The sequence below is a fragment of the Lampetra fluviatilis genome, chromosome 51 (assembly GCF_964198595.1).
Source record: "Lampetra fluviatilis chromosome 51, kcLamFluv1.1, whole genome shotgun sequence".
NCBI lineage: Eukaryota > Metazoa > Chordata > Hyperoartia > Petromyzontiformes > Petromyzontidae > Lampetra > Lampetra fluviatilis.
In genome coordinates this window covers 6837907-6941608 of record NC_136325.1, presented here as the reverse complement: position 1 = coordinate 6941608, position 103702 = coordinate 6837907, and the positions used below count along the sequence as shown (strand labels likewise).

Genomic DNA, 103702 nt, shown 5'->3' with positions numbered 1-103702 from the left:
TGGAGTTTGCGTGTCTCTCTAAGTGGTGAGATGTTAACAACCTCGCCTGGTATACAGATGGTCGTGGGTTCGATCCCGACCCTGACGCCTGCTGTATATTGGAGTTTGCGTGTCTCTCTTTGTGGTGAGATGTTAACAACCTCGCCTGGTATACAGATGGTCGTGGGTTCGATCCCGACCCTGACGCCTGCTGTGTATCTGGAGTTTGCGTGTCTCTCTAAGTGGTGAGATGTTAACAACCTCGCCTGGTATACAGATGGTCGTGGGTTCGATCCCGACCCTGACGCCTGCTGTATATTGGAGTTTGCGTGTCTCTCTTTGTGGTGAGATGTTAACAACCTCGCCTGGTATACAGATGGTCGTGGGTTCGATCCCGACCCTGACGCCTGCTGTATATTGGAGTTTGCGTGTCTATCTCTGTGGTGAGATGTTAACAACCTCGCCTGGTATACAGATGGTCGTGGGTTCGATCCCGACCCTGATGCCTGCTGTATATTTGGAGTTTGCGGGTCTCTCTCCGTGGTGAGATGTTAACAACCTCTCCTGGTATACAGGTGGTCGTGGGTTCGATCCCGACCCTGACGCTTGCTGTGTAACTGGAGTTTGCGTGTCTCTCGCTCTGCCCGTGGCCGTGTGGATTTTTCTCCCGACCCCTCCGATTTTCCCTCCACATTTAGAATCAACGTCACGCGTTTAGATTACATTACTTGGTTGCTATACATTTCCACGTGATAAGCCAATTCCTTGAGCTATCGTTTGTGGCCAGATTGCTTCAGCTACAGAGCTCAGAGGGGCCTTATTTGGTCAAATAAATTCGTGAAGATTAAATGTGGAGTTCGCCTGCTCCACTGTGGGGCAAGAGCTTTACAATTCCACTGGGAGACAGCGAGTGGTGAAATTAACCCAAGCATATTTGCAAATGTCACGTATGTATGTTTAACTTGTTTTTCAACGAATGCAGCCAACCGTGATAATCAGAGGTGCTGGGGGAAGGACAACAACCTATGGGTCTCTGTGTGAGTCTATGGGTCTCTGTGTGAGTCTATGGGTCTCTGTGTCAGTCTATGGGTCTCTGTGTGAGTCTATGGGTCTCTGTGTGGGTCTATGGGTCTCTGTGTGAGTCTATGGGTCTCTGTGTGAGTCTATGGGTCTCTGTGTGAGTCTACGGGTCTCTGTGTGAGTCTATGGGTCTCTGTGTGAGTCTATGGGTCTCTTCGTGAGTCTATGGGTCTCTGTGTGAGTCTATGGGTCTCTTCGTGAGTCTATGGCTCTCTGTGTGAGTCTATGGGTTTCTGTGTGAGTTTATGGGTCTCTGTGTGAGTCTATGGGTCTCTGTGTGAGTCTATGGGTCTCTTCGTGAGTCTATGGCTCTCTGTGTGAGTCTATGGGTCTCTTCGTGAGTCTATGGCTCTCTGTGTGAGTCTATGGGTTTCTGTGTGAGTCTATGGGTCTCTGTGTGAGTCTATGGGTCTCTGTGTGAGTCTATGGGTCTCTGTGTAAGTCTATGTGTCTCTGTGTGAGTCTATGAGTCTCTGTGTGAGTCTATGGGTCTCTGTGTGAGTCTACGGGTCTCTGTGTGAGTCTATGGGTCTCTGTGTGAGTCTATGGGTCTCTGTGTGAGTCTACGGGTCTCTGTGTGAGTCTATGGGTCTCTGTGTGAGTCTATGGGTCTCTGTGTGAGTCTATGGGTCTCTGTGTAAGTCTATGTGTCTCTGTGTGAGTCTATGGGTCTCTGTGTGAGTCTACGGGTGTCTGTGTGAGTCTATGGGTCTCTGTGTGAGTCTATGAGTCTCTGTGTGAGTCTATGGGTCTCTGTGAGAGTCTACGGGTCTCTGTGTGAGTCTATGTGTCTCTGTGTGAGTCTATGGGTCTCTGTGTGAGTCTACGGGTCTGTGTGAGTCTATGGGTCTCTGTGTGAGTCTACGGGTCTCTGTGTGAGTCTACGGGTCTCTGTGTGAGTCTATGGGTCTCTTCGTGAGTCTATGGGTCTCTGTGTGAGTCTATGGGTCTCTTCGTGAGTCTATGGCTCTCTGTGTGAGTCTATGGGTTTCTGTGTGAGTTTATGGGTCTCTGTGTGAGTTTATGGGTTTCTGTGTGAGTCTATGGGTCTCTGTGTGAGTCTATGGGTCTCTTCGTGAGTCTATGGGTCTCTGTGTGAGTCTATGGGTCTCTTCGTGAGTCTATGGCTCTCTGTGTGAGTCTATGGGTTTCTGTGTGAGTTTATGGGTCTCTGTGTGAGTTTATGGGTCTCTGTGTGAGTCTATGGCTCTCTGTGTGAGTCAATCGGTCTCTGTGTGGGTCTATGGGTCTCTGTGTGAGTCTATGGTTCTCTGTGAGTCTATGGGTCTCTTTGTGAGTCTATGGCTCTCTGTGTGAGTGTATGGGTCTCTTCGTGAGTCTATGGCTCTCTGTGTGAGTCTATGGGTCTCTGTGTGAGTCTATGGGTCGTTTGTGAGTCTATGGGTCTCTGTATGATTCTATGGGTCTCTGTGTGAGTCTATGGCTCTCTGTGTGAGTCTATGGGTCTCTGTGTGAGACTATGGGTCTCTTCGTGAGTCTATGGCTCTCTGTGTGAGTCAATGGGTCTCTGTGTGAGTCTATGAATGTGTAATGACGACTTGACACGCTTCTCTTAAGATGGCACTTTATTGAAGACGCGTTCACTTGACATCAGGCGGAGACCCCCACTGCAACAGCCCCGAGTCTCCCGTGCATCTCCCCCTTTTATACCGACACCAGGCCACGCCCCCCATCTCGATCATTCTCGCTGACTCTGGAAACTCCTTCCACCGGAAGACTCCACCGTCCTCTTCCGTCACCTGACCACGCCCCCCTTCTCGATCATTCCCGTAGCCACCAGTCCCTTCGCACTCACAACTGATACCCCGTCATTAGCTCACGTAGCCACCAGTCCCTTCACACTCACAACCGATACCCCCGTCATTAGCTCACGTAGCCACCAGTCCCTTCGCACTCACAACCGATACCCCGTCATTAGCTCACGTGGCCACGAGTCCCCTCACACCACATGCAGGCTCTACTGTCATTACACATGTACCGTACGTAGCATACCGTACTAATCGGAGGCGTGGGGGAAGGACAACAAACTAAACATTAAACATCAGTTCCAAAAATATGAGGTTTTAAAAAATCTAGATTTAAATGTGCATATTCTCCAGTGGCATACTCAATTGAAATCGCGTTCTTAAATAAGCGTTCAGTACTCTTTGGTTTTTTCGGTAAAGTCAAGTAGATAGAAAATTAATAGATCACGACGTTTCGATCGCAACACAAGCAACCGTCGTCAGGTGAGACACAAACAGCAGGAGAACTGCAGTTCGCCTTTTTAATTTTCTACCCACGTGACTTTACCGAAAGAACCAAAGAGTACGGATTCCTGCAGTCACGAAAGCTTCAAATCAAGATTAAGTGTGCAGTGTTCTTTTAACACCGTTGTTGAAAACGAATCTCACAGTGGTTTCCGTAGCTTCGGCCACCAGGTGTTGGGGCAATCCACGCACTGTCTGCCTCACGCGTCACCGCCTTCCCCCCACAATGTTGTCAAGATGCGCAACTACGTCATAACACTACGTACCTCATAACACTACGTACGTCATAATGCCACGTCATAATACTACCGAATCGAAACAATACACACTGATACAATAATTCACACGCCTGTCCACCCATATGGATTACTCCGTATTATCGCAAAGGGAAATGTCCATACGGCGTACAGCCGTTTCAATACGCGAACAAAAAAATGTGGTCTGTGAGTTTGTGTTTCTACCTTGTGATGGGACTATGGGGCCGTCCATAAATGACGTCACGCACCTAGGGGGGGGGGGTCAGACATTTGTGACGATGTGTGACGAAGGGGGGGGGGGGGGTTGAGAAATATGACGTCACATCAAAATGCGCAACTTAAAAAAAAATATAGACAACACGTTCTACTTAATTAAATAGACTTTTTAATAAATGTTTTCTCCTACAACATCAGAGTGCAGCGCCACATTAATTACGCACGACAATAACAATAGTTTAAAGCGATTTGTAGGATTTTTTTTTGGGGGGGGGGGCAGCTTTGTGACGTCATATTTGAGGGGGGGTCTGACTTTTTGTGACGACGTGTGACGAAGGGTGGGGGGTCAAAATCGTACAAAACCGCGTGACGTCATTTATGGACGGACCCTAAGATAGGGACGCATTGGCGTCATGCACGTTCAGACAAAGGTTCCTCCGACACCGTGTAGCCTTAACAGACTGTTGGGGCAAGTTGTTGTTAGCGAGCAGCACCTATGAAGGCCGACACTGCGGCATACGAAGGGGGTGGGTGACCAGCATCACGCCCGGCCGCCTTTGTCTCCCCAGTGGCGATGTTTATTTTGTTTGTTCTTTACCGCACCAGGTACTCATTTGAGGCCGAGTCGACCTAGGGGAAGGGTCCCACGACCGGTTCAGACAATCGTCACCGGTGTTGGTGGCCGTGGGGCGTGAATCGAAATCGGGTGGCCGGGTTCGTAGCGATAGCGCCGCGAACCGCTGCAACAAACCAAAGACAAAGGTCCCCCGTGTAGCCTGAGCAGACTGTTGGGGCAAGTGCCCTTAGCGAGTGGCCAGCGCCACGCGCGGCCGCCCTTGTCTCTCCAAAGTGGCGACGTTCACCCCGCTACGGCTACCAGAGAGACGCACGTGGCGCGTCATCGGGCGTGCGTGTGTCGCGCCCGGTCAGAGCAAAGTTCGCAGAGCCATAATCGTAGGTGGGGACACGGCACAGTGCCGCAACGACTCCCCTAATCTCATCCACGCTGTGTGTCAGGGTGTGAGTCAAATCGCACCCGTGTGTGCGCGTGTGTGTGTCTATATACAGCGGTTAGCGCTACGCTGCGCTATGAAACCGGCGACACGGGTTCGATTCCCGCTCACGGCCAACACCGGTGACGATTATCTGAACCGGTTCTTGGCCTGCCCTAGGTCGACTCAGCTTCAAATGTGTACCTGGTGCGGTGTGTAAACATCGCCACTTGGGAGGCAAAGGCGGTCGGGCGTGGTGCTGGCCCACCCACCCCCTCGTGTGCCGTTCCGGCCTTCATAGGTGGTGGCGAACAGCACTTGCCCCTACAATCTGTTAAGGCTATACGGGGGGGTCTTTGTCTTTGTACAAGTTGCTCTGCGTGTGATGCGGCTCTGGAACTATTTTGGTCAAAGACAAAAATAAACACATTCCTGCGGAGGGAGCTGGTAGGAACGTTGGGTTGCTCGGTCAATGGCCAGGGTCAACGGCGGCGTGGTGTATTCCGCAAATATGCCCGATTGTGAGGGCGGGCACAAGCCGGCGTGAGTAGGTTAAACGTTGAGTTTTATAAGGGCACCACGGGGTGACCAGCCCCTCCCCACCCAGCCCCAGCCTCCCCATCCAGCCCCACCCTCCCCTCTCCACCCAGCCCCTCCCCACCCTCCCCAACCAGCCCCTCCCTGCACGACGGACGGACGGACACAATAATCCCCTGTGGGCTGGTGTAACCAGGAGGTTCCTACCAGTATCAGGGAGCTCTTCTGCATACTCTTCAGTTCTTTCGGCGAAGTCACGTAGATAGGAAATTAAATAGATCACGACGTTTCGATCGCAACACAAGCAACCGTCATCAGGTGTGACAAACACAGCAGGAGAACTGCTGAGGCTTGAGTTAGCTCTTCGTCTTCTACGTCGTCGTCTTCTGCTTCTTCCTTAAAAGGTTGCCGAGCCCTGTGCTAGACGGGTCCTCGCCCATAAACATCCGCTGATGGAACCTCAGGCTGTTGAAATGACAATTGGTGTTTTACCCTTCTATCTGGCAACAAAACTGACACCTTTTTACAAGGAGTCATGTTTGTATAGACCGCAATACCTGCAGTCATAATACAAACAAAAGACATAACTCTGATAATGTGCACTGTCCTTGAAGTTGATTGGTCCACACCCGAGACAGCTTTCCTTAGAGCCTCGTCTCACATGGGTTGGACCAGATGACGCCAAAAGGCGCACAACTCAAAGACAATGCATCATCAGAGTATGAGAGCTCGGGTCAAGAATCTACACTATGGGAACCTCATTTGCCAGTAAAAATATGCTAATTGGTTTCATACCCTTCTATCTGGTATTGCGGTCTATACAAACATGACTCCTTGTAAAAAGGTGTCAGTTTTGTTGCCAGATAGAAGGGTAAAAAAACTATTATCATATTTTTACTGGCAAATGAGGTTCCCATAGTGTTGACATGAAGTCTGCGGTCCGCGTGCGCTGAGTTCCAAGCGCGGACGCTTGCACCGTGACTGTGTTCTCGCTCATGCAGATCCGTTGGTTCCAGCGGCGTTTCAAAGTTGGCCCCAGTTCGATATTTTATGGAACATTGACCACCACCACCACCACCACCACCCACCACCCCCCATCCCCGAGACAGGATGAAGATCGCTGATAAGATTTTATAGAAGAAAAATAAATATGTGTATTTTTAATCCTTGTTCTCTTAATCGTGTATTTGTTATTTTGCTTTTAATTGTGGGGTTTAAAAAAAATATATAAATGGTGTGTTTGTTTTAGCGATAAGGCAAGAATTATCTAAATCGATGCTTTCGGTAATGGACTTGCCCAAAGCCCTCCCAGCCTGGCTCAACAACTGAATAACTCACCACAAGTGTACTGGTAAGTGGAGCTTATGGGCAATGTTAGTCTATGGGCAATGTAAGTCTATGGGCAATGTTAGTCTATGGGCAATGTTAGTCTATGGGCAATGTTAGTCTATGGGCAATGTTAGTCTATGGGCAATGTTAGTCTATGGGCAATGTTAGTCTATGGGCAATGTTAGTCTATGGGCAATGTTAGTCTATGGGCAATGTTAGTCTATGGGCAGTGTTAGTCTATGGGCAGTGTTAGTCTATGGACAATGTTAGTCTGTGGGAAACATTAGTATATGGGCAATGTTTGTCTATGAGCAAATGAAGTCTACGGGCAGTGTAAGTCTATGGGCAATTACACCATTGGAACCTCATTTGCCAGTAAAAATATGATAATTGGTTTTTTTCCCTTCTATCTGGCAACACAACTGATATACACCGTGGAGATGATCCACACCACGGACTTGATGCACACCGCACCGAGGCGCTATTGCGGTTGTTGCGAGATGTATATTGCAGGTGAGGGAGCGGTAGTGTCGCGGTTAGCGCTACGAATGCGCTACGAACCCGGCGACCCGAATTCGATTCCCGCTCACGGCCAACACCGGTGACGATTATATTTATCTGAACCGGTCCTGGGCCTTCCCTAGGTCGACTCAGCCTCAAATGAGTACTGGGGAGACAGAGGCGGCCGGGCGTGGTTGCTGGCCACCCACCCCCTCGTGTGCCGTGCCGGCCTTCACAGGTGCTCGCTCACAGCACTTGCCCCGACAGTCTGTTCAGGCTACACGGGGGATCTTTGTCTTTGGCGTCGTGTAGTTTACAATTTTGTATTTCCTCCTCAACGCGTCAAAGTTTTTTTTTTCCGGGCCCCTCGCTGATTACAGATGCCGGACTACGACCCTTCACCCCCCCAGCGTGCGTGCCTGTGGGTTACCCTCATGGGTCAAATGTGAAAGGCTCTGAAACTGGTGCTGGGCGAGTAGGGGAGTAGGGGGGCAATAGAAGGCAGCAGCAGAAGCAGCAGAAGCAGCAGCAGCAAGATCGCAGTTAAATTTCGATTTGAAGCTTTCGTGACTGCAGGGATTCATCTTCTTGGTTCTTTCGGTAAAGTCACGCAGAAGGGAAGTAATAAAATAATAAAAATAAAACATAATAAAAGAATTCTCACGACGTTTCGGCCTGAGGACGGCTGCTTGCGTTGTGGCCGAAACGTCGTGAGAATTATTTTATTATGTTTTATTTTTATTATTATTTTATTACTTCCCTTCTACGTGACTTTACCGAAAGAACCAAGAAGAAGAAATATCGCAGTTTTACGCCTCTCACAGAAGCGGAGGGGAGGTCCTTCGTACCCCGCCCGACTCCTCCGATGGCAAAGCCGCTCCGGCCAGGTTAGGGTCCTGTCGGATAATTTGTGGTCATTTGGTGAGATTACTCACGAATCCAGACTTTGCCCCCCCCCCACCACCAACACCCACCCACACCCCACCCATTCACGACATCAGGTCCAAGTGGTACCTGGGCTGAGTGAGACACGCGCACGCCACGTGGAGGCAGAGCCAGCGAACTCTCCGTCTCTCTCTCTCTCCGTCTCTCTCTCCTCTCTCTGTCAGTTGCCGAGGGAACGTTTCATCCGCGCCGAGGATAATCACATCCGCGACGGGTTTCCGCTGCTGCTGCTGCTGTTGTTATTGTTGCAGGAGAAGGTGACCCATCTCTCCCAGCTCGCGTGCCCGTCACGGCTTCTCGTTAACGTCGTGAAAGAGGTGATCCCCCCCTCCACCACCATCCCACACACCCCACCGGCATCCCCCTCGTCGGTACGTCCTCTTGCGAGAGCTGTCGCGTCGAAGGGTTGTCGTGGATGACGCCGCGTGCACATTGGCAGAGTGTCGTGCTGGGAACGTTGGTCTCGGATGGAAACTCACTTCTTGAGAAACTGATTGTTGTGTTGAGTGTTGTTGTGTTTACCCCCCTACGGTCAGCACGGTTGGCTGCGTACGGTACAAAAGAAGTTCAACATACATTCCCCGATTAGCACGGTAGGATATGTGCGGTGCGAAAAAAGTTCAACATACATACCATCAATTAGCATATTTGTCTACGTACGGTGCGAAAGAAGTCCAACACACTTACCTTCAATTAGCACGGATAGCAACGTACGGTGAAGTTAGGTAGGGTGCGAAAGAAGTTCAACATACATAGCATCGATTAGCATGGTTGGCTAGGTAGGGTGCGAAGGAAGTTCAAACGACATTCCAGAATCATAATCTGTATTTGTTTAGAGTGCGAATCTTTATTTCGGCTGGAGGAATTCCATGAGCTGCGACGGCTCCACTTTCACAGGTGCCCACCGCTCAGGCACGATGCCCCAGCGTGGGTTGTGGAGCGTTGAGTCGTCGACCCAGCCAGCTGAGGTCGAGGTCCTCTCCCGGTCAGTATAGGTGACGATTATCTCAACCAGGCATTGAGTGAGTACTACAATATAGTGATTGTTTGGGTTAGATCACGTCAAGGCCGTAGCCATGGAGTCAACATTGGGGGGGGGGGGGGGGCAAATCTTCCAAGAGGTCTAGTGCTCCCCCCCCCCCAAAATAAAATCGAAATTCGAAAACGAATTTCCTGCCTAAAATATTTAAAAAATCACTAACACGTAGGATGGACCTTTTTTATGTTTTTTTTACAATAATGTCTAATAGTGTATTGTAATAAATTGCTCTGTTTTTTTCTTTTTTACCTTTTCTTGTTTCATTGTACGTAATGGCAGAGCTTAGGGATTAATACAGTACAACCATAACCACGATCATATTAACAGAAATCTATTTATAGCAATATATTGGGGGGGACATTTTGAGCATATTTGAATATTGTATATATATTATAATCACGGCATTGGATCACGTAAATATAAACGTGTCGCTTAATCCGCCACCATCCGACACAGTCAATCAGCAAGGTTTGTCACGCAAACAGAACGTGCCAATTCGTCACTAGTACAGCACTAACCGGTGAGTTGGAGAGTAACTCTACGACATTTACAATCTTAGTACGACGTTTCGCCAGTAATTACAACCAGCTTCAACTAGCTTTATCGGCTCTAGATTTGAAGCTTTCGTGACTGCAAGGATTCATACTCTGAGGTTTTTTCGGTAAAGTCACGTAGGTAAAAAAAAATAAAAAAAAAAAAAATAAAAAATGAAAATAACTCAATTAAATCACGACGTTTCGGAAGACGGAGACTTGTGTTGCCTCAGAAACGTTGTGATTTAATTGAGTTATTTTCATGTATTATTATTTTATTTTAATATAATTCTTTACCTACGCGACTTTACCGAAAAACCTACGAGTATACAGTAGCTTTATCAGGCCTGATGAAGCTAGTTGTAATTACTGGCGAAACGTCGTACTCAGATTGTAAATGTTGTGACTTCGCTTTCCAACACACCGGTGTTGCTGCACTAGTGACGAATTGGCCACGTTCTGTTTACGTGACAACCCTTGAGGATTGGTTGTGTTGTGTCGGGTGGTGGTGGGTTTAACGACACACTTACATATTTACGCGATCTAACCCCCCCAAAAAACCCTCTACTTTGAATGATATTGGTCACGAAAGCCAACTACGCGTTGAACTGAGCGAGTACTGCACCCTGTGTGAAGCGTACATGTGGCATGGAAAGGGTCAACTACGGAACGTCTTTGGTGACAGAACATAAATCAACATACAAACTGAATTGTTTAAGACTGACTAAGTGGGATATCAACTGAAATGTACGCCGAGCGTGGTGCTGGCCACCCACCCCCTCGTGTGCCACCACAACGCCGCTCTTCAGAGGCGCTGCCACACGCCACCAACGAGCACTTGCCCCGACACTCGGCACTGCCTGGGGAACCTTTGTCTCTGTGCGCATCAGGCTTCACAAAATGATATTCTTAGTTTTTTTCGGTAAAGTCACGTAGGTAAACATTTTAAATTAATGAAAGTAAAATAAAAATAAAATAAAAATCACGACGTTTCGGAGGCAACACAAGCTTCCGTCTTCAGGTGGAACCGTCACAGCACGATAGCTGTATCAAGTGAGAGAAATTCCAAGAAAACAGTCCTTGTATATATACTGGTTGAGGGTGGGAGGAGCCAAGGTAGGCCCCTGGATATTATTTTTGTGAGGTTCGGTGCGGCTGAAGCCCGCTGCTAGGAATGAGCCTCTGTTGTGTAAACTACGTGCGGATGATCCCTACCTTGACTCCTCCCACCCTCAACCAGTATATATACAAGGACTGTTTTCTTGGAATTTCTCTCACTTGATACAGCTATCGTGCTGTGACGGTTCCACCTGAAGACGGAAGCTTGTTTTGCCTCCGAAACGTCGTGATTTTTATTTTATTTTTATTTTACTTTAATTAATTTTAATTTTTTACCTACGTGACTTTACCGAAAAACCTAAGAATATGAATCCTTGCAGTCACGAAAGCTTCAAATCTAGAATTCACAAAATGATGTCGTCTTTCGACGTGATCGCTCCACTGCTGGATGAATGTTCCTTTCACTGAATCCCTCCACCAGTCCCCATGCCCCCCCCCCCCTACCAACCCCCCCCCCCCCTTGTCAGTGGCACTTCAGCTTTGCTCTGAAGTTTATTTATTAGGGGGGCCTTGAGTCACCTAATGCACCCCCCAAATCGAGGTGGAAAATCAGCCCCCCCACCCCCGTCCTTCCATCGGGCAGTAGATCGATCCACTCTGTAATACGATTTTTGTTAATGGGTAGTAAGTGTTATTTTCTAATTGTGTATGCCTCAAAAGTATAGAAAATGGCTATTATATACCCCTCAACTTTGCTTTTGTGAACAGGACTTTACGTGAAGGAATGACACAAATGCACACCACGTTCTCTCATTGACATTAAGTACATTTCATAATATCAATGTCCTGGTCACAAAAGAAAAGTTTGTGGGGAATAACAGCCACTTTCTGTACTTTTGATAGATAAGCAATTGGGAAATAATACTTACTACCCAGGAACAAAAACATTAAATTGTTACACAGTGTTATTAATGGAGGGCATGATTAACCTTGCTTTTGTGTCCTGGTAACAAAAGCAAAGTTTGTGAGGAATAATAATGGACACTTTCAGTACGTTTGAGAAATACACAATTAGACAATAACACTTACTACCCAGGAACAAAACATATATACATTTTTAGATTTAAAGCTTTCGTGCCTGCAGGGATTCATCTTCTTGGTTCTTTCGGTAAAGTCACGTAGAATGAAAATAATTTTATTTTATTTTATTATTTTCCTTCTTCGTGACTTTACCGAAAGAACCAAGAAGATATATACATTTGTGTTACACAGATCATCGCTGATGATGTCCGTGCACCCCGCGTCTCTGTCTTTAGCTCAAGTGATACGCCGCTACGGATGGACTCGGCGCCGTCATGGAAATGTAGAGTTTGCGCGTCAGATTCGCGTTTTTGTTGTTGTATGGATTCCTGTGCCTTGTCAACTTTGTTCATCACGGTGTCCGCGTGTCTGTGTGTACACGTGTCAATGTGTCCGCGTGTCAATGTGTCTGTGTGTCTGTGTGTCTGTGTGTCAATGTGTCAATGTGTCTGCGTGTCAATGTGTCTGCGTGTCAATGTGTCTGTGTGTCTGTGTCAATGTGTCAATGTGTCTGCGTGCCAATGTGTCTGCGTGTCAATGTGTCTGTGTGTCAATGTGTCTGTGTGTCAATGTGTCTGTGTGTCAATGTGTCTGCGTGTCAATGTGTCTGTGTGTCACTGTGTCTGCGTGTCAATGTGTCTGTGTGTCAATGTGTCCGTGTGTCAATGTGTCTGCGTGTCAATGTGTCTGTGTGTCAATGTCTCCGCGTGTCAATGTGTCTGTGTGTCAATGTGTCTGTGTGTCAATGTGTCTGTGTGTCAATGTGTCTGTGTGTCACTGTGTCCGCGTGTCTGTGTGTCTGTGTGTCAATGTGTCTGCGTGTCAATGTGTCTGTGTGTCAATGTGTCTGTGTGTCAATGTGTCTGCGTGTCTGTGTGTCTGTGTGTCAATGTGTCTGTGTGCCAATGTGTCCGCATGTCAATGTGTCTGCGTGCCAATGTGTCCGCGTGTCAATGTGTCCGTGTGTCAATGTGTCTGCGTGTCAATGTGTCTGTGTGTCAATGTGTCTGTGTGTCAATGTGTCTGCGTGTCAATGTGTCTGCGTGTCAATGTGTCCGCGTGTCAATGTGTCCGCGTGTCAATGTGTCCGCGTGTCAATGTGTCTGTGTGTCAATGTGTCTGTGTGTCAATGTGTCTGTGTGTCAATGTGTCTGTGTGTCAATGTGTCTGTGTGTCACTGTGTCTGCGTGTCAATGTGTCTGTGTGTCAATGTGTCTGCGTGTCAATGTGTCTGCGTGTCAATGTGTCCGCGTGTCAATGTGTCCGCGTGTCAATGTGTCTGTGTGTCAATGTGTCTGTGTGTCAATGTGTCTGTGTGTCAATGTGTCCGTGTGTCAATGTGTCCGCGTGTCAATGTGTCTGTGTGTCAATGTGTCCGCGTGTCAATGTGTCTGTGTGTTAATGTGTCTGTATGTCAGTGTGTCTGTGTGTCAATGTGTCCGCGTGTCTGTGTGTCTGTGTGTCAATGTGTCCGTGTGTCAGTGTGTCTGTGTGTCAATGTGTCCGCGTGTCTGTGTGTCTGTGTGTCAATGTGTCCGTGTGTCAGTGTGTCTGTGTGTCAATGTGTCTGCGTGTCTGTGTGTCTGTGTGTCAATGTGTCTGTGTGCCAATGTGTCCGCGTGTCAATGTGTCTGTGTGTCAATGTGTCTGTGTGCCAATGTGTCCGCATGTCAATGTGTCTGCGTGCCAATGTGTCCGCGTGTCAATGTGTCTGTGTGTCAATGTGTCCGTGTCAATGTGTCTGTGTGTCAATGTGTCTGTGTGTCAATGTGTCTGTGTGTCAATGTGTCTGTGTGTCAATGTGTCTGCGTGTCAATGTGTCTGTGTGTCAATGTGTCTGTGTGTCAATGTGTCTGCGTGTCAATGTGTCTGTGTGTCAATGTGTCTGTGTGTCAATGTGTCTGTGTGTCAATGTGTCCGTGTGTCAATGTGTCCGTGTGTCAATGTGTCTGTGTGTCAATGTGTCTGTGTGTCAATGTGTCTGTGTGTCAATGTGTCTGTGTGTCAATGTGTCTGTGTGTCAATGTGTCCGCGTGTCAATGTGTCTGTGTGTCAATGTGTCTGTGTGTCAATGTGTCTGTGTGTCAATGTGTCTGTGTGTCAATGTGTCTGTGTGTCAATGTGTCCGCGTGTCAATGTGTCTGTGTGTCAATGTGTCTGTGTGTCAATGTGTCTGTGTGTCAATGTGTCCGCGTGTCAATGTGTCCGCGTGTCAATGTGTCTGTGTGTCAATGTGTCTGTGTGTCAATGTGTCTGTGTGTCAATGTGTCTGTGTGTCAATGTGTCCACGTGTCAATGTGTCTGTGTGTCAATGTGTCTGTGTGTCAATGTGTCTGTGTGTCAATGTGTCCGCGTGTCAATATGTCTGTGTGTCAATGTGTCCGCGTGTCAATGTGTCTGTGTGTCAATGTGTCCGCGTGTCAATGTGTCTGTGTGTCAATGTGTCTGTGTGTCAATGTGTCTGTGTGTCAATGTGTCCGCGTGTCAATGTGTCTGTGTGTCAATGTGTCTGTGTGTCAATGTGTCTGTGTGTCAATGTGTCCGCGTGTCAATGTGTCTGTGTGTCAATGTGTCTGTGTGTCAATGTGTCCGCGTGTCAATGTGTCCGCGTGTCAATGTGTCTGTGTGTCAATGTGTCTGTGTGTCAATGTGTCCGCGTGTCAATGTGTCTGTGTGTCAATGTGTCTGTGTGTCAATGTGTCTGTGTGTCAATGTGTCCGCGTGTCAATATGTCTGTGTGTCAATGTGTCCGCGTGTCAATGTGTCTGTGTGTCAATGTGTCTGTGTGTCAATGTGTCCGCGTGTCAATGTGTCCGCGTGTCAATGTGTCTGTGTGTCAATGTGTCTGTGTGTCAATGTGTCTGTGTGTCAATGTGTCCGCGTGTCAATGTGTCTGTGTGTCAATGTGTCTGTGTGTCAATGTGTCTGTGTGTCAATGTGTCCGCGTGTCAATATGTCTGTGTGTCAATGTGTCCGCGTGTCAATGTGTCTGTGTGTCAATGTGTCCGCGTGTCAATGTGTCTGTGTGTCAATGTGTCTGTGTGTCAATGTGTCTGTGTGTCAATGTGTCCGCGTGTCAATGTGTCCGCGTGTCAATGTGTCTGTGTGTCAATGTGTCTGTGTGTCAATGTGTCTGCGTGTCAATGTGTCTGTGTGTCAATGTGTCTGTGTGTCAATGTGTCTGTGTGTCAATGTGTATGTGTGTCAATGTGTCTGTGTGTCAATGTGTCTGCGTGTCAATGTGTCTGCGTGTCAATGTGTCTGTGTGTCTGTGTCAATGTGTCAATGTGTCTGCGTGCCAATGTGTCTGCGTGTCAATGTGTCTGTGTGTCAATGTGTCTGTGTGTCAATGTGTCTGTGTGTCAATGTGTCTGCGTGTCAATGTGTCTGTGTGTCACTGTGTCTGCGTGTCAATGTGTCTGTGTGTCAATGTGTCCGTGTGTCAATGTGTCTGCGTGTCAATGTGTCTGTGTGTCAATGTCTCCGCGTGTCAATGTGTCTGTGTGTCAATGTGTCTGTGTGTCAATGTGTCTGTGTGTCAATGTGTCTGTGTGTCACTGTGTCCGCGTGTCTGTGTGTCTGTGTGTCAATGTGTCTGCGTGTCAATGTGTCTGTGTGTCAATGTGTCTGTGTGTCAATGTGTCTGCGTGTCTGTGTGTCTGTGTGTCAATGTGTCTGTGTGCCAATGTGTCCGCATGTCAATGTGTCTGCGTGCCAATGTGTCCGCGTGTCAATGTGTCCGTGTGTCAATGTGTCTGCGTGTCAATGTGTCTGTGTGTCAATGTGTCTGTGTGTCAATGTGTCTGCGTGTCAATGTGTCTGCGTGTCAATGTGTCCGCGTGTCAATGTGTCCGCGTGTCAATGTGTCCGCGTGTCAATGTGTCTGTGTGTCAATGTGTCTGTGTGTCAATGTGTCTGTGTGTCAATGTGTCTGTGTGTCAATGTGTCTGTGTGTCACTGTGTCTGCGTGTCAATGTGTCTGTGTGTCAATGTGTCTGCGTGTCAATGTGTCTGCGTGTCAATGTGTCCGCGTGTCAATGTGTCCGCGTGTCAATGTGTCTGTGTGTCAATGTGTCTGTGTGTCAATGTGTCTGTGTGTCAATGTGTCCGTGTGTCAATGTGTCCGCGTGTCAATGTGTCTGTGTGTCAATGTGTCCGCGTGTCAATGTGTCTGTGTGTTAATGTGTCTGTATGTCAGTGTGTCTGTGTGTCAATGTGTCCGCGTGTCTGTGTGTCTGTGTGTCAATGTGTCCGTGTGTCAGTGTGTCTGTGTGTCAATGTGTCCGCGTGTCTGTGTGTCTGTGTGTCAATGTGTCCGTGTGTCAGTGTGTCTGTGTGTCAATGTGTCTGCGTGTCTGTGTGTCTGTGTGTCAATGTGTCTGTGTGCCAATGTGTCCGCGTGTCAATGTGTCTGTGTGTCAATGTGTCTGTGTGCCAATGTGTCCGCATGTCAATGTGTCTGCGTGCCAATGTGTCCGCGTGTCAATGTGTCTGTGTGTCAATGTGTCCGTGTCAATGTGTCTGTGTGTCAATGTGTCTGTGTGTCAATGTGTCTGTGTGTCAATGTGTCTGTGTGTCAATGTGTCTGCGTGTCAATGTGTCTGTGTGTCAATGTGTCTGTGTGTCAATGTGTCTGCGTGTCAATGTGTCTGTGTGTCAATGTGTCTGTGTGTCAATGTGTCTGTGTGTCAATGTGTCTGTGTGTCAATGTGTCCGTGTGTCAATGTGTCTGTGTGTCAATGTGTCTGTGTGTCAATGTGTCTGTGTGTCAATGTGTCTGTGTGTCAATGTGTCCGCGTGTCAATGTGTCTGTGTGTCAATGTGTCTGTGTGTCAATGTGTCTGTGTGTCAATGTGTCTGTGTGTCAATGTGTCTGTGTGTCAATGTGTCCGCGTGTCAATGTGTCTGTGTGTCAATGTGTCTGTGTGTCAATGTGTCTGTGTGTCAATGTGTCCGCGTGTCAATGTGTCCGCGTGTCAATGTGTCTGTGTGTCAATGTGTCTGTGTGTCAATGTGTCTGTGTGTCAATGTGTCTGTGTGTCAATGTGTCCACGTGTCAATGTGTCTGTGTGTCAATGTGTCTGTGTGTCAATGTGTCTGTGTGTCAATGTGTCCGCGTGTCAATATGGCTGTGTGTCAATGTGTCCGCGTGTCAATGTGTCTGTGTGTCAATGTGTCCGCGTGTCAATGTGTCTGTGTGTCAATGTGTCTGTGTGTCAATGTGTCTGTGTGTCAATGTGTCCGCGTGTCAATGTGTCTGTGTGTCAATGTGTCTGTGTGTCAATGTGTCTGTGTGTCAATGTGTCCGCGTGTCAATGTGTCTGTGTGTCAATGTGTCTGTGTGTCAATGTGTCCGCGTGTCAATGTGTCCGCGTGTCAATGTGTCTGTGTGTCAATGTGTCTGTGTGTCAATGTGTCCGCGTGTCAATGTGTCTGTGTGTCAATGTGTCTGTGTGTCAATGTGTCTGTGTGTCAATGTGTCCGCGTGTCAATATGTCTGTGTGTCAATGTGTCCGCGTGTCAATGTGTCTGTGTGTCAATGTGTCTGTGTGTCAATGTGTCCGCGTGTCAATGTGTCCGCGTGTCAATGTGTCTGTGTGTCAATGTGTCTGTGTGTCAATGTGTCTGTGTGTCAATGTGTCCGCGTGTCAATGTGTCTGTGTGTCAATGTGTCTGTGTGTCAATGTGTCTGTGTGTCAATGTGTCCGCGTGTCAATATGTCTGTGTGTCAATGTGTCCGCGTGTCAATGTGTCTGTGTGTCAATGTGTCCGCGTGTCAATGTGTCTGTGTGTCAATGTGTCTGTGTGTCAATGTGTCTGTGTGTCAATGTGTCCGCGTGTCAATGTGTCCGCGTGTCAATGTGTCTGTGTGTCAATGTGTCTGTGTGTCAATGTGTCTGCGTGTCAATGTGTCTGTGTGTCAATGTGTCTGTGTGTCAATGTGTCTGTGTGTCAATGTGTATGTGTGTCAATGTGTCTGTGTGTCAATGTGTCTGTGTGTCAATGTGTCTGTGTGTCAATATGTATGTGTGTCAATGTGTCTGTGTGTCAATGTGTCCGCGTGTCAATGTGTCTGTGTGTCAATGTGTCTGTGTGTCAATGTGTCTGTGTGTCAATGTGTCTGTGTGTCAATGTGTCTGTGTGTCAATGTGTCCGCGTGTCAATGTGTCCGCGTGTCAATATGTCTGTGTGTCAATATGTCTGCGTGTCAATGTGTCCGCGTGTCAATGTGTCCGCGTGTCAATGTGTCTGTGTGTCAATGTGTCCGCGTGTCAATGTGTCTGTGTGTCAATGTGTCTGTGTGTCAATGTGTCTGTGTGTCAATGTGTCTGTGTGTCAATGTTTCTGCGTGTCAATGTGTCTGTGTGTCAATGTGTCTGTGTGTCAATGTGTCTGTGTGTCAATGTTTCTGCGTGTCAATGTGTCTGTGTGTCAATGTGTCTGTGTGTCAATGTGTCTGTGTGTCAATGTGTCCGCGTGTCAATGTGTCTGTGTGTCTGTTCCCAGCGTTTCATTGCCCGTGTTTCCGGTGATACATTTAAAGAGACCGCGACACACCTGGGCGGTGAGACCGCGCTCCTGTACAGGACGACGCGACCTGACTGCCATTCCCACGAATAATCCCACCGACTCACTCGACGTACGTTTGCATGTGGAACTTCTTTCGCACCGTACGTGGCCACCTGTGCTAATGAGAGATACGGGATGATGATGATGATGAATGTTGGACTTATTTCACACTGTACGTAGCCAACCATGCTAATCGGAGGTACGGGATGATGATGATGATGATGTACGTTGAACTTCTTTCGCACCGTACGTGGCAAGCCGTGCTAAACGGAGGTGCATGATGATGTATGTATGCATTGCCTGTTGTTGTAGCGTTCTTACCTGCCCCTACGGGACATCTGTGAAAAAGAGCTTCACACCTCATCGGATTCCTCCAGTATAATTACAGATTCTGATGTTGAACTTTTTTCGCACCGTGATTAATCTGGAGAAACACGGGTCAACTTGGGTAATTCAGAAACAGAATCTTTATTTATCCTGGATGTGGAATCCAATGAGCTAGAAAAGCTATTTTTTCACAAATTGTCCAGTAGGGGGCCACGGGGTCAGAAGGTTACAACAACAAACACAATACAGGAACACGATAGCAGTGCACAGTATAGGCAAGGTAAACAAATCACCACAAAATACATGTACAAATAAAACTAACTTATATTTTGTCATCTTGTCATGTAAAGCCCACTGAGCTATTCGCTACTTTTTCAGAGGCGGCCTGGCCACAAATGATAGCTCAATAAAATGGGCTTAACCATCACGTGGGTATTTAGAGCAGCCCATAATGACTCTTAAAAACGTCACAGTTTTCCTCCTTAACATCCCCGTTCCCCAGTCTCCATCCCCCGCGCTCTCTCAGTTCCCGCGATCATTAACGCGCAGATCCACCTCCAAAGGTCCCGCTCGGGTTTTTATTTAACTTTACAATTTTCTCCGCCATAAACCACCGGCGGAGGGACCGCACGGCGTTTTGCCCACATCGGTGAAACATTACCACCAGCCCCACCAGCAACCACCACGACCACCATCGGCACAACGAAAACGAATTGGCGGTGACCCGACGCTTTTCTCACGAGGCACGGGGGTCCGAGCCAAAGCCGTTTTCTTTGCGAGGACGCGTGAACGAAAACAAACAGACAAAAAATAACAATCGTCATCATCATCATCGCAGGCCGATTGGCGTCGTCTTTCGGCCAACGCCGTTAACAACAACCAACCCAACGCTGTCGAGCGATTTGTAAATCTCTGCCTCTGCCCGCTGTTGGATCTGGGAGTTCTCTTCATACCCCTCTACCCCCGAACCTGATGAGAACAAAATGCTTTGTCGACGTTCAGGTGCCGGTGGAGGCAGTCGATCAGGAGGCGACATGGTCATCCTTCGGCAGGTGAGTGCGCGTTTAGAATCAGCAGCAACATCATTATTTGGCTGCTGCTGCTGCTGCTGCTGCGATAAATGTCGACGTGGTGATGATGATGAGCACACTTCGTTGGGCTATCACTTGTGTGTGGGCCAGGGTCCACTTCTGATAGAGAGCGATGTTATTGCTCAGTGGGTCTCTACTTCGTTGGGCTATCATTTGTGTGTGGGTCAGGTACGGCTTCTGAAAGAGAGCGATGTTATTGATTAGTGGGTCTCTACTTGAGTTGGACTATCATTTGTGTGTGGGTCAGGTACCGCTTCTGATAGAGAGCGATGTTATTGATTAGTGGGTCTCTACTTCGTTGGGCTATCATTTGTGTGTGGGTCAGGTACGGCTTCTGAAAGAGAGCGATGTTATTGATTAGTGGGTCTCTACTTCGTTGGGCTATCATTTGTGTGTGGGTCAGGTACGGCTTCTGAAAGAGAGCGATGTTATTGATTAGTGGGTCTCTACTTCGTTGGGCTATCATTTGTGTGTGGGTCAGGTACCACTTCTGAATGAGAGCGATGTTATTGATTAGTGGGTCTCTACTTAGTTGGGCTATCATTTGTGTGTGGGTCAGGTACCACTTCTGATAGAGAGCGATGTTATTGCTCAGTGGGTCTCTACTTAGTTGGGCTATCACTTGTGTGTGGGTCAGGTACTGCTTCTGAAAGAGAGCGATGTTATTGTTCAGTGGGTCTCCACTTAGTTGTTGGAAAAGAAGAACTATGTTATTACTCAACGGTTGCCATACCAAAAAAAGTCTTTATGGTTGAGTTTAATTAAATGTGTGCGGTTTCTCTGCTCATATCTCTGCACTGTTCGAGCAAAGTCCACCGTCTCGTTGTTTGGCCGACTATAGTCGTAGTAGGAATGATAATCAAGATAATTACGAACAAAGTTGGTAAAAAAAGTACGTAAATGTACTACGGATCTTTTTGTGCGGAGTTGCATTCAGCCTCTTTAAGGACCCACGGCTTCGTGGCAGTTATTGATTGGTTGTTAATTTTGGTTGCCCAAACCCTCTGCTGTCGGTCGCGCCTGGCGGTTATTGGGGCCCTGCCTGGCGATTGTTGTTGGGTCGGACCTGGCAATTGTTTGGTCGGAAGTGGCGGTTGTTGCGGTCGGGCCTGGCGGTTGTTGGGGTCGCGCCTGGCGGTTGTCGGGGTCGCACCTGGCGGTTGTTGCGGTCGGGCCTGGCGGTTGTTGGAGTCGTGCCTGGCGGTTGTTGGGGTCGAACCTGGCGGTTGTTGGGGTCGACCTGACGGTTGTTGTTGGGTCGGACCTGGCAATTGTTTGGTCGAACCTGGCGGTTGTTGCGGTCGGACCTGGTGGTTGTTGGGGTCGATCCTGGCGGTTGTTGGTGTCGAGCCTGGCGGCTGTTGAGGTCGAACCTGGCGGTTGTTGGGGTCGCGCCTGGCGGTTGTTGGTGTCGAGCCTGGCGGCTGTTGGTGTCGAGCCTGGCGGCTGTTGAGGTCGAACCTGGCGGTTGTTGGGGTCGCGCCTGGCGGTTGTTGGTGTCGAACCTGGCGGTTGTTGGGGTCGCGCCTGGCGGTTGTTGGGGTCGCGCCTGGCGGTTGTTGGGGTCGCGCCTGGCGGTTGTTGGTGTCGAACCTGGCGGTTGTTGGGGTCGAACCTGGCGGTTGTTGGTGTCGAGCCTGGCGGCTGTTGAGGTCGAACCTGGCGGTTGTTGGTGTCGAGCCTGGCGGCTGTTGAGGTCGAACCTGGCGGTTGTTGGGGTCGCGCCTGGCGGTTGTTGGGGTCGAACCTGGCGGTTGTTGGGGTCGAGCCTGGCGGTTGTTGGGGTCGAACCTGGCGGTTGTTGGGGTCGACCTGGTGGTTGTTGGGGTCGACCTGGTGGTTGTTGGGGTCGACCTGATGGTTGTTGGAGTCGACCTGGTGGTTGTTGGGGTCGAACCTGGCGGTTGTTGGGGTTGACCTGGTGGTTGTTGGGGTCGACCTGGTGGTTGTTGGGGTCGACCTGGTGGTTATTGGGGTCGACCTGGTGGTTGTTGGGGTCGACCTGGTGGTTGTTGGGGTCGACCTGATGGTTGTTGGAGTCGACCTGGTGGTTGTTGGGGTCGAACCTGGCGGTTGTTGGGGTTGACCTGGTGGTTGTTGGGGTCGACCTGGTGGTTGTTGGGGTCGACCTGGTGGTTATTGGGGTCCACCTGGTGGTTGTTGGGGTCGAACCTGGCGGTTGTTGGGGTCGAGCCTGGCGGTTGTTGGGGTCGCGCCTGGCGGTTGTTGGGGTCGAACCTGGCGGTTGTTGGGGTCGAACCTGGCGGTTGTTGGGGTCGAACCTGGCGGTTGTTGGGGTCGAACCTGGCGGTTGTTGGGGTCGAGCCTGGCGGTTGTTGGGGTCGGGCCTGGCAGTTGTTGGGGTCGAGCCTGGCGGTTGTTGGGGTCGAGCCTGGCGGTTGTTGGGGTCGAGCCTGGCGGTTGTTGGGGTCGCGCCTGGCGGTTGTTGGGGTCGAGCCTGGCGGTTGTTGGGGTCGAGCCTGGCGGTTGTTGGGGTCGAGCCTGGCGGTTGATGGGGTCGAACCTGGCGGTTGTTGGGGTCGCGCCTGGCGGTTGTTGGGGTCGCACCTGGTGGTTGTTGGGGTCAAACCTGGTGGTTGTTGGGGTCGAACCTGGTGGTTGTTGGGGTCGAACCTGGCGGTTGTTGGGGTGGAACCTGGTGGTTGTTGGGGTCGAACCTGGTGGTTGTTGGGGTCGAACCTGGTGGTTGTTGGGGTCGAACCTGGCGGTTGTTGGGGTCGAGCCTGGCGGTTGTTGGGGTTGGGCCTGGCGGTTGTTGAGGTCAAACCTGGCGGTTGTTGGGGTCAAACCTGGCGGTTGTTGGGGTCGAACCTGGCGGTTGTTGGGGTCAAACCTGGCGGTTGTTGGGGTCGAACCTGGCGGTTGTTGGGGTCGAACCTGGCGGTTGTTGGGGTCGAACCTGGCGGTTGTTGGAGTCGTGCCTGGCGGTTGTTGGGGTCGAACCTGGCGGTTGTTGGGGTCGACCTGACGGTTGTTGTTGGGGTCGGACCTGGCAATTGTTTGGTCGAACCTGGCGGTTGTTGGGGTCGAACCTGGCGGTTGTTGGGGTCGAACCTGGCGGTTGTTGCGGTCGGACCTGGTGGTTGTTGGGGTCGAGCCTGGCGGTTGTTGGGGTCGAGCCTGGTGGTTGTTGAGGTCGAACCTGGCGGTTGTTGGGGTCGCGCCTGGCGGTTGTTGGGGTCGAACCTGGTGGTTGTTGGGGTTGGGCCTGGCGATTGTTGGGGTCGAACCTGGCGGTTGTTGGGGTCGAGCCTGGTGGTTGTTGGGGTCGAACCTGGCGGTTGTTGGGGTCGACCTGGTGGTTGTTGGGGTCGACCTGGCGGTTGTTGGGGTCGAACCTGGCGGTTGTTGCGGTCGGACCTGGTGGTTGTTGGGGTCGAGTCTGGCGGTTGTTGGGGTCGAGCCTGGTGGTTGTTGAGGTCGAACCTGGCGGTTGTTGGGGTCGCGCCTGGCGGTTGTTGGGGTCGAACCTGGTGGTTGTTGGGGTTGGGCCTGGCGATTGTTGGGGTCGAACCTGGCGGTTGTTGGGGTCGAGCCTGGTGGTTGTTGGGGTCGAACCTGGCGGTTGTTGGGGTCGACGTGATGGTTGTTGGTGTCGACCTGGTGGTTGTTGGGGTCGAACCTGGCGGTTGTTGGGGTCGACCTGATGGTTGTTGGTGTCGACCTGGTGGTTGTTGGGGTCGACCTGGTGGTTGTTGGGGTCGACCTGATGGTTGTTGGTGTCGACCTGGTGGTTGTTGGGGTCGAACCTGGCGGGTGTTGGGGTTGACCTGGTGGTTGTTGGGGTCGACCTGGTGGTTGTTGGGGTCGACCTGGTGGTTGTTGGGGTCGAGCCTGGCGGTTGTTGGGGTCGCGCCTGGCGGTTGTTGGGGTCGAACCTGGCGGTTGTTGGGGTCGTACCTGGCGGTTGTTGGGGCCGGGCCTGGCGGTTGTTGGGGTCAAACCTGGCGGTTGTTGGGGTCGAACCTGGCGGTTGTTGGGGTCGAACCTGGCGGTTGTTGGGGTCGAACCTGGCGGTTGTTGGGGTCGAGCCTGGCGGTTGTTGGGGTCGGGCCTGGCGGTTGTTGGGGTCGAGCCTGGCGGTTGTTGGGGTCGAGCCTGGCGGTTGTTGGGGTCGAGCCTGGCGGTTGTTGGGGTCGCGCCTGGCGGTTGTTGGGGTCGAGCCTGGCGGTTGTTGGGGTCGAGCCTGGCGGTTGTTGGGGTCGAGCCTGGCGGTTGTTGGGGTCGAACCTGGCGGTTGTTGGGGTCGCGCCTGGCGGTTGTTGGGGTCGAACCTGGTGGTTGTTGTGGTCGAACCTGGTGGTTGTTGGGGTCGAACCTGGTGGTTGTTGGGGTCGAACCTGGCGGTTGTTGGGGTCGAACCTGGTGGTTGTTGGGGTCAAACCTGGCGGTTGTTGGGGTCGAACCTGGCGGTTGTTGGGGTCGAACCTGGCGGTTGTTGGGGTCGAACCTGGCGGTTGTTGGGGTCGAACCTGGCGGTTGTTGGGGTCGTACCTGGTGGTTGTTGGGGTCGAACCTGGTGGTTGTTGGGGTTGGGCCTGGCGGTTGTTTGCCAAGTGCTGCGCTTGTAAAGTGTGCAGTGATCCCAGTGATCAGTTCAGATGTCACACGCCACTGACAAAGGCATAGATCCACCCCCGTATAGCTTGTTACAGGTTGTTGGGGGCAAGTGCTATTAGCAAGTAGCAGCACCTATGAAGGTCGGCAAGGTACACGAGAGGGTGGGTGACCCAACATTACGCCCGGCCATCTCTGTCTCCCCCAGTGGCGATATTTATACACCGCACCAGGTCCTCATTTGAGGCCGAGTCGACCTAGGGGTGGCCCATGACCGGTTAAAATAATTGTCACCCGTGTTGCTCGGTCGTGAGCGGGAATCAATCTTGGGTTCGTCGGGTTCGCAGCGCAGCGCACTAACCGCTACACCAACGTTCCTCCAATCCTCCTCCACACGTGTCCCACCCATCACTACCTCTTTTTCCCGCCTGAAATTTTCTTACCCAATCCTACTCCTCCACCCTCCACACCACGTGTCCCACCCATCACTACCTCCTCCTCCTATTCCCAACCAGGACGTGTTCAGATATCCCTCGTCACTGACATTCGCCACTGCCTGGAATCAAATATCAGGTAGTTGCCGGTTCGAAGTGCAGTGCGATAACCACCGCTCCTCCCGAAACTGTCACCACCATGAAATAAATCACCTCGCAATTCTTATCTCCTGATGGAAATAAAATAATGACTCATATTCTTAGGTTTTTTTCGGTAAAGTCACGTAGGTAATTTTTTTTTCTAAATAAAAGTAAAATCAAAATGAAATAAAAATCACGACGTTTCGGAGGCAACACAAGCTTCCGTCTTCAGGTGGAACCGTCACAGCACGACAGCTGTATCAATGTTTTATCCTACAACATCAGAGTGCAGCGCCGCATTAAATACGCACTACAATGACAATAGTTTAAAGCGATTTGAAGCATGTTTTATTTTGGGGGGGGGGGGGGGGGTGGCAGAGCTTTGTGACGTTATATTTCAGGGGGTGTCTGACGTTTGGTGACGCCGTGTAACGAGGGGGGGGGGTCAAAAATCGTCCAAAATCGCGTGACGTCATTTATGGACGGCCCTTATCTCTTTTTTGTGTAACCAGGAGACAAACTCGATAGAGAGAGAGAGAGAGAAAGTCAGGGGTTAAAATAGTCACCAGGCTCACAGAAATGTGCAAAAAAAAACAATATGAAGTGAATTTGAAATCGGCGAAAAAATAGCAACAGCTGCTGCTGCGTCATCGATGTCGTCACAGCGTGAACCCGATGGCTGTTACCGTGAGTCACGTGCCTGCCACAGTCTGCCAAAGACCTCGAAAACATATTCGGTTGGCAAATGAATCCTTGAATGTCGTCGTCGTCGCCATCACCGTCGTCACGACTCCGAAGATGAAACTATTCGGTGACAAATGAATGCCTGATTGTCGTAACCATCATCATCATCAACAGCGTCATGTCTCCGACAATGAAAATATTTAGTGGCAAATTAATCCACGATTTTCGTCATCATGATCATCAACAACGTCATGTCTCCGACAATCAGAATATTCAGTGGCAAAACGAATCCACGATTTTCGCCATCATCAACCGCACGTCTCCGACAATGAAGGGGTCACAAGACGGACGGAAGGAGGAAGTCGGGGGAGAGGGGGGGGGGTGAGCACACGGGGGTGCTGGTGACGACCGAATTGAGGATGGATCGATTTAACCACCCGTACAGCCGTTACGCAAATTGGCAGTTCCACCGCAGGACGGCAAACACGACTTTTGTGGGCAGCCGGCTATCGTGACCGCTGCCAACTCCACGTTAACCACGAGATGGAGGCCAGAACCTGGTTGACGAACCTTTGTACCCAGCTGGCTTTTGACCAACTGGGCCCATTGTCAGAATCAGAATATTGATTTGCACTGGAGAAATCCGAAGAGCTATGCACAGATGTCCCAGTAGATTCACAGATGTCTCAATAGTGTCACAGATGTTCCAGTAGTGTCACATATGTCCTGGTAGCTTCACAGATGTCCAGTAGTTTCACAGATGTCCCGGTAGTTTCACAGATGTCCCGGTTTCACAGATGTCCTAGTAGTTTCACAGATGTCCCAGTAGTTTTACAGATGTCCAGTAATTTCACAGATGTCCCGTTAGTTTCAGAGATTTCCTAGTAGTTTCACAGATGTTCATTAGTTTCACAGATGTCCTAGTAGTTTCACAGATGTCCCAGTAGTTTCACAGATGTCCCAGTAGTTTCACAGATGTCCTAGTAGTTTTACAGATCTCTCAGTAGTTTCACAGATGTCCCGGTAGTTTTACAGATCTCTCAGTAGTTTCACAGATGTCCCGGTAGTTTTACAGATGTCCTAGTAGTTTTACAGATCTCTCAGTAGTTTCACAGATGTCCCAGTAGTTTTACAGATGTCTCAGTAGTTTCACAGATGTCCCAGTAGTTTTACAGATCTCTCAGTAGTTTCACAGATGTCCCAGTAGTTTCACAGATGTCCTAGTAGTTTTACAGATCTCTCAGTAGTTTCACAGATGTCCCAGTAGTTTTACAGATGTCCCAGTAATTTTACAGATGTCCCGGTAGTTTTACAGATGTCCCAGTAGTTTCACAGATGTCCTAGTAGTTTCACAGATGTCTCAGTAGTTTCACAGATGTCGCAATAGTTTTACAGATCGCTCAGTAGTTTCACAGATGTCCAGTAGTTTCACAGATGTCCCGGTAGTTTTACAGATGTCCCAGTAGTTTTACAGATGTCCCAGTAGTTTTACAGATCGCTCAGTAGTTTCACAGATGTCGTCCTGTCACACGCCGTGCCCTTTCACCCCACGCTCAAGAGCCTCGCTTTCTCCGATTGGCTCTGCCGCCTGGCTTAACGCTCAGAAGTTACTCATTTGAAGATTCGTAATGATTCCTAAATGATTGGTGGTTGTATTTACGACTGCATGGGCTTAAGACGAGCGCTTTCAAAGAAATAAAGGTTGGTTTTCTAATTATTATTTTTAAGTACGGCCACGATGCTTTGGGTTAGGTGTGCCAAGGTGGCTGTGAGATGTTAACTACCTCGCCTGGTGTGCAGGAGGCCGTGGGTTCGATCACGACCCTGATGCCTGCTGCTGTATATTTGGAGTTTGCGTGTCTCTCTCTCCGTGGGCGCGTAGATTTTTCTCCGGGCGTGGAATTGCAACGCATAGGTCAATTGCCTTTGTGACTTAAAAGTGGGAAATAAGACTCCAGATCAGGAATGTAAAGAAAAAGTAATCTTTGACCCTTCCGCCTCTGACTCCGTGACATGTAAATACTTAGTGGGGGTAGGGCAGTGGTCGTGGGGCACGTAAATCTACCGCACTATGAACCCGGAGTTGGCCTGAGCTCGAACTCCGGCCCTGGCTTACGACAAACGTGAGCAATTGTCTGAGCCGGTGGTCCCAGCGAGCGAAGCTTAAGATTGAGTCAACCCTGACCCTTAACGAACACCTCATGAATGAAACCTAAAAAAAAAAACTTTACTGATTTAACACACAAATAAAACAACCTTAACTGATAAAACCCTTGACAGGTACAATTTAATAGAATCCTGAACATACACATTCCTAAACAGATAAAACTGAACATAAGCCCTTGAATAAAACTGATTTAAAAAAAACCCTTAACAGGAAACAACTGAATGTAGACCCTTAACAAATACGATTCTTCAAAGGCATTATACTTGAAGGCGACTACAACAACATGAAAGGCACGTGTTAGACACGGACGGGTTATAGCACAATTGGCTACGTTACGGTGCGAAGTTCAACATATATGCATAGATACCCATAGACTCACACAGATACCCATAGACTCATCACACAGAGACCCATATATTCTTTAAGAGACCCATAGACTCACACTGAGACCCATTGACTCGCACAGAGACCCGAGACTCACACAGAGATCCATAGATTCACACAGAGATCCATCGATTCACACAGAGACCCATAGACTCACACATAGACCCATAGCCTCACACAGAGACATAGACTCACACAGAGACATAGTGTAGTGTATAGCAGCAAACCTGTCAACTCCTTATCAGTGCCCTACCTTACTACAGACGAATTCAGACCTTATTGGTCACCCCGTGCACTTCTAAATCTCAACGTTCATCCTACAAAGTCCCATCACAAGGGAGAAACACAAATAGACAACATTTGTTTGTGCCCGTATTGAAACGGCTGTATGCCGTATGGACCTGAAAATTCAATTTTCCCTGTATACAAGAATACGGGCTAAACCGCATGGGTTGACGGTGTATGTGCTCTGTAAGGCCCAGTCTCAATGTTCATCACCATCATCATCACCACCACCACGACCCATGGGGCAGCTAAGCCCGTCGTAGGGGGGGGGTTCATGTCACGTGTTGTTCCCTCGCTCATGTGCCAAGTCGTGGCCACAATCCTTGTGGCTCCAAATCTCTCACGATGATGTCTTGTTCTTGGTCAAGCCTGCCACGCTCTTGCTAGCTTTTCCTCTCCTTCCGGGTTCCTTCCATTTCATCGGAACAACAACGACGACAACGACGACACACTTTAACTTTTAACAGTTTGATACTCCGGATTTGAAGCTTTCGTGACTGCAAGGAATCATCTTCTTAGGTTTTTTGGGTAAAGTCACGTAGAAAGTAAAATAAAATAAAAACAAAATCACGACGTTTTGTGTTGCCTCCGAAACGTCGTGATTTTGTTTTTAGTTTGATACTCTTTGGTTCTTTCGGTAAAGTCACGTAGGTAGAAAATAAAATTAAATCACGACGTTTCGATCGCAACACCCACCTTTTCTACCTACGTGACTTTACCGAAAGAACCAAAGAGTATCAAACTAAAAACAAAATCACGACGTTTCGGAGGCAACACAAAACGTCGTGATTTTGTTTTTATTTTATTTTACTTTCTACGTGACTTTACCGAAAAAACCTAAGAAGATGATTCCTTGCAGTCACGAAAGCTTCAAATCCGGAGTATCAAACTGTTAAAAGTTAAAGTGTGTCGTCGTTGTCGTTGTTTTAACAGTTTGACTCAATATGCAGCAAAGAACATGTTTTAAATTAAACTGTTTGTTGTCGTTTGTTGTGTTTGTTGTTGTCTGCTGTGTATTTGTTATTGTCGTTGTTTGTTATGCGTTTGTTGTTGTGTTTGTTGCTGTGTGTGTTGTGTTTGTTGATGGGTTTGTTGTTGAATTTCGTTTGTTGTTTGTTGTTGTTTGTTGGGCGTTTGTTGATCTGTTTGTTGTTGTGTTTGTTGTTGTTGCGTGTTGTTGTTTGTTGTCGTTGTTTGCTTGTTTGTTGCTGTGTGGCCAGGGCGACCATGTCTTCCTGGACGTGGAGAATCCCGGGGAGTTTGCGGTCCCCACCGGAGCCGTTGTCAAACTCTCCGACTCCGGCAAAGTTCTGCTGCTGGATGACGAAGGCACCGTGAGTGGCGTGTCCGTCTGCTCGAATCACTGCCGTCCGCGTGTCCGTCTGCTTGTAGGGCTGTGTGTCTGCTTGTCTGTCTGTGTGTTTATCTGCCGAATTTTCCAATCTGTTTGCCGGTCTGCTTGTCTGTTTGCCTCCCTGTCTGTCTGCTGTTGGGTCTGTCTGCATTATTGATTGTTGTCGTCTCCTTCTGTCCGTCCATCTATGTGTCTGTTTGTGGTTGTCTCTGTTTGTCTGTCTGTATCGATGTCTATTTCTGTGTGTTGTAGAAGCCGGGCAGTTTGCTGGTAGTGGTGATGGTGTGCTTGCTGATGAGCTACGCGTTGTAGAAGCCGGCCAGTTTGCTGGTAGTGGTGATGGTGTGCTTGCTGATGAGCTACGCGTTGTAGAAGCCGGCCAGTTTGCCGATCGGCTGTTTGCACGCCACTCGTCGCACCCGCGCCATTTCGGCACCGAAGATCTCCCTTGTAGGCTGTCAACACCGACACCGCTGCGGCCACCGTCACCACCTTCACCACCGTCACCACCGTCACCACCGTCACCACCGTCACCACTGTCACCACCGTCACCACCGTCAACACCGTCACCGCCGTCACCGCCGTCACCACCGTCACCACCTTCACCACCGTCACCACCGTCACCACCGTCACCGCTGTCGCCACCGACACCGCTGCGGCCACCGTCACCACCGTCACCACCGTCACCACCGTCACCGCCGTCACCGCCGTCACCGCCGTCACCGCTGTCGCCACCGACACCGCTGCGGCCACCATCACCAACGCTGTCACCGCTGTCGTTGACGTCGTCGTGTCGATGCTGTCACCGCTGTGGCCGCGTCCCCAATGTGCTGCAGGAGCACTGGGTGACTCCGGCCAACGAGGGCCTCATCCGGCTGATGCACCCCACGTCGGTGACGGGCGTGGAGGACATGATCCGCCTGGGGGACCTGCACGAGGCGGGAATCCTTCGCAACCTGCTCACGCGATACCGGGAGGACCTCATATACGTGGGTGCACGCGCACACGTGTGCACACAGCGTACACTGAGCGTACACGCGCACGTACGCACGCGCACTCTGTGTGTGTCCGTGTGTACACCCATACGCACGCACGCGTGTATTCACACGTGCACCAAGCGTGTGTACGCACATACACACGCACTCAGTGTACGTGCGCGTGTGGGTGTACATACAAACTAAGACAAAGTTCCCCCGTATAGCCTTAGCAGACCGTTGGGACAAGTGCTGTTAGTAAGCACCTATGGCACACGAGGGGGTGGGTGGCCAGCCCCACGCCCGGCCGCCTTTGTTTCCCAAGTGTACACACATTCACACACGTACACTGTTTCTAATTGTGGAGAGAGAGAGAGACACGCAAACTCCAAATATACAGCAGCAGGCGTCAGGGTCGGGAACGAACCCACGACCTCCTGCATACCAGGCGAGGGTGGTAACATCTCTTAACCACCGTGATGATGATGAGAGAGAGACGCAAACTCCAAGTATACAGTCGGCGTCAGAGTCGGGATCGAACCCACGACCTCCTGCATACCAGGCGAGGGAGTTAACATCTCCTAGTCACTATGATGATAAGAGAGAGAGACACACAAATTCTATTTTATAAAGCAGGCGTCAGGGTCGGGAACGAACCCACGACCTCCTGCATACCAGGCGAGGGAGTTAACATCTCCTAGCCACCTCGTTGATAAGAGAGAGAGACACGCAAACTCCAAATATACAGCAGCAGGCGTCAGGGTCGCGATCGAACCCACGACCTCCTGCACACCAGGCGAGGTAGTTAACATCACGCCACCGTGCCCATAGCTTCCAGTGCCATTCCCGTGGCAACACCCGCTGTCGCTGTGGGGCGCGCGTGCAGACGTACACGGGCTCCATCCTGGTCGCCGTGAACCCCTACAAGACGCTGAACGTCTACTCGCCCGAGGCGATCCAGCAGTACCGTGGGCGCAAGGTGGGCGAGCTGCCGCCACACATCTTCGCGCTCGCCGACAACGCCCACTTCAACATGCGCCGCAACGAGCGCAACCAGTGCTGCATCATCAGGTGAGAGGGTGGGCAGTCACGTGGCAAGAAGGGGGGTGGGGTGGGCGGGGGCAATCCGATGAGCTGTGAAGCTCTTTTGGGGGCTGTAAGTATGAGATTTGTGACGTGGGGGGCACAGTTGGAGCATTTGTCGATGATACCTAGATCCAGATGGTGATGAAACCTCGATGCAGATGGTGATTAAACCTCGATCCAGATGGTGATTAGACCTTGATCCAGATGGTCCTGAGACCTTGATCCAGATGGTGGTGAGACCTCGATCCAGATGGTGATGAGATCTCGATCCAGATTGTCATGAGGCCTAGATCCAGATGGTGATGAGGCCTCGATCCAGATGGCGATGAAACCTCGATCCAGATGGTCCTGAGACCTCGATCCAGATGGTGACGAGACCTCGATCCAGATGGTGATGAGATCTCGATTCAGATGGTGATGAGGCCTAGATCCAGATGGTGATGAGACCTCGATCCAGATGGTGATCAGGCCTAGATCCAGATGGTGATGAGATCTCGATCCAGATGGTGATGAGACCTCGATCCAGATGGTGATGAGGCCTAGATCCAGATGGTGATGAGACCTCGATCCAGATGGTGATCAGGCCTAGATCCAGATGGGGATGAGACCTCGATCCAGATGGTGATGAGACTTATATCCAGATGGTCCTGAGACCGGGATGGCAGAGGTCGCAAACGGGTTTTGATTCCTTACCCGTACCCGGCCGCACCAGGGTCACAAACGGGTACCCGTACCCGTACCCGGTCGGGTACGGGTACGGGTAGCCAGGTATCGGGTAGGGTACGGGTATCGGGTACCCGATTGTAACCTCTGGGATGAAGCCATGTTGCAGGCGCAGGTGGGTTGATTCTAGGAACTTGAATTGTGAGAAGAGACAAGACGTTGGGATATGAGTGACAAACGGTGACTCACCAGTGACTCACGGCATTCTCACTCATTGGTTGGGGTGAGTCACGTGCGGCTACCCGTACCCGTACCCGGCCGCACCAGGGTCGCAAACGGCTATCCGGGTATCGGGTAGGGTACGGGTATCGGGTACCCGCTTGCGACCTCTGCTGGATGGCCACCAGATCTTGGAGAGTGGCCACGCGACCGTAAGACCTCATGAAGATCAGATGTCGCAAGGAAGAAATGAAGCAAGCAACGGCGAGGGTGGGACGCGATCTCAATGGCATTTTGACCTCTCGGCTCCTGACCGTGACCTCCCGACCCTGCCCTGCCCACAGCGGGGAGTCCGGCGCTGGCAAGACGGAGAGCACCAAGCTCATCCTGCAGTTCCTGGCGGCCGTGAGCGGTCAGCACTCCTGGGTGGAGCAGCAGATCCTGGAGGCGAACCCCATCCTCGAAGGTGCGCGGCTCCGGAGCCAAGCGCGCCTGCGGGCTCTCGCGCTTAAGTGATTCAGTGAAGCGGGCGAATTCTCAGAGGACGGCGAGTAAAGAGTGCGATGGAGGGCCCCCCCCAGGGTCACATACATGAGCTCGGATCCAAATGAATGTGAGCTAGGTCAGGGGGCCGGCAACCTGCTGCCTCCGGTGACGCACGCGGCTCTTTGCGGACTGCTTCGTGAACGCGTAAATATATAAATGTGTCATTAAAGCCCGCCACCACCCGGCACAGCCAACTAGTAAGGGTTGTCACGTAAACAGAACGTGCCAATTCGTCACTAGTACAGCACACCGGTGTGTTGGAGAGCCAAGCCACAACTTTTATGGATGATATCGGTCAGGAAAGCCTACGTGTAAAATTGCTTCATGAACGTAATGTATGGATGTAGGTAAGTAAGAACATTTGATATTACGCACTCTTATGAGTCCAGTCCATCACGGATGCGCACTGATCACACATTGAAGTAGGCTCTCTGAAACAACAACAACGACAACAACTCAGGGATGGACTTCTCGAACGTGAGCTGGTAACGTGTTCCAGGTCTTTGGGCCGGAGACCCCGAAAACTGTGCTGGCCGTATCGCACGCGAGGTTCGCGCGCTGCCGGCCTGATTAATACCGGCGGGTGGCGTAATAACCGCGACAATCATTCCACGCGTCGTCACCACCGCCTCATTTTAAAATCCTTTATATTAAGTTCACTTCCGTGCTTGCTTGCGCGCTTACGACCGTGCACATTTTTTTTCTGTCGTTTTTTAACCCACTTCCCGTGATCCAATCGAGCTGACATTTTCCACACAGACTCGTTGTGCGTGACAATTAATTTTCGTGAAAAATTTTTCCCAAGATTTTACACTTTTAGGATTTTTTTTTTTATATTTAATTACCAATTGCTTAATGGTGGCAGACATTCATCTGACCCATAGGTGGCAGCCATCTCAAGCCAGAGGACGAGAGGACTCTAGCCGCCACGCATATAAAGGATTTATAGTGAAAAACTTAGTTTTTACGGGTTAATTTTTACACACATCCCATCCGCTCATGTCGTGTCATCTCACCAACCGTCTTGTACCGTGGTTAGTTCACCGTACAGCGCCTTGGCTAAGGCGCTATATGAACGTACGATAAGATAATAATGATGACGATAATAAGAAAATGATAACCATGTGCCGCCTGCTGCGCCGCAGCCTTCGGCAACGCCAAGACGATCCGGAACGACAACTCGAGCCGCTTCGGGAAGTACGTGGAGATTCACTTCAACGAGAAAAGCGTCATCGAGGGGGCACGCATCGAGCAGTACCTCCTGGAGAAGACGCGCGTGTGTGGGCAGGTACCCATCGCCGTCAGTGTCATCATCAATATCGTCGTCAACGTCGTCATCGTCGTCATCGTCGCCATCATCATCATTGTCATCATCATTATCAAAGTCATCATATTATGATGATCATCATCAGACAATTTTTTCATACCGGAGGAATCCGATGAGCTGTGAAGCTATTTTTGTTCCACAGATGTCCAGTGAATGGATGGAGAAAGGCGGACATAGGGCCCCCTCATTTCTAACCTAGCACCAGGGCCCAGGTCCAACCGTGCTACTCCACCCCCCCAAAAAAAACCCCTCTACTTTGTATCCGACAGTGGAGGCTCGTAATATTTCCACGAGGTGGGGCTGTTGTGAGTGACCTCTGAAAAGATGGTCGTGCTATTGGCCTTCCCGCGACAGTGATACAACTGTCTTATCTAACAACGGCAGGCATCTTCTTGGTTCTTTCGGTAAAGTCACGTAGAAGGGAAATAATAAAATAATAAAAATAAAACATAATAAAATACAATTCTCACGACGTATAGGCCACAACGCAAGCAGCCGTCCTCAGGTGAAGAACAGGGCTGTCGGAAAGACAGCGTCTGAATGAACCTACGAATGAGCCAACGGCAGGCATTTATAAACAATACGAAACACAACAACAAAGCACTCAAACGCTGTCCCCGTAACGCTCAAGTACACACTACGCAACCCCATAGACACCGCCAAAAGCCTCGAGGACAATTAAAAAATCAGTTGACACGACTCTAGACATCAGCCACGGCAACCAAGGCACCGCATCCTGCACAATAACAGCCACACGCCGTCGTAAACCCGCCTACACAACAAGCTTTCGTTGATCTGTGTTCACTGGCGACATGAATACAATGCGCACAGGCCGACTTTTTTTGCTCCACTTTTCACGAGCACTCGTTTTGTTTTGTGGTTACTGTTTGTCTCGCGACATTATTCGGATACTGTCCGATGCTCTCCGAACAATGTCGTTGAGGCAAACAGTGACCACATTATTCGGATACTGTCACAAAAAAAAAACCCGGCTGATAATTATTGGCTGATAGGATCGCAGAGCTTGGGCAATTGTTGTCACCGGCTGATTCTGGACCCTCTGGGTCATCCTCTCTCTCTCTGAGTCGTCCTCTGTCCGAATAACGTCGTTGTCACTCAGCGGTTGGGGGGGGAGGAGGGGGTTGGTGGGGGTGCGGCACTTTCTCCGACTCCCACCCTTTTATATTTCCCCACGCAACAACGCAGGCCGAGCAGGAGCGCAACTACCACATCTTCTACTGCCTACTGCTCGGCTCGAGCGACGAACAAAAGAAGAGACTGGGCCTCGGGAAGCCGGCGGACTACGCCTTCCTCACCACGGTGACCTCCAGCGCCTCGGACTTTTTGCCGACGCGTTGCCACGGATAAGCAGGGGGGGGGGGAAGGGGGGGCAGCCTTAAGTAACGTGCTTGACGATGACGACCTTGATCCAGATAGTGAAGGTACCTCGATCCAGATGGTTAAGAGACCTCGATCCAGATGGCGATGAGATCTCGATCCAGATGGTGATGAGACCTCGATCCAGATGGTGATGAGACCACGATCCAGATGGTGATGAGACCTCGATCCAGATGGCGATGAGATCTCGATCCAGATGGTGATGAGACCTCGATCCAGATGGTGTTGAGACCTCGATCCAGATGGTGATGAGACCACGATCCAGATGGTGATGAGACCTCGATCCAGATGGCGATGAGATCTAGATCCAGATGGTGATGAGACCTCGATCCAGATGGTTAAGAGACCTCGATCCAGATAGTGATGAGATCTCGATCCAGATGGTGATGAGACCTCGATCCAGATGGCAATGAGATCTAGATCCAGATGGTGATGAGACCTCGATCCAGATGGTGATGAGACCTCGATCCAGATGGTGATGAGACCTCGATCCAGATGGTGATGAGACCTAGATCCAGATGGTGATGAGACCTCGATCCGGCACGTACGTTGGACTTCTACCGCGCCGTGCGTGGCCGACCGTGCAGCTGTGAGGGTTGGTGGATCGCTGCAGCACAGGAACTCCCTTCCCGTGGGTAGGCGTCGAGGAGGAGGATGAGCCGCAACCCTGGCGCTGCCAGGAGGCGGCAGTGCAGCAATGATGTGGACTGTTCCACCTGCGGAGGATAGAGCGTTTCCCCCTCGCACACGCGCGAGCTGTCTCCGGACGCTCTGGTTTTTGTCCCGCGTGTGAACGCTCGTCATGCATCCACGTTAAATTTATTTAGGGCTGTACGTAGCCAACCGTGCTAATCGGTGGTGTTAGGGAAGGACAACAAAATAAACACAAAAAAGCCGGCCTGATAAATTGGCTGATGGCACCTTAATATATATTGAGGACCGCTGAGTTTGGGAAATTGTCACCGGCTCATCGCGTGGGTGACTTTCTGATCATCCGTGGTTCCTTCTCCTGGAGCCTCTCGGCCGTCTTCTCTCTCTCTCTGAATCGTCCGCTCTCTCTCTGAGTTGTCCTCTCTCTCTCTGAGTCGCCCTCTCTCTCTCTGAGTCGTCCTCTCTCTCTGAGTCGTTCTCTTTCTCTGAGTCGTCTCTTCTCTCTCTGAGTTGTCCTCTTTCTCTCTCAAATCGTCCTCTCTCTCTGAGTCGTCCTCTCTCTCTCTCTGAGTCGTTCCCTCTCTCTCTCTGTGTCATCTTCTCTCTCAAATCGTCCTGTCTCTCGCTCTCTCTCTCTCTTCGCGTGCCACTAAAACAAAAAGAAACATTGCCAGTCGACAAATATTTATATTTATTTTCTTCCCCCGTGCCGTGACCGTCGCTGCGGTGTCCCCACGCTCGCCGCTGCAGGGCAACTGCACGCGCTGCGATGGGCGCGACGACCTCAAGGATTTCGCGAGCATCCGCTCCGCGATGAAGGTGCTCGCCTTCTCCGAAACTGAGTACCTGGACATCTCCAAGATGCTGGCGAGCATCCTGCACCTGGGGAACCTCAAGCTAGAAGGTGCGGGCGAGCAGTCGCCTTGGCGGCAGGTCTACAGGAGGTCGTGGGTTCAACCCCGACCCTGACGATGCCTGCTGCTGTATATTTGGAGTTTGCGTATCTCTCTCCCTCCCATCATCATCACGGTGGCTAGGAGATGTTAACTACCTCGCCTGGTATACAGGAGGTCGTGGGTTCAACCCCGACCCTGACGATGCCTGCTGCTGTACATTTGGAGTTTGCGTATCTCTCTCTCTCTCATCATCATCACGGTGGCTCGGAGATGTTAACTACCTCGCCTGGTATACAGGAGGTCGTGGTTTCGATCCCGACCCTGACGACGCCTGCTGCTGTATATTTGGAGTATGCGTATCTCTCTCTCTCTCATCATCATCACGGTGGCTCGGAGATGTTAACTACCTCGCCTGGTATACAGGAGGTCGTGGTTTCGATCCGGACCCTGACGATACTTGCTGCTGTATATTTGGAGTTTGTCTGTCTCTCTCGCTCTCCCCGTGGTCGAGTGGATTTTTCTCAGGTTTTCCCCTCCACATTTAGAATTAACGTCACACGCGTTGAGAGTATTTGGCTGGTATACAACTTCCACGTGATGATGATGATGAGCCCAATTCGTTGAGCTATCATTTGTGATAGCCAGGTCGCTTCTGAAAAAGAGCCGTATGGCTGTGTGAGGCCTCACCTCGTAAAATAAAAATAGTTTCCAATGAGTTTCACTTCAAATCTTGACTTAAAGCATTTCGTGACTGCAGGAATTCATATATTAAAAAAATTCACGTGGGATGGACTTTTTATTTATTTTTTACAATAATGTCTAATGGTGTATTGTATTACATTGCTCTGTTTTTACTTTTTTTACCATTTCTTGTTTCATTGTATGTAATTGCGACGTTAAGATCACAACACAAGTGATCGTCATCAGGTTGTTGTTGTGATTGATACGTCGTAGTTTTTTGTTATTTTCTTTGAACCTATCTACGTGACTTTACCGAAAGACCCAACGAATAAAGTTTCACTTCATCCTAATAAAAGTAGCAAGATCATTAACAGAGTTCAACGGCTCTGACCGCCGTTTACGGAATAGCTCAGTGGGCCCTATCTCGTAAAATTAAACAAATCTTATGGCATAGATAAGTGTTTTTTTTTACCTACTGCAGCCTTGCACCCCTTCAGTTCTCAGTCATTACAAATTTATAATGTTAATAGGCACATAGGTTTGATGAAACAAATAAGTTGTATCTTCTTAGTTCTTTCGGTAAAGTCACGTAGAAGGGAAATAATAAAATAATAAAAATAAAACAAATACAATGAAAGAATAAAATAATAAAATAATATTTGATTTCATTATTTCCCTTCTACGTGACTTTACCGAAAGAACCAAGAAGATGAATCCCTGCAGTCACGAAAGCTTTCAATCGAAATTTTATAATGTTGTATTATTATTATTTTATTATTTCCCTTCTACGTGACTTTACCGAAAGAACCAAGAAGATGAATCCCTGCAGTAACGAAAGCTTTAAATCGAAAAATCAGTTGTACACACGTGCCCCCGTGCTTAATTTGTGTTGTCAATGATTTGCCTTCTAAAATAGCCTGGCCATGTCCCGCACCCCCGCAAAGGGCATCTCGCACCCGCCGTGGGCACGTGATGCACCCCAGGTTCAGAAGAAGACGAACCGCTGGTTTAGATGCTGCTTGCGGCGGCTGTAACGGAGCTCCCGTAAGCCGGTCGAGCTCGTGCAGCGGTTAGCGCCATGCGCTCTCCTGAACCCGGAGACCCGAGTGGCGATTCCCGTTAACGGCCACCAAAACACCAGTTCCTGGGCCTTCCCCCTAGGTCGACTCAGCCTCAAACGAGTAGCCGGTCGCGGCAAATGTGTAAGCATCGCCACTGGGGAAGGCCACGCAAACTCCGCTGTCCGCGCGGCCGCGGCGGACTTCGTAGGTGCCTGCTCACTCACTGGGCCCTTGCGCTGACCAGTCTGCTGAAGGCGATGTGATGGACCTTTGCCTCTGTGACCCCGACAGGCACGGTGAGCAGCAATATTGAGTGCTGCGAAATTCTCACCAACGACCACCTGACCTGGGCCTCCAAGCTGCTCGAGGTGACTTCAAGCAACTTCCCCGAATCCACCGTCAAATATGCTCAAAATGCCCCCCCCCCCCCCAATATATTGCTATATAAAAAAATGGCTATGCTATGTAAATAAAAACAACAATTTGCTGAACCTTGGCCACAATATGTGGACTTGTATTCATATAACAATGCATAGATTTCTGTTCATATGATTGTGGTTATGGTTGTACTTTATTAATCCCTAATCTCTGCCATTACATACAATGAAACAAGAAATGGTAAAAAAAGTAAAAACAGCAGTGTAATACAATACACCATTAGACATTATTGTAAAAAATCAATAAAAAGTCCATCCCACGTGTTAGTGAATTTTTAATATTTTAGGCAGGAAATGCGTTTTCAAATTTAGATATTTTTTTGGGTTGGGACACCCTGGCCACCCACCGCCTCGTGTGCCGTGCCGGCCTTCATAGGCGCTACTCGCTAATAGCACTTGCCCCGACAGTCCGTTAAGGCTACACGGGGGGCGGGAGGGGGGGGATCTTTCTCTTTGTTTGATTGTGACGTCGGTCGGCACGCCGCGCGTCTCTCTCCGACCGTTCACCGAGCGCGACGTCATTGGCGCCGGTTACCCCCGGGCACGGCACGGTTTTGCCTAGTGGAAAAAATTAACCCGTAAAAACAAAGTTTTTCACTATAAATCCTTTATATGCGTGGCATCGGTTTTATTTTATTATTCATTTCTGTTTTTCTTGAGTAAGAGTTTCATTTTTATCACATTGGTATTTCAAATTAAATATGAAAAAAAATTTCCCCTAAAAAGTGGAAAATTTTGGAATTTTTTTTCACGAAGATAAATTGTCACGCACGAGTCTGTGTTGCAAAATGTCAGCTCGATTGCATCACGGGAAGTGGGTTAAAAAACGACCAAAAAATTTGCACGGTCGTAAGCGCGCAAGCAAGCACGCAAGTGAACTTAATATAAAGGATTTAAAAAGATGTTGTGAGTGGTGGTGGGGTGGGGTGGGGGGTGAGTGAGAGGTGAGGGGTTTTACTCTGCCGCGGTCCGCTGCAGGTGGATGAGGCCGAGGTTCAAGAGTGCCTCACCAAGAAGGTGATGCTGATGCGCGGGGAGAAGGTGACGACGCTGCTCAGCATGGCGCAGACTCAGGAGGTCCGGAACGCCTTCGTGAAGGTAAGGGGCCGTCCATTAATGACGTCACGCACCTAGGGGGGGGGAGGAGGGTCAGACATTTGTGACGATGTGTGACGAGCAGGGGGGGGGGGGTGAGAAATGTGACGTCACTTCAAAATGCGCAACTTTACATAAATACAGACAACACGTTCTACTTAATTAAATAGACTTTTTAATAAATGTTTTCTCCTACAACATCAGAGTGCAGCGTCACATTAAATACGCACTACAATGACAATAGTTTAAAGCGATTTGAAGCATGTTTTTTTTGGGGGGGGGGGAGGGGGCAGAGCTTTGTGACGTCATATTTGAAGGGGGGGTCTGACTTTTTGTGACGCCGTGTGACAAAGGGGGTGGGGGATAAAAAATCGTTCAAAACCGCGTGATGTCATTTATGGACGGCCCCTAATTTATGAAGGTAAAAAACCCCGAAACGATTAAAACGATTTCCTTTTTATTTTACCCAGCTGAGGACCCCGCTGAGCTACGTGGATCTTTTTTTTTATCTTTCAGAAGCAACTTGGCCACCTCAAACGATGGCTCAACGCAGTGACTTATCGTCATCATCATGTAGACATTTTATAGGCGAGGGAAAACACTCTGAACGCGTGACGTTGAGTCTAAATGTGGAGGGGAATACCGGAGAACCCGGAGAAAAATCCACGCGACCACGTAAAGAGACACATTCAAAATACAAATACGCAGCAGGCATTGAGATCGAACCCACGATCTCCTGCATACCAGGCGAGGTAGTTAACATCTCTTAGCCACCGTTGTTGCTATAATTAACCCACCTCCACCCACTCATCAGTATCAATGGGTGCACCACCACGGCTAGTCGCTCGGCAGGTCTCGTGCGGTGAGATACAATGTGGGTCCTCCCACATCGAGAATTAAACGTCTAGCCAGCATGGATAACTAGGCCAAAGTTCACTCCAAATAACCCATGAACCGCACGGCATTCTGGGAGTGCTGAATTTTTTTACAGCATTGATTCAAGGCAAGCAAAATCTCCACCGATTAGACATTCAGTGCCTCATCAGCAGAGCAAGGCTTTGCTTGAATCAATACCGGCGGAACTGCCAAATCGTACCAGGCAAGACTGGTTTCAAAACTCTGTGTCTCATCAGCAGTGCCGGGCTTTGCTTGAATCATTTCTGGCGAGAACTGCCAAATCGTACCAGGCAAGGACCCTCACCTCTCTCTCCACTACGGGGTCCTGGTTCAGCGCGACGTGGCATAGCAACGCCAACTCGTGAAATGGATCATCTCATCCCGTCGGGATGAACGAACATTTCATTTTCTTTCTTACGTGGAAAGAAGGGGAGAGAGAGAGAAAAGGAGACGTGGATACGGGAAGGCGACTGATCACTCCGCTTCGTTCATCTCGTTATTTAATTCATTCCTCTCCACCGCGACCGCTCGGGCGGTCATTTCAAAACGCCTTTCTCTCTCCCAGGAAGCCCTCCTTCGTTCACAGGATCGAGCCGAGCAAAGCTGCCGGATCCGTGCCCGCTGCTGCCGCGCCCTTTCACTCCTGGCCACTTGTCCCAACCCTTTCGCAGGCGATCTACGGCAAGATGTTCGTGTGGATCGTGGACAAGATGAACTCCATCGTGTACAAGCCGCCCTCTCGCGGCGGCGGCGAGCAGGAGGAGGAGCGGCGCTCCATCGGCCTCCTCGACATCTTTGGCTTCGAGAACTTCCAGACGAACAGGTTTGTGTGTGTCCCCCCCACCCTCCCCTCCGCATGTCCATCTCGTCCCTCCGCGGGTCATCGTCTCGTTCATTTGTACACTCATTCAGTCAGGCAGTCAGTCGGTCATCCACCCACCCACTCACTTACACACTCACTCACCCACTCACTCACTCACCCACTCACCCACTCACCCACTCACTCACCCACTCACCCACTCACTCACCCACTCGCTCGTCAAAAATGAGACTCCTATCCCGGGTCTCCTGAGTACTCAACCGGTTACACAGAATTAACTAGGAATTCATGAACTCATTCTTTCATCATCTCATTCATTTAGCCACTCACTCACCCACCCACCCACCCAAAGACTCAACCCACCCAACCACTCACCAACCCACTCACTCACTCACCCACCCAACCAAACACTCACCAACCCACCCAACCACTCACTCAAGAACGCAACCACTCACCCACCCAACCACTCACCAACTTACTCACCCACCCACCCAACCACTCACCCACCCACCCAACTACTCACTCAAAAACCCAACCACTCACCCACCCAACCACTCACCAACTCACTCACTCACCCACCCACCCAACCACTCACCCACCCACTCACTCACCCACCCACCCACCCCTATCCTTGTCTCTTGAGTTCTCCTCCAGCTACACAGAATCAACTTGTAACTCTTGAACTCATTCATTCATCATCTCATTCATTTATTCCCCCACCGACCCACTCACCCACCCACCCCTATCTTGGTCTCTTGAGTTCTCACCCGTGTCTCCTCGTCCTCCCCCCCCCCCCCCCGGTGCCACCTCGTCACAGCTTCGAGCAGTTCTGCATCAACCTGGCCAACGAGGCGCTGCAGCAGTTCTTCGTGGGCCACATCTTCAAGCTGGAGCAGGAGGAGTACGAGCGAGAGTCCATCTCGTGGAAGAACATCACCTTCACGGACAACCAGGAGGCCCTCGACATGATCTCCAGCCGCCCGCTCAACCTCATCGCGCTCATCGACGAGGAGAGCAAATTCCCGCAGGTTCGAACCGCGACCGACGCCACTGCTGCTCGTTTTAAACCTCGTCGATAGATGGCTTGAGCATCGCTCCCCACCCCCCCCCCCCCTCACAAGGTAAGGCCTCACTCAGCTATGTGTACAGCCTCTCCTTCAGAAGCGACCCCGGCTACCACAAATGATTGCTCGACTAAGTGGGCCGCTTATCATCGTCGTCGTCGTCATCATGGTGGTCATCGTCGTCATCATCATCGTCGTCGTCGTCGTCGTCATCGTCATCGTCATCATCATCGTCATCGTCGTCATCGTCGTCATCATCGTCGTCGTCGTTGTCATCATCGTCGTCATCGTCGTAATCGTCGTCGTCATCATCGTCATGGTCGTCATCGTCGTCATCATCGTCATCGTCGTCGTCATCATCGTCGTCGTCGTTGTCATCATCGTCGTCATCGTCGTAATCGTCGTCGTCATCATCGTCGTCGTCATGGTCGTTATCGTCGTCATCATCGTCGTCGTCATCATCGTCATCATCGTAGTCATCATCGTCATCGTCGTCGTCGTCATCATCGTCGACGGCGCGGAAATTCACAACGGCAGCCAAATGCTGGAAACGCGTAACGTCGATTCTAAACGGGGAGGAAAACAATCCACGCGTCCACCGGGGGGTGCGGGGGAAACGTGAACGCTCCAATTATATAGAGGAGGCACAACCTCCTGTATACCAGGCGAGGTAGGCAACATCTCCTCGCCACTGTGGCGCCCAGGATGTCTGCCGAGGGCCGATGGATTGCAGCGCCCGGAGGAATATTCGCAACGGCCCCATTGCTGGCTTGGATGACTGCGACTACGGGGACTCCTCTACTTACGAACATTCGATTTACGAACTTTCATAGATACGGACAAACCTGGACCGTATGTCCACGTTCTGTAGTGACATCTACAGAAGGTAAATGACTTGTGGCATCTACGTCTGCAGAACGCGAAAAACCAGTCGCATCTACATCTACAGAACATGAAGAACCAGTGGCATCTACATCCACAGGAGATGATACAACTTTTGAAGCCATTCCCCGTGTTTAGTGTACATGCCGTACAACACGTTTGTAATCAACGGGAGTAAAGTTGGACTTACGAACGAATCGACTTACGTACAGTACCTCTGGAACCTAACTCGTTCGTGAGTAGAGGAGTCCCCTTTCTCCTACGACACGCAATGATGTCCCCCACCCCCTCTTACCTCCGCAGGGCACGGACGCCACGATGCTCGCGAAGCTGACGGCGCAGCACAAGCAGAACGCCCACTTCATCCCACCCCGGAGCAACCACAACACGCGCTTCGGGATCTCGCACTTCGCCGGGGACGTGTTCTATGAGAGCTCGGGTGAGCACGCGTGAGTCGGGGTGAGCGTGCGTGAGTCGGGGTGAGCGTGCGTGAGTCGGGGTGAGCGTGCGTGAGTCGGGGTGAGCGTGCGTGAGTCGGGGTGAGCGTGCGTGAGTCGGGGTGAGCGCGCGTGAGTCGGGGTGAGCGCGCGTGAGTCGGGGTGAGCGCGCGTGAGTCGGGGTGAGCGCGCGTGAGTCGGGGTGAGCGCGCGTGAGTCGGGGTGAGCGCGCGTGAGTCGGGGTGAGCGCGCGTGAGTCGGGGTGAGCGCGCGTGCGTCGGGGTGAACGCACATGCGTTGGCTGGGTCAACGGTTGGCTACGTACACTGCGAAAGAAGTTCAACATCCATACAGCTTTTTTAGATTTAAAGCTTTCGTGGCTACAGGGATTCATCTTCTTGGTTCATTCGGTAAAGTCACGTAAAAGGGAAATAATAAAAGAATAAAAATAAAACATAATACAATAATTCTCACGACGTTTCGGCCACAGACGCTGTCTTTCCGACAGACCTGTTCTTTACCTGAGGACGGCTGCTTGCGTTGTGGCCAAAACGTCGTGAGAATTATTTTATTATGTTTTATTTGTATTATTTGTATTATTTCCCTTCTACGTGACTTTACCGAAAGAACCAAGAAGATGAATCCATACAGCTCCCATTACTGCGGCCACCCGAACCAGACAATGAAACCTGAACTAGACAATGAAACCTGAACCAGACAATGGAAACCGGCGCTCACCCGGGGTGGGGTGGTCGATGTCGCTTGTCCCCTCCCCCACCCCCCCTCGCTCAGGGTTCCTGGAGAAGAACCGCGACTCCCTGATCCCCGACATCCTCGCGCTGGTGCAGTCATCGAAGAACTCTTTCCTCACGCGAATCTTCGCCGGCGACCTGAACACCGTGCGTGCACCGCACCGCACACTGCACTGCACCGCACCACACCGCTCCGCACCGCACCGCACACCGCACCACACCGCTTCGCACCGCACACCGCACTGCACACCGCACAGCACCACACCACACCGCTCTGCACCACACCGCTCTGCACCGCTCCCCGACAGTGGCGCTCGCGTGGTCAGCGCCGCTTGCGAGCACAGAGATAAAGCCGCTGCTGCTACTGCTGCTGCTGGTGGTGGTGGTGGTTAACGCTGCTGCTCCTGCTGCTGCTGCTCCTACTGCTGCTGCTCCTCATGCTACTGCTGGTTAATGTTGCTGCTGCTGCTTCCACCGATGCTGCCCCCACCGCTGCTGTCGCTGCAGGACAAGGGCTCGATTCCGTTCCACAAGCGCGCCGGCGACTCGGTGAGGGTGCACGGCACTCTGACGCACCGCCGCCCCACCACGCTCAGCGGGCAGTTCCGCAAGTCGCTGGAGGAGCTCATGAAGGCGCTGGGCCTGTGCCAGCCGTGGTTCATCCGCTGCATCAAACCCAACGACGTCAAGAAGCCCCTGGTGCGCCGCCGACGCTTGCCTACGCCACCGTTCCGGTTGCGTCGACGGTTGCCGGCACCGCTGTTCCGGTGAAGTCGACGGTTGCCGGCACTGCCGTTTTGGCGAGATCGACGGTTTCCGGCACTGCCGTTCCGGTTCCGTCGACGCTTCCGGCACCTCCATTCCGGTGAAGTCGACGGTTGCCGGCACCGCCGTTCCGGCAACGTCGACGCTGCCGACACCACCGTTCCGGCGAGATCGACGGTTGCCGGCACCGCCGTTCCGGTTCCGTTGACGCTGCCGGCACCGCCCTTTCCGGCAACGTTGACAGTTGCCGGCACCGCCGTTCTGGCAACGTTGACAGTTGCCGGCACTGCTGTTCCAGCTCCGTCGACACTGCTGGCACTGCCATTCCGGCAACGTCGACGGTTGCCGGCACCGCTGTACCGGCGCCGCAGTCTAAATTTTCTCCCGACCGGGCATCACTGAACCCGCTCGTGCTTTATTATTATTATTATCTTTTAAATCTAGGTTGAACACTCATTTCTTTTCGGGTGGCTTTTTGTGTTTACTTTGTTGTCCTTATCCCGTACCTCCGATTAAGAAGCTGATAGTTCAGTGGGCCTTTCCTGGTAAGATACAAATAAATAGCGTAGTTTTATTCGCATATATTTTTGCGTGATTGATTTCCCTTTCCTATACTTTGCACTCCTGTCGTGTTTATCTATCGCTTGTCGTGGTAACGTTCTGACCCCGTGGCCCCCTTACTTGACATCTGTGAACAAAAGACCTATGAAGCTCATCGGATTCCTCCTCCAGTCCAAATAAAGATTCTGATTCCGACAAAAAATCGGGGGTGCGGGCCAGGGGCAGGAGGTTCGTTCTCCCATCCGCGTGCACCCATCGGCTGCCCCCCCTCTCTATCTGTGCATCATTCCCCCATCTCCCTCTCTCCGCGTTGTCCCTCGTGCCCCCCCACTGCCCCCCTCACCGCCCCCCCCCCCTCCCGACCCGACCCCCACAGCTCTTCGACCGGGAGCTGTTCGTGCGCCAGCTGCGCTACTCAGGGATGATGGAGACGATCCGCATCCGGAGGTCGGGATACCCCATCCGTTACACCTTTGCCGAGTTTGTGGAGCGCTATCGCTTCACTCTGCCCGGCTTCCAGCCCAAGGAGGCCCAGGTGCGAACCGACGGCCACCGTCCCCCATCCACCCCCCCCCCCGCCTTCTCCACCTTCTCCCCACCAGGCCACCAAGGGGCAATAGTAACAGCACAGTACAGGGATTCCTCTACTTACGAACGAGTTAAGTTCCAGAGGTCTTTAGTAGTAGTAGGTTTTTACCCTTTAAACTGGTACAAAACTGACACATTTATACAAGGCATCATGTTTGCAATAACCACAGCACAAGCAGTCAAAATGCAAACAAAAATAAACCACTCTGATAATGATAATGATATGCACTGTCCTTGAAGTTGATTGGTCCACACCCGAGACAGCTTTTCTTAGAGCCTAGTCTCCATTGGTGTTGGTCCAGATGACGCCAAAAGGGGTACAACTCAAAAACAGCGCACTATCAAAGTATTGAGAGCTCAGGGTAAGCATTTACACTATGAGACCTCCTTTACCAGTAGCAAAATATAGGTTTTTACCCTTTAAACTGGTACAAAACTGACACCTTTATACAAGGCATCCAGAGGTCTGTTCATAAGTCGATTTGTTCGTAAGTCGATTTTTCGTCCAACTTTACTCCTGTCGATTCCAAACACGTTGTACGGCCTGTAGAATAAACATGAGGAATTGCTTTCAAAAGTTGTATAATCTCCTGTAGATGTAGATGCCACTGGTTCATCACGTTCTGTAAGATGTAGATGCCACTGGTTCTGCGTCATGTTCTGCAGATGTAAATGCCACGTGTTATTTGTGTTCTGTAGATGTAGATGCCACCATCGCCATCTATTGCGGGGTGATTGAACGTACGACTCTCGGTCTGAACGGGCAACTGGACATACGGACCAATTTGAAAAAAATAAGAATGGGTTTTACCCTTTCTGGCAATAAAACAGGAGGTGTTAAGAAGTTCAAACACCAAATAGAAACCTTTTGCAAGGAAGCAAGTTCGCACTAACCACACGTACTGGTGATGGACATGCAAACGAACATGCTCTGATAGTACAAAGACAATGCACTATCAGGGCATTTATAGCTTGGGGTGAGCAGCTACAAAATGGGATACCTTTTTGGCAGTAATAAACATGCAAACAACGGACCAGGTTTGTTCATACGTCTGAAAGTTCGTAAGTCAAGACATGATTCCTTGTAAAAAGATTTCTGTTTGGTGTTTTAACATCTCAACACCTGTTTTACTGCCAGAAAGGGGTAAAACCTATTCTCACATTTTTATACTGGCAATGGAGGTGCCATGATATATATTTGGTGTTTGAACATATTAACACCTGCGCATTTTGGCGTCATCTGGTCCAACCCATGTGAGACTAGGCTCTAAGGAAAGCTGTCTCGGGTGTGGACCAAACAACTTCAAGGACAGTGCATACATTATCAGAGTTATGTGTTTTGTTTGCATTATGACTGCAGGTATTGTGGTCTATGCAAACATGACTCCTTGTAAAAAAAAAAGGTGTCAGTTTTGTTGCCAGATAGAAGGGTAAAAAACCAATTATCATCTTAACACCTGTTTTATTCATACTCTCAGTTCTTTTGGTAAAGTCACGTAGGTAAAAATGAAATTAAAATTAATAAAAATAAAATAAAAATATTATTTTAATTTTATTTTTATAAATTTTAATTTCATTTTTTACCTACGTGACTTTACCAAAAGAACTAAGAGTATGAATCCTTGCAGTCACGAAAGCTTAAAATCTAGAACCTGTTTTATTGCCAGAAAGGGGTAAAACCCATTCTTATTTTTCATACTTTTATAGTGGCAAAAAAAAAATGTCCCATGATATTTCTCATTGGATTCCTCCTCCTGCAGTAGAAATGCGTTTTCTGATTCTCACTTTGCACTCACGCGCCCGCTGCCTCCGCTGGCTGCTGCTGCTCGTGGCAGGCGAACCCAATGGGAACGTGCAAGAAGATTCTGGGGGCCACGCTGGGGAAGGACGAGGACTTCCAGATCGGAAAGAACAAAGTCTTCCTCAAGGTTCGGTCCCTTGCCCGCGCGATTCATTTCAAGCTTTAGCGCCTACGATCAGCAACGGTTGGCTATGTACGGTGCGAAAGAAGTCCAACATACATACGTCATCATTCGGCACCTACGATTAGCAACGGTTGGCTACGTACGGTGCAAAAGAAGTTCAACATGTACGTACAGGTTAACATTTCGGTCGCGAATTCATCACACGCGTGCGGCACGGTTTCTGTAGAATTGAAGGCGCTGGGGGAGGGCGGTAGGGGGGATTTGGAGGGTGGGTGGTGGGGGAGTGAGTGGGTGGGCGGTGGGTGGGTGGTGGTGGGTGGGTGGGTCGGTGAGCGGTGGGTGGGTGGGTACATTGGGTGGGTGGGTTGGTTCGGTTGGTCGGTGGGCAACGGGTGGGTCTGTCAGTGGGGCGGTGGGTGGGTGGGTGGTGGGTTGGTGGATGGCCGGGCGGTGGGTTGGTGGGTGGGCGGTGGGTTGTTGGGTGGGTCAGTGAGCGGTGGGTGGGTGGGTAGAGTGGGTGGGTTGGTGGGTGGGTGGGCGGTGGGTCGGTGGGTGGGTCAGTGAGCGGTGGGTGGGTGGGTACAGTGGGTGGGTGGGTTGGTGGGTGGGCGGTGGGTCGGTGGGTCGGTGGGTGGGTCAGTGAGCGGTGGGTGTGTGGGTACAGTGGGTGGATGGGTGGGTTAGTGGGTGGGTCGGTGGGTCGGTGGGTGGGCGCGGCGGAATTCGCCGATGAGCATCCTCCGGAACCGGCGCCCGCGTGTGTCACCTCCCGTTGTCTCGCCTGCCGCCAGGACAATCACGACATGGTGCTGGAGCTGTCTCGGGACAAGAGCATCAACGACAAGGTCACCAAGATCCAGGGCGTGATGCGCGTCTACGTCGCGCGGTGAGGCCCCACCGTGGCGTGATGAGACGCTCGCGACCCAAAATCGCACCGCGCCTCCACTCCATTGGGATTGCGCAAAGACAAAGACCACCCCCCTACCCTATATAGCCTGTAACAGACTATTGGGGCAAGTGCTGTTTGTAAACGCCTATGACTGCTGGAACGAAATACGAGGAGGTGGGTGGCCAGCATCACGCCCCCCTGCCACCATTTCCCACACACATGCAAAGATCCCCAGTATAGCCTGCAACAGCCTTTTGGGGCAAGTGCTGTTAGCAAGTAGCACCTATGAAGGCCGGCACGGCACACGAGGAGGTGGGTGGCCAACACCACGCCCGGCCACCTTTGTCTCCCCAGTGGCGATGTTCACACACCGCACTAGGTGCTCATTTGAGGCTGAATCGACCTAGGGGAGACCCGGGACCGATGCAGATAATCCGTCACGGGTGTTGTCCGTGAGCGGGAATCGTACTCGGGTGGTATGCTAACCACTACACTGGCGCTCCCCACACATTCACACACAGCAGCAGCAACTACAGAAATCATCGCCCCCCCTCCCCTCCCCTTACTGGCATACTCATGCCCCAGGTCACTCACCACCAGGTTACACAAAATTTTAACCACCATGCGTCCAGGTTGTGTCGGGACCGTCCCGGTTTTAGAAAGGCCGTCCCCGGTGTCACAAAGAATTTGTCAAAAGTCTTACGGACTTTGTCCCCGTTAGAAAAAACTCATGATGCGGGCAGAGGGTGCGGCTACCTGAGGAGTGGGTGTGGCTACATGAGTAATGGGCGGGGCTACCCGAGTAATGGGCGGGGCTATCCGAGTAGTGGGCGGAGCTACCCGAATAGCGGACAGGGGCTACCTGAGTAGTTGATGGAGCTACGCGAGCTGTGGGAGGGGCTACCTGAGTAGTGGGAGGAGCTACCCGAGTAATGGGCAGGGCTATCCGAGTAATGGGCGGAGCTACCCGAGTAATGGGCGGGGCTATCCGAGTAATGGGCAGAGCTACCCGAGTAATGGGCAGGGCTATCCGAGTAGTGGGCGGAGCTACCCGAATAGCGGACAGGGGCTACCTGAGTAGTGGGTGGGGCTACGCGATGTTTATTACTATTCGTCACCCACCTGGACGGTGAGATTGGGACGGGCGGTGGGCGTCTGCCAGAAGAAAATAATAAAGAGCTTCACAGCTCAACGGATTTCCCCTGGACGAATAATGACGACGGTCCTCGACTCGCCATGCGATCCGCGTCGCCCGCAGGAAACGCTTCCTGAAGATGAGGGCGGCGTCCGTCATGATCCAGAAGCACTGGCGCGGTTACTCGGAGCGCCGATTCTACCTCACGGTAGGGCTGGGGGGGGGGACTGGGGCTGGGGAGGGGCTGGGGCTGGGGCTGAGGGGGGGGTACCACCGCTCACCAGCGCCGGAGGCCGCCACGGACGTAGCATGCTTGGATTAACCGCGGGCGGCGGCGATACCGCGGTATTGCACCGTACGGCATATGGTGCACGGCTTACCTGCCTCGACTAAGCTATTAAAATAACTTTTTATTTTACCAGGTAAGGCCCACTGGGGTACGTAGCGCAACGAAGTGGCTCATCATGTGGAAATGTATGGCAGCCACATTCTCTAAATGTGTTACGTTGATTCTAAATGTGGAGGGAAAAACCGAAGGACCAGGAGAAAAATACACGCGACCACGTGAAAAACATGCACACTCTATCTGTGGCAAGGTCGCTATTTAACCCACGTCCTCCTGCATACCAGGCGAGGTAATTAACATTTCGCCACTGTGACATCCCTAAATCGATCAGCCACAATCCCCAAGGCATGCAATGAACACAACCGTGACCGCATCGCTCCGCACCTCCTGCTTCGCTCGGTTGGCTACGCACGGTGCGAAAGAGGTTGGACATCTGCACGTTGCTAATGTCGCCAGTTCTAACGTTAAAGGGAAGAGCCTGGTGGCCTGTCAACAGCCTGCTCCACCCATTCCTCCTGACACCCGACCGGTGGAATTGAACCCGTGAGTTCCTCCGTCGCTCTAACCGAACCCCGTCGCCCCGCGTCTCCCTCCCCCCACTCAGATCAAGCTGGGCCTGGCCCGGCTGCAAGCGGTGGTGCAGAGCCGCAAGCTGGTGCTGCAGTTCTCCCGCACGCGACGCGCCGCCGTCGTCATCCAGGCTCACGCGCGCGGCCTCATCGCTCGCCGGCGCTACCGGCTCCATAAAACCCAGGTGAGGGGCCGGGGGGACCCAGCCACCCAGCCGCCACCCCCCCCCCCTCCCCTAGGAGACGGCTGGGCCGGAAAGACCGGCCAGCGGGCCTATGTCAGGCTTCTCCCGTCGCAGGCCTCGGCAGCGACAAGTTGCGGGCGTTTTCGGCGGAGGAGATGCGTCGGGGTGGTCGCGTGCGGTTGTTGCGGTGGTGGTCCGTTTGGGGGGCCCTAAGGGTCAATTGTTTTAGGGGGTACATGCACCACCCCCCTCCATTGTTCCATTGTACGAAATCCTATAGTGAGGTGACGAACGAGATGTGGGCGAGACAACGAGAGGTACCGGATGCGAGAGGGAGAAACGAGTTGAGTCGACGGAGCAAGAGGAGAGAAGGGAGATGCAAGACGGAGATGAGAGTGATTTTACCCTTTTTTCCATTCCGATGACGTACGTAGGCGTACGTCATCAGAACAGAATCTGAAGGAAAACTAAAATAAATTAACTTGATCAGTACCGAGGCTTAGTTTTGCCGCCAGCTATCGTAGATTGCCGGTGGTTGTGTTACCACGGTTCTCTGCGGTGAGTACCAAGGTCTTTAAAGACAACGATGCTGCGCCACCCTAAATAAAATGAACGCCGAGCCGATTGCGCGTTCCGGGATTCGACGGTGAACGGGACACCACCTGCAATGGTTTGATTGGATGCTCGCGTTATTCAGCCAGTCATGTTTGATAAAGTCTGAATGCAAACAAAAAACATAACTCTGATAATGTATGGTCCACACCCGAGACAGCTTTCCTTACAGCCTAGTCTCACATGACGCGAAAAGGCGTAAAAAAGGTGTCAGTTTTGTTGCCAGATAAAAGGGTAAAAAACCAATTATCATATTTTTTACTGCCAAATGAGGTACCAGTCATGTTTGTTGGGATTTGCACGTAAACTGATTTTAACGGCCCTCCTCGAGTGCATCTTCCTCCCTCTCTCCCTCTGTCTCATCTCACCTCGCCTCTCATTTCCGTCTGCGCTCCTCGCCGCTCGTCCGTGTCGGTTGTCTCGTCTAAAAATCTCTTCCGTCACCTCGCGAGGATTTGATGAGACGTCGATTCAACTTGTAACGCCGCCGCAGCCGCCTCTCCCCGCCTCTCCCTGCCCAGTTTTCGCTCGCTCTCATAGAGAGAGAGGGCGAGCGACTCGGAGAGAGAGAGGTCGACTCAGAGAGAGAGAGAAAGAGGGCGACTCAGAGAGAGAGAAGACGACTCAGAGATAGAGAGGACGACTCAGAGAGAAAGAGAGGACGACTCAGAGAGAAAGGACGACTCAGAGAGAGAGGATGACTCAAAGAGAGAGAGGGTGACTCAGAGAAAGGGGGACGACTCAGAGAGAGAGAGGGCGATTCAGAGAGAGAGAGGGCGACTCAGAGAGAGAGAGAGGACGACTCAGAGAGGGGGGACGACTCAGAGAGAGAGAGCGACTCAGAGATAGAGAGGATAACTCAGAGAGAGAGAGGACGACTCAGAGAGGGGGGACGACTCAGAGAGAGAGCGACTCAGAGATACAGAGGACGACTCAGAGAGAGAGAGAAAGGACGACTCAGAGAGAGAGGACGACTCAGAGAGAGAGAGAGGACGACTCAGAGAGAGAGAGAGGACGACTCAGAGAGAGAAGGAGGACGACTCAGAGAGAGAGAGAGGACGACTCAGAGGCGCCAGGAGAAGGAACCACAGACGAGGAGTGGGAAGGCAGCAGCAGCCAACACAGTGAGCCGTCACCAACAATTGGCCAAGCTCTGCGGTCCTCTATGTATATCAAGGTGTTAATCGGCCAATCAATGGGCGTTCACACGTGGGAGAGAAACCGGAGCACATGGAGAAAACCCACTCGTGCGAAGGGGAGGGAAGGGGGGATAAAATGCTCGATCCCCGTACAGACATAAACAAATGCCATACCATGTGTGTGTGTGTGCGTGTGATCCACAAAACCTCGCTGCCTCCAGAGTGCTGGATTACAGGCCACGTTCACAGCCAACACCACCACCCCGGCAGTGAAAAAGCGCCCTTCATCCCCCCCACCCCCCCCCCCCCCCCCAAATAATTGGGCTCTTCCAAAATATTTTGATCTGAATTGGTCCCCCCAGTGGCTATGGCACCGTCGCCAGAGGTCGCAAACGGGTTTTGATTCCTTACCCGTACCCGGCCGCACCAGGGTCGCAAACGGGTACCGGTACCCGGCCATACCCTTACCCTACCCATACCCGGCCGGGTACGGGTAGGGTACGGGTATCGGGTACCTGATTGCGACCTCTGGGATGAAGGCATGTTGCAGGCGCGGGTGGGTTGATTCTAGGAACTTGAATTGTGAGAAGAGACAAGACGTTGGGAAATGGGTGACAAACAGTTACTCACCAGTGACTCACGGCCTACCCGTACCCGTACCCGGCCGCACCAGGGTCGCAAACTGGTACCCGTACCCGGCCGGGTACAGGTAGCCGGGTATCGGGTAGGGTACGGGTATCGGGTATCCGGTTGCGACCTCTGACCGTCGCTGGCTCTGAACTGTGAATGTGGCCAACGTTGCGGTGCAGGGTCTGCCCATGGTCCAGGAGGAATTCAAGGAGGACATGGACCTGGACAGGAACGAAGACAAAATGCTGGACGAGATCTTCGGCTTCTTGGGACTCACCGCCATGGAGGTGCCGTTGCAAGCTCACTCGCTCGCACGCTCACACACAGAGATGGAGATGACCCCCTATAAACCGTGTAGTTTGCAAGGGGCAAGCGCTGTTAGGATAACAACAAACCTATGAAGGCCGGCAGGGCGCATGTAGGGGGGGTGGGTGGCCAGCACCACGCCCGGCCGCCTTTGTCTCCCCAGTGACGGTGTTTACTACACACCGCGCAAGGTACTCATTTGAGGCTGGGTCGACCCAGGGGAGACCCTGGGACCGGTTAAGATAATCGTCACCAGTGCGTTGGCCGTGAGCGGGATTCGAACTTGGGTCGCGGGGTTCGTAGCGCAGCTCGGTAACCACACTCGCTCGCTCGCTCACTCATTCATTTAAGACTGAGTTTCCACTCGTTTAAGCATCGGCCACCACCACCACCACTCTCTCTCCCCACCACCACCACCACCACTCTCCCCTCTCTCTCCCTGCCACCACCACCACTCTCTCTCCCCACCGCTACCACCACCACCATCACTACTCTCTCCCCACCGCCACCACCACCACCACCACTCTCTCTCCCCACCGCCACCGCCACCACCACCACCACCACTCTCCCCTCTCTCTCCTCCACTCTCTTCCCACCGCCACCACCACCACCACCCTCTCTCCCTGCCAGCAGCACTCTCCCCTTTCTCTCCCCCACCACCACCACCACCACCCCGCCAGGAAATGGACCACGTCGGCATGGACATGACGACGGACCTGGATGAGGACCTGGGGCAACGTGGCGATGACGACGACGACGACGACGAGGAGGAGAAGCGACGCCGCGGCGAGCTCCGGGACTACACCTTCGCCAAGTTCGCCGCCGTCAACTTCCAGGGGAGCTCCACACACACGCACGAGAGGCGACTGCTGCGGGCGCCGCTGCTCCACCACCAGGACGAGACGGACAGGCGGGTGGGTTCTACACTCCGGGGACTCCTCTGCTTACGAAACAAATCGACTTACGAACTTTCAGAGGTTACGAGCAAAGCCGGTGCGTGTTTCCAGTTGCCCGTTCGGAAACCGAGAGTCGTAAGTTCAACCGCCGCGCAATAGATGGCGGCGGTGGCATCTACATCTGCAGAACGTGAAGAACCGGTGGCATCTACATCTGCAGAACGTGAAGAACCAGTGGCATCTACATCTGCAGAACGTGAAGAACCGGTGGCATCTACATCTGCAGAACGTGAAGAACCAGTGGCATCTACATCTGCAGAACGTGAAGAACCGGTGGCATCTACATCTGCAGAACGTGAAGAACCAGTGGCATCTACATCTGCAGGACGTGAAGAGCCGGTGGCATCTACGTCCACAGGAGATTATACAACTTTTAAAGCCATTCCCCGTATTTAGTGTGCACGCCGTATAGCGTGTTTGGAATCGACAGGCGTAAATTTGGACTTACGAACAAATCGACTTATGAACAGACCTCTGAAACCGAACTCGTTCGTAAGTAGAGGCGTTACCATATTTATCAAAATTTTCTGCTATAAATGTCCAAATGATGGGCCACTTTGTTGAGCTACGATTTGTGGCCAGGTAGCTTTTGAAATGAACATTAATACCTCAGTGGGGCTTTGCCTGGGAGGATGGGGATGGTTTCAGTGTTGTATTTGTGTGTGTTTGGGTGATTGGTTCACCTGTCCTGTACTTCTCACTGCTATCGTGTTTTTTTTTTATACGTGACCTTTCTTGCCAGTATCAATATGTAGTGGGTTCCACGGAAGCAGACACTTGTACATGGAGGCAACACGTTTATTACACACCCCAACAGGGTAACTACAAAAACTACGTACCACTCGGGATAACTAACTACGTGGTAACTACCACGGAGCAAGACCTCAACAAGGTCCCTATATAAACGGGTCAGGCCAGTAACGTACTGCCTGACCCACGATGTCGAACGTGACGACCGAAGCCCGAAGCATCGCGGGTTGATTCCAGAAGACAGCCCAGAACGCTCCCGGGACTGCCCATTTTATCCTCCTGGGCGTGGCCTCGCTCCGCCCTCGGCCACGCTCCCTTTGGGATCTGTTCCAGAAGGTTCTGGGACCTTACATCACCTATTCCTTTGGTCCCCTTCTGGGCCCACGCCCCTATCCTATGCAGGCCACGTGCCCTCTTGGGTTCAGGGGTGGGGAATCTTTTTTCTGCCAAGGACCATTTGGATATTTATAACATCATTCGCGGGCCATACAAAATTACATTTATGTTGCTATGAAAAAAGCGCGTAGATTTGTTGAATTTTCAGTCGCGCAGTTGCCTTGGCGTGTGTGTGTGCGTGCGTGTGTGTACGTGTGTGTATGTACCGTGTGTGTGTGTACATGTGTGTATGTACCGTGTGTGTGTATGTACCGTGTGTGTGTGTGCGTGTGTGTATGTACCGTGTGTGTGTATGTACCGTGTGTGTGTGTGCGTGTCCCCCAGGCGAGCGTGGCCGTGTGGAGGATGGTGCTGCGCTTCATGGGAGATCTCCCCGAGCCGCAAGCCACGGGGGGTCAGGGGGTGCGTGACCCCACCCGTGACCCCAACCGCGTGTCCATCATCCGCGTCATCTACGAGAGCCTGCAGGTAGCGCACACACACAGCACACACACACACACAGCACACACACACAGCACAGCACAGCACACCACACACACAACACAGCAAACACACAGCACACACACAGCACACACACAGCACACACACAGCACACACACCACACACACAGCACACCACACACAGCACAGCACACCACACACACACACCACACACAGAGCACACCTAACACACACACACCTAACACACACACACCTAACACACACACACCTAACACACACACACCTAACACACACACACACATCGCATACACACACCTAACACACACACATCACACCACACACACCTAACACACACACACACCACACACACCTAACACACACATCGCACACACACACCTAACACACACACACCTAACACACACCTAACACACACCCCACACACACACACCACACACACTGCACCGGTGTGGTGGTTCCTCAAGGCGACGATGCCCCACGTGGCTCTGCACAGAACCCGCGCGGAGCGAAGGGCACCGAGTGGCTGGAAGAGGCGCCTCTCAACAACCTCCAGAAGGTCCACTTCATCATCGGCTATGCCATCCTGCGGCCCGCGATCCGGTACGTGTATGTGTACGTGTGTGGGTGTGTACGTGTGTGTGTGTGGGGAGCGGTGGTGTAGCGGTTAGCGCGCTGCGCTATGAACCTGGCGACCCGGGTTCGATTCCCGCTCACGGTTAACACCGGTGACGATTATCTGAACCGGTCCAAGGCCTCCCCTAGGTCGACTCGGCCTTAAATGAGTACCTGGTGCGGTGTGTAAACATCGCCACTGGGGAGACAAAGGCGGTCGGGCGTGGTGCTGGCCACCACTCCCTCGTGTACCGTGCCGGCCTTCATAGGTGCTCGCTAACAGCACTTGCCCCAACAGTCTGTTAAGGCTATACGGGGATCTTTGTCTTTATCTTTGTGTGTACGTGTGTGGTGCAGTGGGGAGTGGCGGTGTAGCGGTAAGCGCGCTGCGCTAAGAACCCGGCCACGGCCAACAACAGTGATGATTTTCTGAACCGGTCCTGGGCCTCCCTCGAGGTCGACTCAGCCTCAAATAAGTACCTGGTGCGGTGTTTAAAAAAAAAACACATTGCCACAAAGGCGGCCGGGCGTGGTGCTGGCCACCCACCCCCTCGTGTGCCGTGCCGGCCTTCATAGGTGCTCGCTCACAGCACTTGCCTCAACAATTAGTTAAGGCTATACGGGGGATCTTTGTCTTTGTGTCCCCTCACAGCACTTGCCCCGACAGTCTGTTCAGGCTATACCGGGGGGGATCTTTGTCTTTGTGCTCGCTAACAGCGCTTGCCCGCAAGGCTGTACAGGGTGAATCTTTGTCTTTGGCGTGCGCCAGGGATGAGATCTACTGCCAGATCTGCAAGCAGATCGGCGACAATCTGATCCGCAGCAGCTACGCCCGCGGATGGATTCTCCTCTCCCTCTGCCTCGGCTGCTTCCCTCCCTCCGACAACTTCAGCAAGGTGCCACTCACCAACCACCTGAGACGTTTACTCCCTCGCCTGGTGCGCAGGAGGTCGTGGAGTTTGCGTGTCTCTCTCTCTCTCTCCCCGTGGTCGCGTGGATTTTTCTCCGGGTCCTCCGTTTTTGTTCCCTCCCACGTTTATCGGCGTCGTGCGTGTTTTCCGAATTGTTTAGCTGCTGCTATGAATTTCCACGTGGTGATGATTATGCTGATGATAAGCCCACTTCGTTGTGCCATCATTCGTGATGGCATCTCAGTGGGGCCTTGCCCTGGTAAGATAAAAAAACCAATCCGACCCGATATAAAAAAAAAAAAATTGTTTGCTAGTTTTTTTAGTTTTAAGTTGAAGAATGATTCTCACATCATTTTTGGTTCTTTCGGTAAAGTCACGAAGGTGAAAATAAAATGAAAATAACCAAATCACGACGTTTCGGAGGCAACACAGCAAAAACATTTTTGCTGTGGTTGTCCCACCTGATGACGGAGGCTTGTGTTGCCTCCGAAACGCCGTGATTTAATTATTTTAATTTATTTTCACCTACGTGACTTTACCGAAAGAACCAAAGAGTATGGAGCCTTGCAGTCACGCAAACTTCAAATCTAGAATTATTCTCACAACCACATTTTTTCTAGCGATTAGAAATGAACTAGAGACTGTGTGGAGCAACATCAGGACAAGGTGCAGACTGTAGGAGTACCAATCCAGAAAGTAAAATAGTCGATTCCTTGCAAAAGGCTTAATCTATTTGGTGTTCGAACATCTGAACACCTTCTATTCTTAGGTTTTTTCGGTAAAGTCACGTAGGTCAACCAGTATATATACAAGGACTGTTTTCTTGGAATTTATCTAACTTGATACAGCAATCGTGCTGTGACGGTTCCACCTGAAGACGGAAGCTTGTGTTGCCTCCGAAACGTCGTGATTTTTATTTTACTTTTATTTTACTTTTATTAATTTTAATTTTTTACCTACGTGACTTTACCGAAAAAACCTAAGAATATGAATCATTGCAGTCACGAAAGCTTCAAATTTAGAATCTGAACACCTGTTTTATTGCCAGAAAGGGGTAAAAACCCATTCTTATTTTTCAATTAAAGTCTAGTTTTAGTTAAGACCCCTCTCACCAAATGCTCACCACCCACCTTAAACTGCTGCCAGTCACTCGCCGTGGTGGTTTGTGAATGTCGCGGTCCGTATAAGCATCGTTTTATTTCGGTTTCAAATTGCCCAGAAATCGTCAAGGGGGTAAGTCGTGGGTGGGAAATCAACAACACCTTTTCAGTTGCCTGCACAGCCAGAGAGGACGAAGCCCTCCCATCGGTCACCACGCTCATCGTCTGAGAGATGGAAAGTGTTTGGTTGTCACTCGCCCGTGCCTCTGATTAGGCACGGTTGGCTTACGTGCGGTGGAAAAAAAAGTTCAACATACATACACCATACATACAACATACATACTAGACAAAGATTCCCCCGTGTAGCCTTAACAGACTGTCGGGGCAAGTGCTGTTAGCGAGAAACAGCAACAATGTGGCACACGAGGGGGTGGGTGGCCAGCAACACGCCCGACAGCATTTGTCTCTCCCCAGACAGGTAGTCATTTGAGGCTGAGTCGACCCAGGGAAGGCCCACGACCGACTGAGATATAATCGTCGTCGGTGTCGGCGGTGGCCGCGAGCGGGAATCAAACTCCTGGGATCGGCTCCGGTGACGATGCGCACGCGGTCCCAGCGACGACGACACACGCTCGCACAGACACGGTGGAACGCCACCTCTCTCCCCCCCCCTGCCCCCCCCTTTGCCCCCCTCTGCCCCCCTCTGCCCCGCCTCCCCTCCCTGCCCCCCCGCCCAGTACCTGAGGAGCTTCCTGAGTGAGGGCCCGCCAGGGTACGCGCCGTACTGCGACGCGCGTCTCAAGAGGACTCTGGCCAACGGGTGCCGAACCCAGCCCCCCAGCTGGCTCGAGATGCAGGTGGGTAGCCTCTTCCTTGTACCGCCACCGCCAGCAGCTCCATCACCACCATCTCCATAGACACCACCACCAATACCACCACCACCTTCATCACCACCACCATCTCCACAGACACCACCATCACCACCAATACCACCACCAGCACCTCCTCCACCATCACCACCATCTCCACAGACACCACCACCATCATCGACACCACCACCTCCATCACCACCACCTCCACCAATACCACCACCACCACCTCCACAGACACCACCAACACCTCCATCAAAACCAATACCACCACCACCTCCATCACCACCTCGACAACAACCTCTATCAAACACCTCCATCACCACCACCTCCACCATCACCACCTCCACCATAACCACCTCCATCACCATCTCCCTCATCACCTCCACCACCACCTCCACACCCATTACAATCACTGCTACCACCTCCATCGCCACTATCACACCTCCACCACCACCAGCACCACCACCACCACCACCACCAACTCCATCACCATCTTCATCATCATCTCCACCACCACCTCCACACCCATTACAATCACTGCTACCACCACCACTATCACACCTCCACCACCACCACCTCCATCACCATCTTCATCATCAGCTCCACCACCACACCCACCACCATCACCTCCACAACCACCACTGCGACTATTTACACCGCCACCTCCACAATCCCTCGCTCTTCCTGACTCCCCCAATCCCTCGCTGCCCCCCGACTCCCCCCGTGGCGGTCCCCTCACCGCCCCCGTGACCCGGCGCAGGCCACCAAGTCCCGGCGCGTGTCGCCGCTGCCCGTGGCGCTGATGGACGGCCGCACGGTGCCGCTGAGCGCCGACTCGGCGTGCACGGCGCGCGAGCTCGTGGCGGCTCTCGCCGGCAAGATCGGCCTGCAGGACGACTTCGGCTTCTCCCTCTTCATCTCCTTCCAGAACAAGGTGACACGGGAGGGGCGACGAGAGGGGCGACGGGAGGGGTGACGGGAGGGGTGATAACCGGGTGACGAGCGAGTGACGGGGCGAGTGACCCCCGTCGTAACTCTGAACCCAGGGGGTCGGCAACCGGCGGCTCTTTCGAAGGCTGCTTCGTGACAGTTATTTATGCAGCACCACCGTCTCGAATTCACGTTGCATCGCGGCTCTTCAAATGTTGTTCACGGAATAAAAAAAAAAGTTGCCTCTTCTATTTATGTTGGTTGCCGACCCCTGCTCTAAACCATGACCCCACCGTGACCCCGTCGTGACCCCACCATGACCCCATCGCGACCCCACCATGACCCTGTTGTGACCCTACCATGACCTTACCGTGACCCCAACGTGACCCCACCGTGACCCCGACGTGACCCTACCATGACCTTACCGTGACCCCACCGTGACCCTGCCATGACCCAAACATGACCCCACCGTGACCCCGTCGCGACCCCACCGTGACCCTGCCGTTACCCTACCATGACCTTACCGTGACCCTGATGTGATCTTACCGTGACCCCGACGCGACCCCACCGTGACCCTGCCGTCACCCCACCGTGACCCCGTCGCGACCGCAGGTGTCGTCGCTGGGCGGGGGCCGGGAGCACGTGCTGGACGCGGTGTCGCAGTGCGAGCAGCTGAGTCGCGAGCAGGCCGGCGGCACGGAGCAGGCCGCCCCCTGGCGCCTCATCTTCCGCAAGGAGCTCTTCGCCCCGTGGCACGACGCCGGCGCCGACGCCGTCGCCACCGAGCTCATCTACCGCCAGGTGGTGCGCGGCCTGCGCTTCGGCGAGTACCGCGCCGACACGGTGAGTCGCACGCCACAGCACGGCGGGTGTCACGCCACAACACGCGGGTGTCACGCCACAGCACGGCGGGTGTCACGCCACAACACGCGGGTGTCATGCCACAACACGCGGGTGTCACGCCACAACACGTGACTCACGCCACAACACGTGGGTGTCACGCCACAACACGTGACTCACGCCATAACACGTGGGTGTCACGCCACAACACGTGGGTGAGCGAGGGGGCGAGCGAGGGGGCGAGCGAGGGGGCGAGCGAGGGGGCGAGCGAGGGGGCGAGCGAGCGAAGGAGGGAGCGAGGCTCTCTCACCGGGGGCTGACGCTGCACCGTGCGCGGCGTGGCGTGTGCCAGGACTCCGAGCTGGTGCAGCTGGTGGCGTGGCGCTGCTTCGTGCAGCACGGCGCCAGCCCCTCGGCAGCGGACGTTGCTCAGGCGGTGGCCGAGACGGTGCCCGAGCGGGCGCTCACCGCCGCCAAACACCGCTCGGTGTGGGCCGGCGAGGTGGAAGAGGCGCTGAGACAGGTGGGTGGCACGGGGGGGGGGGGGTGGGGGGGTTCGGTTGAGAGTGCTTTGGTGGGCGGGTGGGTGGGTGTGCGTGGATGAGAGTGCGTGGGTGAGTGTGCGTGGGTGTGCGTGGGTGAGAGTGCATGGGTGAGTGTGCGTGGGTGAGTGTGCGTGGATGAGTGTGCGTGGGTGTGCGTGGGTGAGAGTGCATGGGTGAGTGTGCGTGGATGAGTGTGCGTGGGTGAGTGTGCGTGGGTGAGTGTGCGTGGGCGGGTGGGTGTGGGTGAGAGTGTGTGGGTGAGTGTCCGCGTGTGTGCGTGTGTGTGCGCGCGCGTGTACGCGTGTGTGTACGTGTGTGCCCGTGTGTGTACATGTGTGTGCGCGTGTGTGTACACGTGTGTGTGCGTGTGTATGTGTGTGCGCGTGTGTGCGCAGTCTGACTACGCGAAGCAAGGCCTGAGCGCTCTGGCGGTGCAGGAGAAGGTGGTCGACTTTGCGCGCGTAAAGTGGCCCGTCCTCTTCTCCCGCTTCTTCGAGGCCTACAAGGTGTCGGGTAAGATCGCTCGGCACGGTTAGGGAGGGCGGCAGCCCCGCGGCCCGAGGGTCAAAGGGTCTAAAGCCGCACGAATTTCTCACCCGGTACGATCGCGGACGGCGTGAGCGCGACGTCCCACCTCTCCGATGTTGGGCGCGGCGACAAAACGGGCCGCAGGGCCTCGACTTTGCCGCTGACACCAGGTGACACGGGCGCCAAATTTGTAAAACCCGCTTGACCCCCCCCCCCCTCCGAGCCAGATTCGGACATCTTGCGAGCGCGTTGTCAGTGGCGAGATGTTAACCACCTCGCTTGGTACACAGGAGGTCATGGGTTCGATCCCGACCATGATGCCTGCTGCTGTATATTTGGAGTTTTTGTGTGTGTCTCTCTCTCATCATCATCACAGTGGCTATGAGATGTTAACCACCTCGCTTGGTATACAGGAGGTCGTGGGTTCGATCCCGACCATGATGCCTGCTGCTGTATATTTGGAGTTTTTGTGTGTGTCTCTCTCTCATCATCATCACGGTGGCTATGAGATGTTAACCACCTCGCTTGGTACACAGGAGGTCGTGGGTTCGATCCCGACCCTGACGCCTGCTGCTGTATATTTGGAGTTTGTGTGTCTCTCTCGCTCTCCCCGTGGTCGAGTGGATTTTTCTCTGGTTTTCCCCTCCACATTTACAATTAACGTCACACGCGTTGAGAGTATTTGGCTGGTATACAACTTCCACGTGATGATGATGATGATGAGCCCAATTCGTTGAGCTATCATTTGTGATAGCCAGGTCGCTTCTGAAAAAGAGCCATATGGCTGTGTGGGGCCTCACCTCGTAAAAGAAAAATAGTTTCCAATGAGTTTCACTTCAAATCTTGACTTAAAGCATTTCGTGACTGCAGGAATTTATATTCTTTGCGTCTTTTGGTAAAGTCTGCGTGTCTCTCTCTCCGTGCTCGCGTGGATTTTTCTCCGGTCCTCCGGTTTTTCCCTATTAATTTAGAATCAACATCACGCGCTTAGAGTATTTGGCTGCTGTACATCTTCCACGTGATGATAAGCACGCTTCGTTGAGCTGTCGTTTGTGTGTCCAGGTCACTTCTGAAAAACGAGCCATGTATCTTCTTGGAACCAAGAAGATGAATCCCTGCAGTCACGAAAGCTTTAAATCGAAATATACGAGCCACGTAGTTCACTGGGGGCCTTACCTGGTAAAAAATCAAAACAGTCTTCGCGGTGAAGTTTAAATAGCCGGTGGCAATCCACCGGGACCCCCACGTGGGGGGGTCCCGTCGTCGGCTCGGCTGTCTGCGTGCCAGTGGAACAGGGCGATGCGACCACGAGCGCCGTGTGACCACGTGCGTGTGTGACCGCCGTGCGACCACGTGCGTGTGTGACCGCCGTGCGACCACGTGCGTGTGTGCTCCCGGTGGCACGTGGCGGCAGGTCCGAGCGTGCTCAAGAGCGAGCTGATCGCCGCCGTGAGCTCCGTGGGGCTGCACCTGCTTGACGGGGATGAGCACGTCCTCATGCTGCTCACCTTCCCCGAGATCGTCGCCATCACCACCGCCAGCCGGTGCGTGCGCCGCGTGTGTGTGCGTGTGTGTGCGTGTGTGTGTGCGTGTGTGGGCGTGTGTGTGCGTGTGTGTACGTGTGTGTGCGTGTGTGTGCGCGTGTGTGTGCGTGTGTGTGCATGTGTGTGCGTATGTGGGGAGCGGTAGTGTAGCGGTTAGCGCACTGCGCTATGAACCCGGCGACCCGGGTTCGATTCCCGCTCACGGCTAACACCCAGTGACGATTATCTGAACCGGTCCTGGCCCTCCCCTAGGTCGACTCAGCCTCAAATGAGTACCTGGTGCGGTGTGTAAACATCGCCACTGGGGAGACAAAGGCGGTCGGGCGTGGTGCTGGCCACCCATCCCCTCGTGGACCGTTCCGGCCTTCATAGGTGCTCGCTAACAGCACTTGCCCTTACAGTCTGTTAAAGGCTATACGGGGGTTCTTTGTTTTTCTTTGTGTGTGTGTGAACCTAGCCTGGCACGAGGTCAGAGTACCATGTGCGGTGTGTACACGTCGCCTTCATAGGTGCTACTCGCTAACAGCACTTGTCCCAACAGTCTGTTAACGCTATACGGGGGATCTTTTGTCTTTGTTTAAATGTTAGTGTGTACGTCTATGTGTGGCTCTGTATATGAACGGGAATCGAACTCGGGACCTCCGGGTTCGTAGTGAAGGCACGTTAACCACTATATTCTTGGGTTTTTTCGGTAAAGTCACGTAGGTAAAAAATAAAAATTTAAATTTATGAAAGTAAAATAAAAATCAAATAAAAATCACAGCACGCTTGCTGTATCATGTACTTGATACAGCAAGCGTGCTGTGACGGTTCCACCTGAAGACGGAAGCTTGTGTTGCCTCCGAAACGTCGTGATTTTTTTTATTTTTATTATTTTACTTTTATTAATTTAAATGTTTTACCTACGTCACTTTACCGAAAAAAAGCTAACAATACGTTAACCGCTTTGCCGTCGCGGCCCCCCAACCCCTATGCCCACGTGAGCGTAGGCGCAAGCTGGCGGGACCCGCCGTGACCATGTCGACGCTGCGGGGCGACGAGATGGTGCTGGCCACGCCGGCGGCCGACGAGTTCAACGACCTCCTCGTCTTGCTCCTGCAGGGCCTCAGGAGCCGATCGCGACACCTCGTAGCGATGCAGGAGAGCCGCGTCATCGGTGCGAGCCGTCGGAGGCCGCCCTGGCTGGCTGTCTGTTGTCTAGACGCTCCCATCTGTCTGTCTGTTGTCTAGAGACCCCCATCAGTCTGTCTGTTGTCTAGACACACCCATCAGAGTCAGCTCTGTCTGTCTGTTGTCTAGAGACCCCATCAGTCTGTCTGTTGTCTAGAGACCCCCATCAGAGTCAGCTCTGTCTGTCTGTTGTCTAGAGACCCCATCAGTCTGTCTGTTGTCTAGAGACCCCCATCAGAGTCAGCTCTGTCTGTCTGTTGTCTAGACGCACCCATCAGAGACAGCTCAGTCTGTCTGTTGTCTAGAGACCCCATCTGTCTGTCTGTTGTCTCGAGACCCCCATCAGAGTCAGCTCTGTCTGTCTGTTGTCTAGAGACCCCATCTGTCTGTCTGTTGTCTAGAGATCCCCATCAGAGTCAGCTCTGTCTGTCTGTTGTCTAGAGACCCCATCTGTCTGTCTGTTGTCTAGAGACCCCATCAGAGACAGCTCTGTCTGTCTGTTGTCTAGAGACTATATCTGTCTACTATATTCATACTGGTAGGAACCTCCTGGTTACACCAGCCCACAGGGGATTATTGTGTCCGTCCATCCGTCGTGCAGGGAGGGGCTGGGTGCGGTGGGAGGGGCTGGATGAGGAGGGGAGGGTGGGGAGGGCCTGGGTGGGGAGGGGCTGGGTGGGGAGGGGAGGGTGGGGGGAGGGGCTGGGTGGGGAGGGTGGGGCTGGGTGGAGAGGGGAGGGTGGGGAGGGGCTGGGTGGGCAGGGTGGGGCTGGGTGGGGGGTGGGAGGGGTGGGGCTGGGTGGGGAGGGGCTGGTCACCCCGTGGTGCCCTTATAAAACTCAACGTTTAACCTACTCACGCCGGCTTGTGCCCGCCCTCACAGTCGGGCATATTTGCGGAATACACCACGCCGCCGTTGACCCTGGCCATTGACCGAGCAACTCAACGTTCCTACCAGCTCCCTCCGCAGGAATGTGTTTAGATAACAACGCTTTCATGGCATCACTTCCTGCCAAAGGTGAAGTCACGTGGCGTCGGGTGATGCAAATGATCCTGAGCATTGGAAAAAAATGTGTCCTTCCCGACACAAAATCCAAAACGTTTGAATCTGAAACTCACCCCCTACTACTACACTCGAGAAACCTGCATCATCACGGGTGGCGGATACCTGGATAGGAACCCAGGATGTATGTGTGCTGAACTTATTTCACACCGTTCGTAGCCAATCTTGTAAATCGGAGGTGCGGGGGGGAAGGTCAAACAAACTAAACACGAAAAGCAGTTCTAGATTTGAAGCTTTCGTGACTGCAAGGATTCATATTCTTAGGTTTTTTTCGGTAAAGTCACGTAGGTAAAAAATTTAAATTAATAAAAGTAAAATAAAAAATAAAATAAAAATCGCGACGTTTCGGAGGCAACACAAGCTTCCGTCTTCAGGTGGAACCGTCACAGCACGATAGCTGTATCAAGTGAGAGAAATACCAAGAAAACAGTCCTTGTATATATACTGGTTGAGGGTGGGAGGAGCCAAGGTAGGCCCTGAATATTATTTTTGTGAGGTTCGATGCGGCTGAAGCACGCTGTTAGGAATGAGCCTTTGTTGTGTAAACTAGATGCGGATGATGTAAAGGTGCAAATGGGACTGAGCCTTTTGTTACGTAATTACATTTTTTTACCTACGCGACGAAAAGCAGTTGCAAAGAAATGGATCTCCGCGTTGCTCCGACCTCCGCGGTTCACCTCTAACCTTTGACCTCCGACCCTCCCGTAGACGGGGACGCGGGCGTGCTCGCGTGCCACAGGGGCGACCTCATCGTGCTGGAGGGCGACAAGGCAGCGGGCGAGGCGCTGCCCCAGGGGAGCTGGACGCAGGGCCGCAACGACCGCACTGGGCACACGGGCGAGTTCCTGTCGGACAGCGTCTACGTGCTGCCCGTGCTTGAGAAACCCAGCAAGGCCATCCTGGTACGCGTGGTGGCGTTTCATTCGGACGCTGTCTCCCACACAGACCTGGTCTTCACCTGAGGACGGCTGCTTGCGTTGTGGCCGAAACGTCGTGAGAATTATTATGTTTTATTTTTATTCTTTTATTACTTCCCTTATACGTGACGACTTTACCGAAAGAACCAAGAAGATGAATCCCTGCAGTCACGAAAGCTTTAATCGAAATTTAGGCACGAGGCGGTTGAGGGTGTTGGTCCACTCGGCCACACCGCAGGAGGTCACGGGGGGGTGACGGGAGCTCCTGTCAGACAGCGTCTACGTGCTGCCCCGTGTTCGATAAACTCAACCCGGCAGACTGGATTCGAAGCTTTCGTGACTGCGGGAATTAATCTTTGGTTCTTTCGGTAAAGTCACGTAGAAGGAAAATAAATTAAACAATAGTAGAATACGACGTTTCGATTGCAACACAAGCAACCATCATCAGGTAAAAATGAATGAGAAAACAAACATCGTTAACTTAGAAATATAATGCAATACAACACAGAGAGTCGGCTAACACAACAGTCAACACCCTGCCTGGTTGATTAACGTTCTTCCAAAGATTGCTAAATTTGAGAGAGAGGTGGGGCCTGTGAGTATCTCATAGAAGTCGGTGCAGACTGAACGCTACTGCTGATGATGCTGTTGTAATAATCCTTCAGGAGACGGCTTCGGAATCGGTCCTCTTTATTTTCACTTCACGATACACCTTGCTCACTCACTCTCCGTCGCTGGCAGACAACGGAGAGAGGACAGACCACCCACTAAGTCCCCGCCGCGCACGTGGCAACCCCCGGCCCCGTCCGCGCGTGACCCTGCTCTCCTCCTGCTCCAGTCTGCTCCCGATCGTTCTCCTCCCCTCGCTCTTAACACCTTCGTCACGTGGTTCTCCCAGCCAATCATCCATGGACAGCTCCGACCATTCTCGATGGTTCCCTGTCAATCCCGGGACCACGCCCCTCATCCGGCTCCCCATTAGCTGGGGCCCTGAATGGCTAAGCCCATCCCCCTGATGGCCTGTCATGATGACGCATGGGCCATGGTCCCTATCTAAACCCTTATTGGCTACAAGCAGGACCGGCAAGCCAATCCCCACGTGAACCCTCTGTGGCTGTTATTACACTGTGATGGAACTTGGGCTAGAGTGTGAGTGGGTGAATGGGTATGCGATTGAGTGAGCATTCGGGTGAGTGAGTGTGTTAATTAGTGTGTGAGTGGGTGAGTGAGTGGGTGGGTGAGTGAGTGAGCATTCGGGTGAGTGAGTGTGTTAATTAGTGTGTGATTGGGTGAGTGAGTGGGTGAGTGAGTGGGTGGGTGAGTGAGTGAGCATTCGGGCGAGTGAGTGTGTTAATTAGTGTGTGAGTGAGTGGGTGAGTGAGTGAGCGATTGGGTGAGTGAGTGTGTTAATGAGTGTGTGAGTGAATGAGTGGGTGAGTGAGTGAGCGAGCGATTAGGCGAGTGAGTGAGTTAGTGAGTGGGTGAGTGAGTTAGTGATTGGGTGAGTGAGTGTGTGAGCGAGCTGCGATAAATTATCCACTGTTTCGGTTGTACGTACAGTATGTACATCAAACTTCTTTCGCACCGTGTGTATCCAACCGTACGCTAATCGGAGGTGCGGGATGATGATGATGATGATTTCGATTTAAAGCTTTCGTGACTGCAGGGATTCATCTTCTTGGTTCTTTCGGTAAAGTCACGTAGAAGGGAAATAATAACATAATAAAAAGTATTCTCAATGACGCTGTCTTTCCGACAGACCTGTTCTTCACCTGAGGACGGCTGCTTGCGTTGTGGCCGAAACGTCGTGAGAATAATTTTATTATGTTTAAATGTTATTATTTTATTATTTCCCTTCTCCGTGACTTTACCGAAAGAACCAAGAAGATGATGATGATGTCCGTTAACTTCTTTCACACTGCGCGTGACCAACCGTACGCTAATCGGAGGTGCGGGATGATGATGTCCGTTGAACTTCTTTCACACCGCGCGTGGCCAACCGTACGCTAATCGGAGGTGCGGGATGATGATGTCCGTTGAACTTCTTTCACACCGCGCGTGGCCAACCGTATGCTAATCGCAGGTTTCCCCCCTCTCCGCGCGTCTCCCAGAGCCTTTTCGCAGCAAACCCCGAGGGTCAGCGTCGAGGCTCCACAGTGTCGCAGCAGCCGGAGGATCGCAACGCCTTCTACACCCTGGAGGAGTTCGCGCAGGGCCACTTCAGGTGCGGCACTGCAGTTACCCACAATGCCCCTTGCACCGTTACCCACAATCCCTGTCTCCCGCAGCGCGTGCGAGTGGGTTAGAATGTCACTTTTCTCGGTCGGCCAGGCCCTGTTATCAAATTTCACGGCGCGCTCCTTCGATAAAGTTTGAATGCAGCGGCACCGGTAGCGGGACCTGAACTTAGACGCCAGAACCACGAATAAACTATGAAAAAAACTACAAACTATTTCTTATTTTATTTTACCAGGTCAGGCCCACTGAGCTACGTAGCTCTTTTTCAGAAGCGACCTGGCCACAAATGAAAGCTTAACGAAGTGGCTTGTCGTCGCGTGGAAATGAACAGCAGCCAAACGCTCTGAATTCTACGTTTATTCTAAATGTCGGGGGCAAAACTGGAGGACCCAGAGAAAAATCCACGCGACCACGGAGAGAGAGAGAACTTCAAATACACAGCAGCAGGCGTCGTCAAGGTCGGGATCGAACCCACGACCTCCTTCGTACCAGGCGAGGTAGATAACATCCCGCGTGTTACCGTGGGAACCGGGCGTGTTACCGTGGGAGCCGCGCGTGCCACGTGGGAACCGCGCGTGTTACCGAGGGAACCGGGTGTGTCACTGTGGGAACTTCACGTATCACCGTGGGAACCGCGCGTGTCACCGTGGGATCCGGGCGCGTCACCGTGGGAACCGGTCCGTGTCACCGTGGGAACTTCGCGTATCAACCGTGGGAACCTGGCGTGTCACCGTGGGAACTTCACGTGTCACCGTGGGAACCGGGCGCGTCACCGTGGGAACCGCGCGTATCACCATGGCAACCGCGCGTGTCACCGCCAGGCCGCTGCCGCAGGGCACCGTGAAGCAGGTGGTGGAGGTGCGTGGCCGCCGCAAGGACCGCCTCTGGGCCTGCTCCCGGGAGCCCCTCCTGCAGCCGCTGCTGCACAGCGTCATCGGAGATCACGTGGCCAAGGACGCGTGCAACGCCTTCATCGATATCCCTCGGCCCCGCGGAGACTCGGCCCCCCCCACGCGCAACCCCCACCCCCGTCGCGACCCGACCCATGGAAGCCATCCAGCCGCCTGTGCAGACACTCGCACAGTCGGTCCATACAACCACGCGGCAACTTTTGCCCCGTGTTTTTTTGTTTGTTACCCAGGCCACCACTACCGACCTGGGCGCCTATTTTTAAATATATACACCTGTGTGTGTATATACACGTGTGTGTTATTATACCTATTATTATAATATGTAAATATATTATAATAACATATTAATTTAATATATAAAAGTAATATATTATTATATTATCTAAATATATTATAATATATTGTAGTATAATATGATTATTATATATAATTGTATATTATATAATACTATTATTATATATTATCATCCACGTGTGCGTGTTTATATACAATCTCTACGCGGTCGCCCCTCCACCTGTCCGTTAGTTCACTCGTCACGCATGGTCAGCGCGTGACCTTTCACGCGCGACCTCTGGTGTGTGACCTTTCACGCGCAACCTCTGACGCGTGACCTTTCGCGCGTGACCTCTGGCGCCACGGGCGCTCCTCTAGAGTGAGCCAAACGTCCCGCCGTCCATAACGGATTGTTTCTTTATTCTACGTTAGAGGTTACTTCGCGTAAATATGAACGTGTCTTTAAACCCGCCACCGCGACCACCACCACCCGACACGGCCAATTAAGTTGCTAGTTCGGCACTAACCGGTCGTGTGTGTTGGAGAGTAAACCCACAGCGACATTTACAATTCGAAGGGCCGCGACGTTTCGCCGGTAATTACAACCGTCGGCATCATCAGGCGACAGCCAGATTTGTGGAGAAATCCTCCTCCCCGTTTCGGCCTCAAATAGAGGAAGGCAAATGTGATGTCATCACTTGTGAGCCAATCAGGAGTGACGCAGAGGTCGCAAACGGGTTTTGATTCCTTACCCGTACCCGTACCTGTACCCGTACCCGGCCTCACCAGGGTCGCAAACGGGTACCCGTACCCGTAAACCGGCCGTACCCGTACCCTACCCGTACCCGGCCGGGTACGGGTAGGGTACGGGTATCGGGTACCCGATTGCGACCTCTGGGATGAAGCCATGTTGCAGGGACGGGTGGGTTGATTCTAGGAACTTGAATTGTGAGAAGAGACAAGACGTTGGGAAATGAGTGACAAACGGTGACTCACCAGTGACTCACGGCCTACCCGTACCCGTACCCGGCCGGGTACGGGTAGCCGGGTATCGGGTAGGGTACGGGTATCGGTTACCCGGTTGCGACCTCTGGTGTGACGACCGCGGGGCGGGGAGGGGGCTAATTAATTCGTGTAAATTACAATGGATGTCTGGTCCCGTCGTGAGCATCGTCGTCATCGTCCAAGTAATCGAGCCCGCCAGTCCGTCTGAACGCCTTGACCTCCGACCCCCCCGTGGCCTCCCCCCCGTCCCCCTGCACCCATCCTTAAGTACATGGGGGACTTCCCGATGCGGCAGGCGACCTCCGACCCGGGCACCGACCTCACCGACCAGGTGTTCAGGCCGGCGCTGAAGAACGCCTGCATGCAGGACGAGATCTACTGCCAAATCCTCAAGCAGCTCACCGACAACAAACAGGGGTGAGCCGGCGCGCTTTGCCGCTGCTTTGCTACTCTTGCCATGTAGCGGGAGGGGGGGAGAGCGGTGCCTTGGAAATACGTGACCTCCGGAAAAAGTTCTGTCATGTCTACTTTCCCGAGCCGTTCCGTCTGTGCGCTTAAAATCGGCTTGGAGACTCGAGTAAACCACGTGACTTCTGTGGGTGGCCACCAGAGGTCGCGAACGTGTTTTGATTCCTTACCCGTACCCGTACCCGGCCGCACCAGGGTCGCAAATGGGTACCCGTACCCGGCCGGGTACGGGTAGCCGGGTATCGGGTAGGGTACGGGTATCGGGTACCCAGTTGCGACCTCTGGTGGCCACCCCCGCTCTGAATGTCTCTCCTCTCATCTGCAGATCTCCGCAACTCTATATCTCTAAATCAGCACGAGCCTCCAGTAGACCACGTGACTTCTGAGTGTGGCCACGCCCTCTCTTAGCCGCCTCCCCTCTCCCCGCCCACTGTGAAAAACAGACGCCGCTCCTGCTCCTCCGTGCAGCAGCAGCACGAGTCCCTGACGCAGCCTTTCCTTCCTCCATCTCCTTACCACTGTGTGTGTGTGTGTGTGCGTACAGGTATAGTGAAGGGAAGGACTGGTAGCTGATCTGGCTATGTGTGTGTGTGGAGCGGTGGTGCAAGGGGGTGTGTGTAAACATCGCCACTGGGGAGACAAAGGTGGCCGGGCGTGGTGTTGGCCACCCACCTCCTCGTGTGCCATGCCGGCCTTCATAGGTGCTACTTGCTAACAGCACTTGCCCCAAAAGGCTGTTGCAGGCTATACTGGGGATCTTTGCATGTGCATGGGAAACGGTGGTGCAGTGGTTAATGCGATGCACTACGAATCCCAGTTTGATTCCGGCTCACGGCCACCAACACCAGTGACGATTATCTGAACCGGTCCTGTGCCTCCCCTAGGTCGACTCAGCCTCAAATGAGTGTGTAAACATCGCCACTGGGGAGACAAAGGCGGTCGGGCGTGGCGCTGGCCACCCAACCCCACGTGTGCCGTGCCGGCCTTCGTAGGTGCTGTCGCTCGCTAACAGCACTTGCCCCGACAGTCTGCTGAGGCTACGTGGGGGATCTTTGTCTGTGTTGTGTCCAGGTATAGCGAGGAGAAGGGCTGGGAGCTGCTGTGGTTGTGCCTGGGTCTGTTCCCGCCGGGAGCGGCGCTGGCTCCGCACGTCCAGGAATTCCTCAAGTCGCGGCAGCGCACGGCCCACGTCGCCCGGCTCAACCGCAGCCTGCAGAACAGCGGGTCGGTACAGGCACACACACACACACATATACACACATATATACACACATATATACACACATATACACACATATACACACATATATACACACATATATACACACACCGATACACACATATGTAATGCGAGCATAAACGGGGTGGTTGCTGGCCTCCGCGCCAATCACACGGCCCGGAGCATTGGGGGGCGGAGCCTGGTCGGCGGAGCATGTGGGAGGAGCCACTGCTCACCTCGGCTCCAATGGGAGACGGGGTGAACGGGGGGCGGAGACGGGGGCAGTACGGGAAGGAGGAGTCAGGGTCACGTGATGGGAAGGATATAGGGAGAGAGCCGCAAGAGATCGAGGAGTTGGAACGGAGCGAGAATAGGGGAAGCCACGCTGGGCAGTGCGGGAGGAGCGGCGCCATCTGCCACGTGGTCGAAGACCTACGCACACCGTCGGGCCAGCGGTGTGCGTGGGGTAGACGGGGCTAGCGGTGTGTGAGGGGCTAGTAGAGTGTGCGGGGCACACGTGGCTAGTGAGTGACTAGCAGAGTGTGCGGGGCACACGTGGCTAGTGAGTGACTAGCAGAGTGTGCGGGGCACACGTGGCTAGTGAGTGACTAGCAGAGTGTGGGGGCACACGTGGCTAGTGAGTGACGAGCAGAGTGTGCGGGGCACACGTGGCTAGTGAGTGACGAGCAGAGTGTGCGGGGCACACGTGGCTAGTGAGTGACTAGCAGAGTGTGCGGGGCACACGTGGCTAGTGAGTGACGAGCAGAGTGTGCGGGGCACACGTGGCTAGTGAGTGACGAGCAGAGTGTGCGGGGCACACGTGGCTAGTGAGTGACGAGCAGAGTGTGCGGGGCACACGTGGCTAGTGAGTGACGAGCAGAGTGTGCGGGGCACACGTGGCTAGTGAGTGACTAGCAGAGTGTGCGGGGCACACGTGGCTAGTGAGTGACGAGCAGAGTGTGCGGGGCACACGTGGCTAGTGAGTGACTAGCAGAGTGTGCGGGGCACACGTGGCTAGTGAGTGACTAGCAGAGTGTGCGGGGCACACGTGGCTAGTGAGTGATTAGCGGAGTGTGCGGGGCACACGTGGCTAGTGAGTGACTAGCAGAGTGTGCGGGGCACACGGAGAGAGCGGAGCGACCACCAGCGAGTGCGGGGCACACGGAGCGAGCGAGGGGCGCGCGGCGGAGGCGGCGCGACTCCGGCCGAGGACCAGCGGGGTGCGATACGAAGAACCTAAATAAACGACAACGGAGACCAGGAGAGCCTGACAGAGTCGTTTATTACACATATATACACACACCGATACACACGCAGAGACAACAACAACAACCGCCATTCGCCACAAAGTGGTGGTGATGTCACCACGACGCTTGTGCCAGGCCATGTGCACCTTGAGGCCACGTGAAGTGTCGAACGCCCACTGGCAGGTGGTCACGGGGCAGACCCAGGTGCCACAGGTCGACTGACTGAGATGACTGAGATGACTGGCTGATGCACCACCTGTGCCCCCTACTGTGCCAACTTGCTGTGCTTTAGCCACCCGGCGCTCCGCTCGTTGTTGTGAGCGTCGCTCCTCCGCCCTATGTTGTTGTTGGAGAGCGACTGCCTCCAACTGCCCAGTAGCGTTCTTCACAAGCCTCCTCCACTGAGGCCGATCTAGACACCGCTGGTACCAGTCACCGGCAAGTCCACACAGCTCCCCGTCCTCCTGTACCACATCACTCCATCTCTTCTCTAGCCCGTGCCGCGCCCGTCTAGCCCCCTCTATCAGGCCGAACAAAAGCTGTTTAGGCATGCGGTCGCTGGGCATGCGGGCTACATGACCCAGCCAGCGCATCCTTGCCTGCCGGAGGAGCTCACCTATGGGACTTTGCCCAGATCTTTCAAGGATTTGTGAGCTCCTCACACAATCCAGCCTGGTTAAACCAGGATGGATCGTAGGCAGACCAGCCTAAATGTTTCTAACCACCGAAGATGCTCCATTAGGGGGGGTCCACGTTTCGCAAGCGTAGAGAAGGGAGGGAATTACCGTGGCCGAGAAGACCTGAAGCTTCGTGCGGAGGACAGACCAGGTAGCTTCCACACAGCGTTACGCAACCGATGAAAAGATATTGCCGCTCGACTGATTTGGAGTAAGACCTCTGCTGTTAAACCGGAGCCGGTCATGAGCACGCTGCCCAGGTATGGGAAACTCTCCACTCTCTCCACAACTGCCCTATCACCGATTAGGAGCTGTGGGGGTGGAGTGTCCGATGGTACAAAATACCCAGGCAGGTGCTTAGTTTTGGTGGGGCTGATGGGAAGGCCCCACCTCTTAGTGGCATGCTCCAGTTTCAGCAGCAGCGCCTCCAACTCCTCCTCTGTATGAGCAGCAATTACTAAATCATCGGCATACAAAACGTGGTTGACCAATAGGGAGCCATCCCTTGACCGCACCCGGGTATCGATCAGCCTCCCATTATATCTGTACACAGACACACACACACAAAAACAAAGATACACAAACAGACAAAAATACAAAGACACACACACAAACACAGAGAGAGAGACATACACATATACACACATTATACAAAGACAAAGGTCCCCCGTATCGCCTGAACAGACTGTTGGGGCAAGTGCTGTTAGCAAGCACCTATGAAGGCCGGCACGGCACACGACGGGGTGGGTGGCCAGCGCCACGTCCAATCGCCTTTCTCTCCCTATTGGCGATGTTTACACACCGCACCAGGTATTCATTTGGGGCTGAGTAGACCTAGGGGAGGCCCAGGACCGGTTCAGATAACCGTCACCGGTGTCGGCCGTGAGCGGGAATCGAACTCGGATCGCCAGGTTCTTATCGCAGCGTAGCGCTAACCGCGACACCACCGCTCCCCACTGTGTGTGTGTGTGTGTACACGTGTACACACACACACACACACCTATGCACACACCTGCACACACACGCACGCACCGGTGTGCTGGCCACAGTTCCAGCACTGCTCAGATGTGGAAGTGGTCATCGGGGCACAAGGGAATGCCGACTCAGATTCTCACCCACCGGGGCTCGTGGTCACCTGTGTGGAGGCTCGTGTTGACCTGTGGAAGATCATGGCCAAGTATGGGTGTCCAGACAAGCTCATTGGCATCGTGCGGAAACTCCATGATGGCACGATGACCAGCGTCAGAGACCAGCAAGAACTCTCTGATCCGTTCCCAATCACAAACGGGGTGAAGCAAGACTGCGTTTTAGCGCCAACGCTCCTCAGCATGGTGTTTTCTGCCATGCTGCAAGACTCATTCCAGAACCGCAACACTGGGATTAACTTCATCTACCGTTTTGACGGTGGGCTATTCAATCTGCGGAGGATGCAAGCCAAAACCAGAGTGGAGGAAGTCACTGTTCCAGAACTTTTGTTTGCTGATGACTGTGTTCTGGCCGCTGGCCTTCACCTGAGGACGGCTGCTTGCGTTGTGGCCGAAACGTCGTGATAATTATTTTATTATGTTTTATTTTTATTATTTTATTACTTCCCTTCTACTTTAAATCGAAAGATCTACAGGACAGTATGGGCCACTTCTACTCAGCTTGGAACAACTTCGGCCTAACAAATCAGCACAAAGACGACTGAAGTCCTGTACCAACCTGCTCCTGGGAAACCCTACACTGAGCCCACCATCTTTGTGAATGAGCAAAAGCTGGCAGCCATTGACAAGTTTACTTACCTTGGTAGTGCACTGTCTCGCGCTGTGCACACAGATGATGAAGTTAACATCAGGATTGTTAAGGCCAGTGCAGCCTTTGGACGTCTACGTGACTCGATATGGGAAAGGACTGGCATCAAGCAGGAGACTAAACTGAAGGTCTACCGGGCTGTAGTCTTACCAACTGTTCTGTATGGGTGCAAATCTTGCACAGTCTACCAGCGCCATGCCAAGAAATTGAATGATCTCCACTTGAGCTGTCTGAAGAAACTGCTGAGGATCAAGTAGCAGGACAGAATCCCTGACACGGAAGTCCTCAGCAAGGCCAATATCTCCAGCATCCACACATTGCTTGCGAAGGAACAGCTTAGATGGACTGGCCACGTGACCAGAATGCCGTGCGCGAGACTGCCAAAACAAGTCTTCTTTGGCGAGCTGAAGAATGGCAAGCGAACGCAAGATGGCCCCAGACACATTCCTGCGGAGGGAGCTGGTAGGAACGTTGGGTTGCTCGGTCAATGGCCTGCAGGGTCAACGGCGGCGTGGTGTATTCCGCAAATATACCCGACTGTGAGGGCGGGCACAAGCCGGCGTGAGTAGGTTAAACGTTGAGTTTTATAAGGGCACCACGGGGTGAACAGCCCCTCCCCACCCAGCCCCACCCAGCCCACCCCCTACCCAGCCCCACCCTCCACACTCAGCCCCTCCCCACCCTCCCCACCCAGCCCCTCCCCACCCTCTCCTCCCTACCCAGCCCCACCCTGCACGACGGACACAATAATCCCCTGTGGGCTGGTGTAACCAGGAGGTTCCTACCAGTAAAAGCGCTACAAGGACACCCTGAAAGCTTCCTTGAAGAGCTTTGGGTTCGACCTGAAAAGCTGGGAACCCCGAGCTCAGGACCGACCTGCCTGGAGAAGAAAAGTCCAGGACGGTGCAGTCCTCTGTGAGAGCAGGAGAAGCTCCTGTGCCATCTTGAAGAGGCAGCGGCGCAAATCTACCAAGCGAGGACTTGTGGCTGCACCTCAGAGCTCTACATCCTCCCTGACCTGTCCAGTGTGCCTCAGAGAATCCTGGGTCCCGGATTGGCCTGTTCAGCCATCATCAAAACCCAACAAAATGACAAACGTTGCCATGGTCATCATCAACTATGATGGACGAACAAGAAAGAGACCTGTGTGCACGTTTCGTGTCCACCTGTGTGGGAGCTCGTGTTCATGGGTACGTGTTCACGTGTGCGTGTTCATGGGTATGTGTTCACCTGTGTGTGTTCATGGGTATGTGTTCACCTGTGTGTGTTCATGGGTATGTGTTCACCTGTGTGTGTTCATGGGTATGTGTTCACCTGTGTGGGAGCTCGTGTTCATGGGTACGTGTTCACGTGTGCTGGGGGCAGGTTTCCCCTGCGCAAGTACCCGCCGCACCTGCGCGAAGTGAAGGCAGCGCAGCACAAGTCGCGCAAGCTGCACCACCCCGTCTCCTTCCCCGACCAGTCGGAACAGGTGCTCGCAAACTACACCACCATCATCATCATCAATATCGTCACTCTCTTCACCATCATCATCTGCATCGTCGTAATCGCCATTATCACTATCATCACCATCATTATCAGCATCATAATCATCAACACCATCACTATCATCACCATCGTTATCATCATCGCCATTATCACTATCATCACCATTGTTATCAGCATCATCATCATCGCCATTATCACTATCATCACCATCATTATCAGCATCATAATCATCAACACCATCACTCTCATCACCATTATCAGCATCATCACCATTACCAATCTCATCAACCATCATTCTCAGCATCATCATCATCATCACCTATCCACAACATCACTCATCACCATTGTTACCATCATCATCACTATCATCATCGCCATCACTCTCATCACCATTATCAGCATCATCACCATTACCAATCTCATCACCATCATTCTCAGCATCATCACCATCATCACTCTCATCACCATCGTTATCACCATCAACATCATCACTCTCATCACCGTTATCAACAATGTCACTCATAATCATCAAAATCATCCTCTCCAGCACCAAATGTTGTTCTGTATCTGTCATCATTGCCTCCACCACCAAAGACAAAGCTCCCCCATGTAGTCTTTAGCGGGCTGTTGGGCCAAGTGCTCTTCAGCGAGCACCTGCGAAGGGCTGGCATGGCACAGTGGCCAGCGCCACGCCCGGCCTCCTTTGTCTCCCCAGTGCTGATGTTGTTGTTTGACTTGCATCCCACTGGGATTTTTGCACACAGCGTTGGTGTACGGTGTTTTATTCTGCAATAATTTGCTGTCTTTTCTTGGATTTTCTGTTTGCACTTAGTCACATATTCACTTTAAGATGTTTTTTGTTCATGTTTTGTTTTTTTGTTTGTTGCGGTTGCACCCGATTCAAGAGCCGAATGGCTCACAGGGCTATACCTAATACATGAACTTGAACTTGACTGGGTCAACCTAGGCGGGGCGGGGCGGGGGGGCAGCCCAGGACCGGTCCACAGTAGCAGCCGTCATCGACGTCGGCCCGTGAACGGGAATCGAACTCGGGCGGCCGTGATTTGCAGTGTTAGGTAGCGACCACCGCCCTCGCCATCACCACCTCACGGTTTGCCCTGCGTGGCGTCTCTCTCTGTCTCTCTGTCTCTGTCTGTCTCTGTCTCTCTCGGTCTCTATCTCTCTCTGTCTCTCTCTCTGTCTCTCTCTGTCTCTCTCTGTCTCTCTCTGTCTCTCTGTCTCTGTCTGTCTCTGTCTCGGTCTCTCTCTGTCTCTCTATGTCTCTCTGTCTCTCTCTGTCTCTCTTTCTCTGTTTCTCTGTCTCTCTGTCTCTCTCTGTCTCTCTCTGTCTCTCTCTGTCTCTCTGTCTCTCTGTTTCTGTCTGTCTCTGTCTGTCTCTGTCTCGGTCTCTCTCTGTCTCTCTCTGTCTCTCTGTCTCTCTGTTTCTGTCTGTCTCTGTCTGTCTCTGTCTCGGTCTCTCTCTGTCTCTCTCGGTCTCTCTGTCTCTCTCTGTCTCTCTTTCTCTGTTTCTCTGTCTCTCTGTCTCTCTCTGTCTCTCTCTCTGTCTTTCTCTCGGTCTCTCTCTCGGTCTCTCTCTGTCTCTCTCTCTCTGTCTCTCTCTGTCTCTGTCTCTCTGTCTGCCGTGCAGACGTTCGAGGTGGACGCGGGCACGCGAGTGCGCGAGCTCTGCCTGGCCATCGCCAAGAAGCTGCAGCTCAAGTCGCAGGAGGGGTTCTGCCTCTTCATCAAGATCCTGGACAAGGTGCGGTGTAAGGGAGGCTGGGGAGGGAAGGGAGGGAGGGGGGGAGGGAGACTGGGGAGGGAGACTGGGGAGGGAGGAGGGGAGGGAGGGGAGGGAGGGGAAGGAGGCTGGGGAGGGAGGGAGGAGGGGAGGGAGACTGGGGAGGGAGACTGGGGAGGGAGGAAGGGGAGGGAGGGGAAGGAGGCTGGGGAGGGAGGGGAGGGAAGGAGGCTGGGGAGGAGGGAAGGAACTCCCCAACAAACACTTTCACTCGGCGCCCCAAATTGTCAGTGACTGCATCGGGGCATCGGTCACGTCCGTCCGCGTGCCGCCAGTTCACCGGCACGACCGCCTGCAGCGGCGCTGTATGGTGCCGTGGTGTATGGTGTTGTGGTGTATGGTGCCGTGGTGTTTGGTGTTGTGCGGTGACACGCGTTGACGCGCGGTGGCGGTGTGTGCTGCGGTCGATGCAGGTGGTGAGCATGCCAGAGGGAGACTTCTTCTTTGACTTCGCCAGGCAAATGGAGGAGTGGAGCAGCAGTGGGAGGGTGGCACGGGAAGGTAACGAGCGCTGGCCGGGGGAGAAGGTTCCGCGTGCCGGCTCGGAGATGAGCGGGATTCGTCGGCGGCGCTGTCGTCTGTCCCTCCTCCTCCTTCTCCTCTGGTCCTTCTCCCTTCGTGCACCCCTACAACGGAATCAACCGTACCCTACCCGATACCCGTACCCTACCCGTACCCGGCCGGGTATCGGGTAGGGTACGGGTATCGGGTAACCCGATTGCGACTTCTGGGATGAAGCCATGTTGCAGGCGCGGGTGGGTTGATTCTAGGAACTTGAATTGTGAGAAGAGACAAGACGTTGGGAAATGAGTGACAAACGGTGACTCACCAGTGACTCCCATACCCGGCCGCACCAGGGTCGCAAACGGGTACCCGTACCCGTACCCGGCCGGGTACGGGTACCCGTTCCCTACCCGTTCCCTACCCGAAATGAGTGACAAACGGTTACTCATCAGTAACTCACGGCCTACCCGTACCCGTACCCGGCCGCACCAGGGTCGCAAACGGCTACCTGTACCCGTACCCGGCCGGGTACGGGTAGCCGGGTATCGGGTAGGGTACGGGTATCGGGTACCCGGTTGCGACCTCTGGCCTTGACGCTGGCTGCCCCCCCCCCCCGTGCCCCCCTCTATCTCTCTCTGTGTCGGTGCGCCGCTAGGCCAGGCAGCCGCCCCCATGCCGGAGTACCAGGTGCACTTCCTGCGCAAGCTCTGGGTCAACGTGGTCCCGGGGAAGGACCCCACCGCGGACAACTTGTTCCACTACCCGCAGGTGATGCCGCGTGGTGCCACTCAGAGCCACAGGCGCGAGTGTGTGTCACTAGGTACACGTGTGTGTGTGTGTGTATCACTAGGTACACGTGTGTCTGTGTGTGTGTGTCACTAGGTACACGTGTGTGTGTGTGTGTCACTAGGTACACGTGTGTGTGTGTGTGTGTCACTAGGTACACGTGTGTGTGTGTCACTAGCTACACGTGTGAGTGTGTGTCACTAGGTACACGTGTGTGTGTGTGTCACTACCTGCACGCGCGTGTGTGTGTGTCACTAGCTACACGTGTGTCTGTGTGTGTGTGTCACTAGGTACACGTGTGTGTGTGTGTGTGTCACTAGCTACACGTGTGTGTGTGTGTGTGTCACTAGGTACACGTGTGTGTGTGTCACTAGCTACACGTGTGTGTGTGTCACTACCTGCACGTGCGTGTGTGCGTGTCACTAGCTACATCATCTTCGTCACCACCATCTTCAGCACCAACGTCAACATCGTCATCATCATTGCCGCCACCATCATCATCACTTTCATGACTATCGCCACCATCAAAAGTGTGGTCATCCTCAACATCATCATCATCAACATCATCATAATTGTTTTTTACCCTTCTATCTGGCAACAAAACTGACACCTTTTTTACAAGGAGTCATGTTTGCATAGACCACAATACCTGCAGTCATAATGCAAACAAAAAACATAATTCTGATAATGTATGCACTGTCCTTGAAGTTGATTGGTCCACACCCGAGACAGCTTTTCTTAGAGCCTAGTCTCACATGGGTTTGACCAGATGACGCCAAAAGGCGCACAACTCAAAGACAATGCACCATCAGAGTATGAGAGCTCGGGGTAAGTATTTACACCATTGGAACCTCATTTGCCAGTAGCAAAATATGATAATAGGTTTTTTACCCTTCTATCTGGAAATAAAACTGAAACCTTTTTTACAAGGAGTAATGTTTGCATAGACCACAATACCTGCAGTCATAATGCAAACTAAAAACACAACTCTGATAATGTATGCACTGTCCTTGAAGTTGATTGGTCCACACCCGAGACAGCTTTCTTTAGAGCCTAGTCTCACATGGTGTTAGACCAGATGACGCCAAAAGGCGCACAACTCAACGACACTGGCAAATTAGGTTCCAATGGGATCATCATCATTGCCATCGCTCCCGTCGTCATCACTCCCCCCCCCACGACCGTCCCCATCACCGCCATCAACGCCACCGTCTCCTTGACCCGGCCCCCACCCGCCCGCCCGTGCAGGAGCTGCCCAAGTTCCTGCGCGGCTTCCACAAGGTGTCTCGCGATGATGCCGTACAGCTGGCGGCGTTGGTGTTCCGCGCTCGACACGGAGACGAGCGCGCCGCCATCTCTGGCATCGCTCGCGGCCTCAAGGAGCTGCTGCCCCACGACCTCCTGCCCGATGCCTCCACCGACGCGTGGAAGAAGGTGACGGTCCCCCTCGTCGCTCGACGTCCCTCCCCCCCTCCGCCCGTCCGTCCGCCCCACGATGAAGATTAGCGACGGTTGGCAACGCACGGTGGAAAAAAGAAGTTCGATATACATGCAGAATAGAAACACAAATCTAGTATATTTCGATTTAAAGCTTTCGTGACTGTAGGAATTCATCTGCTTGGTTTTTTCGGTAAAGTCACGTACAAGGGAAATAATAAAATAATAAAAATAATACATAATAAAGCAATTCTCACGACGTTTCGGCCACAACGCAAGCAGCCGTCTTCAGGTAAAGATGAGAACCTGTCAAGCTGGGAACTCAGCGTCTATATAAGCTCCCAACTTGACAGGTTCTCATTCTTTACCTGAGGACGGCTGCTTGCGTTGTGGCCGAAACGTCGTGAGAATTGTTTTATTATGTTTTATTTTTATTATTTTATTACTTCCCTTCTACGTGACTTTACCGAAAAAACCAAGAAGATAAATCTAGTATACTTAGAAATGTAATGTAATACAACAGAGAGTCGGATAACATAACAGTCAACACCCTATCTGGTTGATTAGCATTCTCAGGAAGAACGTAATCAACCAGGTAGGGTGTTGACTGTTATGTTATCCGACTCTCTGTTGTATTACATTACATTTCTAAAGTATACTAGATTTGTGTTTCTATTTAATTTATACCTGATGATGATTGCTTGTGTTGCAATCGAAACGTCGTATGCTAGTATTTAATTTAATTTATTATTTTTTTTTATACGTGACTTTACCGAAAGAACCAAAGAATGCAGAATACAGTAAAGCCTTGGATTGCGAGCTTAATTCGTTCCGGAAAAGTGATCGTAATCCAAAGCACTCGTATATCAAAGCGAATTTCCCCATAACAAATAATGGAAACTCGGATGGTTCGCTCCACAACCCAGAAATACTGTATTCATATAAAAATGATTAATACAAAATACCTTTTTATATTTTTATTATTTAAATTTGATATAAAGTAATCAAATTTATTCATTAAATTTCACCGTGGCTGGTGTGACGGAGACGAGAGAGAGGAGGGTTATTGTGTAGGACGACTTTCACTTGCAGTACAGTTACTAAAGAACAGTCGCTACACTTGGACACAAAATAAAAACATGCTTTACGCACAACACTATAGTAAACAGTATACGCTCGCACGGATGTTGACTATACGAGTGAGGCACGCCGACTGAGACCGAGCATGGGAGACGATTACCCACAATGCCGCAGCGAGAGAGAGAAGAACCATCGGCTCAGTGGTGATCACGTGACGCTCGGCAGACAAAGCGTATACTGTACGTACTACAGTACTCGTATTGCAAGACCTCGCTCGTTAATCAAATTAATATTTACTTAAACATTTTGGTCGTCTTGCAAAACACTCGCAGACCAAGTTACTCGCAATCCAAGGTTTTACTGTACTGTATTCATGCTGGAGGAGGAATCCGATGAGCTATAAAGATTTTTTTTCACAGATGTCCAATAAGGGGGCACTGGGTCAGAACGTTACAACGAACTGTACAAAAAACACGTTAGGAGTGCAAAGTACAAGAAAAACACAAACAAATACAACACTAAACCATCTCCATCCTACCAGACAAAGCCCACTGAGGTATTAACTTATATTTCAGAAGCGACCTGGCCATCATTTGGATATTTAAAACACCAAAATAATCTAAATCATCTAAGCGCGTGTTTATAAAACCGGAGGACCCGGAGAACAAAAATCCGCGCCACCACGGGGAGAGCTTGCAGACTCCAAATATACAGCAGCAGCAGGCGTCAGGGTCGGGATCGAACCCACGACCTCCTGCATACCAGGCGAGGTAGTTAACATCTCCTAGCCACCGTAATTATGATGAGAGAAAGGCACACAAACTCCAAATATACAGCAGCAGCAGGCGTCAGGGTCGGGATCGCACCCACGACCTCCTGTATACCAGGCGAGGTAGTTAACATCTCGCCATGTACATAGACTCACACAGAGACCCATTGACTCACACAGAGACCCATTGACTCACACAAAGACCCATAGACTCATAGACTCACGCAGAGACTCACAGACTCACACAGACCCATAGACTCACACAAAGACCCATAGACTCACACAGAGATCCATAGACTCGCACAGAGAGTAAACCCACAACAATATTTACAATTTGTGTCCCGTGACGTTTCGCTGGTGATTCAGTTTCAATTTCCACTTATTTGGTATTGCCCTGTGAGCCATTCGGCTCTTGAATCGGCTGCAACAACCACAACAAGATCAACAACCAGCTTCATCAGGTGATTGGCCAGGATTATGAGGAAGTCGTGATCACTGTGAGTCAATCAGATGTGAAGAGAGGGCTTGAAACGTAGCCACCACGTGCACTTCGACGGATCGTGTTCATCTGAGAACAAACTACACATTTATTCTAGATTTGAAGCTTTCGTGACTGCAAGGATTCATATTCTTAGGTTTTTTCGGTAAAGTCACGTAGGTAAAAAATTTAAATTAATAAAAGTAAAATAAAATAAAAATCACGACGTTTCGGAGGCAACACAAGCTTCCCTCTTCAGGTGGAACCGTCACAGCCCGACAGCTGTATCAATTCTAGATTTGAAGCTTTCGTGACTGCAAGGAATCATCTTCTTAGGTTTTTTTCGTGACTGCAAGGAATCATCTTCTTAGGTTTTTTCGGTAAAGTCACGTAGGTAAAACATCAAAATGAATGAAAATAAAATAAAATAAAATCAAGTGATTTTTGATTTTATTTTATTTTATTTTCATTCATTTTGATGTTTTACCTACGTGACTTTACCGAAAAAAAAAAAACCTAAGAAGCTGTATCAAGTAACATTTACAAGTAATATTTACTTGATACAGCTGTCGGGCTGTGACGGTTCCACCTGAAGACGGAAGCTTGTGTTGCCTCCGAAACGTCGTGAGTTTTATTTTATTTTTATTTTATTAATTTCAAATTTTTACCTACGTGACTTTACCGAAAAAACCTAAGAATAAAAAACAAACTGCACAGTTTGCCGGCCGCACGATGGCGCCCCGATGAATGATTTCCTCCCCCTCCCCACCCTTCGCTAGTTGATCGTCGCAGCCGTCAGCAAGAACGCCGGCAAGACGCACGACGAAGCGAAGCTGGCGTTCCTCAAGATCATCAGCAGGTGGCCTACGTTCGGAACGACCTTCTTTGACGTCAAGGTGAGGGCCGGCCTCCATCTGCACATCTGTGAAAAAAGGGAAAAAAAATTAACCCGTAAAAACAAAGTTTTTCACTATAAATCCTTTATATGCGTGGCGGCTAGAGTCCTCTCGTCCTCTGGCTTGAGATGGCTGCCACCTATGGGTCAGATGATTGTCTGCTACCATTAAGCAATTGGTAATTCAATATTTACATTTTTTTTCCCTAAACAGTGTAAAATTAGTTACTCGCTGACAGCACTTGCCCTGAACAGTCTGCTTCAGGCTAAACGGGGGGATCTTTGTCTTCGGGGCCTTGACAGGGAATCGTAATTATCGGCTGACGTTTCGGGCAGCGTCACTTCTTCTGAGCGAGCCATTGCCGGACCGCGCCCTTCAAGTCCACTCCAGTATTCCACCCCTGGATTCCACTCCGGGATTTTGTACCGCACTGTCGTCACGTCGCCCCTCGCCCACCCCCCCTCCCACGGTGCGTCGCTCGTCCCGGCGGAGGTTCGACCGGTTCGTATCCGCTCGGCCGCCCCGGCCAGTACCGCGGTTGATCCGCCGCGTGCCGTTTGTTTCGTTTGCAGCAAATCTCCGAGCCCACCTACCCCGACATCCTGCGGATCGCCATCAACAAGCACGGGCTGAGCCTCATCAACCCCAAGACCAAGGCGAGTGGCTCGCGAGCGGTCGCTCGCTCTGCCCGTTAGCGCAAGGTGGTCGGCAAACACGACAATAACAGGGGGAGCCATTTTTGTTTTGATTATTACGGTAAAAATAAATGTTACAAAAATTCAATATTTCATTAGCCAGCGATGTGACGTGATACAACACACACACATAAAAACACAAAGATCCCCCGTACAACCTGAACAGACTGTTGGGGCAAGTGTTGTTAGTGAGCACCTGTGAAGGCCGGCACATGCTTTTACTTTTGGAATTCGCGGTGACCTGGGCCACTCTGGCAAATGAGACTCATCCTCTTCAGTTGTGTTCTGGCCATGGTGATATGCTAACTACCTCGCCTGGTATTCAGGAGGTCGTGGGTTCGATCCCAACCCTGACGCCTGCAGTATATTTGGAGTTTCCATGTCTCTCTCCCCGTGGTCGCGTGGATTTTTGCCCGAGCCCTCCAGTTTTTAAATCCTTTATATTAAGTTCACTTGCTTGCTTGCTTGCGTGCTTGCGTGCTTGCTTGCTTGCTTACGACCGTGCAAATCTTTCGGTCGTTTTTTAACCCACTTCCCGTGATCCAATCGAGCTGACATTTTGCACACAGACTCGTTGTGCGTGACAATTAATTTTCGTGAAAATTTTTTTCCAAAATTTTACACTGTTTAGGGATACAAATTTAAATATTTAATTACCAATTGCTTAATGGTGGCAGACAATCATCTGACCCATAGGTGGCAGCCATCTCAAGCCAGAGGACGAGAGGACTCTAGCCGCCCGTTTCATGATGACGCAAATGTTGACTAACCACATGGCATGAAATCCCTGCCCCCACGCTGTACAGTGGAGACTATTTATAGAGCAGTTAAATTGAAGCCGCCAGGTTCTTGAAAGTGGTAAAATCGGTCAACGCTAGTGCCCTCGGGAATATACGGGGCATGTCAAAAGGTGATCTTTAATTTTTAAATCCTTTATATTAACTTCACATGCTTGCTTACTCAAGAAAAACAGAAATGAATAATAAAATGAAACCGATGCCACGCATATAAAGGATTTATAGTGAAAAACTTTGTTTTCACGGGTTAATTTTTTCACCTTCACATTTAGAATCAAAATGCCGTTCGGAGTATGTGTCTGCAATAAATGTCCACGTGACGATAAGCCACTTCGTTGGGTCATCATTTGCGGCCAGGTCGCTTCTGAAAAAGAGCTCTGTAGCTCCATCGGACCTCACCGGGTATAATAAAAGTAGTGTTTGATCGTTTTCAGTTGAGTTCTCACCCAGCCAAACACGCAGAGCCCAAGTGAAACGCAGACCCTCCCTCCCTTGGCAGGACATGCTAGCTCAGCACAGCTTCACCAAGATCTTCAACTGGAGTAGCGGGAGCACGTACTTCCACATCACCATCGGCAGCGCCGTGAACGGTACCAAGCTGCTGTGCGAAACGTTCCTGGTGAGTGGTGGCACGCACACACACAGACGCACACGCAGAGACACACAGAGACACACAGACACACACACAGACAGAGAGAGAGATATACGCACAGGCAAACACACACACAGACACACACACACAGACACACAGACACACAGACAGAGAGAGATATACGCACAGAGACAAACACGTACACACACAGACGCACACACAGAGACACACATAGACACACACACAGACACACAGAGACACACACACAGACAGAGAGAGATATACGCACAGAGACAAACACGCACACACACAGACGCACACACAGACAAACACACACAGACAGAGAGAGCCATACACACAGACAAACACACACACACATACAGACACACACACATACAGACACACACACAGAGAGACAAACACACACATACACACACAGAGAGCGTCGTTCAGCCTCTACCCCTTCCGATGGCGGAAGGTATCATTATCATATTCTTAGGTTTTTTCGGTGAAGTCATGTAGGTAAAAAAAATAAAATTAATACAAGTAAAATAAAAAATTAAATAAAAATCACGACGTTTCGGAGGCAACACAAGCTTCCGTCTTCAGGTGGAACCGTCACAGCACGATTGCTGTATCAAGTGAGAGAAATTCCAAGAAAACCGTCCTTGTATATATACTGGTTGAGGGTGGGAGGAGCCAAGGCAGGCCCCTGAATATTATTTATTGTGAGGTTCGGTGCGGCTGAAGCACGCTGCTAGGAATGAGCCTTTGTTTGTGTAGACTGGTTGAACTGGGAGGTTCCAAGAGTTGTTAAGGTGCGGCTGCTGTAAAGGTGCGTGTAAATGGGACTGAGCCTTTTGTTATGTAGAGGTGGTGCGGCTGAAACCGCTGCTAGGAATGAGCCTTTGTTGTGTAGACTGGTTGAACTGGGAGGTTCCAAGAGTTGTTAAGGTGCGGCTGCTGTAAAGGTGCAGCTTCAAATCTAGGATCATTATCAGACATTGCGGGTCACAGCGGGGCAGGATAGCCGACCTCCCGCTCGCTCACTCACGGCACCCGCCAGCTCGCCCTGGCGCCCCTCGACAGCTGCTGGACCTGTGGCGTTGCGGCTCTTCCCGTGTGCAGGGCTACAAAGTGGACGACCTCCTGACCTCGTACATCAACCTCCTCATGAGCAAGCAGCAAGGGGACACGAGGTCGGCCGGGAATTACCGATAGCCGCCGGGAGCCACGGCCGCGCGACGTGGAGCGACGTGGACGGAGAGAACTGACAATGAGCCCTCGGGGTCAAGGTCCGAGAGGTCACCGAGGCCAGTGACGCTGATGACGTCATCACACCTCGCCATTGCATCATCGCGCGTCGCTGTGACATCACACCTCGCTATGACATCGCAACTCGCTATGACATCACACCTCGCTATGACATCGCTATGACATCACAACTCGCCATGACATCGCAACTCGCTATGACATCACGCATCGCTATGACATCACAACTCGCTATGACATCACACCTCGCTATGACATCACACCTCGCTATGACATCACGCATTGCTATGACATCACAACTCTCTATGACATCACAACTCGCTATGACATCACAACTCGCCATGACATCACAACTCGCCATGACATCACAACTCACTATGACATCACAACTCGCTATGACATCGCTATGACATCACACCTGGCCATGACATCGCAACTCGCTATGACATCACACCTCGTCGTGACATCACACCTCGCTATGATATCACAACTGGCTATGACATCACACCTCGCTATTACATCACATCTCGCTATGACATCACACCTCGCTATGAAATCACAACTCGCTATGACATCACAACTCGCTATGACATCACACCTCGCTATGACATCACAACTCGCTATGAATTGACAACTCGCTATGAAATCACAACTCGCTATGACATCACAACTCGCTATGACATCACACCTCGCTATGACATCACAACTCGCTATGAATTGACAACTCGCTATGACATCACAACTCGCTATGACATCACAACTCGCCATGACATCACAACTCGCTATGACATCACACCTCGCCATGACATCACAACTCCCTATGACATCACAACTCGCTATGACATCACACCTCGCTATGACATCACAACTCGCCATCGACCACTTCCCTTCCTGGACAGTCATTGGCTGAGCGCCCGAGGCTCGAAAAAATGAAGAATTACAACTCATTGGCACGCGATGGATCCGTCGATTTTCATCCGCGATTCAGCGCCAATTGTAACGTGTCGAACGGTGCACGAAAGAATGTAAATGTACAATCTGTGCAAATCATGCGCAAACTCGATGCTGCTTCTGCTGCTGCTGTGGTGTGTAACGGTGAAGGCGCGTCCGGCTTGCGATGCGGAGGTGGTGTGTCCGACTTGACCGCAGTTAGCCGATTCGTTCGGCTTTCACGCGGGCGGGGAAAGGTGCGGTCGCTTCCTTCCCCTCCAATAGGCCTCGGCCTGGCATGGAAGAGCCTTTAGAGAGGGCCTCTCCAGAGCTCTCTGTCTAACAGCGGCGTGAGCAGGAAATTTGCGGGGCTGCCCCTTTAAATCGCAGTTCGGGCACTCTCTCCAAACCGATGGTTCGATTGAACGTTCTGAGGATAACAAATCGTCCGCGCGCCAATCACAAGGGATGCCACGGTGGCCGGGAGATGTTAACGATCTCTAGATTTGAAGCTTTCGTGACTGCAAGGATTCATAGTCTTAGGTTTTTTCGGTAAAGTCACGTAGGTAAAAAATTAAAAAATTAATTAAAAAGTAATTTTTTATTTTACTTTTATTAATTTTAATTTAATATTTTATTTTTTACCTACGTGACTTTACCGAAAAAAACCTAAGCGGATGTTAACGATCTCGCCTGGGCATGCAGGTGGTCGTGGGTTCGACCCTGACCCTGACAGCCTGTTGTGTATTTGGAGTTTTGCGTGTCTCTCTTCCCGTGGTCGCGTGGATTTTTTTTCGGGTCTTCCAGTTTTTTTCCCCTCCTTCGAGCTATTATTTGCGGCCAGTTTGCTTACAAAAACAGGACCCTGCGGGGTGGGCTGGTAGGAATAATACTAATACCGGTACAGGGATATCGACCGGGTATAGAGGAGTTAAAAAGAAAATGATTTGTGCATGGGGGGTGAGCGATGACGTCCACACCCCCCTCCCCACTGACCCGCGCGCCCACAGAGCGATGACGTCCACACCCCCCTCCCCACTGACTCGCGCGCCCACAGAGCAAGGATTGCCACAGGCGATGTCATTGGCTGCGCCGGATGCGACGGCCATCTTGTTTAGTTCATTTAGTTCACGGATCGCAGGGGGAGCGGGCGGCCATCTTGTCGGACAGACGGACAGTCGGACGGACGGACGGACACATTAATCTATTGGTGGTCTGGTCCACTTCGTTCCTACCAGTAAAAGAGCTACATAGCTCAGTGGGCCTTACCTGGTAAAATAAAAAGTTCCTTGTTTTTTTTCATGTTGTCCTTCCCCCGCATCTGCGATGAGCGCGGTTCGGTACATACGGTGCAAAAGAAGTTCAACATACAGTGAGGGAAAAAAGTATTTGATCCCCTGCTGATTTTGTACGTTTGCCCACTGACAAAGAAATGACCAGATTTGAAGCTTTCGTGACTGCAAGGATTCATATTCTTAGGTTTTTTCGGTAAAGTCACGTAGGTAAAACATTATTTTATTTTACTTTTATTAATTTTAATGTTTTACCTACGTGACTTTACCGAAAAAACCTAAGAATATGAAAAAAAAATGACCAGTATATAATTTTAATGGTAGGTTTATTTGAACAGCGAGAGACAGAATAACAACAAAAAAATCCAGAAAAACGCATGTCAAAAATGTTATAAATTGATTTGCATTTTAATGAGGGAAATAAGAAAATAAATCACTGTACATACATGTAGAAATATATATCATTTACTGCACATATCACAACAAATATTTCGGCTGCCACGAAGAATATTTTCACCCATCACCGACGACGACTGGGACTCTGGATACCTGCCCGCTACTTGGGGGTCCTTGTGAATAAGGGGACCAATGGAACCCCCAGAGAGGACCCCTTATAGACGGGGCCACACGTCAACATGACCGCGTTTTTGATCTTGTCATATTTATGTCGATTTTCACGTCGCAATCAAAATATCCTTGACGGCAAACGCGCGCTTGTCTCGCGAAACGCTGTGGAAGTGATAATAAATTAACCCGTAAAAACAAAAGTTTTTTCACTATAAATCCTTTATATGCGTGGCATCGGTTTTATTTTATTATTCATATCTGTTTTTCTTGAGTAAGAGTTTCATTTTTATCACATTGGTATTTTAAATAAAATATGAATTTTTTTTTTCCTAAAAAGTGGAAAATGAAAAAAAATTGTCACGCACAACGAGTCTGTGTGCGAAATGTCAGCTCGATTGGATCACAGGAAGTGGGTTAAAAAACGACTGAAAGATTTGCACGGTCGCAAGCGCGCAAGCAAGTGAACCTAATATAAAGGATTTAAAAATACAGCTTCGTGTGTCTCTGCCGTCCCTCCCGTGTGTGTGTGTGAAAGATCCGTACTCTCAAAGTGCACTTAGCTTGGCACAGGACCCGTGGTGATGTCACCGTCAGTTAGTGGGGAAAAGCGCGTCTTGTATTAACTGTATTTATATTGAAAGCGCCCCAGAGGGGTAGTGTAGCAGTTAGCGCGCTGCGCTATGAATCCAGTGACCCAAGTTCGATTCCCGCTCACAGCTACAAACACCAGTGACGATTATATAAACCTCCCGTCGGTCGACTCAGCCTCAAATTAGTAGCTGGTGCGGTGTGTAAAAACATCGCCACTGGGAAGACAAAGGCGGCCGGGCGTGGTGCTGGCCACGCCGTACCCCTCCGTGTGCCATGCCGGTCCTTGTAGGTGCTCGCTAACAGCACTTGCCCAAACAGTCTGTTAAGCCTATACGGGTGATCTTTGCTTTTGGGTTCATTTGTTCCTAGTCCTTAGCAGGGCCTCCACCACCCAACAGAGCCACGTGACAACTTGATTTGATTTTCTCTGCCGGGTGGTGGAGGGTTATGGTAAAAAACAACATGATATTGTACCTGCATGACGACCTAACCACCCCCCCCCCCAAAAAAAACTCATTACGAATGAAACAAAACGTAAAAGCATTTCACTGTATGTTGTTTAACTGTTAGTAACCTAAACAATAAGAGGTACTGCATTCTCAGATGAACATGATCCATTGTAATTGTTTTTTTACCCTTTTATCTGGCAACAATACTGACACCTTTTTTTACAAGGAGTCATGTTTGCATAGACCACAATACCTGCAGTCGGAATGCAAACAAAAAACATAACTCTGATAATGTGCACTGTCCTTGAAGTTGATTGGTCCACACCCGAGACAGCCTTTTGGCGTCATCTGGTCCAACACCACGTGAGACTAGGCTCTAAGGAAAGCTGTTTCGGGTGTGGACCAATCAACTTCAAGGACAGTGCATACATTATCAGAGTTATGTTTTTTGTTTGCATTCCGACTGCAGGTATTGTGGTCTATGCAAACATGACTCCTTGTAAAAAAGGTGTCAGTTTTGTTGCCAGATAAAAGGGTAAAAAAAACAATTATATTTTGCTACTGGCAAAGGAGGTTCCAATAATGATCCATTGTAATTTACATGACATTAACCCCCTCCACCCCCCTCTGGTCTTTGCACCTGATAGGCTCACAGTGATGACATCACCTTTACTCTATATAAGACCGAACCCGGAAGACTCCTTCACAATTCTGGATAATTGCCTGAAGAAACTGGTTGTTGTTGTAATCACCAGCGGAAAGTCACAGTCCTCGAATTGTAAATGTGTTGGGTTTACTCATCGACACACCGTTGTGCTGTATTCGTAGTTAATGGGCGCGTTTCGTTTTCGTGACAAACCTTACTAAATTGGCCGTGTGCGGTGATGGCGGGTTTAACGACGCATTCATATCCACGCAGTGAAACCTAAAGAAGAAAAAGACAACAACCTTTATTATGGATATCAGTCGCGAAAGCCTACTACTGTTAAACTGTAATGATCCACTTTTCGATTTAAAGCTTTCGTGACTGCAGGGATTCATCTTCTTTGTTCTTTCGGTAAAGTCACGTAGAAGGGAAGTAATACAATAATATAAAAGAACCAAGAAGATGTAATGATCCATGTCAATAATAAGAATAATCGATGAACGATGATTATTTGCTGCCGATGCTGCCGTAGTCGTCGAGAAACCTTCTTTCATAAACAAGGCCCAGGCTGCCACGTGCGCATCGCGTTCTCATTGGCTGCGCGCGGGGGTGTCACGTGGTCGTCAATGGGGGGGGGGGGGGCGGGGAGGGGACCTCCCTAGCCCCCACCCCTCACCCCCTTCCAGCTTCCCACCAAAGGATTTGTCCAACATGGCTGGTGGTATTTGTAGGTCGCGTGGAGCAACGCACGGTGGCAATACACCGGACACTTTCGCAGCCTTCGGCCCCTTGACAAGGTGAACCGCCGCGGAGTAGTCTTGTGCAACGAGAAAGGGACGTCGCCCGAAACGTCGCCTCTTATAGAACCGCTGTTATTGGCCCAGTCGCGTCGGAAGTGGTTTTTTTGTTGTACAATCGTCAAAATTAAGTCAAACGCGTCGTCTTCTAAGTTGAATCGCTATCGTATTTTACAACGACAAAAGAGTTGAACGTGTGTGTGTGTGTGCGTGTTTCACCGGCTGTAGTTCGCAACGATGTCTGGACAGGCTTCATCCAGCAGTAGATTGACCATGTCCGCCGCTGATGCCGATGGGGGGAGTTGTTTACGCGGCTCGCGTGTCGTGGTGGTAACGCGAAACGTCGGTCATGTAAATGGTGACGGTAATTCTGTTTAACTTATCTCAGCCGCAGCAATAGTTGTGCTTAATGGGTCACGGTTGTGAAGTGAGAGTCGGGAGCGACAGGCAGAGGTCGCAAACGGGTTTTGATTCCTTACCCGTACCCGGCCGCACCAGGGTCGCAAATGGGTACCCGTACCCGTACCCGGCCAGGTACCCGGCCAGGTACGGGTTCCCGTTCCCTACCCGTACCCTACCCGAAATGAGTGACAAACGGTGACTCACCAGTGACTCACGGCCTACCCGTACCCGGCCGCACCAGGGTCGCAAACGGCTACCCGTACCCGGCCGGGTACGGGTAACCGGGTATCGGGTAGGGTACGGGTATCGGGTACCCGGTTGCGACCTCTGGCGACAGGGAAGAATACGGGAAGAGTTTTAATCGCTTGAATTATACCTCTCTTCGATTGCACTTACAATTGTATATGAAGGGTGGATACATATATACGGTACTGCTGATGAATACAAATACATCGGTGGGATAGGGAAGACGCGCGCATTTGTATTCAGATATTGCGTTGAGTCTTGGGGAAGAACACCCGGCTCAGACAACGAAACTCCATGGACATGTTTTGTTTGCATCAAGTCTTGGATTTGTAAAACGTACATCGACCACCTCCCCTCCCGTCAGATTTCCAAACGAACAATTGACAGAGTGGCAGTCACAAGTCACTGGGAATTGCCCCACGATGGCATCCGTGGAGAGATGGAGCGATGATTTGAAAGCATCTTCGCTGCGTGCAAGCTGCTGTTTGCTTCGGGGCTGGCAATCTGGTTTGGGTGGATGAAGCACCTTTCATCCAGTAGTAGACTGATCACGGCTGATGCCATCACAGCTACAGTCATCTGTGTATGATTAGGAATGCTGTTACTGCAGCAGACATTCGATATTGTAATCGATTGTGGACGTTTAATCGGCACTCGCAAGGTATCTGTTGCGCCTGTTGGCGACTGCTGTAATTCGGGAAAAGTTAAAATGCACTTTGGTTCCAAACCCACGCATCGGCCTTTGTTCGTCTTAGTTGCTGAACAGAATCACTTTGTTATGTTTTAACGCGGAACATGAAGTGCACACGAATGTTGTTGTCATATCCTCCAACGGCGTGAGAACGTCTCGCTCGGTATGAGGCCGGCTTCGTGTCATCCTCACTGCCCAGGTCACTACAAAACGCTCACCGACTCACCCACACACTCACCTCATTCACCCACTCACCCAAACACTCACACACTCACCCACACACTCACCTCACTCGCCTCACTCACTCACACACTCACCCACACACTCACCTCATTCACCCACACACATCAATCACCCACACACTCACCTCATTCACCCACTCACCTAAACACTCACCTCACTCACCCACACACTCACCTCACTCGCCTCCTCACTCACACACTCACACACCCACACACACCCACACACTCACCTCACTCACCTACACACTCACCTCACTCGCCCACTCACCCACACACTCACCTCATTCACCCACTCGCCCAAACACTCACCTCACTCACCCACACACTCACACACTCACCCACACACTCACCTCATTCACCCACTCACCCACACTCACCTCACTCGCCTCACTCACTCACTCACTGCAGGTATCAACAAGACACTCACCTCACTCACTTACTGCAGGTATCAACAAGACACTCACCTCACTCACTCACTCACTGCAGGTATCAACAAGACACTCACCTCACTCACTCACTCACTGCAGGTAACAACAAGACACTCACCTCACTCACTCACTGCAGGTAACAACAAGACACTCACCTCACTCACCCACTCACTGCAGGTAACAACAAGACACTCGCCTCACTCACTCACTGCAGGTAACAACAAGACACTCACCTCACTCACTCACTGCAGGTATCAACAAGACACTCACCTCACTCACTCACACACTGCAGGTAACAACAAGACACTCACCTCACTCACTCACTGCAGGTAACAACAAGACACTCACCTCACTCACTCACTGCAGGTAACAACAAGACACTCACCTCACTCACTCACTGCAGGTATCAACAAGACACTCACCTTACTCACTCACTGCAGGTAACAACAAGACACTCACCTCACTCACTCACTCACTGCAGGTAACAACAAGACACTCACCTCACTCACTCACTGCAGGTATCAACAAGACACTCACCTCACTCACTCACTGCAGGTAACAACAAGACACTCACCTCACTCACTCACTGCAGGTATCAACAAGACACTCACCTCACTCACTCACTCACTGCAGGTAACAACAAGACACTCACCTCACTCACTCACTCACTGCAGGTATCAACAAGACACTCACCTCACTCACTCACTGCAGGTAACAACAAGACACTCACCTCACTCACTCACTGCAGGTATCAACAAGACACTCACCTCACTCACTCACTCACTGCAGGTAACAACAAGACACTCACCTCACTCACTCACTGCAGGTATCAACAAGACACTCACCTCACTCACTCACTGCAGGTAACAACAAGACACTCACCTCACTCACTCACTCACTGCAGGTAACAACAAGACACTCACCTCACTCACTCACTGCAGGTATCAACAAGACACTCACCTCACTCACTCACTGCAGGTAACAACAAGACACTCACCTCACTCACTCACTGCAGGTATCAACAAGACACTCACCTCACTCACTCACTGCAGGTAACAACAAGACACTCACCTCACTCACTCACTGCAGGTAACAACAAGACACTCACCTCACTCACACACTGCAGGTATCAACAAGACACTCACCTCACTCACTCACTGCAGGTAACAACAAGAAACTCACCTCACTCACTCACTGCAGGTAACAACAAGACACTCACCTCACTCACTCACTGCAGGTAACAACAAGACACTCACTCACTCACTGCAGGTAACAACAAGACACTCACCTCACTCACTCACTGCAGGTAACAACAAGACACTCACCTCACTCACTCACTGCAGGTAACAACAAGACACTCACCTCACTCACTCACTCACTGCAGGTAACAACAAGACACTCACCTCACTCACTCACTCACTGCAGGTAACAACAAGACACTCACCTCACTCACTCACTCACTGCAGGTAACAACAAGACACTCACCTCACTCACTCACTCACTGCAGGTAACAACAAGACACTCACCTCACTCACCACACTGCAGGTAACAACAAGACACTCACCTCACTCACTCACTCACTGCAGGTATCAAGAAGACACTCACCTCACTCACTCACTCACTGCAGGTAACAACAAGACACTCACCTCACTCACTCACTGCAGGTATCAACAAGACACTCACCTCACTCACTCACTGCAGGTAACAACAAGACACTCACCTCACTCACTCACTCACTGCAGGTAACAACAAGACACTCACCTCACTCACTCACTCACTGCAGGTAACAACAAGACACTCACCTCACTCACTCACTCACTGCAGGTAACAACAAGACACTCACCTCACTCACTCACTCACTGCAGGTAACAACAAGACACTCACCTCACTCACCACACTGCAGGTAACAACAAGACACTCACCTCACTCACTCACTCACTGCAGGTATCAACAAGACACTCACCTCACTCACTCACTCACTGCAGGTAACAACAAGACACTCACCTCACTCACTCACTGCAGGTATCAACAAGACACTCACCTCACTCACTCACTCACTGCAGGTATCAACAAGACACTCACCTCACTCACTCACTCACTGCAGGTAACAACAAGACACTCACCTCACTCACTCACTGCAGGCAACAACAAGACACTCACCTCACTCACTCACTGCAGGTAACAACAAGACACTCACCTCACTCACTCACTCACTGCAGGTAACAACAAGACACTCACCTCACTCACTCACTCTCTGCAGGTATCAACAAGACACTCACCTCACTCACTCACTCACTGCAGGTAACAACAAGACACTCACCTCACTCACTCACTCACTGCAGGTAACAACAAGACACTCACCTCACTCACTCACTGCAGGTATCAACAAGACACTCACCTCACTCACTCACTGCAGGTAACAACAAGACACTCACCTCACTCACTCACTGCAGGTAACAACAAGACACTCACCTCACTCACTCACTGCAGGTAACAACAAGACACTCACCACACTCACTCACTCACTGCAGGTAACAACAAGACACTCACCTCACTCACTCACTCACTGCAGGTAACAACAAGACACTCACCTCACTCACTCACTGCAGGTATCAACAAGACACTCACCTCACTCACTCACTGCAGGTAACAACAAGACACTCACCTCACTCACTCACTGCAGGTAACGACAAGACACTCACCTCACTCACTCACTGCAGGTAACAACAAGACACTCACCTCACTCACTCACTGCAGGTATCAACAAGACACTCACCTCACTCACTCACTGCAGGTAACAAAAAGACACTCACCTCACTCACTCACTGCAGGTAACAACAAGACACTCACCTCACTCACTCACTCACTGCAGGTAACAACAAGACACTCACCTCACTCACTCACTGCAGGTAACAACAAGACACTCACCTCACTCACTCACTGCAGGTAACAACAAGACACTCACCTCACTCACTCACTGCAGGTATCAACAAGACACTCACCTCACTCACTCACTGCAGGTAACAACAAGACACTCACCTCACTCACTCACTGCAGGTAACAACAAGACACTCACCTCACTCACTCACTGCAGGTATCAACAAGACACTCACCTCACTCACTCACTGCAGGTAACAACAAGACACTCACCTCACTCACTCACTGCAGGTAACAACAAGACACTCACCTCACTCACTCACTGCAGGTAACAACAAGACACTCACCTCACTCACTCACTGCAGGTAACAACAAGACACTCACCTCACTCACTCACTGTAGGTAACAACAAGACACTCACCTCACTCACTCACTGCAGGTAACAACAAGACACTCACCTCACTCACTCACCACACTGCAGGTAACAACAAGACACTCACCTCACTCACTCACTGCAGGTAACAACAAGACACTCACCTCACTCACTCACTGCAGGTATCAACAAGACACTCACCTCACTCACTCACTGCAGGTAACAACAAGACACTCACCTCACTCACTGCAGGTAACAATAAGACACTCACCTCACTCACTCACTGCAGGTATCAACAAGACACTCACCTCACTCACTCACTGCAGGTAACAACAAGACACTCACCTCACTCACTCACTGCAGGTAACAACAAGACACTCACCTCACTCACTCACTGCAGGTATCAACAAGACACTCACCTCACTCACTCACTGCAGGTAACAACAAGACACTCACCTCACTCACTGCAGGTAACAATAAGACACTCACCTCACTCACTCACTGCAGGTATCAACAAGACACTCACCTCACTCACTCACTGCAGGTAACAACAAGACACTCACCTCACTCACTCACTGCAGGTATCAACAAGACACTCACCTCACTCACTCACTGCAGGTAACAACAAGACACTCACCTCACTCACTGCAGGTAACAATAAGACACTCACCTCACTCACTCACTGCAGGTATCAACAAGACACTCACCTCACTCACTCACTGCAGGTAACAACAAGACACTCACCTCACTCACTCACTGCAGGTAACAACAAGACACTCACCTCACTCACACAAATTGCTCACCCATCCACAACTCTATTACAACCCCTTAACAGTGCAGATGTTATTTATTTTCTAACTGTTCCATGCATTGACGATTTTGCCATTGTTCATTACGATAACTTGACCTGGCGTTCTACCTTAAGTTAATCCTTAAATGTTGGTTACTTTATTTTAATTCTAGATTTGAAGCTTTCGTGACTGCAAGGATTCATACTTTTAGGTTTTTTTCGGTAAAGTCACGTAGGTACTTTAATAAATACTACTTTATTTTAATGGCCACGTCATTTGCCTGTTCTAGTTACGTGAAGTTGAACATTCTAACCACACGTGCTTTAAATGTGAATTATTATTAATCCAATTTATATTCATATTACCGTATGCCTCAGAGCATGGAACGCACTAACACCTGTTTGAATACAGGGGGGGGTGGGGTGGGTAGAAATGCGCTGTGTATCGGAATCATACGGTATCCGTAGCGCGATGACGTCACATACATCAATAAGAACACCGCCGCAACCGTGTTGGCGTGATGACGTCATCGCGCAAAATTCTGCACTCCCGCCCGGAGCATCGCTCGCTTCGCGCGATGACGTCACGCAAACTGCAGTGCACGAGTTCCGCATGAAAGTGCATGACGTCACCATCCCCCCAGTCCCCCCCCTATCGGCGCGATTGCGTCATGAGCTCGACGCGATGACGTCACTCCCATCTGACTTCTGAATTGCAATGGAAAAGCCTAACAAGGCTAAATATATGCAACGTTTCGGGCAATGGTCCATATAGATATGCAAATGCAAAGCTCTTATTGACGAATCAATCGAGTGTTCTTGTGCACCACTGTCAACGCTGCATCACAAATAACCGGGGAAAAAGCAAATGCAATTTTCAACGTCTGCATAATATTTGAAAACACATTTTAATCCATATTCTTGGTTCTTTCGGCAAAGTCACGTAGAAGGGAAATAATAAAAGAATAAAAATATTACAATAAAATCATCACGA

General features: G+C 51.4%; 1 protein-coding gene across 1 annotated transcript; it reads left to right on the top strand.

Moving 5' to 3' along the window:
• Positions 1–19748: 19748 nt before the first annotated feature.
• LOC144948841 (unconventional myosin-VIIa-like) lies at positions 19749–91336 on the top strand. Its single transcript, XM_078878492.1, has 48 exons — positions 19749–19766; positions 29699–29812; positions 30669–30839; positions 31693–31877; positions 33119–33240; positions 34466–34608; positions 35854–35967; positions 37447–37600; positions 39626–39702; positions 40750–40869; positions 42435–42586; positions 43401–43611; positions 44833–44968; positions 45759–45865; positions 46253–46417; positions 47421–47579; positions 49468–49560; positions 50349–50443; positions 51705–51789; positions 52532–52681; positions 55242–55349; positions 56049–56282; positions 57795–57938; positions 58422–58528; positions 59310–59436; positions 61289–61408; positions 62184–62357; positions 62966–63196; positions 63546–63716; positions 64134–64251; positions 65681–65810; positions 66800–66966; positions 68752–68945; positions 71072–71184; positions 72020–72174; positions 73645–73804; positions 74927–75083; positions 78048–78402; positions 78976–79045; positions 80158–80263; positions 81929–82042; positions 82495–82582; positions 83241–83353; positions 84620–84805; positions 87915–88031; positions 88604–88687; positions 90023–90142; positions 91244–91336. The coding sequence occupies exons 1-48, from the start codon at positions 19749–19751 to the stop codon at positions 91334–91336; spliced, it is 6627 nt and encodes a 2208-aa protein (XP_078734618.1).
• The last annotated feature ends 12366 nt before the right edge of the window (positions 91337–103702 follow it).

Bases quoted from the DNA above. Each gene is read 5' to 3' on its own strand.
- LOC144948841 (XM_078878492.1), top strand. The intron at 47,580-49,467 runs GTGCGAACCGAC...TGCTCGTGGCAG, and splicing joins TCCAGCCCAAGGAGGCCCAG to GCGAACCCAATGGGAACGTG. The intron at 82,043-82,494 runs GTGCGGTGTAAG...CGGTCGATGCAG, and splicing joins TCATCAAGATCCTGGACAAG to GTGGTGAGCATGCCAGAGGG.